General features: G+C 40.5%; 4 protein-coding genes and 1 non-coding gene across 9 annotated transcripts in view; 2 read left to right on the top strand and 3 right to left on the bottom strand.

Annotated features, from left to right (window-relative positions):
- Positions 1–11,480: 11,480 nt before the first annotated feature.
- FUT10 (fucosyltransferase 10) lies at positions 11,481–94,629 on the bottom strand. 4 transcript variants are annotated; one of them, XR_009216037.1, is made up of 6 exons: positions 94,568–94,629; positions 86,796–87,147; positions 83,405–83,699; positions 34,452–35,287; positions 27,186–27,275; positions 12,148–12,208 (listed from the first exon to the last, which is right to left on the bottom strand). XR_009216037.1 is itself a non-coding variant. In XM_058525181.1 (5 exons), the coding sequence occupies exons 2-5, from the start codon at positions 86,874–86,876 to the stop codon at positions 11,984–11,986; spliced, it is 1,437 nt and encodes a 478-aa protein (XP_058381164.1). In that variant the 5' UTR covers positions 86,877–87,147; positions 94,568–94,629; the 3' UTR covers positions 11,481–11,983. The 4 variants fall into 4 exon arrangements, 3 of the variants coding, with proteins under 3 accessions (XP_058381164.1, XP_058381165.1, XP_058381166.1); XM_058525181.1 differs by lacking the exon at positions 27,186–27,275 and having other exon boundaries at positions 11,481–12,208; XM_058525182.1 differs by lacking the exons at positions 27,186–27,275; positions 94,568–94,629 and adding an exon at positions 94,273–94,540 and having other exon boundaries at positions 11,481–12,208.
- A 9,560-nt stretch (positions 94,630–104,189) lies between these two features.
- On the top strand, positions 104,190–113,738 carry MAK16 (MAK16 homolog). The gene is made up of 10 exons (XM_058525184.1): positions 104,190–104,277; positions 106,643–106,692; positions 106,783–106,892; positions 106,999–107,063; positions 107,252–107,403; positions 108,338–108,392; positions 111,324–111,398; positions 112,385–112,498; positions 113,271–113,336; positions 113,520–113,738. The coding sequence occupies exons 1-10, from the start codon at positions 104,263–104,265 to the stop codon at positions 113,712–113,714; spliced, it is 897 nt and encodes a 298-aa protein (XP_058381167.1). The 5' UTR covers positions 104,190–104,262; the 3' UTR covers positions 113,715–113,738.
- A 515-nt stretch (positions 113,739–114,253) lies between these two features.
- On the bottom strand, positions 114,254–122,810 carry TTI2 (TELO2 interacting protein 2). Its single transcript, XM_058525188.1, has 7 exons — positions 121,775–122,810; positions 120,448–120,634; positions 119,811–119,903; positions 118,246–118,433; positions 118,024–118,167; positions 115,289–115,451; positions 114,254–114,353 (listed from the first exon to the last, which is right to left on the bottom strand). Exons 1-7 carry the CDS (start codon positions 122,419–122,421, stop codon positions 114,255–114,257), a joined length of 1,521 nt encoding a protein of 506 aa, XP_058381171.1. The 5' UTR covers positions 122,422–122,810; the 3' UTR covers position 114,254.
- Positions 122,811–123,184: 374 nt separating this feature from the next.
- Positions 123,185–123,288, top strand: LOC131394149 (small nucleolar RNA U13). Its single transcript, XR_009216082.1, has one exon. It is a non-coding gene; the product is annotated as a small nucleolar RNA U13 (small nucleolar RNA).
- Positions 123,289–142,086: 18,798 nt separating this feature from the next.
- Positions 142,087–144,179, bottom strand: part of RNF122 (ring finger protein 122) — a 14,987-nt gene continuing 12,894 nt past the window's right edge. For both annotated transcript variants that reach the window (XM_058525187.1, XM_058525186.1), the window contains exons 5-6: positions 144,121–144,179; positions 142,087–143,879 (exon numbers count right to left, since the gene is read on the bottom strand). The exon at positions 144,121–144,179 is cut by the window's right edge. In XM_058525187.1, coding sequence (XP_058381170.1) covers positions 143,765–143,879; positions 144,121–144,179 — 174 coding nt within the window. In that variant the 3' untranslated portion in view covers positions 142,087–143,764. The remainder of the gene's footprint in view (positions 143,880–144,120) is intronic.

Raw genomic sequence — 144,179 nt, forward strand, 5'->3', positions numbered from 1 at the left:
TCACACAAATATATACCTACAAAGCAGGGCTTTTTATTTTTGCTTTCTTTTCCCGGATGATACATCTCTGTACACGGCACAGACACTTTTTGACAAATCAAATAAATGAACATGTTCACATACCAGTGAAGATTAAGAAAGAGGAAGTGTGGCAAAGGTACTGAATAATTTATCAAGCCAAGCACCACATTTCAATTTTTATCTTATTTTTTTAAAATGAACTCACATTAAGGGTACTTCTACTTATTATGAGAAAAGAGATGAAAAGTTGACTTCATTGGTGAGTATTGAACAGATGGAACCAGAAGCATCTAAGGGAGAGGAAACAGAGACAAACATGGTTGTCATGGTTTCTCTGAGATGCAGTAAACAAAGGGACCCAAATGGACAGTGAAATCCCTCACTGGGAAAAGCCATATGACGCTACTTTCTTTCTTAGTTAGATAATTGCCAAGCTCACTTTGAATGTCTGGAGTCAGTGGGAGATGAGAGAACAGCGATGTTGTCACTCACCACTGGCTATTCTCACATTATCTTCACCCTGAGACCATTCTATTCTCCTATCTAACAGACTTCAAACAATTAACGTCTACCTCAGATTAATCAATTATCTCAGTGGGCAGTGCCCTGAAGAAATATATGACACATGGAAACATGAGGGAAGCTGCGCACAGCCTGAGACCAAATTCTCTCTTTAATTGGGAAGCAGTAAGCACGTGTGAGGAGGAGAACATTCTGAAAGATTTGTAAATTCTGGTGGACACATCCAGGTTCCCAGTCTCTAGAGTCACTTTCCGTTCATCTCTAAATTAATCTCCATTGTATTCTAGGTAATACGTGAATCGTACGATAGCTTGCTATATTTGCATTGTCCAATGTTTCTCCATAATTTATTTGTGGGGGTGTTGGAAAAGGGAGGGAATGGGGGTAGGAAGGGATCTCTGCACAACAGCTTTTTTGAGAGTTAGGTTGAAGCCCAGTGCAACGAAAATTGTCCCTATATGATGTCATACAGGAAAATGTCGGAAACACTCAAATGTTTGGCTGAACTTGCATGTTTTGTCTGGAGGTTCTGATCAAGTTGACACAAGGTCTTTTCCAAGGTCATCCCAGAGGCAGCCAGCACTGAGATCAGACTGTTTAAACCCTGAGTTCTACAGCAGTCCCCCTCGTGCTCCCGCCAAAACAGATTCTTTCTGTTCCACACAAGATTAGGGGTTGTTTTCTCTTTGTTTTCCATGCCCTTCATGAATGACTCTCTAGTTTGCTCAAGGATTATGCAACGTGAGCAGAGGTCCTGTGAAGAGGTGAGGAATGTGGCTGTGTTTATGAAACATTGGTTCTGGGGTGAGGGGTGGTAAGACCGTGGGCGCTTGAGCCAGCTGCAGACAGAGCAAGGCAGAGAGGCTTCACTTTGGCTTGGAAGCCATGTCCTCAGAAGCCAAGAAGTCACTGAAAGATTTTTAGGTCGTTGAAATTGATCCCTCTCATGAGTCTGTCCCCAAAGCTCGCAACATCTTATTTCCTGTTTGGGGATTTCCTGAAACTGAAGCTGCGACTTTGGCCTCTGTAAAGAAAGCCATAGGAAGACTGTAACTCGGGAACTATGACTGCGTGCACCAGCTTCAGCACACGATTTGGCCTCACCGACTTAACACTACATCTCCTTTACGTCCTTTACATCTCCTCAGAAAGTACATTTTTCACTCATTTTCTTCATTGCCCATACCCCTCTGTTCCTTGTCATTGTCATTCTCTCTACTTTTTGAAAATGTGAGAGTCTCTTACAATGAACTTTACTTGGGGGTGTTGCTGTCTCAAAAGATAGGACAGAATATGAATTTTGGAGAACCATAATATCCTCTACAATTGCGAAAATGGAGGAAATTTTGGGTGAGCATCAAATTACAAAGAATCACAGACTTGATGAATGGTATCTTTATTTCTTAGATCTGGGACTTGCATGGGGGGCGCATAATAAGAAGGGCATGGGAAATGACACCGTATGCTATTTTCTTTGAACTTTAAAGCTGGTTTTCCATAACCGTGATCATGGTTTACTATACTGTCACTTCCAAGACGCTAACATTATTTTTCTGAGTTTTCGTTGTTCTCACAAATATATCATTACTTCACGGTCCTTTGTGAACTTTGCTCTGCCAGCTCTCATAATGGGGAAGTGGAAGTACTTGTGTATAAAGAATTATATGAGCGCTCTGCAAACAAGTCAGGTCAGATACCACCAAATCAGGCCTTCCCAAAGACAGGAGTATCTTTGAAGGCTAACACAGCTGGCCTGGGCTTTCCCAAGCGTTTAATACATTCAAACCAAATTATTTATAATTCCAACATCACATGAAAGTTTCTGAAGAAGAAATAGATTGACCTATAAGCACTGACACAGGCTCCCTCCCACTAATAAAGAATTTTATATTAATTTTAAAGGCTGTAGGGGTAGAACTGGATTTTTCCATACCAGTGGGGAAAAGGGACATTTTATTTTTTCAGGGGTACCGCAAAGAATCGCAGCAACCTCCATCTCTCCCCATGGGAGAAAATGGAGTATGGCGGAAAAAACATGGACAACCAAACAATCTTGGGTTTGAAATTTGCATCTGTCATCTATTAGTTATATGACATGGGAGAAGCTATGTCTATAATTGATGTCTTGCTTCACTATCTTAGGTAATAAAATAAAATAAAATTTTTAAAAATATGAGCTTCTAATTTTCCTATCTCAAAAAGGTTTTAATCTCTCTTTCTAATTATTCTAAAAAATCTAAGAACTTTAGTTCTTAGCCTATTAGTCCAATTAGTCCTATTAGTCCTATTAGTCCAATTTAGCCTATTAGTCCAAGGAGTTGTTCTTAGTTATAACTGCCTTACGGAGAAAATGGGAAAAATTAATTTGTGCACCGGAAGGCCTCACTCTCTGCTACCATGTTGATTTTTCTCTTTATATATCTCTTTAGTTTTCTTTTTCTTCCCCCTCCTCTGCTTCCTTCTTCTCTTCATTCTCTCAATCTCAGACATTCATCATACACACAGTGACACACACACAGATACACACAAACCTTACTACATACACAAAACGACCCATCCTCTAGACCTGGGTGTCAAGCCTGAGTCACCACCCCAGACTCCCTTTTCTCATATACTGAGTCTCTTCTCAGGGGCCCCAGGTGTCTTCTCTGATAGGTGCCTCAATTAGGGTCTCTTCAGTGCATCAGAGATGTTCTAATAATGTTGAACCTCACAAGAGAAGGGGTCCATCAATCTAATCATAAGAAAGCAATCAGATAAATCCAGATTATGGAATATTCTATTAGACAAATGGTCTTGACTCTTCAAAAATGTCAGTGTTGCTGAGTATTTATCCAAAGAACTTCAAAACACCAATGCGTAAAGATACATGCACCCCTGTGTTCATTGCAGCGTTGTTCACAATAGCCAAGACTTGGAAGCAACCTAAGTGCCCATCAAGGGATGAATGGATAAGGAAGATGTGGTATATACACAATGGAATACTACTCAGCCATAAGAAACGATGAAATCCAGCCATTTGTGACAACATGGATGGACATTTCGGGTATTACGCAAAGTGAAATAAGTCAGAGGGAGAAGGTCAAATACCATATGATCTCACTCATTAAGTAGTAGATAATAACAACAGCAAACAAACACATAGAGACAGAGATTGGATTGGTGGTTACCAGAGGGGAAGGGGGGAGGGAGGAGGGCAAAAGGGATAATTCAGCACATGTGTGTGGTGATGGGTTGTAATTAGTATTCGGGTGGTGAACATGATGTAATCTATGCAGAAATAGAAGTATAATGATGTACACCTGAAATTTATACAATGTTATAAACCAATGTTACTGCAATAAACAAAAAATTTTTAAAAAAAGGAGAAAAATCATATGATCATTTTAATAGATAAAAAAAGCATCTGACAAAAAACAAACAAACAAAAAGTCAGTGTCACAAAAGACCAAAACCAAAGCAAAACAAAACAAAGTAAAATACGACAACTCTTCTAAATTAAAAGAGATTCAAGATACATAAGAAATAAATGCAATGTGTGATTCTCAATTGGATCTTAGATTGAAATGAAAAAAGAAACAGCTATAATTACTTATCATTGGTACAACTGGGAAACTGTGTATATGGACTGTGTATTAATATTATTGCATCAGTGTTTGATTTCTGGGGTATAATCATTGTGTTGTGGTTATTTAGAAGAATGCCCTTCACAGAAGATGAAGGGGTAAAGTCTGCAACTTACTTTCAAATGGCAAAAAAATTTAAAAAAAAAGAGGTAAAGTAAATGTGGCAAAATGTTATGAATTGGTGAATCTAACTGGAGAAAAGTCAAGTGTTAATTATGTTATTCTCACAACTTGTTTGCAGTTCTAAAACTTTTTCAAAATAAGATGTGTGGGAAAGGAGTTTCTACAGAGTGAGGAGGAAGGGTCCCTGGGTCTCAACGATTTTCAGGAGTGTCCATAGCACCTATTCTAGTCAAATTTTTACTTCTCCTATAATCGGTTTTTGACTTTTCCATGACTAAGGTGTTTGAAGATGCTACCCTTTCCAAGCACAAAAAAATTCCTCCCTTCCTCCAGGACAAGGGGAAGCCAACCTTCCATCACCATACGTAAAGGGATTGCACAGGAGGCCCTTGCTGGAGCACAGATCATCTCCACCCAGGACACTTGGAGAGCTCTACCACTAGAAAAACGAGCTACTGGCAAATCTTAAACAATGGCTTCTCTCAATTAAAAAAAAAAGTTTAAAATGTCAGCCCCAGCATGGTTAAATTGAATTTTATTTTGTTTTGTATTATAAAAGTAGGGGATAAAAACTATCTACCTCAAATGGTTATTGTGACAACTAAGTGCCATTACGCATAACAGCATCCAGCACATTTGACCACCCTTAATAAATATGAGTACCTTTTCCTTATCTGACCACCCCCTGTTCACAGACTGTTCCAGAACTCAGTGGTGCTGAAGTTCTCCCCTACATTCCCTATAACTAGGGCAACCACACATCCCAGTTTATGTCTGTTGTCCTGGCTTAATTAAGAGCTCCCCCTTTCACCCTCAAAAGTGTCCCAGTTTCAATGATAAATTGTAAGGTCATCCTACCTATTGTCACAGTGTTTCCAAAAGACATATCCTGCTAAAAGTCACTGAGAGTTGTAGCACCTTTCTGAATAAAGGTTACCAAAATGTGTTCTCAATGGCATTCCTAGAGCTGCTGCAAAAATAAACAAACAAAGAGGGATGGGGCGTCACAGCAGACACGTTTCATTTTCATTGTTTCTGCTCCATCACCTCCAGGCTAACTTCACAGTGAAGTCGGGATTTGAGGCCATGACAACAGGAAGTAGAAGACATCTGTGATCACACTTCGCTACTTAAAGATCTCATCTAAGTGACCTGCGTTCTCTCAGACTAGCAGATAATATTTTTTCCGTGGTGAAATGAGTCTTCTTATTAATGGTGTGTGAACTATATACACGATGACTGAGTGCAGCTTGTAAGATAAAACTTTTTCAGGCGCTATGACTAAGTAAACATTGACTAGCCCCGGCCCCTGTTCTTCAGGTGACAGATGTAGTTCAGCCAGAGCGGAACTGCCTGCCCAGCGGGCCCACTCACCATTGTTATTGCTATTCCCCAAGCCAGAGTTCTGATTCTTGCCGGAGATCACCCCATGTTGACAGAAGCAATGCTTCCTCTTCTGGGGAACAGCCATAAAACAATGGAGTGAAGAATGAAAAGGACAGAGAAAGGGTTTGCTTCAAGACTTGCCAACTCACTTCAAACGTGAACTCTCAGTACTTTTAACACATTTTGTCAATATAACACGTTTAATACACTCTATCAATATAACCCATTTATATCATATCTCATGTTTCAAATAGAGTGATAGGGATGCAGGAAGTAAATTCTATCTCACAGGACCCTCACAAAATAAAGAAATAAAGACTTCCTGGAAGTGTTTCATATTTTGCTAAAGCATTTCCGTTTTCATTTCCTTACAAGAATAAGAACGTAAGCTCTACGGGGGCAGGGGTTTTGTCAGTTCCATTCACTGCTGTATCCCCCGGCCCAGAATAATTCCTAGCACATAGTAAGTGCTCAATAAAAATTTACTGAATTCATTTATAAACTCCAGACAGCCTGACACTGAGTGACCCAAATAATGATAATTTCCTTGATACACATTTTTAAAATATTTTTCTTGTTCTTTAATACATTTTTTTCTTATTTCCCAATGAAAAAACCAAAAGCTTTTTTTCCTTCATTGAAAAGTTTGACTACCTTTTATCTTACTCCAATTTTCAAGTAATCAATACTTTTAAAAATCTCCCATTGGAAGTTTCATTTTCATTTATGGAGCTCTTCAACTAAAAAAAATTAATTAAAAGAAATTGCGATCTCTCTAGTATATAACACTTTTTCCTTCCTTAGAATTATAAAAACAGACTAATAAAAACACCCTTACACATCATCATCTTTGTTTTCATTCAATGTCAAAAGTAACATTTGTTAATATCATCACCAATCTCATCAGGAAAGTCTCTCAGTATCAGGAAGTTGTCAAGCTCAAAGTGGCAGAAATCAGTTTTCCAAAATTTTAATTTTCACTTGAAAGCTGAACTTTTACCAAGGGCAACAAGCTCTATTAGTCCTCTTACAGTGACAGGCACACTTTGTTTTCATGAAGATGGTTGACAAAAACCCAAGACTGAATGTCACAGTTTGCCATGTTCTTCTGAGTAACAATGGTATTCCATGGAAGAGCCGCTAGCTCAGCTCGCAACTCAGACAACCACACAAGTGCTTTTCCTTGAGATTCCCCTTGTGGTCTGGTGTGCAGCAGAAGTGTTTTAGGTATACTCCCCATTTTGTCACAAAGAATTAGAAAGACATGCACTCAAAGGTAGAAGTTTAATAAAATTACTCATTTTTATTGCTTCACCAAAGACATTCTTAAGTAAAACTCATTTTTGTTTCCTCTGAGTGTGACTCATCAGATGAGTCTCCACAGTCATGTTTAATCTGTGTGTATGAGAAACAACTTATGTTAGGCTCCTGGGATAATGCCCCTGCCTTAAAACCATTAATATCACCCCCTACCTACACTGATGGCCTCTAAATTTCTTTAATTACCTTCTCAATCAGTTTTTTAAAAACTAAGGAGTTCATGATAGTAAAATTCCAAATATTCATAATGGCCTATTTGGGCTGGTTGTATAACCTCCTCTAGTGAACTAGGTTGGATGATGTGGTCATGGTTTGCATGGCAAATAAAATAGGGAATAAAGTTTTGACCTAATGCTCAAAATACCCTTGGAGGCATTAATCAATGTCCAGTTCCGATTCATTTCAGAAGCTTCAGAGACAAAAGCTGAACTGCTCATGTCACTGGATCCAGGGGGATACAAAGGAGCAAGAGTAGATATCAGGGAAGAAGCCCAGGAAGGTGAGAAGAGGCATCTGTTGATCACGACTGGTCATACCTTTTTAGGGATACAGCCACACCTCTGACTGACCACAGGCTTGGCTGTTAAGCCCAATGAGCTGAGAGGCCCAAGATCATGGAGGGCCACTTCTGCCTCTGCCTCTTGCCTACCTCCTTAATAATTCCCACCATCAGTACCAATGCTGTCGCCAATTTAATGGGCTGGGCTCGGGAAATTGATGGGCCACATTTTATTAACCAGAGAGGTTACTATGACTTAAAAGCGAGCTCCCACACATTGCATCGCATATTCTTGCATCCATATGATGTGGCGAGCAAACAGGGCTTACAGCCCAATAGGAGGCCTGATCAGGTTCCCCCTCTTTTCTTCCTTTTTGGATTTTCAGTTAATGAGTAAGTAAGGTCAGGACCTACAGACCTGCTCATCTTTCTCTCCTCTCTCTTGGTATAAGCACACTGAACAGGTTGGTCCCAAGATTGAGAACTGGGAAATGAAAAGGCAGTAAAAGACGCTACTTAGGCTTCAAGTTTAAACCATATGTTCAAACCCAGCTTTGACCAGATATCATTGACTGGGTTTACTTGGGTTTCCACAGCTACTCTCAAGAGGTTGTTTGATTCCCATTATGCTGTTGAGAGCTTTGTGTAAAACTCCATCAGAAATCCCATGGAGGGGAGAGATAGTCAGAGTACAATTTGAGCATCCCTCAGTCCTTGGTTTTAATATCCTCGTAATATCACAAAGTCCTACCCAGACCCTTCACATCTCTCTCTCTCTCATGTCTTATTCACATCTGCTACAGTGCCTAGCACAATGCCTATCTCATAACAATAAATCTGTATCAACTAACTAAATGAAGAACACTAGGGTACCATCCCTAGTACTACCATTACTCATTCTCTTTTTCTGGACAAATCTCAGTCAAGGTCTTCACAAACAAAAAGGTGATGGCCACAGATAGCTGTAACAACTATAGCTAGCATTTACTGAGTTAATTATGAACATTAACTTATTTAATATCCAATCTCACACGGAGATTGGCTATTATAATAATGGATATTATAATACCCATTTGACAGATAAGCAAACGGAGGCTTAGAAAGGCCAAATAACTTGACCAAAGTAACAAAAATGGTACATTGGAGTGTGGGGACTAAAACCAGGTCTTTCTTACTCTAGAGTCATAGCTCATAATTCTATATTCCCTCTGAGTTTTTCAAGCATTTTTCATTTCTGTAATCAGAAGAAAATAAAGATATATCTTGATATGAGGATCATGCAGAAAAGATAGTATCACTAATGATAACAGCAACAAAAACGAAAACAAAGGAAAGAAATTTCCTAAAGAAAGGTAAGAAAGTTCTTTATAAAATATTCAAGATTGCAAAGTTACTTGAAACATAAACTAACCACCATTATTCTTGGCCTGTGAACTTCTATATTGTATACTTTGAAGATTCCAAGAAAGACATATGTCACTTGTACAGAGTTGTACCCATGTTGCTTTAGATAATCAACATCATTCACCGAAAATGAACTCCATACTGGATTCTCCTAATGAATTGTCATCTTTAGCAGGAATTATGTGCTAATAATGATTTTTTTAAATGCATAATATTACACTGGGCGTTTCAAGTTCAGGTCTGTACTGTGCTTGGATTCATACAGTGTTCTATAGACACTGAGCTTGTTCTCCTATGTGTAATATACAATGCGTGGCTCTGAAGGAATGATGCTCATTTTTGATTGTCTTTTATTTCTGAGAACACTGTATGCATTCAGTCTGTTACTGATAATGATAATGACCTCCACTGATATTCTAGTTACTAGAATCTAGTCCTTAATAGTGACAAATAAGCCAGTCAGCGTTCAGGTTCTGAAAAATTATATTTGCTACTTGATCAAAGGTCAAAGTTGCCTCCGGTTTCAGATGAAGAAGTGAAGACTAGTGACTAGCATTAGTCATCATTTTCTTCAACGTTTCGGAAAAAGTCTCTGTCCCCCTTGGCATATCACTTGAAAAATCAGTCTTTGAGAACAATCCAAGCGGAACATACTGAAGCACTAAACAGAATGTTGCATTGAATACAGTCCTTCACAGCCATGAGTCATTCCTCACAACAGCCCTGTGAGGCAGGACATTTTCTTAATCCTATTTCAACAATGAGACAGTGAGGTAAAGAGAAAGGTGTGGTATGATGGGATCAACACAGATAAAATGTGCTGAGATCCTGACATGCAACTCCAAAAGCACAGCTCCCATTTTCCAGGTCAGAATCCTGCTATAGTGGGGACACGCCTCTCACTCACTCACGGCAGCAGTTATCATACACAAGACGGCATCATCTTATTAATGAAAATCCTATTACAGAAGATGCATACTTTAAGCAAAAAAAAAATTAAAGTCTCAAATCTATGGGTTCTCGAAGAGTCCCAAAGAATCTCTAATTTATTTTGTTTGAAATGCACCTAATTTTCAATCCCTTGAATTCCCTCTCCTCCATCCTCTTCCCCCACAAAATTTTTATACCACATTAAATGAGCAATGATTTTATTTCACTACATTTGTTCAGAGCTACATACTTTAGAAAAGTTTAGGGAGAACTTCATCTACGGACTCATGATGAAGAATCGTGATGGAATAAAACTACATGAACTGTTGAGGTTTAAGACACACATGTAGCATGTGAGCACTGGGTATGTGTTTAAGGCATTTATGGAAGAGAACTGAAGCTATCTGATAATATCTCACCACAGGCACAAATCATATCTTGGGCTTTCTTTTAAGAGTACAACAACCACAAAAAAACACACGAAAAACCTCATTTAATATACAATTTAAAATCTGGTCTTTAACAAGGAATCTCCCTTTCCAATCCTTTCCCTTTTGATACTATCAGATAAAATGGCAGAGAGATAAATTCCTTTCTATCTTCACACTACCAAATAAGTATGCTTCTTCCTGCAAAGAAGAGTGTGCTTCCTTTGAAAAACAGTGGCCCCGAAATGGTTTGTGACTGTCTTAGTAAAAACACCTACAAAATTAAACTTCTTAAATTTTGATAAACAATTAGAGAATGCTACACAGCAAAGAACTTCAAAGACGATTCCAGTCACTTCTTTTTCGATACAAAAACTAAGACCCAGGGAGATTAAGAGATTTTCACAAAATCATATTTAGTCAATGGCAGAGCTGGGATTGAGAGAACCCAGTCGTAAACACCTTCACCCACCCAGCAATGTGACTCTTCTTACCTAAAAGAAGGTACTGGTTTATGTCCTCATTTCTCTGACACAGCCAGAGAGACAGCTGCTTAAGGAAGAGATTGCTCATGGCAGACACAGAAAGGCATGGCCTGTGATAAAGGGGAGCTGGTGCCATGAGAGCTCCCCCCAGTTTCCCCTTTGTGCCACATCAGGGACTCTTCCTGTCATCTGGAGCTTACGTCTTTCCACAATAAGGAAAACCAAAGCCATGATATCGGGTGGCAACAGGCTTTAGTATCATCTAGAAACCTCCTCACTCTCCATGGAAAGAAAATGTGAGCCAGTGTTGTTTCTCCTTGTCTTTTGTGGCGCTCCAGTAGATGCTCCAGACAAGACAGCTGAACCTTCTCTGTGACAGGATCAGAAATGAAGGGAATGCTCACAAACCAGTGGGGCTTCCTATCACTTTCAACACAACTGGAGTTCCTGGGGGCATTCACTTCCACTCCCACAGTGATCAAAATGTACAGGCTGTCCAGGCTGAATCATACGATTATCATTCTGCTCAGCAATCTAAGGGACAATTGGGAACATCTCGCTGATCAAAACACACAAGGAAGAGGCACGTCTTCACAAGACATTCCACTCTGGGGAGAATGAGGGGGAGGATTTCAGGGCAAGATGAAAATAAGAAAGGTTAGGGAGGTAGTTGAGAGTGTGGAGAAGAAGGTAGACACAGGCATATGCTCTTTTGACTTGAAGAGTAAATAGCAGATCAACTTCATACAGCTTTTATTACTCACTTACATCCTTGGAAACCAACAGATGGACTCTCTCATTGCCAAGTTCTAACGCATTTCATGTTCATGCTCAGCATCAGGACACTGGGCTTGCCAAATACGAATACACTGCAGTCAGTGAGGTGAGTATCAAGAATGCACAGCTACACCCTCTGACTCCCTTCAGCGAGGAAGGTACTCACTCTACATCAGGTGAATTTCCACGAAAGGCAGCAGGTACATGGGTCCAGACAAGTAAACTGAAGGTAACCAGTGTCCATATGAAATATTCACTTTCTTAGTATAAAAAAATATAGAGGTGACCCCTAAGGGCAATTCATATCTATTATTTGATAGGGCTCATTATGAGTACTGCAGCAATTAAATTCTTATCCTAAAGGATAGTCAACCAAGTAGCTATTGTATTCATATGTTAAGGCAACCTAAAAAATAAAACTCAAGACGGCTGTAGTCTGTACCATCCTGATACTTTTTGAAATTAGTCCTTGAATACTAGGGCCCAAAACTCTTGAGCTGAAAAGTTTTGATTCCTATCGACCAGCCACCTCAGTGCCTGGGCTTCTTTCTTGGATTGTTCAAAGCTTGGTATCCACATCCGTCGCAAAGAGCTCGAACGTGGAGCCGGAGGGGAGAAAGCAAATACTGTAGGCTCTGGGCAACTCAGGTGAGTAACTTCTGCCTTCCATCTTTTGGGTGGTAAGCCCTGCATTGAGAGAAGGGAAAAAAAGAATTAAAAACATATGCAAAGGAAGCACACGTCCTGCGTTCCTGCCTCACAATAACAGAACCCAACACACACTTTCACTGAAGAAAATATCTTCACTCCATAGAGTGTCAATAGTTACACTGTTGTATAGTTGGAGGAGAAAGACAATATCTAACATTTATTGAGATTATTCTGTGCCCTAGACACTTTGCTAGCAGTTTACACAGATTGTCTCATTTAATTCTTAAGGCAAACATACTAAATAGATAGTACTACTCCATTTTACAGAGGTGGGAACTGAGGCTTCAAATAGTTACGTAAATTGTCCCCAACAGCATACCTAAGATCGAACATAGTTCTCTCCAGATTCTAAAGCTATGCCCTCCCTCTTGTTATTTGTTTGGTAGTTCATTTCTTTCTTTCTTTCCTCTTCCCTTACATCCTACTGCCATTACCCTCCTGCCTATAGGCAAACATTTTAATGTGTTTAATACAGTTCTTTGTGTTTAAATGTCTTTTTAGAAAATATGTTAGCATTTTCTGGACATTTATTTTCAATTTACTTATATGTTGTTATATTATATATCTCATTCTGCTTGTTACTTTCTCACCAAGCATTGTTTTTGCATGTATTCATGTTGCCACAAGTACATCTCATCCTTTCTTTTTAATGTATTCCCACTGCACTCAAGGGTGTGCCTACCAAACAACAATAACACCTGACATATGCACAGGACCTCCCAGCTTTCACAACACTTTCACATGGACCTATCCTGCTATGAGCTTGGTCCACGCTCTATCTTGGTTTATTTCCACGGTCTTCTAACGAGTCTCCCTGATTCCACCCTTGATCCACTGCAGGGTACACTCGGCAGCTATCTGCATTGCAAGTTAAAGTCAGAGTCCTTACAATGGCTTATAAGACCCTTTCAGGATTTGGCCCTCCAATAATTTTCTAAAAGAGGGAGGAAGGGAGATGGAAAGGAAAGAAATAAGAGAGAGCACAAGAGGGAGGAAGACAGACAGACAGACAAACTCCAGAATGACAGACTGAACACACACATCTAATTTCCTTCCCTCCTGAAACACCATTAAAATGAGACTAAAAGAGGGCCGGCCCGGTGGCTTAGCGGTTAAGTGCATGCGCTCCGCTACTGGCGGCCGGGGTTCGGATCCCGGGCGCGCACCGACGCACTGCTTCTCCGGCCATGCTGAGGCCGCATCCCACATACAGCAACTAGAAGATGTGCAGCTATGACGTACAACTATCTACTGGGGCTTTGGGGGAAGAAAAAGGAGGAGGATTGGCAATAGATGTTAGCTCAGAGCCCATCTTCCTCAGCAAAAAGAGGAGGATTAGCATGGATGTTAGCTCAGGCCTGATCTCCCTCACAAAAAAAAAAAAAAAAAAATGAGACTAAAAGAACTGTTCTAAAAAGATATTAACCTATAAGAACCAGGAGAATGGAAGAAGGAAGAAGAGTAACAAAATTAGAGACTGGGAAGCAGAAGGAAAAGTAGTGCATCACTAAACAGACTTTTTAAAAACCGAATCATAAGGCAGCAGTCGGATGAGCTGGGAAGCAGTCTATTTCACACTGCAGAGCTCCTAAAGGCTCAGGAGGCCCCACATACTCCTGGAAGTGGGAGAGAGGGCAATGAATTAAGAAGAATGAAGAGAAAGTCTGTCTACGAAGCAGTCAGATACTCAGATTCCTTCCTCTACTCCTCATGACCAAGTGTCTTCCTCTCCCTTACCTGACAAAAGACTAGAGGTTTACTATCCACAGAAGCAAAATGCAAGATCTTTGACCTGGAGAACAAGAGGCAAAGTTTAGGGCAGTGGTGTGGTATTGTAAACAGAAGGGTTCAGTGAGCATATGAACATCAGATATTGAGACCTTCTTGCTCTCTTCCTATAATCCACTCCCACGATGCTGGTAGCCAGGCCTCACAATCCAGGCAAGAAAACAAAGGGTCCTTCTCTGGGGAATGTGATATGTCCAGGAGGACATAAGTCAGAACTCCCTAAGGAAACCACCTAGCCAGATCATCCTACACTGAATACGAACAGCCAATATGCCCCACTTATACTCAGAGCTGCCAATCAAACCACTCTAATATGAGTAGGTTACCAAGTTTACAAAACATCTGAGAAAAGACACCAACATGAAAAACAGAGACAAGGGACAAAGAAAATTATAGAAAACTTCAAAAAAAAGAAAAGAGAGCTAAAAGAATATCAATGAAAAAAAGAATCAGATACCAGAAAAGGAAACATTAAGAGAACCAAAAAAATAAGATCTTAGAAATTAGATATACAACAGCTGAAATGAAACAATTAATAGGATTGAGAGACAAAGTTGAGACACATTCCTTAAACTAGGAGAAAAAAATAAAGAAACGGGAAAAGCATTTGAATACTGGCTCTCCAGGATTGGTTCTTTAACGTTAAAGAACCAGTCTCAGAGGACGAATGTGCAAATATTGAGTTCCAGAAAAGAGAGAGGGAAAGAAAGAAATATCCAAGGAAATAATTTAAAAATTTTTTCCCCAAATTGAAGGACCTAAGTTTCAGATAGACGGCGCCCACTGAGAGCTCAGCACAATATAAACAGTTTCTTGCCAAAGTACATTTTTATAAATTTCAGAACACAGGGAAGAAGGAAAAGGTTCCACAACCTCCCTGAGAGAAAAAGTGCAATTCTGAGGATCAGAAGTTAGGACGTATTGGATTTCTTGACAGTAACACTGGAAGTTAAAGAGCAATGGTGAGATTCACTGCTGAATGTTAACATTAGCGGGTAAAACTTTTAAGGAGAAAAGGGTACTTGCATAGCCTCAAAGTATCTCCCCCCAAATATTTATTAATTATTGTGATGGTTTTAACATATGTCCACAAATTATTTGATATTCCTCCCTCAAAGATGAAGCTTAATTCCCCTTCCTTTGAATGTGGGCTGGATGTAGTGACTCATGCAGAGGAAACTGAAAATTAGTAACCTCACAGTGGAAAAACCGACTGGATACCACCTTAACCAAGTGATCAAAGTTAACTTCAGAGTAACATGTCATGTAGATATGCATCCCCTGATATGATGAGATGAGAAGGGCCCTTTCACCTCTGTGGTATTACTCTCCAAAATCCACAACCCAAGTCTTGACATGCGAAAACATCAGACAAGCCCTATGGAAGGACATTCTATAAAAATACTGACCACACTCTTCAAAAGTATCCAAGTTATTAAAAATGAGGAAAGACTAAACAACTGTCACAGATGGAAGGATTCTGAGGAGGCATGATGACTAACTACAACCTGGTGTCCTGGATTTGATCCTGGAACAGACAAAAGATATTTGTGGGAAAGCTAGTGAAATAGGACTGAGGTCTGTAGTTCAGTTAATAGTAGTGTACCAATATTAACTCTTAGTGCTGACAAATGTGCCATGGTGTTAGGTAAAATGTTAACATTAGGAGAAGCCAGGCGAACAGTATATGGGAACTCTGGACTATCTTTGTAGCTCTTCTGCCCATCTAAAATCACTTCAAAACTAAAAGTTTTTTTAAAGGCAATGGAAAAATACCTTCAAAATGCTGAGAAAGACCATTTTATTAGTTTATACTCAGCTAAACTGTTGCACAAATGTTGGAATAAAATGAAGACACCTCAGACTTTCCCCTATACACCCCTTCTCAGGAAGCTACTTGAGGTCATGATCAATCAAAATAAGAGAGCGAACTAAGCAAAAGGGAGAAAAGCATACAGGAAACAGACGTGTCAACACAAGAGAAAAAGACAAGAAAGGAAATTTCCAAAATGCTGCGAAAGGGAGCCCTCAGGCTGACGGTCTGCACTAAGCGTGGAGGCAGTCAGTCGTGGAGGAGGTCAGGAGGCTCTGCGAAGATAAAATGAACTGGGTGCCTGGTATGTCGCAGGAAATTCAAACAACAAGGACTGAATTAGTGATAAGTACATAGAAAAATTTTCAAATAAGAAGACAGTTATTAATTAGAGGGAAACAAAAAGCTGTACAGGCAAGGGAAACAAATCGTAGCGCACTACACGGTTCATCTCTGAATAAGCTACACAGTCATAATCACATAAACACTGACTATCAAAAAAATTAGTGTATCAGCATGTCATTTAGAAATATTGAGTAAATATCAAAATAGTTAGCTAAATATGGTAGTAAATGGTTGCTTATTGGGAGAGGAAAAAGAAGTGGAATAGTGTTGGGTTTTTTTAACTAACTTTGCAGAACTATTTGATTTTATATCCTATGTGCATGGACAGTAGTCCCCCCCTTATCCTCAGGGGATATGTTCCAAGACCCCCAGCGGACGCCTGAAACTGCAGATAGTATGGAACCCTATAAATACTACATTTTCTCCTATACAGTACAGCGTGGATATGCTGGACAAAGGGATGATTCATGCCCCAGGCAGTATGGAGCAAAAGGGCACCAGATTTCATCACGCTACTCAGAATACTGTGCAATTTAAAACTTACAAATTGTCTATTTCTGGAATTTTCCATTTAATATTTTCAGACCACGGTTGACCGTGGGTAACTAAAACTGTGGAAAGCAAAACTGTGGATAAGGAGGGATTACTGTATATCTTTTGCCAAAAAAAAATTTTATTTATTTATTTATTTTTTGTGAGGAAGATCAGCCTTGAGCTAACATCCATGCTAATCCTCCTCTTTTTGCTGGGGAAGATAGGCTCTGAGCTAACATCTATTGCCAATCTTCCTCCTTTCCCCCCCCCCCAAAGCCCCAGTAGATAGTTGTATGTCATAGTTGCACATCCTTCTAGTTGCTGTATGTGGGACGCGGCCTCAGCATGGCCGGAGAAGCGGTGTGTCGGTGCGTGCCCGGGATCCGAACCCAGGCCACCAGTAGCAGAGCGTGCACACTTCACCGCTAAGCCACGGGGCCTGCCCCCCCAAAAATTTTTAATTTGAACATAGTAGCCTAATGTGTCTGGTTTGTAATGATTAGAATCTTCAACCATCCCAAATTTACAAAGCAGAGCAAAAAAACAATTTGGAAATACAACAATTTGGGTGTCTACCTATGGTTGGATCAACATACTCTCTTTTCCTTAAAACTCCCAGAGGGAAAATATGAGAAGATACTAGGCGTGTAGCCTGAAGAGACAACTTGGAGTGAACACTAAGCTTCTCTTGAAGCACCTGAAAGGACTATAAGTGGCAGAGTGAATTAATTTGTTTGGTAGAGCGTGAAGGATAGAGTTGCCCAAATCCTCCCTTCTCTTGGGAACCACTGATAGATGATCACACAGTTTGCCTTCCAAGAGCCTGGAACTACAGCAGGGATTCTTTATCAAGAGAACATTGAGCACAGAAAACCAGAACACAAATCCAAATAGCAAACCGTTAGGAAAAGTTACGACCTAAAATCTGGGAAGTCTACATACCAATACAAAGTTCAAAGGACAGAGCTAGGCTCAAAATCAGGGTTACTTTAGCCAGAGTTCATGGTTGGGTGGAGACTATATTTGGAGCAACAGCAGAACAGAATCAAGTAAGGAGGGCCCAAAGTGATTACCACAAAACAACTCTGGAGAGGCCACTGCTCACCTTTATTGACTGATAGGTACAGACGCAAGGCTATATCCCACTGAAGTAAAGATTCAGAATCAGGCAGCTCAGAATGGACTATAGAAGGGAAGTTTGGGTTCAATATAATGAACAATAAAACTGTCAAAACTAACAAAAGATAAAAATGGGCTACCTTAAAAAGTAATGAAATCGCCAGCACTGGAAATGTTCCAACATAAATTAGTAGATGACTTGTTCATGATACTTGAATCACCAGTCAGCTGGTAGCTGTACCAACCACATAACCTTCAATGGCCTTCCCAACTCTGACCTTGCATAACTGTTTATATGAGAAAGACAGTAATAATGCTCTATTTTCCTGCCTGCCCACTCAGGAGTCTCTTCAACAGTGTAGGATTAAGTTCCATCTGAGGTGACATCACAGAGAAAAGAATCTTATGAAATGGACTCTTTTAACTCTAGTGTTCTTCCAGAAATGTTTCACAGTATGACCTGAAGGAAGTGCGTTTGATGAAACAGTTATGACATTTTTAGAAGGAACTAACTTTCAGCATCCCAAATTGCATTTCCAGCTGAGGTCCTGGGCAGAAAAACGAGCTGTTTCTGAGGTACAATTAACAAATATTTTGTTTCCAAAGAGAATGTGGCTCCTATTCTAAGAATAAGGAGAAAATCAGACAATCTACAAATTCATAACTTTTCTTGAGCCCATCAGGGAACTGAGATCACACAGCAACCAAGTAAACTGAATTCCAAAGAGTGACAAGGCCCTCCAAGGAGAGATGGATACATGATCAGTTTCACCTTTGGCAGAACACAGGAGAAAGAAGTAGTCACCATACAAGTAGGTAACAAGAAATCAGTTAATATTTTAACAAATCCTTAAAGGTGAAGTATGGGCTACCATGTCAGTTTGGAACAACTGGGAGCCCCAGACACAAAAGAGTTCAAACTCACTGAAAGCTCTTTTCCGTGGACCTCCATCAGATGCCCAGAAGGAAGACTGGGGGCAGGACAGGAGATTGAAAAGAGTCCCCTTCCCTGGCCCAGTGCAAGGAGGGTGATCAATTGCTGCTGGGGGACATTCAGAAAGCCCCCCTCACCTCCCCAGATCCTTCCCTCATAAACAGAAAAAACCTTAAGCCACTGAGGAAGCAGTAGCAAACCTTCTGTCCCTGGATCCAAGGGAAAAATCTATTACTCCTGGGGGACGGGTAGAAGCAAAACTCATCTGTCTCATGGTTGGGGGACGCTGGAAACTAGCACCCTACAATGTAGCCTAGGATCCCACAATGGTACCAGAGGTTGCTTACCACTGGGGAGAGACACAAAACTCTTTCCCATCCAAACCAATCACAGATACAAGGCAGAGTTTGGCTGCCATGGAAAGGAGAGGCAGGTACAGAGAAAGCTTCACCCCCGAGGCCCAGGAATGCAAAGCTTGCCTAAGCCTGAGTCTGCCAAGACAACAAAGACAACGAAGACTCCACCTTGCCCTCACCAAGTAACACGCAACAGTAGTTTATTGCTGGAGGAGGAACAAGATTGTGGAGGGAGACCTACTCTCTGGCACAGCACTACAGGAACTGCCGAAAGCTGAGGGTGGAGGAGAAATATGGAGAAAAACTTTTTAGCCCCCAGGTCCCACTCTAAACACAGGTCATAGCAGTGCTTAGTTACTGGATAATTATTATTACTGGAATAATTTGAAGCTCTGGAGCACTGAAGATAACAGCAGCAACACAAACCTGAATTTAGCTCAACTCCTGACTAGACCAACTCAACCCCACACACTAACAGCCTGATAGAAAAAGAGGCATGCCCATTTCTGAGCCTAAACGTTACTTACCTCAGTTTCTGTACTTCTGTACATGATGTCTAGTAATCAATTAAAAATCATGAGAAACATTAAAAAAAAACAAAACCCACTGTCAAGAGACAAAGCAATCAATAGAACCAAACCCAGAGATGACTCAGATGTTGGAACCATCAGGCAGGGACTTTAAAATAACTACCATTAATATGTTAAGAATACAGTGGAAAAGGTAGACAACATGCACGAACATAATGGAAATTTCAGCAGAGAAACGTAATATAAAACAGGAGTCAAATGGAAATGCTAGGATTCAGCAGCTGAAGGGATGTTGAATTAGGTGATCCCTGAGCTATTTACAACTCTGGCATTCTATGATTATCAGACCACCACTTCAAGAAGGTAAGAGAAGAAAAATCAAAATAAGGAAATGGATGGTTTACATGGAGAAAACATAAGGCAACTGATAATGTCCCACTGGAATTGTTCCCTCACACCTTCAATTTAAAATATAAAAAGGGATGAGAAATTACTACACGCACCTCTGGTCAGAAAGTAAATTCTATTAATCTAAAGAAAGATTGTCTGCTTTGTTCATTTTAAATACAAATAGGAAATCTCTAAATTGTCTTCTCTTTTAGAGTCATGGAATACTGAATCTTTCCTTCTTCCTAGAAATCCTCCTCATTTTCATACCTTATTTATAATTCTAACTTCAAAAGATCATCCAAACTACTTACAACATCATGTTTAATCATCAAGAAGAAAAATTTTGACCCAAGATATGTCTACTGGATAACTTTTAACAAGTAACATCTATGATAAAAGAAGTCTAGGTTTACTACTAGATATTAGATAAAAGCATGTTCAAAGAAAGAAAATGTAAAGCAGCTCTTTCTCTCCTGGCAAGTGTCCATTTGATGACTTAGGGTTATTACTCCTAGAGGTGATTTAGTACGATCACTAAAATGACAGTAAGGAGTTTTTTTTATTAAGGCATAGATTCAAAGGACAAACAAAATAATGGTGACAACAGCAACAAAATTTTGGGAGTTGCAAAGTTAATAGTGGGTGGCAAATTACTTAGTTGACCTGAGAAAGCTGAGTTCTAAAGAGCAGTGGGAAAGCAGTAAATCAACTCAATCTATACTAAAGAGTCGCCAAGATATTCAGAAATCTGGTGGCATAAAGAATCTCTGGAAATGGGTGTAAAGATGGGGCTAAAAACAGAAGAGTTGCTTGTCATTTTGGTAAGAAGCAATTAAAACCCCAGAGCATTACTCTGCACAAATAGGAAACTAATGTTCCCCTACCCCAGGAAAAGCTGAGGCATATTCTCTAAAGAAAGTTCAACAGTGGGTCTCTAGACTAGGGGACAGTAGGCACAGCTGAGGGTACGGGCACTGTACTCTAGCTGACACCTCTTATGTACCTGAACCTCTCAACCTCACCTGTCTCTTGTTGCAGCTGTGCAGGGCTTTAACCGACTGTGCACTTCACCTCCGCCCACGTGACTAGCACATCGTTTCCTGGGATTTAACTGTTGGAGTCATGGTGGAACTCTTCTTAGCACCCACATCACAAACATGCAACCTGAAAGTGAGGGAGAGATAAGCCCAGTGGGGCAAACTTTTGATCAAAGGGAGGCTGGAGCCAGTGGATAAATTCTCTCCCATTCCTTACCCTAAAGGAATGGTCCTGAGATGCAGTACATGCTTCTCAGGGGTGGGGTCCTGAGGACTCACCAATCAGTAGCATCCTCATATTGGCTCTCACTCCTTCCCTGCTTCACTCGTCTGTTCCTCACTCCTCCTCTCTGGGATTGTACTCTTTAATAAGATCACAGCACAAATGCCTCTGCTTCCATTTCTGTTTTCGTGGATCCCAGTTGGTGCCACAAGTGGCCCTAGAAAGCATTACTCACTTGATGGCAATCTTTATCGTCCCACTGTTGGTAGTAAGTCGCCATTAAAATTAATAAGACTATCACCTGTTTATCACCAGCACTCAGCACATAAGCAAGAAAGGAGAGTTCCTGCTCAAAGAGGAAACAGCTTGGGGGCCAGCCCCGTGGCTTAGCAGTTAAATGCGCGCGCTTCGCTACTGGCGGCCTGGGTTCGGATCCCGGGCGCGCACCGACGCACCACTTGCCCAGCCACACTGAGGCAGCGTCCCACATACAGCAACTAGAAGGATGTGCAACTATGACATACAGCTATCTACTGGAGTTTTGGGGAGAAAAAGGGGAAAAAAAGGAGGAGGACTGGCAATAGATATTAGCTCAGGGCCAGTCTTCCTCAGCAAAAAGAGGAGGATTGGCATGGATGTTAGCTCAGGGCTGATCTTCCTCACAAAAAAAATAATTAAAAAAAAAAAAAAAAAAGGAGGAAACAGCTTATATGCCAAAAGGAAGACCTGGAGGACTTGGCTACGATGTAATGGCAAGAATTGGAGAAGCATGTGTAGGAGCGCATCTTGAGGGGTTGGACTACGGTGGGAGGAATATAAGGCTAAACAAGGACTTCATGGACCTGGAGGGACTCATGATATGCAACTCAATGTTCTGGCAAGAATATCTGAATCTGGTCCTAACAGTCTGGTGGATGGCTCCTTGAAACTTAGACGTGACAGTCTACTGTAAATGAGACAGAGCTGTCAGAGATTCTCTGGCATAATATTGAGGAAGGTCAGAAGGTTCAAGGGTTGGGAAAGTTAGAACAGGTTTACTATGTAAGACTGAGAACCGGCCACCTGAACATGTTCCCTGACAGGGCCAAGAGGACACTTCCTTCAGGACGTCAATACAGAAAACACTGGTGAGAGAAGAACTATCCATCGGGACTATCTTCCGTAGGCTGGGGCTGAGAGTAAGAGATGCTCCTGTGGAACTAGGGTCCTTAGAATAACAAGGATTCCCAAATGGGTAAAAACCACTTATAAATACTTAACCATAAAAGGCAAGGGGGAAGGAACTACCATAAAGGATAAAAATGCCAGACTGCTATTGCCTCACCCCATGCGGATCATGGCATTTCTAAAGATGAAATAGATGGTCAGAGAAACTAGATAGTTGCTCAAATTGTATAATTGAGATGGAGAGGGAGAGGGAGAGTACACAAAGAGAAAACTGATGGCAGCTGCCACATGGAAATTCAAGTGCCTCACTCTGTTTCAAAAACTAAATCAGTTCATAAACCAAAGCCCATTGATTGAAAGTGCCACTGCCATGTAATTTTTCACTGGAGAAAGAAAACAGAATATTCAGATGTTCAAAGACTGTTGGATATAAGGTCTAGTTGACATTGTTACCAGAAGCTTAAAATTCTGTTATGGTTCTCCAGTTAGGGTGATAGCACATGACGGCCAGGTGATAAATGGAGTTTTTGCCTATGCGCAGTAGCTTCAACGGGTCTACAAATCCAACTTGTGTTTATTTCCTTGGTTCTCAAGTGAATATGTGGGATAGTTATACTTAGCAGCTTGGAGAAACCTCACATGGGTTTCCCTGATCTGTGGAATAAAAGACATTATGGTGGGGCTGGCCCGGTGGCATAGTGGTTAAGTTCACGTGCTCCATTCAGCAACCCGGGATTTGCAGGTTCGGATCCCAGACGCGCACCTATGCACTGCTTATCAAGCCATGCTGTAGTGGCGTCCCATATAAAGTAGAGGAAGATGGGCACAGATGTTAGCCCAGGGCCAATCTTCCTCAGCAAAAAGAGGAGGATTGGCAACGGATGTTAGCTTAGGGCTAATCATCCTCACAAAATAAAAAGACATAATGGTAAGAAAAATAAAGTTAAATCTCTTAAAACTGCCCCCTCAGCCAAGATAGTAAACCTTTTTTCTTGCTGAGGAAGAGTCACCCTGAGCTAATCTGTTGCCAGTCTTCCTCTATTTTGTACGTGAGCAGCCACAGCATGGCCACTGACGAGTGGTGTAGGTCCACACCCAGGAACTGAACCTGGGCCACGGAAGCAGAGCATGCTGAACTTAACCACTAGGCCACTGGGGCTGGCCCAGTAAATCTTTTTTTATATACTGATAATATGTTTGTTGAAAAATTAGGACAGAAAAATATGTGAAGAAAAGAGAAAGGAAAAAATATTAATAATCATTACCTCTAGAGTCTGGGAACCTAGGATATTTTATAGTTTATTCTTTATACATTTCAATACTTATCAAATTTACTAGAATAAATGTGTATTATTTCTATAAATGAGGGGAAAGCATAATATATGTGTATATTATATGTATACATATACATTCCCAATTCCATTAACTATTCACACACAATCATTTAATTCTTTGGTGAAATTAAATCTATTAAACAAAGATAGCAGCTTGCTAATAGTAAACTCTACAATTTTATGCTTTCTTACATTAAAGATTTGTACTACTACACCTAAAATTTCCCTTTAAGATTCTTGTTTTATAATTGAGGTATAACTGGCATACATTATATTAGTTTTAGGTGTACAACATAATGACTTGATATTTGTATATATTGTAAAATGATCACCACAATAAGTCTAGTTAATATCTGTCACCATACAGTTACAGAATTTTTTCTCTTGTGATGAGAACTTTTAAGATTTACTCTCATAGCAACTTTCAAATATTTAATACAGTATTATTAACCATAGTCACTATGCTGTACACTACATACCCATGACTCATTTATTTTATAACTGGAAGGTTGTGTCTGTAAACTCCCTTCACCCATTTCACCCACTCTCTACCCCCCCACCTCTGCAAACTACTGATCCATTCTCTGTATCTATGAGCTCAGTTTTTTGGTTGTTGTTGTTGTTTTTAGATTCCACATGTAAGTAAGATCATATGGTATTTGTCTTTCTCTGTCTTACTTATTTCACTTAGCATAATGTCCTCAAAGTCCATCCATGTTGTCCCAAATGGCAAGATTTCATTCATTTTTATGGCTGAATAATATTCCATTGTGTATATATATATATATATATATATATATATATATACACCACATTTTCTTTATCCATTCGTCTGTTGATGGACACTGGTTGTTTCCATATCTTAGCTATCATAAATAATGCTGCAATGAACATGGGGGTGGATCATATGGTAGTTCTATTCTTAATTTTTTGAGGAAGCTCCATACTGTTTTCCACAGCGGCTGCATCAATTTACATTCCCACCAGCAGTGCACAAGGGTTCCCTTTTCTCCACATCCTCACCAATACTTGTTATTTCTTGTATTTCTGACAATAGCCATTCTAACAGGTTTGAGGTGACATCTCATTGTGGTTTTGATTTGCATTTCCCTGATAATTAGAGATGCTGAGCATCTTTTCATGTACCTGTTGGCTATCTATATGTCTTCTTTGGAAAAATGTCTATTCAGCTCCTCTGCCCACTTTTTAATCAAATTGTTTGCTTTTCTGCTATTGAGTTGTATGAGTTCTTTAAATATTTTGGATATTAATCCCTTATTATATGATTTGCAAATATTTTCTCTCATTCAGTAGGCTGCCTTTTCAATTGGTTGACGGTTTCCTTTGCTGTGCAGAAGCTTTTTAGTTTGATGTAGTCCAATTTGCTTATTTTTGCTTTTGTTCCTTTGTTTTTGGTGTCAGATTCAAAAAATCATCACCAAGACTAATGTCAAGGAGCTGACTGCCTATGTTTTCTTCTAAGAGTTTTATGGTTTCAGGTCTTAGATTCAAGTCTTCAATCCATTTTGAGTTAATTTTTGTGTACAGTATAAAATAGTAGTCCAGTTTCATTCTTTTGCATGTGGCTTTCCAGTTTTCCCAACGCCATTTATTAAAAAGACTGTTGGTTCTCCATTGTATATTCTTGGCTCCTTTGTCATAAATTAATTGACCCTGTATATGTGTATTTTTTTCTGGGCTCTTTATTCTGTTCCAATGATTTATGTGTCTGTTTTTTTGCCAATTCCAACACTACACTGTTTTGACTACTATAGCTTTGTAATATAGTTTGAAATCAGGAAGGGTCATGCCTCCAGCTTTGTTCTTCTTTCTCAAGATTGCTTTGGCTATTCTGGGTGTTAAGGTAGTAAATCTGGAAGCAATACCGTATCTTTGGAAAAACTGCAGAGATTCGTGCGCCCACCAGACTGAGCAATTGTCACCCCCATCATATCTCCCCCTCCCCATTTAATTCACCTTTTTTTGTGTGTGTGTGAGGAAGATCAGCCCTGAGCTAACATCCATGCCAATCCTCCTCTTTTTGCTGAGAAGACCGGCTCTGAGCTAACATCTATTGCCAATCCTCCTCCTTTTTTTCCCTTTTTCTCCCCAAAGCCCCAGCAGATAGTTGTATGTCACAGTTGCACATCCTTCTAGTTGCTGTATGTGGGACGCCACCTCAGCATGGCCGGAGAAGCACCAGGACAAGCATGGCCTCAGTGCGCACCCGGGATCTGAACCCGGGCCGCCAGTAGCGGAGCACGCGCACTTAACTGCTAAGCCACGGGGCCGGCCCCCTAATTCACCTTTGACCCTAGACAAAAACAAGATAAATCATGGCAGATGGTGGAGATTACCATGAACTTAACCTAACAGTAGACCTAACTGCAGCTGCCTTGCTAAATTTCTTATCTACAGAGGAGCAGATCAACACTGCTCCTATCAACATTTTATGTTAATGCCCACAACAAGCATCCACTGAGAAGAGGAGCACACAAGCACGTGGATAGCAATGATTTATTGTTGGATGTCAGCCAGCCTCTCTCCTTTCTCGCTGCAATACTGGCTCCATGGGCCCATGAACAGAGAAGACATCATGGCAATGATAGAGGCTATGCATGGACCGAAAAGCTTTGGCTCCCACTCATAAAGGCAGAATTCACTACTGCCACTGTTGAATACCTAACCTACCAGCAGCAATGATCAATACTGAGCCTTTTGATACGGCACCATTCCTTGAGGAGCCCATCTAGCCACTTAGTGACAGGCTGAATACCCTGAAACCCTTTAACCCTGGAAGGAGTAGCAATTTATCCTCACTAAAATTGACATTTACTCTAGATACCTGTTTGACTTCCTTATCCCCCATCTCTCTGCCAGCACTATCATCCAGTGGTTATAGAATGCCTTCTTTAGCAACATGATATCTTCTACAACACTGACTCAGACCTAGGGACCCAACGTATTAAGGGAAAGAGGTATCGAAATGGAAAAATGACACTATGACAATGGGCAATGTTACAGGAGACACAGGATTTACTGGTTTTACAAGCACCCATCACTCAGAAGAAGTTGGCCTAAAAGAACTGTGGAATAGCCTGTTAAAGGCTCAGCTCCAGTAGCAGTTCAGGGACAATACTCTACGGGTTTGTTAAATCAGTGGTCCAAATACGAGACTGTACTCCAAATATCTGGACTATATGGTTATGGAAACCAAGGAGTAGAAGTAGGATTGACTAATCTCACCATCATTCCCAGCGACCTATTTGCTTATTTTGTGCTTCTCATCCTTGCAACTTAGGCTTTCTTAGGTTCCTGGCTCCTAGTTAGCCGGGAGAGAGGGAATCTTTTCCACAAGGGCCATAGGAAGGTTCTCATCAAACCTGATTATATGCAACTTTCAATACTGCATGCTGGCAAACAGCTTTCTTCTTCCCCTTCAGCAACCAGAATGCTTACAACCAAGCCAGCACCTTACAGGAAGGAGATTAGAAGAACAAAATGATAAATAGGCCATTCATCAAAAGGATACAATATAATATATGTAACGGATCTTGAAAATACTTGAAGCAAACATTGATAAAACCGAAAGAAAAAATAGACAAATCCACAATCATAGTTAGAGATTTCAATACTCCTCTCAGTGAATAACAGAAGTAAATAGAAAATCACAAAGGATATAGAAGACTTGAACAACACTATCAACCAATTTGTCCACACTGACATTTACAGAACACTCCGTCCAACAACTGCAGAATACACATTCCTACCAAGTGCACATAAAACTTTACCAAAATAGACCACATTCTGGGCCATAAAACGAGTCACAATGAACTTAAAATGATTCAAGTCATATAATGTATTTCTAATAACACAATGGAAAAAATTAGTATCAGAAAGGTATCTGGAAAATCTTCCAAGACGTGAAATCTGAAAAACTCATGGGTCAAACAAAAAATAACAATGGAAATTTTTAAATATTTTAAACTGAATTAATATTAACACAATAATCTAAATTTGTAGGATGTAGCTAAGGCGATGACTAGAGAAAAATTTATAGCATTAAACATGTATATTAGAAAAGTATAGAAGTTTAAAATCATTGACCCAAGTTTTCACCTTAAAAAATTTGAAAATGAACAAATTAAGCCCAAATTAAGAAGAATGAAAATAATAAAAAGCAGAAATCATTAAAATGTAGAACAGCAAAGTAAGAAAAAAAACAATGAAACCAAAAGCTTATTATTTGAATAGATCAATGACATGGATAAAACTCTATTCAGATTGATCTTGAAAAAAAAGAAAGAAGACAAAAATTAATATCAGATATGAGAGAGGTGACATACAGATACTACAGACATTAAAAGGATAAAGGAATATTAATAACAACGGTATGCCAATCAATTTGACAGCTTAGATAAAATGAAAAAACATTCCTTAGAAGACGTGATCTACCAAAGCTCACTCAAAAAGAAATGAATGACATGAATAGCTCTGTATCTATTAAAACAATTTAACTTATAGTAAAAAACCTTCCCACAGAGAAAAGTCTAGGTACTGATGGCTTACTGGTAAATTCAACACAATATTTAAGGAAGAAATAATACCAATTCTACACAAACTCTTCCAGAAAACATGAGGGGAGGGAGCATGAGGCCAGCATTACCACATATAAAAACTAGAAAAAGACATCAGAAGAAAAATATAGAACAGAATACCTCATGAACATATACGCAAAAATTATTAAAAGTTTTAGCAATTCAAATCCAACAATAAATAAGAAGGATAATACATTATCACTAACTGAGGTTTAGCTGAGGAAAGTAGGGTCAGTTTAACCTTCAAAAAAACATCGCTATAACTCACCATTAAACAAACTTAAAAGGAAAAACCATATGATCATCTCAATAGATGAAGAAAATCATTTGGCAAACTTTCACATCCACTTTGCATAAAAATTCTTCTCAAACTAAGAATAGAAGGAAACTTCCTCAACCTGATAAAAGGCATCAACTAAAAACCTACAGCTAACATCATAAACAATGATGAAAGACTGACTTTGTTCTCCCTATGACTAGAACAAGGTGAAGACATATGGTCCCAACAATACTACACAAAATTGCAATGGAGGTCCTAGTCAGTGCAGTGAGGGGAAAAAGGGAACAAATAAAAAAAAATAGATTGGGGTAGAGGGAGTAAAATTGTCTTTATTTGTAAATGACATGATCATTTATATAGAAAAATCCTAAGAAATCTACAAAACAGACACCAGAACTAATCAGTGAGTTTAACAAGGTTGCAGTATATGAGGTCGACATACAAAATCAATCTTATTTTTTTAAATCTATTATTTTTTTAAATCTATTATTTTTAAAAATTTTAATTTTAGTTTACTAGCAGCTAACAATCAGAAAATAAAGTAAAAAAAATACTATTTACTATAGTATCAAAAAATATTAACTACTTAGGGATAAATTTAACCAAAAAGTTATAAAACCTGTACACAAGAAACTACAAAGCATTGTCTACAGAAGTTAAAGAAGGCCTAAATAAATGGACAGATATATCATTCTTATATGTTAAATGTCTCAATATTATTACCAATTCTCCAAATTGATACATAGATTCAACACAATCCCAATGAAAATCTCATCAAGAATTTTCATATAAATTGACAAACTGAATCTAAAATGTATATGGAAAAGCAAAAGACCTAAAATAGTGAAAATAATTTTGAAAAAGAACAAAGTTGGAAGATTGACACTACCTCATTTCAAGACTTATTATGAAGCTACAGTACTCAAAAACAGACAAATTGATCAGTCCAGAAACTGACCCATACATATATAGCCAATTGATTTTTGAAAAAGAAGCCAAGGTAATTCAATCAGAAAAGAATAATCTTTCCAACAAATGGTGCTGATACAATTGGATATCCAAATAAACAAACCTCAACTCTTACATCATTCTACATTACAAAAGTGAACTCCAAGTGGATTATAGACCTAAATGTAAAAGTTAAAACTACAAAACTTCTAGAATAAAATAGAAGCAAATCTTAGTGGCTTGGGTTAGACAAAGATTTTTAAACAGAACACAAAAAGCAGAAACTATAAAAGAAAGAAATTGATGAGCTTCATCAATTTAAGCAGAAACTATAAAAGAAAGAAATTGATGAGCTTCATCAATTTAAATCAAACATTGATCTGACCATCAAAATTAAAAACTTTATACTTCAAACGATACTGTTAATAAAATGAAAAGACAAAGCTAGCCCTGGTGGCCTAGTGGTTAAGTTCAGCACGCTCTGCTTTGGTGGCCTGGGTTCAGTTCCCAGGTGTGGACCTACACCACTGGTCGGTGGCCATGCTGTGGTGGCAGCTCACATACAAAAAAAAAAAAAAAGAGGAAGATTGACCACAGATGTAAGCTCAGGGCGAATCTTTCTCAGCAAAAAGAAGAAGATTGGCAACAGATGTTAGCTCAGGGCAAATCTTTCTGAGAAAAAAAAAAAAAATGAAAAGACAACCCAGACTACAAGAAAACATTTGTTCATTTTATAATTAACAAATGACTTGTATCCAAAATATATAAAGAATTCTTACAACTCAAGATTAACAAGACAACCCAAGTTTTTAAAAATGAGTGAAAGATAAGAATAAACATTTCACCAAAGAAAATGTTGATGACAAATAAGCCATTAAAAGATACTCAAAATCATTAGATACTAGAGAAATGTAAATTAAACCATAGTGAGATACCACTATACATCCACCAGAATGATAAAAATTAGCAGACTAACCACATCAAACTGCTCATGAATGGAACTCTCATACAATGCTGGTGGGAATGTAAGATAGAACAACTTTGGAAAACAGTTTGGTAGTTTCTCAAAATGTTAAACATACATCTACCATATGACCTAGCGATTCCATTCCTAGGTATTTACAAAAGAGAAATGAAAGCCTATGTCCATACCAAAACTTGTACATGAACGTTTATAGGAGCTTTATTTGTAATAGCCATAAACTGGAAACAACTCAGACGTCCATCAACAGGTGGACAGATACGGAAATTTTGGTACGTCCAAACTTCAGCAATAAAGAGAAACGAACTATTGATACACACAACATTGTGGATAAATGTCAACATTATCACGCAGAGTGAAAGAAGACAGGCACAAAAGAGTACATACCACATGATTCCATTTACATAAAATTCTAGAAAACTGCCTTAGTCTTTGTCAAAAGTGACAAAAAGCAGACATGTGGTTGCCTGAGGAAGCTAGTGGAGAAGGGACAGACTACAAAGGTTCATAAGGAAACCTTTGGAGGATGATACAAATGTTTGTCATCTTGATTGTGGCCATGGTTTCACAGGTATATGTCATAACGAATCAAACTGTACACTTTAAACATGTGCAATTTATTGTATGTCAATTATACCTCAATAAAGCTAATTTTTTAGAAGCTTATCCCAGTTTTGCATAGTTATACTTCTGATGATTACATGTTGTCTCCCCGCTTTAAGGAGAGGATTATTTATCAATAAATGATCTTTGACTGACTAAAATTCACTCATGAGATGCCCTCTTCAATACTGAAAGACTTTCCCCTACATAAATAAAGCATACAACACCGAGAATAAGCCTACTCAGATTCACTTGGTGTGGTGGTCAGACTTAAGATGTCCCCCATGATCCATGCCTCCTGGTATTCATGCCCTTGTGCCATCCCCTCCCCTTGAGTGTGGGTGTGGTCACTTGCTTCTAACCAATAGAACACAGCAAAGGTGAGAGGATGTATGTGATTACGTGTACTTGATTACATATGTAAGAGTGTAGTACTGGTCTTGTTGGACTCTCTCACTCCCTTGCTGGCTTTGAGGAAGTAAGCAGCCATATTAGGAAGGCTACACGACAAGGAACTGTGGGTGGCGTTTAAAAGCTGAGGATACCCTCCAGCCAGCAGGAAACTGAAGCCCTGAGTCCTACAACCTCAAGAAACTGAATCTGCCAACAAGCGTGTGAGTTTAGAAGCAGACCTGCCCCCAGCTGAGTCTCCGGATAAGAACCCAGCCCTGACTGACACCTTGATTGCAGCCTTCCAGGGAACCCAGCTAAGCCATGACCTAATGCAAAGTAACTGTGAGATAACAAACTGTATGTTGTTTTAAGCCACCAAGTTTGTGATAATATTGTTTACACAGCAACAGATAATTCACTAGCTCTGTGTGTTTATGAGAGGGAAGGGTAGGAGAGGCAGAGTAGAGACAGCGGAAATGCATTTGATATTCTAATAGTATTTTCCATACCTAAATACAATGATTTAAAATATTATCAACTGGAAGATAAAAAAATAACCAGAGTTACAGGAAATCAAATTATTTCTTTCAGCTTTTCTTTGGCTGAAAGAGAAAAAGTTAAGAAACTTATATTTAAATAGCTTACGTTAAGGCATGCCATATATAAGCTGTAATAAATCTTGTAAAATGAATGCAAATGAAAACAACTGGTCTAAAACCCTTTAATTTATTTCATGGTATGTTTTGTCCTGCTTTTCAATAATGAGCGCATTAGCATTTGAGAAATGTGACAAGTTCATTGAAATGCAAGCAATTTCAATGATTCTGATGGACTTCCCTGACCACCTCTCTGGGAGGAATAAGAGCACACGGGAGGAGAGCCTACTCTGTCCATCTTTCTTCACACTCCAAAGAGAAGGACATTCAATCCTACCGCCTTCAGGCGCTCTGAAATACCACAGCTAGCTGTTTCTGTTGGAAATGCAGGAATACAAGTATTCTGTATCTTTTAAAAAGCTATTTACCAACGTCATGATACCCTCTTCTCCAGGCCCCGCTAATCATTCCAGTAGGGCTCTGTGAGGTGCAGGAGCAGGTGGGGTTTGTATAGTTCTTTCAGTTTTCTGGAAATATAATCTCCAAGCCTGGAAAGGATCGTGAAAGGCAGGCCAGGCAAATCATCGCCCTCAGAAGTTCTGCTTTCTGCTTTGATATATTTTCAGAATAAATAATCGGTAAAGCATGGGCAATTAATGTGGTCTCTACTTTCTCATGTCTCTTTGCAGTAGTGTGTGTATTTTGGTTTTTTGCTGTAATGTGGCCCTTTAAATTAGGTCATAAAGGAAGTCATTGGAAAACAGGATGCATTCTCTGAGAATGAGGTAATATTTAGTGTTCCTGTTGTTGACCAAGACATTCAACTTAAAATAAATGATTTTATGAGTAAAAATTTGTTACATAAAACCAGATAAAAGAATTTAAATTTTAATAATAATTAAAATGAGGAAAATGTTTCAAATATTTTAAATTTGTCTCAACATATACATATTTAGCATACAAAAGTCTTATATAGTATACATACAACACATAAAAATAATTCCACAGACTGTTTAGGTTTATATTTGACCTGAAATTAATATGCTAGCCAAAATAAATATTTAAATATTTAACAAAAATTGTTTTCCTTTGGAGAATTTAGATAAAACTTTATGTGTATATGGGAGTCAAGCCAGGGAATGATAGCTGACAGCCAAGTAGTATGTGTGGGCCACCTCATTTTTTAAAAATTTCCAAGGTAGTTGAAACTAATCTTTCTTTTCCTTTCAATAAATTACCTTTTAACAAATTCAGTTATATATAAAATAGGACCATTCCTGGTATAAATAAATAAAGTAAGCAATTAAACAAACATTAAGAGCATCTAGAAATTTGAAGACATTACTAAGAACTTTATAATAATTTAAGGAAAAGAAGTCTTTTAAATATTATCCCCATCATTATTTGAATTTCCTCTCTATATTAATAAGCACGTGTGTATGCCAGAAAGAGAAAGAGCAAGAATCAGAGAGAGAGAGAGGGGTTAATTGATGGTGTATGTAAAATGAAAGTAAGTTTCAAAATAGCAGCCTGGGGCGGGACCCCGTGGTTTAGCGGTTAAGTGCGCGCGCTCCGCTGCTGACGGCCCGGGTTCGGATCCCGGGCGCGCACCGACGCACCGCTTCTCTGGCCATGCTGAGGCCGTGTCCCACATACAGCAGCTAGAAGGATGTGCAACTATGACATACAACTATGTACTGGGGCTTTGGGGGGTGGGAAAAAAGGAGGAGGATTGGCAACAGATGTTAGCTCAGGGTCAGTCTTCCTCAGCAAAAAGAGGATTGGCATGGATGTTAGCTCAGGGCTGATCTGCCTCGAAAAAAAAAACAAAAAAAAAATAGCAGCCTGTGGGGCTGAGTGTAAGGGGTCTGGCAGAAAGCACAGCATTGATGGAGAGGTTAAGGGATTGACTATGTGGATGAGATTCAGAACTTTCCATTTTTTTTCTTTTTTGGCCTTCTTCCCTCCTCTGCAGCCTCCTTGTATTACTGCCCAGCATCTGCAGCATGGTGTCCTCCAGAAGAAACAATAAAGGAGAATTTAAGGCCATCAGGAAGAAGGACATGACTAGTAAACTTCATGACAGTCATCAAATGATAGCAAGGAAATATTCAACTTTCCTGCAGAGCCTGCCTTTCCGATAGGAAACAGGAGTAGTGATGAGGCAGCAGCAACAGAAGGATGCAGAATGGCAGAGACCATCAGGATAGCCATCCCAGCACCTCTTTGCCAAACCTTGATTCGCTTACCTTTTCCTGAAGCCTAATATTATCCCACACCTTGTTGCACACCATACACTCAAATGCATCAATGTAGTTGTCCTGGTTGATGTCTTGCACACCCCATTTCCGTTCCCTGAGAGCTGCGAGAAGTCGCTGATTAGAGATCTCACCCTTCAGCTTCCATTCTGTGTAGGCCTCGTACAGTCTGTCATCATAATCCAGTTGTCTGATATAACTTGCCAGTTCTCTAGGGTGAGAAAACTCTGACACGAGAATAGCACTTCTATTACTTGGAAGCCAGTCCGTGATGCTGGGGGATCCGTAATATACAGGGACCACCCCCAGTTTCAGAGGTCTCCAGAACTTCTCAGTGATGTAGTCATCACAAACTGCATTCTCAAAGGCAAGGATAAACTTATACTGAGCAATGATCCTATAAAAGCCATCAGCATCCATAGAGGCTGGGTTTTTCAGCTGCCGAGGGAGATCTTTGTTTTGTAAACACTCACCATAGGAATCGACCTCAATGTAAGTCATCAGCTCTCGGATATAGCTGTCTCTATCTGACGGTGGGTCACAGTCTGACTGTACATACACCAGCGGAGCAAGTCTTTTTCGAAGGTTGTTTTTGGACTGCAAAGGGACCAGGTATCGGAGTGACTTCAGGACTTCTATGCCCTCCAAGTATTGGGTAGTTAGTGGTAAGTGGGAATGCCGGCTGAACGTGGCAGTGTAGTTGAACAAGGTGATCACTGGCTTGTGAAACAGCTTATAATTGTTTTTCGGAGACTCTTCGTGAAAAAGTGCCCAGTCGTGATGGGCCTTCCGAGGCAGAGGTAAACTATCTATGTTAAAGTCAGTACCTAGGAGAAGAAAAGAAAATACTAGTATGTCCAAAAGAATTTTGGTGTTTAAGTTTGAATCCACCTGGCAAGACTAGAATACAGAGGAGTTTGAGGCTATAAATAAGAAGCACATTACCGTGTCTGCAAAGTGCATGGCAGTCAGTCATGAAGCTCTCACCCTAGAAACTGCTCAGGGAGAGGATCCCAAAAGAGAGGGACCCTCTTTCTCATTTTATGAAAAGGGAAATGGGAGTAGTATCTAGCCTGGTTCTAAAAGGAGAATTTATTCCACTGCCTCCTGCAACTGGCTTTCCTTCCCAAAGATGTTGTCTAAGAAGGGGCAGAAAGAGACTGACAGATCTTAAAAAAGAAAAGAGCAAGAGAAAGGAAGCCAGAAAGGGAAAAGCAACCAGCTTGTCATATTGATTAACTGAAAAAAAGTGAGATCATATAAAAGTAGTCAGAACAAATATACAGGATAGATTGTTTTTAATCCAAAATGATCGATTTCAACAAAGTGCAGTGAATCAATCTTAGTCAAAATGGGAGACAAGAGGCTTTTAGGGACGAAAGAGATGATAACAGCACTATGTTACAGACCACTGCAGGATGGACATGAATTAACAAGCACATCAAGAAATAAAGAAGGCATAACAGGATTATAATTATGAGTGATTCTAGCTTCCACACGATTAATTGGGAAACTTCTGAAACACGATAATGTGTAGACAGAAGTGATGGATGTGGTAGGCAACTGTTTCCTGACTGTGTGTGTGGAGACCCAATCAGGAAGAAGTTACTTCTATAACTGAGAAAGAAGAATTAAGACAATATCACAATACATAATACAGAATTTCTAGAGTGTTCCTGACACTGATGATTTTTTGGCCCCTGACTTGAGTTTTTAAATGTAAGGAAGTAGCAAAAAGACAAAATCCATCTTCCAGCATCCACTTGGAAGAAAAGCATAAAATAAATGCTTCCAGCAGAATAAAACATATTCTCTAGTAGAATTCATAAAAATTATTTAATGCCAGTGCACACTCCCTCAAATAAATATATACTCTTTGGTGCCAACAGTACATCAATGAGAAATCAATTAATCAAGAGAGGCTTTTAAACAATTAAGGATCAAATAAGATTATATTGGAGGATATACATTGACCCCAGAGAAATTGCTGAAGAAAGTACTACTGTCTTGATAACAGGCTTTATTCTCGATGATCAGGAATGGAAGACTAACATCTAAAAATGGTTATATATTTGTTTACCTGGCATTTGCTGTATTTTGACCTTCAGCATCAAAAACAGTACTCATCCATACACCTGAAATTTAATGGCATATAGAGTTGGATGGTCAGCAAAGGTTAATAGACAAACTGAGGACATGAAAGAGAAGAGAATTTGAGAAGAAAGGCAATTTATCACATTGAAGTGGTTGCTGCTCAAAAAGGTTCTGGCTGGTCAAGTGGCCAATGATGGGAGTTGGAATCCATAAACTTGAGTTAGAACATAAAGTTTCCATTCAAGGCATAACAGAGAATCAAGGCCATTTGCCTGGGAGAGGAAGAACTCCAATTCACAGGAGTCAGAGGCAGGGACCAAGATGTAAGATTAGAGACTGAAGAGGATGTGATTAAAACAAAAGTGGGTCTAGAAGTAACTGAGGGATCAGGCACAGGTGTCTTGAGTGAGTGACTCAAGTCGGCTGCTGTTATGTGGCACATGGGTGATTCTTAACCTGCCTCACCCTGGGTGTGCCACAGCAAAGATCCAAAATGCAGAGCAGGGAAGCATAAAGACACAAAGTCTGGGCCCAATGCTTCAGAAAATGGAGGGCCTAAGTTTCACCTCTGCTGCCTACATTAGTAAAGTGTAAGAGGAACTAAAAATGGCTATGTCTAGACCTTTGCTTGGCCAATATCTAGGTCCGCTTAGGTTGTGTTGGTAAAAGGAGTGGCATTGGAAACTGGTATCAGTTATACTGAGCCTTTCATTCATTATAACTAAGAGATGAGGCTTGCAGGATCATTATACCTTTAGCCAAGTTCCTACTGGAACCCTGATGTTGGAAGGAAGAGGAGAAGAGCAGAGGGTCCCTCGAATATGCAATCTGTAGTAGCAAAAAAAGCCTGCAGAATCTATGCAAGAAACATTTATTTATATTCATGCTGTAAAAAGCAACACAGCTTTTTAAAAATGAAAGCATGGGGTTCTAATACATCCATCTGAATTCTGTTTAGTTTGTAGGAGTGGGGCTATCTTTAATAGTGGGGGAATGCCTCTTTAATAGAGAGGGAAGTTAAAGGGACCTAACTTTCCAGAAACATTTCTCATTATTTCCTACCTTAAAAAGTATTTCCTAGTTATTTCCCTAAGATACACACACACAACACACAGACACACACACACACACACACACACACACAAGATCACATTAAAATAGGTTTTTAAATCAGATTCTTCCAAACTGAAATTCTCTGGGGAAAATTAAAAAATATATGTTATTTCATCCAGTGAGCTCCCCTCCTAAACCTAGAGCTTCTGACAGTAAACACTCAAGAATACTGAAATTAGAACCATACACACCCAAAATACTTTGAGGATAGCATGGCCTAGAATATGAGTGGCGATATTGAGCAATTTCCAAAATGTATTGGAGATGGCTCAGGAAACAACTGAGTTATTTAGCTCTCTCTGACTCTAGGGCAATGCTCACTATAACAAGAGTTAGAACTGGGCTCTTTAAAGAAATGAAAATCAACTGAACTACGGTAAATCCATAAAAATGTGACTAACTTGCCTGTGATTGGGTCACTAGTTTTATATGGTCATCTTCACTGGCTGTTCCATTTAACAACTTCAGATTCAAACTTTCATTTCTCTGGGTTATTTTCTGTTTACTGAATACTGACAAATTTATTCGTTCCTTTAAATAACAGCTGACAAATAGATGTTGAGCACTAAAGAGCACTAAAGGCAACTGCAACATGGAATAAAATTAATGCTGGCAAATGATGCCAGATTTCCAACTATAGGGACTGAATTTGAAACAGCAGACAAGCAGAAGAGCGACAACACTTTATGATATGTGTTATGTGCTCCTTTTCTTCTGCAGAGGCATATGCTTCTTTTATTATTCCCAGACAAATCGGTGAAAACAGAACGCAACACGTGTTATTAACTCCACCCTACTAACAAAGTGTGAGTCATTATCTGGAGCTGAAAACTCCTAGTGGGGACCAGAGTTTTCAGACTAGCTAATGGTAAAGGACCAGAAAGATCACTGGCCCCACCACAACCCTGATTCTTTTGAATAACTTATTCCTGGCACTTCCAAGTACACCCACAAAAACATTACCCAGCTTAAACCCAGTCCGCTGGCGGAAGACAGGCACACCTTAATTCAGAAAAGATAAATGCTCCCACAAAACTGTCCTCCAAAGGTAACCTCTGTTTTTAAAAAGAACCTCTACCATAAAACTGTGCGTCTCATAAAATGTGGTCCCACAAATAATACCCCAATAGAGAGAACTAAAACTTTTGAGGAAAATAATTTAGGCCAAGAGGCTGTCTTACATATATTATCATCTAGCACGGGCTTAGTTCATGGCTATTTTTAACGCCATTCCACATGACTGTCTTCGACTTACCCACACAACCGCATCAGATCACTTATTTTTCTCTAAGGTTCTGGTGGTTAACTAAAAATGGGAAAGGATGGTGCTAGTAGCTGGGAAAGGTCCCCACTACCTCAGGCTAAATTCTAACCAAGGCACCACACATGCACCTCTGCAGATAGCCCAGCTCTAGCCAATTCAGAGGGACCGTGGCAGGCCACTTGACTCAAAATGCTCTCATACTAACTTCTAGACCCATATTCTTCCATCTTCTCCCGTCATCTCTCTTCATGAGTCCTTTTACCTGCTGCTTAATCAATTCTATATCATGAAGCCCTCTCTCGATTACACATGCTGTAGCCCTCTCTCAATCATCCATGTTCAATTAGGCATCTGTACGTTCTAACCCCAGGCATGGAAAGTTCCCAAGCCCCCTCATTGAGCCTGTGTTGTAGGCCAGTCAATAACTTTGCATCACCCTCCTAAGAATGCAAAGCCTGAGGCAAGAGTATCCCGCATACCATATGTCCAAACATTTAAGGCTATAAATCAATCTAACAAGCTGTTAAATGTTTTATCCTTCTACCTTAACATATATACATTCATGATTTTTTTCTTTTTTTTTGGTGAGGAAGATTGGCCCTGAGCTAACATCTGTGCCCATCTTCCTCTACTTTGTATATGGGACGCCGCCGCAGCATGGCTTGATGAGCAGTGCATCGGTCCGCACCCAGGATCTGAACTCGCGAACCCAGGCCAGCAGAGTGGAGCTCGCGAACTTAACCACTACACCACTGGGCCGGCCTCTTTATGATTTATTTTTTATTTATTTATTTTTTATAATTTTATTTATTTATTTATTTTTCCCCCAAAGCCCCAGTAGATAGTTGTATGTCACAGCTGCACATCCTTCTAGCTGCTGTATGTGGGACGGGCCTCAGCATGGCGGGAGAAGCGGCGGGCCGGTGTGTGCCTGTGATCCGAACCCTGGCCGCCAGCAGCAGAGCCCGCGCACCCAACCGCCAAGCCACGGGGCCGGCCCTCTTTATGATTTTTTAAAAAACGTGCAAAGCCACAGTTGACACCAAATGTGGATAACATGTAGTCAAAACTAACACCATGTCCTGCCACAAAGCACGATTCTCTTTGGGGCCTGGCGTGGGGTGAAAAGAGGAGAAAGGAGAGGCTTCTCCCTAGCTTGCTGACTCACCCTCACCTAATCCTTCCAACCTTCCCTTCCATTCACTCAGGGCCACCACAAGGGAAACACCCACTTTCTCTTCCTCTCGGGGGTCTCGGCCCTTCCAGCCCCCCCATCCAGGTGCCTCCTGAAGCACCTTGAGTGTGTTGTCTCTACGGTTTCTCTTCGGCTGAGAGAGTTCCCACCAGACAATCTCTGCCCCCACCTCTGCTGGCATCAGCCTCTCAAGCCTCTCAAAGGAACCTGCGGCTGGAAGGCCACATGCCCATTCAGAACTCTCAGATCCCCCAGAGTTCCAAGCTTGAATGCAGTGGGGCCTCGCCCCCTTTTCCTTCCACCCCTGGCTCTGTCCTACACTGCGAGGGACTCTGTGGACATGGACAGGGACATCTCAACCTGCAAGGGCAAGTTCTGTCCTGACAAAGACTCCCTCCCTGACCAAACTTGAAGCTGGCTCCTCTGGGCCCTCTTCTCACCATGCCTCAACCTTGGCCTGACGCCCGCCCTTGGTCTGCAGAGCCCAGTGCCAGCACAGAATCCCCCCAGCCCTGATAGCTGATCAAGTTCCTCATCCTCACACTTGATGTCTAAGTCCCTGGCCTGCCTTTAGCAAGAATCCTGTTTAGCCAGTTGAGCAAGAATCCTCCTACCCTTATATCCTCTCAGTAATTTTCCACCCACCGACCCCCTTACTCTGCTTGTTGGCTATAAATGCCCAGCTGTCTTTGCTGCATTCAGAGTTGAGTTCAGTTCTATATTGAAGTCTCTCTCCTCTACTATAGTAGTTTGAGTAAAATCTATCTTGCTATTTTTAACAAGTGCTTGTGCAAAATTTTTCTTTTACATTCCACGCCTTTGTAGTCACCCCCTGGCCAAGCTTCAAGCCCAGGGGTGCATACTAGCAGGCCAGTTTGCCCTTGAGAGGACACACTAGGGAAGTGGTTAGTGCAGGGTCTGGAAGTGGGCTCCACTGTGGCCTATGGGGCAGGGAATTCTGGGGTCCTGGTACTTGGAATGTGATGTCTAAGGGGGAGGCATGGGCCACAGGTGGCCACAGGTGGACCTGTGACCATGGCATGTGGACTCCTCACACTGTATGAAGGGGCACAGCTGGAGGAAGGCCACAGCAGACCCCTGTTGGCCAAGTCTAAGGTTCCACTGTCCAAATTTAAGTTGCCACTCATCCTCCCCAAGCACAGTTACCTGGAGGTTGGAATTCATGATCTGAACTAAACAGAGGCCTGATGTACCTTCTGTGATTCCTTAAACCAAGGGCACAAATTCAGATTTAAAACCTCTGAACAACAACATCCAATATGGTTGGGCAGGAGGGATGATTACTTCTTTTTAGCACATTCCCCCAAAGTGACTCTTTTCCAATGATTCATTCTAAAAGATGCCAACATGACTGTTCTTCCATCCCCACTCAGGATTTAACTAAACCTAGTTACTGATAGATCCTAAATTTATACTCCATCTAGACTATTCCCCTGAGCTTCAACCAGATATCTAATAACATGCTCGAAATGTCCACTTGGGTAGCCCATAGACAAGCACAAATTACCATGCCCGGACTAAGCTTGTCACCTTCCCCCTAAACCCAATCCCTTTCATTTCTTCTTTTTCTCATTGATATCAACATCAAAGTTGGTTTGAACCTCTTAGAGTAAGCTAGGTGCTCCACCTTTGGGCATAACTCTTCCTTTGTTTTTTCTTTTTTTTAAACAGATCTCAGGTGCACAGAATTGGGGTAATCATAATCCTTGGTACATGACATACTCACTTCAATGAGCCAAGTATAAACCTATAGAAATTCTTGTCACACACCTCTTAACTCCAACACACAACTCCAGAACATTTATAGGAGCTGCCACTCAAAGCACACTGCCCAGAGATCTGAGCAATCCTTAAAGCATATAGGCTGGACCAACACTATATGCAATGAGATGAAGTTGCTTTTCACATTCATTTTTTCTCTGCAATGACCTGAAATATACTGATTACAAATTCCTACGAAGAACAAAACATCATGGACATGGAAGATTTTGCCTTGTTTAATGTTTTAAACAATTTCCACCAAAATGGGTCCATGGGTCAATGCTTTATGTTGCCAATCCATCCATGAAAGCCGAGAATTTAAAGCAGTCTCTCTGGTGGAGATTAATTTCTTCCAGATACACCAAGGTCCCCCCACAGACCACACGTTCTATTGGGATTTCAAACATCAGCCTTTGTTATTACAATGGTCTTTTGAGCAAGATTATAGTACTCTCAGCTAAACCTGGGTTCATAAAGAGCACAGAGAGAACCGAGCTACTTTTTCTAAAAGGAGGTTGCATTAGTCATTGGCTTGTTAGCTTCTCAGCTCCATTCCCACCTCTGTATGTTATGCTCTGTGTTGCACAGGGCTGAGACCCTGCAAACTTCATTTCTCAGGTTCCCTGGCCAGCTGGCTTGCAATTAGGTCCTGCCAGTGGGAGCACTGTAGGGAGACCGGAAGGTGGGAGGGAGAGAACGAACCACTTCTCCTATAGTGGGGAGAGTAGCAGCACGGGGACTGTGACCACATGGGCTGCAGCGGAGACACCGGCAGTGCAGATTGTGGTGACAGCCACAGGGGCATGCTCGCTCATGGGTTCCTGCTCACCTCCAACAGCGTAGCTCAGAGACCAGCCGTCCTGCACTTTGGGTAAGGCTTCTCCCCCTGCATTTCTCCAGCCCAGGGGGTAGCAGTGGTTTCCAGTTACTCATTTTGCATAAACTTCCCCCTCCTTTTGCTCCACTAGCCCTTCAACCCCTTTGTAACCAATTCTCATAATAACTTCCCACTTATTGAAATACCTAGAACAATTTCTGTTTTCCTACCAGACTATGATTCATACAGAAGCCCATTTCAAAAGCCTGGGACTTCCACCTGACTGCAACTTATTATTCCAAGTTCTGTTGCAAGTTTTCTCTTGTTCTCTTGCTCCTTGATTTTTCTAAAAATACTACATTTCTTCACAATGCTATCCTCTTTTTACCACCACCCCAGGCTTCTATTTTCCCCTCAGAGAATCACCTTTCTGTTTATTTCTTTCTTAGTCCACCTGGTGAGAACGCAGAAGCAGAAAAAATGCAAGCCTCCTATTTAAGAAGGGAAAATACAAAATCAGAAAATGAGACTCCCCTTAAGAAAGGAACCATCAAACTACTTGAAACCAAAAGCACATTCCTCATCCAGGTACTGTGTTGCAAATTCCTTCTCTGAGCTGCTAATTAAAATATCCAGAATACTGATGACCCAGGTAGCCACAAAGAATGATGAGATAAAAGGTCTCCAGTAAAACTGTATTTTGACCACATTCTAAGTTGTATCACAAATTACAAATCCTCTCCGTTGTGTTTCTTGACATTTCACGTAAAAAGAGATACAGACTTTCTTGTTGCTAAAAGATTTTACTACACAGCCTTTTACCCATCAGAAATGAAAACCTCCAAAGCCAAAAGACTTTAAAGCTTATGAAAGGATGGGCAAAACAATTGCAGGAGAGAGCGATAGTTCATCAATCACACCTATTGTTAATCACCTCAGCTGTAGCTAAACTCACAGTGACCTCACTGAGTGTGTTCTCATTTCCTGCCTTGGATTAAATCATGTTTCATAAAGCTCAAACAACTTCTAGTCTTCAAGATAACTGTTACAATGGCTACGTCCCTGCTACAGCTGTCTGCAATAAGCCTAATAGCAAATTAAAGTACTTGAGAGTTTCTAAATCTAAACACAAAAGGAAATTCAGTTTCTTCCACAGTAATAACTAGAAAAGTGAGAAGTAGGTGCTGTGAAGACCAGGAAGAAAGCAGAGCAGGAGAAACAGTTTACACTGCAGCCTAAGGCACTGCCCTCCCCCAGGGGACAGGAGCTGATGTCACCAAGGGCTTGCTGGCAAAGCCACTTTAGAGAATGTTCTGCTGAACTCCAACATGAATCTTTCATGGCAAGGCTACATAACCCTGGATTAGAGTTTGTGATATCTCGCAAGGCATGCGAAGAATTTATTCCTCGTTATGAAAAGCCACTTTAGGGTGTGTCTACGTCTCACATTCTGATTCCTTCTATTGCAGCCAACATACCTGGAGACAGGAGGCACCACCACTAACTCAGAGAAGCATAGCCCTACTATTGGGAAAGCATTAAGCTGGGAACTCTGGGGCTTCAAAGATGAACAAAATGAGCCCCGAGGGATCTTATGATTATGAAAGTAAATGTTAAACCATTAGCTGAAATTCAAAGTAGAATCACACAAATGCAAACAGCCCAGGCAGGAGAAAGAAAGGAATAATCATTTCTGACTGGGCAAACAGTTTGAGGCTGATTTTCTGATAAGTCCATAAAAAAACAAGCAATTAAAAAAAAAAAAGACCCAATTATTAACTCAGGATAAACAAGAAAAGTAATCAGTGTACTATCTGGTTCATCTATGAATATCATTTACATAGTCATAATAATGTAAAGAGTGAATATTGATCTATGATACATGACAATATAAGTGGAGGATGGGGTATGGGAAGGTGAGTGTGTGTGTTGAGCAGGAAAGGGTAAAAGAGTAAATCTTCCAAGATAGGCAGTAAATAGATAATGCTGAATACTGAAAAATCATGAAATAGTAATATCATCATGTTGTTTAGAGATCTATTGATACAACCCAAAGAGTCAGATAAAAGTCTTGCAAGTGGTAACCTCAGGAGACAAATATTTGCTGGTTAAACTTGGAGTATGTATAGCTTTGAGAAAAATAAAGTGAACAAAAGATTAAGTAGGAAAAGTAAGTCTCCTTCCCCCATGCCCCAGACATCCAGGTCCCTCCCCTCTGTTAATAGTTTCTTGTATGTTCTGCATTTTTTAAAAAATGGATGGATAGATGGAAGGAACAAAGGAAAGATGGAAGGAAGGGTGAGAGGGAGGGAGGAAGGAAGGAAAGAAGGATAGATAGATATCACATTTCACTGAATCTAGGAAAAGTAAATCATAAGATGTACCATTATTTTTTGTGTCACAAAGAAAAGTATTTCCAATTAAACTATGATAGAATGCTTTCTTATACTTATAATTTTTATTTATACTTACTGAAAGAGCTCTTTCAGATTTGCTTACAGAGTTTTATCATTTATCACTCTTGTGAATACTTAGAAAAAATATAAGTTAAATTGGTTAAAGTATCTAAAATGTCTTCACATTCAGAGTCCAACTCTTCTGAATCCCTTTTGAATCTCTAATGTCTGTGTTTTTCTATACAATATTTTGCTCTGTGCCATTAAGACTGTTAGCAATACAGCATTGTTTAACAGTGCTCCACTATCATCTCTGAGATTTTCTTCCAAACTGCTGACACCCACACCCCAGTTTTGATGCCGATGCTTTCTTGGATTACCAGAAGGTGTCAAAGAAAGTTTTCAGACACTAGCTTGGCTCATATTCTTTCCTAAAATGGTCCTTAAATGGTCTGTTGATGGAAATATCATAGGACCGCAGTTGTCCCATCATACCAGATGGAAGCACAACCCAGTTCATGCCCACACAGGCAATCACAAGCACAACACTGCTGTTCCTGGCTGACAAGATTGAAGGGAGCCTATCAAGTGCAAAATACATGCTGATTTCAGAGATGTTAAAATTTGAAAAAGAAAAGTGCTTTTTAGAGCTAAGGAAATTTTTTAACATAAACGAAAACATACAATACACACTTTTGTGAACCTGGCATTATCCATGAAACTACCATGGAGATAGTTCCACATCAGCGCAGACAGAGCTGCCCTATTCTTTTCAATGATCACATAGTATTATTCCATTGAATATGTGCAATCACTCCAATATTCTCCCAATTTTTATACTTTGTGGGACAAAATCTAAACTTTGAAAAGTGGATCAAGAAACAGCTGTCTTCATAAGTTGACTGCATTGTATCCTAAGGCATTTGATATCGCTGACATTTTCAATAGCAACTAAAATTCAGCACACACTGTGCATGCATCTTCTACTCTTGGCTAGAGGAATATTTATAGCAGTCAATCCTGAATACAGCAATCAATATCCAAGTTAATCATATCCTCTAAACCTATGATCAAGACACCAACCGAGTGCTTTTTCCAAAGCAAGTCTATCCACCAGGTAGATATGGAACTGCCAAATCATTATATTCCACTTAGCCTTTGGGCCACATTTGACCTCCGTCGGAAGCTATAACCTGGAGAAATAAACTCTCCTACTCTCAAAGCCTCCAGTGTTTCACTCCATTTAATCATCTTAAAGTCTCTCTAACCAAGAGAGAAACTGTGCAGAAGAAAGCACTTCCTCCAAAGTTGATCATGTCTAGGATACCCCAGCTTGATTTTCCAATGTACATGCTGCATCACAGAAACAATAAAACAACAACAACAAACTTGGACAGGGATTTTAGACCCACATTAACAATCTTTAGTAATATAATGCATAAATTGTATTTATAGGCCCAAGTTTAACACCATAAACAAGATCCATCTCTCCTATGGGAGTCGAAAAGAGTGAGACAGTAATCACGTAAAGAACATAAACACTTTCCTATAATTTTTATTTTATTTACAATTTTTCATTAAATTTCTAGTATAATACATGCTCAATACAAGAAATTTTATTACTCTAAAAAACATAAAAAAGGAGGAGAGGGTAGAGGGGAGGAGGAAGAAGTGGAGAAGAAACATCACCCATAGTCCCAAAGAAAAGCAATGTTTAACATCGAGGGTGTGTGAGTGTGTCAGTGTGTGAGTGTGTGTGTAAGATTCAAATAAGAACACACTTATTACAACTCTTTAGTAAAGTCACTATTGATGTCTTGAAAAGAAGAATTTATAGTAATATTAGTTGATGCTATATTGTTCATACTGAGAGTAAGATGAAATCTGTCCCCAAACAACCCATCCTCTAGAGACTATGGCTCAAAGAAAGAACAGAATGGGCCCCAAAATTGGAAATGAAAATCCCCTCAGATACTCTAATCTCAACAAGGGAAGCCTCCTAGGCAAGGCGCCCTTCCTCATGGCTCAATTTACTCCCGCCCTCCAAAGCTGCAGCACCTGTGAGCATATGGCCAGCAACTGAGCAGGTGCACAGGGGCAAATGCAGAAGACATGGAGTGAGCAAGTAAGGATGCTCGGAGAGGGGTATCATCATATCAAGTCTGGGGCTTGTTGGACATGCTCAGGTAAGTGAGGTTACAGAGCTTTCAGCTGCCACAGCCATCAGATGACCGTGTGGAGAAACGGCAGAGTACAAAGACATTTTCAGTGACATGAAGAACTGTTGAACAAAACAGGTCTGCCTACGCCAGACTTCTGGCTGATTTAATAAATAAATACCTTGACTGCTAAGCCACTTTTGGTCAGGTTTTTGATACTTACAGCTTAATGTATTTGAATGATGATGGCATTAGTCTGTGGCCTAGTGTTGGGGAAGTCTGCAGGTTGCTGCACGGAGAAGCGGTGTGGTAGATGAGACCTTTCCTGCTCTTTTTCTACAACAGGCTAAGCTGCTACTGCCAATGGGACTCTAGAGGTGAATATTTTTGCAGGAAGAGCTTTCCAAGATGCCCAACTCCTCAAGTTGGTTGTTCCCTATTCAGTTAGCCTGTGGCTTTTTGTATGGACCTGAACTATAGCATTTATCGTAGTTAACTGCAATTACGTGTGCACCTGTCTAGCTGCCCACCAGATACGGAGACCTTCGAGGATCCATGTCTTGTTAATTTTTGCCTGCAGAACCTAACATAGTGCCGGGGATGTAGTAGATACTCAAAGATATTTGGAGAATAAATAAAGGCATTTTTAGCTCTTATTTTGCAGAAGTCAGGCCTTAGCTTATTTTGGCAATAAGAGGTAGAGAGAGAGGAAGAAGTAAGAGCAGAAACTGGATGCTCACACCAAGTATCCGTCAGGGGGACAGGGCTCAAAATGTGGAACCACTGGGAATTCTAAAGTTTTAAAATTAAGTCAAAGCACTGAAAGCCCTTTGTACAAGTGTCATCTGCAAATTATATCATTCCCATCACAAACAAACAGGACTTTCAGTTCACACTTCTAGCTGTTTGATTTCATCCTTCCATCTCCACCCAATGAGGTCAATAGGTTTCTGTGAACATAAAAGGATATATTAAGTTAGGGAGAAAAAGGTGAAATTAAGGGAGGAGAAAATCACTACATCATCTTAGGAAATTTTTCCTGCCTAATTTACTCTGACAAGTACAGCAGTTTTATTTTAATTACTTATGATAATTCTTCATGGTAGACTAGTAAGTAATACTACCACCTCATAGAAAATAATGAAGTCTTAGTAACACTTGGCACCAGTTATTAGTTCTTTGCAAAAAGAAAAAAAAAAAAGTTGACAGTCAGTGATTTAAGAAAGAATTAGTGAGTTATAAGAATAGAAAATGGGATATTAAGGAAATGCTAAAGAATTAGACCCTTAACCTGAGCTTTGGTATGGAAGATCTTTAGGTGGAGGTAATTTCTTGACTATTCCATGCTGATCACATTTTCATTAGTCTTATTATACAGAAACATCTTAGCAGTCAGTCATGGAAAACATTAAAATTCACTCTAATTCTGAGCTCATGTGAAGTCCATAAAATTATAACTGGCAAATAAATCAATAAGCCAAGTATCTTAAGTTTTTCTGAGACGTTTTATACAAACCAAATATATAAGTAACCAATAAATTAGATTTCATTAAAAGCAGAGCAAATTCCCAACTTGCTGTTTGAGCCTGCAAAATTTAATTATCCATTTTTATTTCTGTTTCAAATTTTTTCAAAAGAATTCAAAGTTTGAGGGAAAATTGGTACAGCTTTTTCAAGGCCAATTTGGCAGTACGTACCAAAATTTTAATTTAATTTATCCATTGACACAACATCTCCACTCTCAGATATCTAAAGAAATAATAGCATGAGCAGAGACATACAAATATGTACATGGTAACATAACAAAAAAACAGTAACCTAAATAACCATTGATGGGAATGGTTAAATAAATTTAGGTACCTCCCTACTACTGAATCAACGTGGCTTTAAAAATAATGCAGTAAAGTGATATATTCTAACATGAAAAAAATCTTTAAAACATATATTTAAATGGAAAAAACAATATTTATCTATGGTATGATTCAGTGTAAGGCAAAAACAGACGAAAGTACAGGCTGTATTCAATTATACATAAAAATTCTGGAAGGACAGCCATTAATCTGACTAGGACAAGGATTGAGAAAGTTAAAACGAAATTTCATTTTTTGCTTGGTAGACTTCTTTATTGTTTAAACTGCCTTAGTGATACAGTCATGCGTTACCTGTGTAATTTTTAAAAATCAAAAAATTAAAGAAAAAAATGAGATACCTCTCTGAAAAGAAGTGTAAAAAAGTCTCACAGACTTTGAACAATATGTAAAGGCTCAAAGATACACTCTAAACCGCCCTATCGTCCCCAGTGCTACTTAGGAAATACTGCTCTAGGAATCCTGCGTACTTATAAGAGTATCATATTTCAGAATTTATGTGGAAAATTATGTGGCACAGTTAACTGCCAGGAATTTCATCTGCCCCAAAAGGAAAGCTGGCAGATTATAGCTTACTTGAACATCAACAGGTGAATGTGTTCTGCTAACATCCAGCTAATGAATTATTTCCAACATAAATGCGAGATTAGCACACATCCTCAGAAAAGCCATGTTAGAACAATGCCTTGTAATTCAGTTGAAAAATTGGTTGGAATTTTAAAATTAAACACATCAAAATAATCAAGCTGGAGTCCATCAAACCAAGCACCTTGAAATATAATTATTAATTTCATTTGTTAACCTTAGTGCTTTCACATATGTACTTCATAATCTTCATTACATTTAAAAGTATTAAATGTTGGCAATGTTAGAGCTCTTAAAATAGTATTCTGGAAAGCAGAAAAGCAATAAAACATAATATGTCCTTAATAAAATAAGAAACCAAACTATAAAAAATGTTAAAAAAAAAAAAAAACTCCTCAGTTGAAACCAGGTAAGCGGTAAGCGACACAAGCCCAGCCAACTCTCCAGCTGGAGATGGCTTTAGAAGGATTCTCCCCGAGGTAGGTCCCTTATAGCTGAGAGCTCAGAGCTTCCTCTTCTCAGAAGAAACATAAAATGACCATTTTCCTTGCCCTTCCTCTATTGTTTAGAAGCTCATACACCTGGTGTCCTAATGCTCTTTACAGTACCTACTAGAGGGGGCTAAGGTGACCTACTCAGCTCCATTTGCCTGGGACTCATCCAGTTTCACCACTGAAAACCCCATATCCAAGGACCTCCCTGAGTCCTGGACAAGTTAAGACAGTCAGTCACCCCCCAGGCCACATTCCTATCAAAGGAAAAAATGTCCCGGCCCTCAATAGCCTCAGCACGGGCAGAAGATGCATGAATTATGTTCAGCCAAGTCTTTTTTCTTGTATGTAAGTCTACAATGTGGGCTAAAAATCAAAATTTCATCTCTTCTTGATTGGAAAATAGAGGAGGCTCCAAAATATGCTGTGCGACAGAAGCCAGACAAAACAGGGTACAGAGTGTACAGTTCAATTTATTGACGTCTCTAAGCTAGCAAAACTAAACTATGGTGACAGAAATCAGATCAGTGGTTTCCTGGGGGCGCAGAGAGCAGGGAGTAAAGGGAGACTGACTTACAAGGGGCACAAGGGAACTTTCTGGAGTGGGTAAACACTCTATATCTTTATTAGTAAATTGGCACCAACTGCTGACTTAAAATAGTTACATGCTATTATATGTAAACGTCACCTTTCAAGAGTTGATTTTAAAAAGAAGATCTTCTATCACCCAAAAGATTCAGGACAGATTGGAGCAATATCTTTTGGGGATGCCATTGGAGGGATTTCTGAGTTAGAGGCTTGGGGCAGATCAAAGAGCTATGGTCACTTTCAACTCTACACTTACAGAATTCTAAGGGAGCAGCACATCACCCCACTCCCTATGTAAAATAAATTCAAAATTCACTCAGAATTTGTGCAGTCCTTCATCACAGGAAATTGTACAGATTCCTTCTCTGGAAATATCTAAAGAAAAGCATAGCTAATGTTGTCCCATCTTACGTTGTTTTGTTGTTGTTGTAACTATGAACTCATCATAGAAGGCTAGAAGGCCAGAGGCTCGACAGACAGGGAGGTGGTGTAGATTTCAGTGCCTCTGAATAATGCAATAGAGCAGCCCAACATAAACAGCTTCTAGTACAGAGATAATCCCAGCTGTGGGAACCTAATCTAATAAAAACGTGTCAAGTGACTTTTGTTCAGAAAGCAGTCTCCGATCTGACCTTGATGCCTTATTTACTTACTTCAAGGAAATATCTGCGAGTTGGCTAGATAGTAGGGAATAGAATCATAGACTTCCAGGATGAAAGGATGCAGGGGACCAGAGGACCCAAACAAATGGCCTTCAGTGCATCACTAAGTGACCTTCCCCAGGGAAATAGTCCTTGACTATTGGGTTTTTAGAGTGTTATCTTGCCTTGATCCAAGGAAGCCACCACATTCAGTTCTCTGCCTCTTCTGCGATTCTAATGCTGCCCAGAGGATTGGTATGCACTGCAAATAGTTGGCATATGAAGCTGGAATGGATGAATCTGCTTTGTTGCTAAGCAGCCCTGAGATAGCTGTGATCCTGTAGCATCTACAGGAGGAGAGAGTCTGGCTACTGGTGATGACTGTGGGAGAAGAAAGCAGTCCGACCTTTAAAAGGCCTGTAGGGAAGCTTCCATGAACTTGCACTGGAAATTTCTCAAGTGAAAAGCCAGAAGTCTCCCACTTGATACATATTTGGCAAGGGATAAGACTCACGAGCCTTTGGGTGTGTGTATGAGTGTACATTTCCATGTGCCAAATGTCTGCTGGTTCCTGTTAGCCAGTAAAGCGGCTCTTTGCACTGTACCAATTGAGCCAAACATCTTCCCAGAATTATTTTCCGATTGGGAAATGGAAAGCTATTGGGTTGACTCTCCTATCAGATGGTATGGACTGAAGTCTAGTACATAGCTGAGATCCTGGCCCAGGGAAACATCAGAGCCAATTCTATCCCCTGCAGCCTGAGAGGTGAGCTGGCACACAGGGGCCCCATGCAGCGCTGTCTGCCCAAGCCAGAGCCTTCAGGCAAGCCACCCGTTCCTGATGACCACCTAACAGCCATTTCACTCAGGTGTCCTACCATGGCGTCAAGTCCCCTCTGTGTAATAATGAGCAGTGGAGAGCCACTGGGTGTTATGGTCCCATCCATTCAGATGCCAAGCCTTGAAAACAAATCCTCCCCCAGTAACTTGGAGCTAGTGCTCAGGAAAACTAATGGCACCAGAGAGATATCTTTGAGCTTGCAAGAAAGGAATTAGAGGATTAGAATTGGTGAATGACGTTATGAGAAAAATAGCACATTCACTGATCCAAGGTACATATGAAAATTAAGACAGAATAACACAAAATCAGGATGAAGGAGTGAGACAGGGAAATGCTGAAGTAGGTTTAATCTAAAGCACAGCTGGAACTAGGCCAAAATGAACCATGGAGTAATATTTTTATTTTCTATTAATCTGTTCCCTAGCAGATACGCTGAAGAGGATGTGCTGGGTCCAACTTTACTGAATGGCTCTACCTCAAAATGAAAAATCACATAGTACCGTTAGTTAATAAGAAAGGGAATCTTAAAAATTTTTCATTTTGGATTTAAAAACACAATATGCCACACCAAGAGGGAGTAATCTGGAACACAATTTTAGGACCAGCTCTAAATAGAGCACACGTGAATTTCATTGGGCAGCATCAGAGAGCTCGGAAACTCAAAAACTCTTAATGCACTTGCCAAGGCATTCACCCTTCTCAGCTCAGAACAGGCATTTGACAATTCCCGAGTTCTCATGCACTGGTTGGGCATCAAGAGTTACATCCCCTCATGCACATCATACAGACCACACAACCCATTTTGACAGAATTAACATATGAGATTGACTGATTAAATAACAATGCATTCTATTTAAAACCTATCTTTATTGAACATACATTTGCATCTTCTTTAGTCTAAAAAACTGGGACAGTGGGGCCGGCCCTGTGGCATAGTGGTTAAGTGTGTGCACTCTGCTGCTGGCGGCCGGGGTTCGGATCTTGGGAGCACACCGATGCACCACTTGTCAGGCCATGCTGTGGCGGCATCCCATATAAAGTAGAGGAAGATGGGCACGGATGTTAGCCCAGGGCCAATCTTCCTCAGCCAAAAAAAAAAAAAAAGAGGAGGATTGGCATTGGATGTTAGCTCAGAGCTGATCTTCCTCACACACACACACAAAAAACTGGGGGGGGCCGCTCCCGTGGCATAGCAGTTAAGTGCGCGTGCTCCACTGCTGGCGGCCTGGGTTCGGATCCCGGGAGCACGCCGATGCACCACTTGTCAGGCCATGCTGTGGCGGCGTCCCATATAAAGTAGAGGAAGATGGGCATGGATGTTAGCTCAGGGCCAGTCTTCCTCAGCAAAAAAGAGGAGGATTGGCATGGATGTTAGCTCAGGGCTGATTTTCCTCACAAAAAAAAAAAACTGGGACAGTAAAATTCTCAATGGTAGTAAAACTCATTACCTTTGAAATCAACATTACCAAGTTAATTTTTTTGAATAAGGCCTCAAAATGTCTTCAAAGACACTAAATACAGGGCCAAGGAAAACGAAAGTGAAGCACTGGGAATAAATAGCAAGCCAGTGTGGAAAAACCTAAAAAGGCCTCAAAAACTGACACTCAGCAAGGACCATACAACTGGAACTGCATTTGATCCAGTCAATTCACTCTTCAACTAAAGAGCCATGCGAGGCAAGACTGAAAATACTGGGCCTGTCATTCACAGGCAGCAGCCAAGCTGCAGAGCACAGCATGGTGAGCTGCTGAGGCCTGGGCCGTTATTTTTGCTCCAATCTGACTAGATCCACTGGCCTGAAGCTCGTCAAGCTAACCACTAGGAAGTATGAATGAAAACTTCTCACATGTCACTTGTCGTACCTCTGCTTTGCTGTCTTAGGAGACCCCGGGCACCGGGTATTGGTTAAGGAGTACATTAACAAGGGAATAGAAAAGCACAAAACAAAAAACTTCCTAGGTACATAAGACCATGATAGTTTTATTTTATTTATTAATTTGTTCAACCACTTATATTTATTTTTGGAAAAAAATGTGCTGGCACTCACATCTTGGAAAACTATCAAATATCTCTCTTCCCCACCATCTCTGTCCTTCTCTAGTCACTCTGGCAAACGTATTAACTGCATCACATAAGTCTGGGAGAATTTAAGTGAACAATGTCACAATAATGCTGTATAAAGGCATTAGTACAGTCTGCCAGAATAGCCCATCAAAATAAAGCACGAACTAATACACATCACCAATATATATACCCTAAGTAGATCGCACCCTCTAAAATGAGCTAAATAGAATCACTTGATGTATTTAGTAAGTATCCTTCCTTCAAAGGGCATAAGCTCTGTAGTTATTAACCAAAATCTAACAAACTAATCTTCCTTAATTTAGCTATATTCTTCCTTCTTTTATTCCCAAACAATACATTACCTTATTTCCTTCTCGATTTAAAAAAAAATAAAACCCCAAAAGTTGACTTGGACACTGACAAAGATTCTCTCTTTGACTGAACTCTAATCAGGCTCCTCCAAGCTCTTTTTAAACTAGACCATGACTTTTGAGCTTCTGTGTTCGTCTCTGCCTTGTCCAATTTGGGCAAGAATCCTAAGTCAGTTTAGCGAGAATCCTCACCCTCCACATCTACCAGCCTTGCTATCCAACTGTGTCCCTCAGCCTCCACTCCACCCCCCAGGTGATGTCTGATCCCCCTGGTCTGCCTTCAGCAAGAATCCTGTTAGGTCGGTTTAACCAGAACGCCCCTCACCCCTGACGTTTCCTCCTGGTAATTTCTATCCACTGATACCCGCCCTGCTCCTTGGCTATAAATTCCCACTTGCCCATGCTGTATGTGGAGTTGAGCCCAATCTCTGCCCCTTACTGCAAGACCTCAGTGCCATGGTCCCTACCCCTATCTCGAAACTCCTCCCTTGAATAAAGTCTTCCTCACCGTCCTCAGCAAGTGCCATGAATAATCTTCTCTTTAGCAACACCTAAACTCACAGACAGGGTGAGTACAGCACGAGCTCAGAGCCTGGCCCATTATGTTAAGCCTCCTTGACCTCCTAGCTCAACTTAGGTCATCTCTTTCCCATTCTCAAACCCCACTAAAATGACCATACAGAAAAAAAAAGGTACAAATCTACAAGGACAAAGAACTGGAGAAAAGGTTGACTCAGATGAGGGATTTAAAGGCATTTTTCAAAGATGTGGAGCTGGAGGACCCAGCGGAGGAAGGCGCTCTGGAGGAGGAGGAGGGAGCTGACTGAGCCCAGGACACTTGAAACGCAGGATGCAGGACCGGGAAGAGACAAGGATTGTGGGACACAGGGACGAGGGATGAAAAGGTTCGGATCAATGAAAAAATCTAACTATGGAGCAGCAGTATCCCAGGTCCCCTCCCTCTTACACGGAGCCTGTGACCAATGCACTCCCAGCCAGGAGACTGGAGGTCTATTCTCTTGATATTTTTGAAATGCGAGTGTCCACACTCGGTCACGTTGGGCACAATAGAGGGCAGGGTGGCATCCAGAGTGATAAATGGGAGGATTAGAGGAAAATAGGGGAAGTAAAGCCCCAGGACCCAGCCCACCAGCTCCCAGAGTGCTGACAGCCAGGTCTATGTTACTCAAACACTTCCCTTCAGACACTGAGCAGCTCCAGAGAAAAGACTCGCATTTACTGTACTAACATTTAGTAGTCCCCCAAGGGGAAAGCAGGTTCCATCAGCCTCCTGCAAAATCCTCAGGTCTCATAAGCATCTCCCCCTCAAAGTTTCCAATCAGTGTTTTAATGCTGGACTCTAAAATAACAAAGATCATCAGGCAATGTAAGATAAACCTCCAACACAAACTAGAGAGAATTAAACAAAAATGAAACCTAAAAAAAAAAATGTAAAATGCAGGAAATAACTTTTTAAAGTATTATAATTTATTTAATCAAAAAGATGTTACATTGTTGCATCTACAAAACAAAAATTGTAAAAGAAAAAAATAAAATTAAAACAAAATTTTTAAGTGTAATAGAAGAGTTGGGAAATAAAGCAGAAATCTGGAAAGCAGAATAAAATGAGAAGTGATAGAAAAGAGAAAAAAATTTAAATGTAGAAAATTAATCTAGGAGGTCTGATATCTACTTACTAGTAGTTTCAAAAATAGTGATCAGAGAAGACGACATGATTAATAGCACAAGATACGTTTTCAGAGCTGAATGACACAAGTCTTCAAATTAAAAGGTTATTAAGTGCCCGTCCCAATGAAAGAAACAGACCCATACCAAGCCACGGCATGAATCAAGAATTTTCAGAAAACTGGTTATCTGCAAAGGAATGGGAAGCAAAATACTATCAGATACAAAGAGTAATAACCTGCTCTAAAGATGAACCCAATTCCAGATACCAGTATTCTCCAGTTAGTACAGACAGTACCTTTCCTTCAAAGAGACAAAGCTGGATAGTCACTAACCAAAATCAGCAATCCACTGTCCCTAAATTAAACTGGCCTGTGCGACTGAGTGGTCACAAAGTTCACTTACAGAGGAAAAGGAATCAGAATGACATCAGACTTCTAGAAGACAATGGAGCAAACCCTTCAAAATCCCGAGGGAAGAAGAGGTTCAGCCTTGAATCCCAAACTTCTCTATACTCTTCTGAGGAAACAATTAGAAACTAGGCTGCAACCACTCAAGGGAGTAAATCAAGAAAGCAGAAAATAGACCTAGGAAGTAGGGAACGTATCATAAAGCAGCAAAAAAAAAAAAATATCCCTCAGGATATTTGAAGCTCCAGGATGAGCATATTCAGCAGGATTAGCGAGCAACAAGTCTGGTTTAAAGCAGGAGGCAGACTGTAGAACAAATGCTCTGAGGGGAGAAATAAAATTGATAACTATGGAGCAGTCACATCCCAGGTCCCCTCTCTCTTACATGCAACCTGTGAGCTACACTCCCAGCCAGGAGCCTGGAGGTCTCATATGTCAGACACTTATTTACATCTTATGTATGTACCTAAAATTTCTTTATTTTATACACATAAAAATTCTATATGAATATATAGGTATTTGATATATCTGATGGAATAGTGTTAAAATGAAATTAATGATAAGTAATAAAAACTAAGCAATGTTTAAAAGACAATTATTAGCTCTAGATAAACAAAATATCAAAAAAGGAAATGGAATCACTGGCTCTATGTTGAGCACTGTTTCATAGTAATAAATATGTAAACAATGCTGGTGAGATGATATGACGTTTAGAAATTGTTTAAAATAATTAGGAGGGGGCAGAGGAATGTGGGATAATCAAACACAGATTGACAGCTGTTGATGGGTGAAGAGTGCCATGATGAAAACTTAAAATTATAACAATTATATAGTAAACAATGATTTCTAATGTAATAAAACTTGACTTTATTAGATAGATTCTGGGAGAGCACAAATATGTGTGTCTGGGGAAATTCATTAAAAATAAACCAATAACCACTTGCCTCAAGAAATACAAGTATGCATATATTATTTGGAAATATGAACATAAAACTTCAGAATAAACTACAGGAAAGAGGGGGGATGAGAACTGCTTTTTTTTAAATCAAAACAAAATTTTTTAATACTATTGGATTTTTTAAATTAAGTTTAAGTACTAATTTGATAAAAATTAACAAAATTCTTCATCCTCTTAAGATATTTTTTATGATGAGTATAATTCCAATGTCTTTTTCTATTTATTTATGTAGTGAAATGAAAAGAATTAAGGGTGATATTTAAACATTTAAAAAAAGCCTAAGCCTAAATTGGAAATGGTAAGAATTCAGCAGACTGTTTCATGAGGTTTTACTGTACATACTGCCCTCTAGTGTCATCTCTCGGGAACGCATCTTATATTTTGTAAATTAGAATTAATCTTCAAACGTCACATTCTCTCTTCGTCCTGGATCTTCTATCCTCTTCACATAGTCAGTCTCCTATTTCTAGGACCCAGAATTCAGGCTTGGACTATTATTTCTATAGTACGGCTTCATTATGGATTCAAAAGGTTTTGATGGAAGGGCCTTGGAACTTGGCCATGATTATGGGGAAATGTGTTCTGAGTTCTAAACTGTTTATTCAGTCGAGGCAAAGAACACATTCGTTTGCCATTTTATCAATTCCTTGAGGGTACAGGCCTACGGGATCAAACATAGTGCTGGACCGAAGTTTGACACGTAGATGCTCAAAAAACATGAGGTGAGTCTGGCAAGTGTCTGATTTCAGAACTCATTTTGCTGTTTGTGGGCAATCTGAAGCGCTCTTTTAAGTGATGATGTGTCATAGAGGAAAGTGGCCATTGTTGTCATTGATAACTGCTTAAACCAGATTATTTAACAAATATGGACAAGGCAACACAGAGGATATAATCTAAATCATTCCTAGAGGAGAAAATGGAGAGATTAAATGGCGAAAGGTCCACCTTCCATCCCCTCCCAAAAGGAAAAAACAAAAACAAACACCCGCTTTTCACCACACTCCTTTCTTTACAACGAGAAGAATGTATTTTCTTCCTAAGCACTATTTACTGTTTGATAAAATCACACATTTCTCTCTGCCAAAACTTGGACACACGTCCAGTTCCAAGATTGTCTCCTCTGCTATTAGATAACAGGGAGAGAGCCCCTGGCTTCCCCTGACTGCAGCGGTTTTCCGGTTCCAGAGTACCTTCTTCTCCACCCCAAGCCCGGAGGCCTCTGGTCCCACCCTTGCTTTGAGAATCAAGAAGAGATGCGCTTGCACTGGGGTGTTCAAATTACGCTAGAGTCAACACCTACAGGAGCATGGACTGTGTTCTGTTGAGAAGTGCTCTCTTAAAGGGTTTCACAAGAATTTTCCTTCTCTGGTAGTTATATTCAAGGCCAGAAATCCTTTAAGTAGCTCTAAGGTCATTCTAATTTTGGCTCATGATGTGTGAGCGGCGACCCTATTTCCTGCATTAGTAGTCACCTGATTAACACCGGGACCAAGAAAATCTCACAATTTGTTTGCATCCTTCAATATAAAATCAGGATGATAACTCTTGCAATTTTTGGCCCTGACAAACATGCCATATAGAACTTGGACATTTCAAATTCTGAGTCTTCGTTGGCAATCAGAGATTATAAACTGTCAGTTAAATTTCAATGTTTTATATTTATGGTACACTTAATTTCCCAAGAGCCAACAAGTCCATAAACACGGATAATGGTTTCTAGCATAAATTTTGAATCTACCAGTATGGCACATAATTAAAAACGGTATATTTCTCTTTAGGCACAGCAAGTAAAAAACAGCCACTACCAAGATCTTTAAGAAGTTACCAGAGCATCAGAGAAAGAACAAGCGTTTTTCAGTCAAGAGAGTTAGGTCTAAAAACTCAGTTTAGCCATGCGACTATGATTTGGAGCAAATTATTGTAATTCTCTGAGCCACAGCACCCTCATCTTTTTTTTTTTTTTTTTAGCACCCTCATCTTTTAAATGAGGAAAATATTGACCTTAGAGGACTATTTTGTGCCTGTAACACAGAGGGTACTTAGGGAATGTTAGTTTCCTTCCCTCCCCTTCTTCTTCCCAGGCTCCCACGGCCCCACTGTCAGTTCCAAACCCCATGCAAGGGACAGGACTACCAACACCTTCCACGCCTTAAGCTTGTAAAACAAAGCTGCAGCCAGCAAGAAGAAACTGGCTTCTCCCCCTCTTTTACTGCCCCTGTCTGCATCATCACAGCCTTCCGGGACACGGGGGCAGGATCCTCCCCAACCCGAGAGAGCCTCGCGAGAAACAACGTGCCAGGCCTCATGCTGCTGCCCAGGCCCTGTCTGAGATGCCTTTCCGGCCTTCTCTATCTAACTCCAGCTACAAGCCTCTCACTGGCTCCATTTTTCTTCTGGACAATCCGTTCTTTTGCTTCTCAGTTTCCACTTTGACATTTCTCCCTCCCTCTCCCCGCTTCTGATTAAACAGCCTGACAAACTGGATTTTCTAACCTAAAAGACAAACCAGGGGCCTCTCCTCTGGCAGCTCTCTGCTGCCCCCTCTTGTCACAAAACATAACAGGTGGCTCTCTGGCCACAAAAAATCTCATTTCAGGTTTCAGGAATGCTTTATCGAGGGCCTAGTGTGGCCAGGCACTGTGCCAGGTATTGGAGATATAATAGCAAAACCAGAAAATGCCCCTGCTCTCATGGAGCGTACAGTACAGTGGAAAAGGCAGGCATTAATCAACTAATATAAGTAAATGTTGTGCCAGAACTCAAACGTGTTATGAAATGCATTGAGAGCCCATAGTAGGGGATTTGACCTTGTCAGCAAGGTCAAGGAAGGCTTCCTGGAGGTAGTGACACAGGCTGAGATTGAAGGATGAGTGGAATAAACAGAATGAAGAGAGAGGAAGAACATTCCAGAGGCGAGATGGCATGTGTTACAAGGTCTGTGGTAGAAGGGAGCATGGTAACTATGAGGGACCACAGGAAAATCAGTGTAGCCAGAGGAAGGGGGAGAGTGGAAGGAGGGCCAGAGAAGAGGCTGAGTGGGTGCAGCTGGGTAAGCTAGAGGCCACCGTGGTGGTCCAGGTGAGAGGTATGGTAGTTTAGAGTAAAGACGTTAAGGTAGAGCCTGGGAGAGTAAAGAGATTTGAAAAAACATTTAGAAAGTATTGTCCGTACTCAGGAAATATAATCAACAGAATTTTCTGATGGATTGGATGCCCAAGGAGGGTAAGGGGGAAGAAGACTCCAAGTATGACACCTAGTTTCCTGACCTGCATGAATGTATGGACACTGCAGCCATTATCAGAGTTTGGAGGTGAATTTATGATCCATAAATTGGATACCAAGCAGACAATAGGTTATTTGGATATGGAGCTCAGAAGAGAGGTCTGGAGTGGAGATATAAGTGTGTATATTATCTGGAAACGGGCTGTAGCCCAGGTCAAGGAGGAGACCGTCCAGGGAAGTAGGTCTCAACTACTGAGTAGGACTCCCAAGGAGATTTCTGGAATTTTCCAGGGGTGGGGAGACAGGGACAGGTGTCTTACAGTGATTTGGGATTGCCACTGCCATTCAATGGGAGAGGACCAGGGATGCTAGACACCTTGCAAGGCACAGCACAGTTCACAGAGAAGAACTGTCCCAAGTCCCACATGTCATGAAAGTTAAAAACCTGTTTTTAATTATCTGAGCCTGGAACCTAACTTCATCTTCCATACAAACACTAAGGCTTGTATTTCTTGCCTAGTTTCAATTTACATTGAATTTTCAGGAATGTAAGAACCATGTCAATTAAGGGAAAAGTGGACAGTTGTTTAGCATTTACCCAGAGCTACCAACTATTTTGGAAAATTGCCTCATTGTTCATGGTAATTGAGTGCCAGTACCACATTCCTCTACCAGTCTACAATGTAGACTCTGCATAAAGAATACCCACACTCACAATCAATGATTCTGCACAAAAGCACAACATTTGACTACTTCATTATGCCTTCCACATGGCCAAGCACTCATATATTGAAACAACCACTGAATATAAATTATTTTCCTTTAGATTACAGATAGGGCAGCATATGCTTTTTTGTTACATACTGTTATAAGAAGCAGGCATTTAGGCTGATGGGATTGTGAACCACCGGCCCAGGGAGAGAATCCAGAGTGAGAAACACCGGGCCTTGGATCAAGTCTTGACGGATTCCAATCTTAACTGACCAACTAGAGAAGGGTGGCCTTGCAACAGCAGACAAAGAAGGAGAAAAGCCAGAATGCTGGGCCGGCTGGAGAGGCAAAGAATAGAGGATGTTTCAGTAAGGAAGACTTTAATGACATCAAATGTTGCTGAGAAGTCAAACACGACGAGGACTAGAAAATGCCTTCATCTGATCAACGTGGAGGATTTGGCAACAGGGACGTCATCGATAATTTAGCAAGAGCTGTTTCAGTGGAGTGATGGGGCCAGAGCGGAGAGTCAAGACGTGAGTTAAGTGGAGGGGGGCAGTGAGAAGATGGAGATGGCAATGATATGCTTCTTGGAGAATAAGGCTGTAAAGGGAGAAGAGAAAAGGTGATAAGAGAGTGAGTGGGGGGTTGTTTTTTTGTCTAAGGGAAAGACTTATATACATACATTTCCTAATATGACCTTTGTCCCTCCAGTGGAAACTGATGACGGGCTCCCTCCACTCGGGGGAGCTTAGGTTGGTTGCAGTTGGCAAGAGAGGAAGGGGAAGAAGGTGGGATCATGGGCTGCAGCTAGAGGTGGAGCCCGAGTTCACAATGGTCCCCCTCTCACCATATACAACGTTTTAGAGAGCCCATAAAATTCACTTTACTGGATTTTATGAAATTAAGTTCAATCTGTAAATTCTGAGTTAATCCCTCACATTCTAGCTTCCCAGAAGCAGGTGAACAGGTGAGGGAGTAGCAGAGACCCCTGTCGCATCGGTTGTCTGAGACAGACACCATAGAGAAACTCACTGATTCATACGGCTGATCAATAATCTCAAGCCTATGGCTTAGTTAATGTTAGTGAAATTTATGACTGTTATGCCTCAATTAAAAAGTTGTTTTTAAAAACACACCATCTATAAGTATTCCCCAGTTTTAGACACAATGTGTCCCTGAAGGTCACTTCCTAAAGGGATTGCAGGTATAAGGTGAACTCCGACCACACGTGAAGCATTGCCTGTGTCTGCGGACAGCACGGAATGAGCAGGAAAATGTGAAGTAGGAAAAAATGAGAAACTGTGTCTATTTCACTTTGGTGTTAAATATTTTTTTAAAGTTTTGACCACTAGCTATGAGCTTACAGCGATCTTGTCTAAACAGCTTGCGAGACCTTAGGAAAGAAAGCAAAGCAAAGACACGAAGAAACTATAGGAAAAGGCAGTTAGTTGTTCAGTGACCAGGTTGCAAAATTTGCTCACATAGTGCAATTCAGATGTTGCAGAGGAGATGAAATGTATCTTCTTTTGTAACCAATCCAGTTTTTCTCATAAATCCCCATCCACTGGGTATAAAGGAAAAACAACAGATTTGATCCAATCTAATACAAAACCTTAAAACAGTCCTCCTAGGTACCATTCATTCTCTCTGGGTAAAAATGTGTGTCTATCAGATTTCTCAGATTCTGCCTCCACCTGTACATCTTCTCCATGACCACGTCTGCCAGTGCAAAAGCTGTCCTGGAATCTGCGTGGTGGCCTCTGACTTCTCTGACCTCGGAGTGGACATCTGCGTTTGTAGCCAGTCGGCACCTGGTGTAACCGTGATCTGGTCCTGAGGGGCCCTGTCAGGGCCCAGAGATGCCCTCCTGATGACTCAGCCCCCCTCACTGCTCACTGGGGATATACCCTTCTGAGGATAACCACATCATTTATGGTACAATTGGGACACTTTTAAGAGTGACAGAGGACACTACCTGGAGAGGATGCCAGGCCTGCAGGTGAAAACAGGGTTGTCCTGGGTAAACTGGAGCGTACAATCACCCTGTACCTAAGTCTCTGCCACATACTCTACCTGACCTTGGCCAGGCGTTCACCTCCAGCCTTTGCTGTAGACTCTTTGCACCTTCTCATTAAGCAGCCGTCCAACATGAGAAGACAGATGCTTGGAGAGCAGACCAGAAGCCCCCTGCCTGACCATGCCAGACTGACCAATTAACTAACTGTCTTTGGCTTCCTCCACTTATCAAGATATTTCTAAAGTCTCCTCTTCAAAATTTGACCCCAAGGCAGGATTGGGGTTGGCAAGGGCCTCTACATTCCTCCTCCTCTCTTTTGGTTCCTTCCCCACCAACACCTAGGACTAGAGGGTAGAGAGCAAGAAGCTTTCTCCCCTTCCTTCTATGATGGAGCAGTAAGGCTTGTGACCAAGCTGTCACAACTGGAAGGAGTATCTTCTTAACAGGAGAAATCAATGAGCTGAGTTCTCTAGTCTTAGCTCCTGTTATGTGAAAGCGGAAGCTAAAGAAATTTAGAAAATCCCCTAAAGAGTCTAACTTTAGAAGGCTGTTATTATCTTACAGGAAATATCTTATTATGAATGTCAAAGTTGAAAATGAATGTCAAACTTTTCTTCTGTAACAGTCCTATACTCCTCCCAAACAGATGGATGACTTGGATCAGCAAGGGAGACAGCAACCTACCCAAAAAGAAAGAAATCTTCTTTACCCAAAAACCATCTCTATTAGTTTAGTTTTTAAATCTATTATAATCCTATTATCATTGCTCTTGAACCTTATATTAGCTCATCTGAATATAAACACAAAAACAATCCTAAATGTGTATATAGCTATCATCAGATTAAACTACATGAGGCAAAAACTGATAGAAATGCAAGGAGAAATAGAACAATCCACTATTACAGCTGGAGACTTCAACATCCCTCTATTGGAAATGGACAGATCCAGAAGGCAGAAAATCAGTACGGACACAGTCGAACTCAACAACACCATCAATCAACCGGATGTAATTGACATCTATACACTACTTCACCCAGCAACAGCAGAATACCCATTCTTCTCAAGCTCACATGGAACATTCATCAAGATAGACCACATTCTGGCCATAAAACATACCTTAACAAGTTTAAAAGAATAGAAATTATACAATATCTTTTCTCAGACCACAATGGAATTAAACTAGAAATCAAGAACAGAAAGATAACTGGAAAATCCCAAAATATGCGGATATTAAACATCATACGTCTAAATAACCCATAAGTCAAAGAAGAAATCTTAAGAGAAATATAAAAATCTTTGAACTCCATGAAAATGAAAACACTACTTACCAAAATGTGTTGGATACAGAGAAAGCAGTGCTTAAAGGTAAATTTATAGCATTGAATACATATATTAGAAAAGAAGGAAGATCTAAAATCAGTAACATAAGTCTCCACCTTAGGAAACTACAAAAGGAAGAGCAAATTAAATCAAAGTAAGCAGAAGCAAAGAAATAATGAGAATTAGAGCAGAAATCAATGAACTTAAAACAGGAAATCAAGAGAAAAAAAGGATCAATGAAACTCAAAGCCAGTGCTTTGAAAAGATTAATAAAATCGATAAGCCTCTAGCCAGGCTAAGGAAAAAAGAGAGAGGACACAAATTACTAATGTCAGAAATGAAAAAGGAGACACCACCACAGATCCCATGGACGTTAAAAGGATAATAAAGGAGGGGCCGGCTCCGTGGCTTAGCGGTTAAGTGCGTGCGCTCCGCTGCTGGCGGCCCGGGTTCGCATCCCGGGCGTGCACCGACGCACCGCTTTTCTGGCCATGCTGAGGCCGCGTCCCACATACAGCAACTAGAAAGATGTGTAGCTGTGCCATACAACTATCTACTGGGGCTTGGGGGGAAAAATAAATAAATAAATAAATAAATTAATTAAAAAGGATAATAAAGGAATACTATGGACATAAACATTATGTTAACTCTCAAGTTATATTAATAACTCTCTGTCATTATTTAGTCAGCATCTACCATGCCCCAGGCAATATGTTGTGCACTTTACATATCTTAAAACTTTACAAAAATCCTAAAGAAATTGAAACTATCTTCATATTACAAATGAGAAAAGAAGCTTTAAGAGATTCAGTAACGGTGCTAATGTTCAGATCTAACAAGTGGCAGAGACTAATTCAGCCCAGCTCTTACCGACTCTCGAACCCTGGGTCTTTCTATTACACCACAGAGTTTCTCAAGCAATTTGGGGTACACAGTTTGGTTATGATGTGACTCACCCTACCCTCTTCCTGCCAAAAAATGCCACCATTATCTCTGCAAAGTATGGACATGTATAAAATTAGACCTGCCTTTGTTCATGAAGAAAGAAGTTCTTTCTATCAGTCTGAGTATTTAATAATAGTTTCACTAATATAAAACAACTTTCAGCTTCTTTCTTCCAAACAATAAAGTGATATAAAATAGAACATGATGGGGTGTTACAAAGAAGATATATATAGATATATGTATGTATATAGATCTCTACAAAGAAGATATATACTTTCTATAATTCATGACAAAAATATAGGAAGCAATGGAGGAGGAGGAGACAACGACAAAAATGCTGACCAGTAAATAACTCAGAGGAAGTATGAGTACAGGCAACAAGGAAAAACACTTGATCCTAACTAAAATGAAAAGAAATAATCAAGTTCATATTTAAGCCTAGCAAACCTTTCCCACATGCCAAAACTCACCACCTCCTACACCACCAACACCATTACCAGCCACCATTTCATATACTGACTGTGACTGGGAAAATCAACTACTTATATGAACATAGTGGTGTTCTGGTACAAAACGTCAATATCAAGACGGAGCATTGACTAATGAGGTCTGAGTTATAGGATAAGCAAAAGAGAAGTAACTTGGTTGCCCCTGAAAACAAAAATGCTCATTTCATCTTTATGCTTTCAACTCCTCTCCATACATTGATGACACGACCAGGGAGTGTTTGGAAAACTGAATTTAGAGGCTGAAAGTGGGCAACTTAGGAAATTAGAGCGTGAGCATTCGCCTTCCCTTCAAACCATGGGACAACTTAACTAAGAAGCTTGCAAACTGCTTGATGTCATGTACAAAAATAAAAACTAGAGTTTCATTGCCTTGGGAATAAAGAGACTATGGGCCACTGTAGCCAATCGTCTATCAAAGACTTGAGTTTCTGTAACTAGGAGCTTCAAAGTCATCGATCATACAGGAACTTAAAGGGATTGTTTTAAAGGAATCTGGGAATGCATGCACTGCAGCATATAGTTAAGTCAAAAGACCATGAAGCCCCCTTCATCCTCAATTGTTTTACAGTTTTATGGCAACATGTGCAATTCCCCGAGGAGAATGTGCACTGTGGGTCTGTGCACTACTGGGTGGAGACAGCACAGAAGGATTTCTATCTCATCCCTGCTGGATCCATGCTTTTGTTCAGCATCAGCAAAGTAATAAGAATCTTATTCTAAGTGGAGGCCCCTGGTTCTGACACTTTCAGACATCACCAGATGCTGTATTAGTCCCATAACTAACGGCTCCTGAAAGACTAAATTGGTGCCTATGTGGCTAAAAGAACATCCTAATAGCATAATTCCTTTGAAAGAATCATCAAAATTCACATTTTCAATTACAAACAGCTTTCCAATTTCAAGATAAACATTCCTGGAAACTTTTGTCACAAGGCAGATGTCTTAAAGAGGATTTTTATTTTCCCAAAGGCATAATGTTATAATTGGATATTCTGTTACCAAAGACTATGCGTCCAATAAATCATAGGCAATACATAAGCAACGACAGGATATAAAACCAAAGATACACGTACAAATTTCCATGATGGAACTTAGAGATTTTATATTGTCATAAAACATTAGTGGTGGAAGCCACCTGAGATCATCTAAGAGCTGTCCCCAATAGCCCCCACTTCCCTGACAGACTGGCCACATCATTATTTCCTGGGAGGCTTGATAAAGAGCACAGATTCCCAGACCTCATTTCCAGAGATGTTGATTTAGCATGGGGTGGGAAACAAAATGCTGTATTTTTCTTTTCATTTTTCAAAGTGATTCAAAAAACTCTTAGGAGGGTGGGGGAAACGACCCACATAAATGCCACTGGATGTTTGTTCTCCTACATTTACTGATTAAATGCCAATGGGTTCATCAGTAAATGAATGAGTCTGAGGAATCTGTATTTACACTTTTAGACATGAAAGTTTTTGGCAGTGAATTACATGACTATCAGTTGCACACTTAGATTATAATCCCTGCTCCTCGCATGCAACTGAAAAATATAGTAACCAGTGATTTGGATATCAAATTCAGATGTCTACATTCAGGAAAGTAAAATATTCAAATGTCAATAACCTTAAGGATTAAATATTTATGTGCCTGTCGAAGCAAAATATTTAGTGATAAATAATTTACTGACTTTTTTTTCACCTGTCAGGAAGGAAATGAATAGCTGCATTTACATTTTTTATGCATCACAGTTGTGGTAAATTGATAACATGAGGTTGAACAAAGTGTCTGAGAGGCCAAGGAGTTATATGAATATGCACGATTAATTTTTCCTTTGGACACCTGCATATATGAAAGTAGATACCACTAGGAAATCAAGACATCAATTCTATCTTCAAATCACATCTCCAATCTACCCATTTTCTTTCTCTACTGCCTCCCACCCTAATCTAGGGCACCATCACTTCCACTTATTTAATAGAAACTGGGTCTTGCTTCCACTTTCACATTCCAATCCATTCTCCATGGAGAAGCCACACAGGTATTTTCAAAACATAAATCAGAGAAGAAAAAAACAAAAATCAGATCATATCACCCCTGCTTAAACCCTTCTGATATTTTCCCATTGTGCTTAGGATATATCCGAACTTCTGAAGAAGCCCTTTAACACCTGGTCCCTGCCTCCCATTCAAATCTCATCTCATACTATCTTCCTTAGCATCCATGGTGTTCTTGCCACAGTGACCTTCTTTCTGAACCTCCAACACACCAAGCTCCTTCCCACTCTTATTTGCATCAGCTGTTCCCTATACCTAAAATTAATTCCCTCTATCTTCACAGGGCTGTCTCCTCCTCTCTTTCAAGTCTCAGCCTCAAATGTTACGTCCTCAGAGAGGCCTCCCTGATCACTCTATCTAAAGCCAAAATGCTTATCCCTACCTGGTAGCATCCTGTTTACAGATTTCATAAGCACCATGAGGGCAGAGACTGCTGTGTTTACCATGATAACCCCAGCACCCAGCAGAGGCTACACACAAAATAAATGTTTCTTAGATGCCAGTCGTATAAATGATGAAGAACAGACCCTGACATCAGCAAGATATTCTCAAATTCTCCCAAATCACAAATATTGTAGCATATGAGTTCCTGAGAAAATGGAGTTACATGGGCTATTTCACACAGATCCAAACCATACATTAGTCCAATGTTCTACTCTTTAATCTATTTAAATAGCTATCTTCTGCCTAATAACCATGGCTTCTTAAAACACTTCGCTTTGTCTTCATTTCCATTATTAGCACTATAGTTTACTTCCTTCAGAGAGGTTATTTTGTCACTAATAAAGTTTTTAACATTTCAAGAGATTTCCAGCAGACGCAACAAGTATATAACACAAAGCCAGCTGAGAGACGGATGCTGGCTGTTCTTGTCCAGCAGGCACATGACTCTCCCTACCACCCCCGTCTCTCAAAGGCCAGGAGACCCGAATCTTGGCCCTAGAACAATCTAGATGAGGGGGATCAAACTGTGAATTTAAATCCGTGAAAACAAAGGGTCTGCTGTACTTACTCTTCAATTTAAGCTGTTTTTGTTTTGTCTTGTTTTTTAAATTTTAAGAGCAAACAGAACGCATCCTTTACAGTTGCATGGCTTTCCTTTGGGTGCCTGTGAGAGACGTGGTTGTCTGCTCTGATGAATGGAGCTGCCAGCTTGTCTCGGAGGATTTCTGGGTGTCAGAGAATCTGCCAAGCGCGGGACCGGTGCCAGCCGTCCCCTGGCCCAGACTGCTGAGACTGCAGCAATGGAATCTGCCTACGGCCTCCCGACCCCGCCAGAAGGAAAGGGCCTGACTCGGCACCAGTCACTTCTGGGCTTCCTTTCAGATTTTTAAGGTTAACCTGAGAAATGCTTTCACATCTTTAGCCTCTTTTGCTCCTCCTTCCCTCTTCACACTATCACATGCTATTGAAAACCAGAGAGGGTTGAAAAGGAGGGGAGACGCTGAGTCAGAAACAAGGCTAAGAGAATTCCTAGTCCTGACCAAATAACTCAAAAATAAACGTTATGAGGCTCACTAAAGCCTTTGTCCTTGCACCAAACTAAATCTGGCAAAACTCAGTTCATTTATTTTCCTAGCTGGAAAGACTGAAAATCAAGTAATATTAATACATTAATTCTCTCATGGAAGGAAATGAGTATCTTAGGTAGAAAAAGTATTAATGTCTGCATAATTAACACTCTTCCCAAAAGGTATCTTGATAAAGCAAAAAAAAAGCTAGGAATTGGACAATTTATTAATAACTCTTCTTACTGTCTTTGTATTTTAAGAAATTTAAGTGGCAGAGAATTTTGGTTTGGTTCTCTATTACTAGCATTACCTGCAGAAACTTTCTAGAGATGGAAATGAATTTGACACAAGTTGAAAGAACGACCCACACTTTATTTTAAATGGATGATCAACAAAACTATCACAACTCCCATTAAAAGGACCAAAATTTTGGCCAAGGTTTTGGTTTTTTCACTTTCCAACCAAGGACCTTGACCCTTGAATGCTGGGCATTTACAGTCAGACTGAATGCCTCTGTTCTCATGACAGCCATTTCCTTGTGTTATTAACCTTGGATGCCAGATCTTATCCAGTTAAAGTGATAAGCAATCATGTCCGACTGATAAGATAAACGTTACAACACAACTGTCCCTCAGTGGCCACGCTGACGTTCTGCAGCCCAGTGCCCGGTGTGTGCCTGGAGGTAGGTGGCCAGAGTGAATTTTCTTCATCCTTTTATAAGATTTAAGAGTCAATTCATACTTTCTCGCCTCTTTTCTTTGTCAGACAAGTCAATGAATACACCTAGGCTGGGAGTTAAAGATGGTGGATTAACTGGTCACTAAAATAATAGTCAAGAGATTTTTTTTTAGGGCATAAACCCAAAGAGACAGAGATAAATAGCAATCATGGTGGAAGGCAGAGTGATGAGAGTCGCTGACCTAGACTCAAGACGGATAAACCTAAAGCCCGCAGTGGGGAAGGCCAATGAGCAAACTAATTTACCCACAAGCCCCAAAAATGCTCAAGAATTTGACAGCATCAGGTGCATCCAAAAGTAGAGGTGAAGATGGGACTAAATGGAGAGGATTGTTTACAACTCAGCGTAAGGGACAGTTAAAAGCCCAGATCCCTTTATTCTGTGCAACTGAGCAACTGTCCCTTCCCCACCCTGACAGAGTCCTGGAGGTTTTTACTCTTAGGAAGTCAAAAGAAAGGGTCTCTAGGCTGGCAGTACTGGGTCTAGTTGAGGGCAGGGGTATCATACTGAAAAAAGAATTAAGCGATAGTTTACAGACTGAGTATTAAGAAGCTCAGTCTTCTTCCCCACTCATCTCCCAGAAGGTTAGCGTCCCCGTTATACCCTGCAGGTAGAGAACTGAAAGAATCTTCTCTGGGAAATCTGACCAGCCCAAAAGAAAACCTCTGAAAATACTGCCATGGAGGGTAACCATATTACACAGCTGAGCTGTGAATTGTAATTATGTGAGTTACAACAATGTAAATGCTGAATAACCACCTAGCTGAAATCCTCATGTTCTTTCCTGGGAAGTCAGCAGATAATGCCTAAAATTACAAGTTACAAAATTACAAAATTAGGAAGTAACAATATAAGCATCTCATTAAGAAAACAGCTAAAACAGCTGAAAGTGATTGCTTCTAGGATCTGGAAAATGAGGGCAGATTCTGCTGTTTCTTTGAAATAAGCCTTGTACCGGAGTGTTTAATTCAACTATGTACACGAATAAATTTGATAAAATGTAATTTAAATAAAACAGAGTTTTAATCATAGGGTCTCCTGAACTCATTCAAGAAGAATTCTAGGCACAACCTGGATAAGCTGTATAACATCTCAAGACCCATTGAAAATCATAATACCAGCGTTCTAAGTTCCTCCCTGACTCTATGTGAGGATCAGGCCAGTTTCACTTATTTACTCATTCATTCAACAATGTTTACTGAAGCCTGCTGTGTGCCAGGCACTGTTCTAAGTAGTGGGACCACAGAAGAGAACAAAACAAAGTCCCTGCTCTTTCATACTTAGATTCCAACATGGGGAGACAATTGATAACTGGCCCAAAGATGAGTAAGAGAACTTCAGGGGGGTAATAAGACTATGAAAAGAAAATAAAGCCAGGCAAGGGTTTACAGCATCAGAGAGTGGTGTGGGAGGGGAGCACCACTTTAGAAAGAAGATGAGGAAAGAGGGCCTCTCTCAGAAAACATCACATAGGCAGAGATCTGACTGGTGTGAAGGAATAAGCTAGGGAAGCATATCCCAGGTGTAAGAGAAAGTGAAAGGTTCTGAGCCTGGAAAGGCTTTCCCTGTTTCAAGGACACAAGCAGCCCAGTGTAGAGACGAGTGAGCAAGGGTGAATGAGTCTCCTAGGCCACAGAAAGGACTTGGAATTTTAATGAGATGAGAAGTCACTGGGGGAGCCTGAGCAGAGCTTTGCAACTGGGCTTACCTTCTGTAAAGTATTATACAAACAATTGTTTGTTTAAATAAAAATGAAACATCTATTTAAATTAATTGATTACAGCAAAGCTATATATATATATGTAGACAGATAGATATATACACATATACATATATATACCTATATTATATATAATATATAATCTATCACCCAGTTATGAGCTTCTTTTTCATGTTCAACTTTTTTACTGCTCAAACAGTCCAATTAAGTCCCTTTGTTTGCCATCTCCCAAGTAAGTCTTAATCTGGCATGTTATTAACAATTACCTACCATCTGCCTTCAGTGCTCAGGGCCTGAGATAAAGTCAACCTCTCGAGAGAAAAACTAGTGAGAATCAACAAGTAATAGATGAGATGAACAGAGATCTCTACCTCTGAGGATGGTTCACAGATATGTCACTCATGAAGTTCCAGGAGACACTCAACACAATCAAGATGACCAGGGATGGCCGTATAAGGAAATCCATCAAGGTTGTTAACGCATCAACTGTGACAGAATCACGTTACACTGTGCTTGTTTGTTTCCTGTGCTTCTCCAGCACATGGCAAGGGGCCTGGCAAATGATGACTCTCTACAGAGACACCATATAACTGAATGTTGGGATGTGATTGATGGGACAGATATCAAGATTCAAAGTAATTGTGAGACAGAAATCCACACTTGCCCCCACTCACAGAATTTACAGAGGGAGGGAAGGAGAACCTATTCTACGACTCTTGGTTCCTCAAGAAGGTCAAGAATATAGAAAGGGGCAAGAGAAGAGTCTGTGAGGAGACTATTGAAGAGTTTCTATGGAGAGGGCTGTTGCCCTGCTCTGAATTCCGCACTTTAAAGGGGCTATCTAGAGAACTCTGAACTCTGTTCTTGCAATTTAGAGACATAGAGGACCACTGCCTACCTCACTGCTGAGGAAGCTCAAGAGGACCGTGGGCCTCTTGAGGGTCTGCCTCTCCCGACCCATCTCACCAGGAAAATCTAGAGGGTGAGGGGACAGTGACCTGCCTGTAGGACAGGAGGGCTGCTGTGTTGTGATCTGCCTGCCATCCCAAAGCTGGTGGAGGCAAGAGGTGGGTGAGTGCTTCCCATAGACAGATGTGAGCACGAGGTGGGTCTTGGGTCCTCCTAATAGAGCCCTAGGAGGGACAAAGAGACCTCAGCAGAACGAAGCTGGACACGTTCTGCAGTGTGCCAGGAGCTGGGAGCTGACCCACGTGACTACCCAGAGCAGAGATGCAGCTTCCTGGGAAGGGGAGCTGTAAAAGCCAGAAGTCCAGCAGGGAAGCTCCAAATGCCAGGAAAATGCCCCAGAATGGAAAAAGTATACGTTAGTCATCTGCCAGGCCCACTCAAGGACAACAGCTCCATCCATCTGCCAGTTTCAGAAGACGTGAAGCCACACAGTCAAGGAAGAAACGCCCTGTCTCCTTAATTCTCCTCCCTCTCCTCACTGCAACTCTTGACAGGCTCCAAAAAGCAGCTGGTGAAGGAGGGAGAAGGGGACCAAGGAGAGCATGGAGAGCAGAAAGACCACAGGCCCCTTTCCCACTGCAGGCTTGTAGCACGAGAGAGGTCCAAGCCGGGGAATGCCAACAACGGTAGCACTAGGCACAGAGTTCGGCTTCTACATGGGACCGAACATTCCATTTACTAACTGAAAGTGTGTCTGCAACTTAAAGTGACCATAAAATTGTCCATTCTCTAAGACTAAGCACAAAAGCTGGAGACCTGTCAGAGATGTCAGTTAGGGGATGGTGAAAATTAACCCCTTGAATAAGGATTTAAAGGGACAATAAGAAACATAAATAAAGAATATGTGCTTATCTCTTATCTCATTCCGTATATCGTGCCTTTCATCATACAGGCTGTGAACGAATGAATGAATGAACAAAGGAAATGTCTAAAAGGGAATGAGTAAACAAGAGAGTAAATGCTTGCATGAAATCTGGAAGATGGCGAGATGGTATCTTGACATGAGTACAGCCATGTTTGGCTGTTCCATGGACCTACAGCCACCAGCACACAAAGAAATATAAAGCTGCTTTCTGTGTGGTGGGAACTGGCCCTTCTCCCACAGAGATAGTTGCAAACTGTAACATTACAAGGCTCTTTGGGCGTTGTAGCTCGGGACGGACTGGCCATCTGTGCCAGGCTGGGACAATAGCCAGGGGACACAATGCACGTACACAACTGCCGGTCTGGGACGATAGTCAGGGGGCTCAGTGCACGTACGCCACTGATAACCATTTGTGCATGGAAACACCAAATACTTTGCAAACTCTGCAGATGCTTACTCTGGAAATTACTGATGCTATATAAACTGCTGGAAACTGAGGCCTGGTGAGAGTCTCACCTGTAGAGGGGATGCCTTGCCCAGGACCTCTGACAATCGGACTCCCGCCTAGCCATGTCAATTGAAGGGACTCTCCCAAGCACAATGGCGCGGATGTTGTGAGCAACCGATCTGATGTTTCTCTCTCGGTCAACATAGTGTTTCTCTTTCCGGTTGATTTATGTCATTTCCCTTCGGTCGATCTGGTGTTTCCCTTTCCAACCGATCTGATGTTTTTCCCTCTTATTATTTGATCTATTCGAATCTGCTTCTATCTCCATCAATCTGATGTTTTCCTTTCCGATCGATTTGTGTCATTTCCCTCTTGTTATTTGACCTATTCGGATCAGTTAGCAGACTATCGCCTTTACTCTCCTCTATATAATAAAATATACATTCATTCCATTCGTTTGAGTTGGAAAGTTTCTTTTTACGTCTTCGATCGAATCCACCGAACCTCTCAAAACAGATGGTCACAGGATTCACTGTTTATCTAACATTTCTAAAGGAGAAAGACGCCGGATCTGGCGTGCGTGCTTATGGCCTCTGGTGTAGACGGTGTGGTAAAATATTAATAAACAGAGCACGAATTGTAGAATCAGGTATCCAGGCTTGGGTACATGCTCAGACGCTTACCACCTATGTGACCCTGGGCAAGTCACTTACATCCATCCTCTGAGCCTGTTTCCTCATCTCTAAAATGGTAGTAACACCTAGGGTAATACAGTGGGAGGTGATTTTAAAGAAGAAAACACATGGAGAGTGCCTCTCCGGTGCCTGGCACAGAGCAGGTACCAATAATGATAGTGATCACTACTAACAGACTACTAGTCTATTAGGGACAGAGGAAGTTAATCAGGCTATCTCCTCTACCCTTCAAGACCATCAAAATGTTTACTGTAATTCTAAGCTCACTAAGCCACCTTATGTTTCTCACTCCATTTTCTGGCTAACTTGATCTTTGGGAAGAGGTACCCTGAATAATGAACAGCAGTACTCCTGTTACAGCGAAGATAGTTCACTTGGTGTAAGCATGAATCTCCTATTTAGATCAACACCATTCAGTCATTAAAGTCTAACTAATGCTTGGCGAACAGAAAAAAAGTGACTAGATGTGGAGAAATGAGGATTCCATCAAGGTACTGACCCCAAGAGGCCCTGTCCAAACGGCTGGGCTCCCACCCCTACATACCTCTCTCTTCAATTATACGTGACCACACTGAGACTAAGAAATCCCAAAGTGTCCCCTGAAACAAAGGAAGTGTCTACTGTGTTTGCTGTCAATTGTTCTAAATGTATTTCATTACAACTGAGAACTGGTAATCCACAGATGGTGTATAAAGAAACACTTTATCACTCAGGAGACCTTTTTAAAACCAGAACACCTTGTTCATTAACACGTCAGGCCACAGAGTTTACTATAAAGCTGATTTCTGTTGCTTTGCTCATGATAGTCCTGTGTCTGAGTCTCTCCAAACTCTCCTCTTGTATGCACAACTTCTTTTCTAAAAACATTCCTTCTATCCTTTGAGAAATTTTCCTGAATGATACTACCCATTTCTGATTATTCCTTTACTCCACGTCTTCTCCAAGGTTGGAAATATAATTTGGACTGTATTATCACACACTTTTCCACTAGGAGAAAGTCCTGGTTCCTACCACCCATATATGTGACCTAGGACAAGCCCTTTAATTCTGTGCTTTAGTTTCCTCCCTCTTCATTAAAACAGATATAACTCCTACCTTCGAGGCTATTTTGTTTTATTTGAGGTCACAGTGGTTTATAACATTATATGAATTTCAGGTGTACATCATTATATTTCGACTTTCGTATAGACTGCATTGTGTGAGGCTGTTTTGAAAAGCAAATGAGATCACATTCAAGAAAGTGCTTTGAAAACCGTGGGTGGGGGAACAAGGAGCCTGCAGCTAAGGGTGGGGGTACTAGGACTCCCACCATTCTCTCAGGACCGAGTCCTAGAGAGCTGGATGGCAGTTCTCCTTTGAGGATGACCAAACCCATGTTCCTCCTCTTCATAACCTCCAGACTTCATCAAGGTGTGCTCATATCCATAGTCTTGAGGAAGGAAAATATTTCAGTAGCCTCAGAAAAGGCTACTTTTTGAGCCTCAAAAAAGGCTATTTCAGAAGCCTTTTTTTCTTTCTCTCCATGCACCTATATTTATTAACATTTCTATTTAGAAACTCACCTAAAACATAAGCCGTTCCCTACTCTAGCCTCATTCTCATCAAGGACACTCCAACCCTCCTCCATGAGAGACACCTTTCAAGAGAACTGTTTAAATATGCATTGTTGGGTTTTGAAATCACTAATCTACTAAGTAGACTGTGAAATCACAGTCTACTAAGTTCTGTAACTCTATGGACTTTTGGTTAAAAAAAATAATTTATTCACTTATGACTGCTTAGTCTTTGTTTCAGAGAACTGTTGATGTAGCTAAATCCTTGCATTTCTCAAATGGCTCAAACCAGACACAGTATTCACTGTATTTCACTGGTGAAAGTCTTTAACTATTACCTCCAGAGATGTATTTATACTAAGTAAATGAATCATCTTTAGAAAGAAGAAAAGGAAAGTAGGCTACAAAGGTAACAAACAAAATAAAAAACATTCTGCTTTTCAAAAGCTTTGAGGTCACATAATCCTTTGAGTTTCCATTTCCCTTAATTAGGTCAGCTTTTGAAACCTGAATCATTTTTCCTGCCGTTTCTTTTTCAATCCTGCTGCACCAGAGTCCCATCTGCAGTTGTAAATGACCTACTTAATTAGGATTTGGAACGCTCAGACAGAAAAGTGTGTTGTCTTCATTCTATTCTGCTCAACAGACCTTACTAATGAACTGAATTTCCAATTCAGTTTGTTAAAAACCATACACCTTAAGCAATCTCCAAATCCAAATATCCAGGTTTAACTACACTCATGAGTGTACATTCAAATATGGTATAGATGAGAGAGCACTGGGTCAGGCGTGAGGGCACCTTGGTTCTCTGCCCAACTCTGCTAACCCCAGTGTAATCTTGGCACATCCCTAATCTTTCTGAGCCTCAGTCTTCTCACCTTTACAAAGAGGAGGTTAGACTCTCAGGTCCTTCATGGCTCTAAGTCTCTATGGATATTTCCTGAGCTCCTAATATGTACAAGGCACTGTGCTAGATAAAGGGAGTGGGGGAGCTGCAAAGATGAATTGAGAACTTTATATTCTACTAGGGAAGAGAAGATCATACAGGGCAAAACTAAATGCCATAGTTACCTTATTTATCTTTATTGCTCATGATTGGCATTGTGCCTGGCATATAGTAGATGCTCAATTAAATGACATAAAAGAGATATAAAATGCCTATGGACATTTAGAGAAGAGAGGCTACATCTGATGGAGGGGAATCAGGAATGGTTCATGGGTGTTATATTTGAGTTGGTTTTTAAAAAGCCATTCAACTTGCAGTGGCTTCCTGACACCATCCTCTAATTTGATGCAAAATCTTAAACTAATGTTTAAGGTTCTCCACTAATGTTCAAGGCCCTGGTTCCAATATATCCTGCAATCTTTGTCTGTCTCTTATATAAAACTGTGCTATAGCCAACCAATGTCCTTGCTGTACCTCAGGTATTACCCATAATTTTCTACCTCCATGCCCCCATTCATGCTGTTCTTCATACTGAAATGTCCCCCAATCCCAACATAATCCAATTCCATTATCCTTCAAGGCCCACTTCAAATTTCTCCTATTTTATGAAGGAGGTCTTATGAAGCCTCTCTTGATCCCTCCAATCATATATGTGCTCTCTCCCTTCTTTGAAATCCCTCAAGATTTGTTGACATTTCTATTCTCTTTTGATGGTATATATGCCCTTTAGCCCTGCATTACAGTTGGGTAATATCTGTGTCTCAAGATAACAATCTTTGACATCAGAAACTATATTGTTCATCCACATTGCCAAACAAATGGTAGGAGTTCAGTAGATTATTTTGACAGAACAAATATAAAAAGGACACTCTGGGACATAGAAACTGAATGAACAATGGTGCTAAAAGTTAGAAACATCAGCAGGGTTAAGTTTAGAAGGCAGGTGGGAGTCAGACTGCCAGAGCATTGAATGCCAGGATAATAACAATGGCATATATTTGGTTCTCAGTGACAGTCACTGATGGTTTTAGTAGCTGGAAAGTGATAAGATCTGAGATATGAAAATCAAACCAGAAGCATTCTGGTTGACACATCAGTCTCCTGGGAATCAGGTTCTGGAGGCAAGTCCATCCCTGAGAGAAGAATTGAGTCTTACTGTGCCCATAAAATTAAGTGTCTGATCTGTAGCTCTGTGAGTCCTGGAAAAGTCACTAAGCTGAACATTGCTTTGTAGGCTTGCCAGCAACCAGATATTTGAGGGCCCACCTAATAGAAGGAAACAGACCCACACCAAACCAATCGTTACTGAATTTCCAAACTGGTGAGAAAGAGAAGGTTCTATATTTTTCCAGAGAAAGAAGAGGGGAACAAAAATCACATTACACAGAAAGGATGGGGAATCAAAATAGTTTTGAATTCCTCAGCAGTAACACTGGAAGCCAGAAGACAGTGGGAAAATGTCTCAAAAATTCAGAAAGAAGAGAATTTCCAACCTAGATAATTAGATATACAATTCTATGCTGAGCCAAACCATCAATGAAGGTAAGGGTAAAATGAACACACTTTCATACATACAAAGGCTTTAAAAAACTTACCTTCTGTGAACCTTTCTGAGAACACACTGAAATAAAGACATAAACCAAGAAAGAGGAAAACAATGCATAACAGAAACAGGAAATTCAACACGAGAGTGAGGCACAGGCAATGCCCAGAGGGATGGGGGGCCAGGACAGTGCCTGGGCAACAGGGAAAAAGAATAATTGCTCTAGTCTAGAGCAGGTCAGAAAACTCTGGGAGACATTTCTTTAAAAATACGCAATGTCCACACATCTATGTACAGCTAATTTTTGACAAAGGAGCCAAGAACATACAATGGAGAAAGGAAAGACTCTTCAATAAATGGTGCTGGGAAAACTGGACAGCCACATGCAAAAGAATGGAAGTAGCCCATTATTTTACACCATATACAAAAACTAACTCAAAATGGATTAAAGACTTGAATATAAGACCTGAAACCATAAAACTTCTAGAAGAAAACATAGGCATCCACTCTTTGACGTTGGTCTTAGCAATATCTTTTTGAATACGTCTCTTTAGGCAAAGGAAATAAAAGAAAAAATAAACAAATGGGACTACATCAAACCGAAAAGCTTCTGCATGGCAAAAGTAACCATCAACAAAATGAAAAAACAACCTACCAATTGGGAGAGATATCTGCAAATCATATATCCGATAAGGGGTTAATCCAAAATATATAAAGAACTCGTACGACTCAACAACAAAAAAATCAAACAACCCGATTAAAAAATGGGCAGAGGATCTGAACATTTTCCAAAGAAAATATACTGATGGCCAAAAGGCACAAGAAAAGACGTTCAACATCACTAATTATTACAGAAATGCAAATCAAAACCACAATGATATCACCTCAAGCCCTCAAGTCAGAATGGTTATTATTAAAAAGAAAAGAAAAAACAAGTGTTGGAGAGGATGTGAAGAAAAGAGAATCACCGTACAATGTTGATGGGAATGTAAACTGGTGCAGCCACCATGGAAAAGAGAATGGAAATTCCTCAAAAAATTAAAAATAGAATTACCATATGATCCAGCTATTCCACTTCTGGGTATTTATCCAAAGAATACGAAAACACTAATTCAAAAAGACATATGCACCCCTATGTTCATTGCAGCATTATTCACAGTAGCCAAGAGTTGGAAACAACCTAAGTGCCCATCAACAGATGAATGGATAAAGAACATGCGGTATGTATACAGCATGGAATACCACTCAGCCACAAAAAAGATGAAATCTTGCCATTTGTGACAACATGGTTGAACCTTGAGGGTATTACGTTAAGCAAAATAAGTCACACAGAGAAAGCCAAATACCATATAATTTCACTCATACGTGGAAGATAAAAAATAACAACAACAACAAACAAACACATAGATACAGAGAATAGATTGGTAGTTATCAGAGGGGAAGGGGGTGGCATGAGCAAAAGGGGTAGAATGTGTACAGTAATGATGGCAACTAGACTTTTGGTGGTAAGCATGATGTAGTCTATACAGAAGTCAAAATATAATGATGTACACCTGAAATTTATATCATGTTTTAAACCAATGTTACCTCAATAAAAAAATAAATAAAAAAGAATATCTGATGCTACTCCAGGGAAAACAAGTTGTGAAGAAAAAGAAAAGTAATCTCAGTGTACCACATGGCTCACTGTGACTACATATGTAAACGCTGGATATTGATCTATCTAAAACTACGATATAACCTTTGGGGAAGGCTATGGGGATGAGAAATTAAGCATGTGTGTGGGGCCATAGGTAAGCAAGGAGAGTTAAATACTCATCTTCCATAGTAAGAATCAATACATAATGTCTAAAACTGAAAAATCAACAAGTAACAATCTCAGCATGTTATCTGGAAATACAGGAACTATACGTGCATGTATAACATGTTAAAAAGTTTTAAATGTTTAAAAGACTGTGACTGTGGTAGAATAACTTTGGGTATTGGTTTGGCAATGTCTAGTAAATGTAAATTCATACCAAATAATTCCACTACTAGATATGAAACGAAATCTCACACATGTACACGGATTGTTTATTGTAACATTGTTTGTCATAAGTAGGGTTTTTAAAATAACCTAAATGTCCAACGACAAGAAAATGGTTAAATGAAGTGTGATATAAAAATACAATGGAATACTATACAACAATGAAATGGATGACCTGAAGCTATAAGCACTGATAAACCTCAAAAACCATGTAAGATAAAAAGCAAGTTACAGATAGAAGGTTAACATATACTATTTACATAATTTTTAGAACATACAACATTATATATATTGTTTATGTTAATATGTATGTACACACACACACACCCCAACTTCAGGATCACGATTCCCTCTGGGATAGGAGGGAGGGCAATGGGATGGGGTCAAGAAGGGACTCATAGAGGGTTTCAATTTTACTTGTAATATTTTATTTCTTAAGCTATGTAGTAGGTACATAAGTACCCATTATATTATCTACACTTTTGTGTGTACAAATAAAATATTTCTAGGGGCTTCTGTTAAAATTTGAGAAATTAAACTCATACATTTAATTTTGCTTCATCTCAAAACATACCAAGAGGACCACAATCCTTTATGCAAACTCTCAGAGCTTTATGTGTTTCAGAATTCTTTAGATTGTAGAAAGTTATCACGATACAATTCCATATATTACATCACACCTTCAGTGGGACCTATAATCAAGTTATGTTCAAAATAAGCATTTGACACTACTCAGGTGGTTGTTCTTCCCTCAGGACCAATTAGCCGCCAGCCTGGCCCTGTACAAACAGCCCTTACTCCTCAAACCTGTGCTGATTCCCTTTTAAGAGAAGAGGTGGAAAGCAAGTGGATGGGGACATCAGCAGGCCCTCAGGGAGGATTTGGACTCCGTTATATCTGGATTTTTAAGTACCTGGCATTTCCCTGTCTCCTTACCTATACTAGGGCACTATTGCCCATTGCTCTGTAGCCCTGACCAACTGTGGAGCATATATACCATCTGATTCCTGCTGAACACATTTTCTGCTTTATTTAAGTTTTTGTCAGGAAGAACACTGTGCTCTATATCCCAGGTCAGTCCTGACTCTCCAAAGCCAGCCCCAGACTCACACACACACACACACACACACACACACACATATACACACACACACACATTCACACCACTCTAGAGCAGATTTCCTTCCACTGACTTCCTAACTTAACTGATGAACCTTGCGTATATTCTGTCGAGTTTGCTTCTCTGTATTTCTAACTGCCGTTGGCATCTTGCTAACACCACCTCGCTGTGTTTGGTTGCCCTTCAAATCCAGCATGACGTGTAAACAGCCTCAGGAAGTAATGAATACCAACTTGCTCTTGAAAGTCAATGCTGAACAATCTTTCGATTTTTATTTCTGATTTATCTAACTCATGAAATAAAGAACATTGTGCTTAGCTTACGTCCAATTAAACATCCGTTATGGTAATCAAAATCTCCTGGCAATTATCACAGGTGACATTCTGAACTTACATCAGCACTATAATCAACACCCAATTCCCCGAATACCAAATTCACAAGCACAGAACCCAACTGTGAAAAGGTCAGAGGAGAGATCCCTTCTCCTCCATAAATACCAAGCGGCCCAGCCAACCACCTCTATGTTGGTCAAGCTTGTCTATTTATTGTATTTGCTAAATGTTCAGGCCTCCACAGAGCAACTGCAAAGGAAATCAGGCATGCCACAGTGTTTTCAAGGTGAGCTCCACCACCTCTTCCTTGGGGGGTGAGCAGTAACTCAGCTTTGGAGCGTGATGTCAGCGAACAAAGGGAGAAAGGAAAAGCCATACTCACCGTAGAAGAGGAGTGCTTTGGTCATGCGATGATGGAGGAAGGACCGGTTGATGGTGAAGAAACAGGCATCTGCCCCGCACTGGCCAAGCCGTGCCTTTTCCCCAGTCAGTGGGGACCACCAGAGCATAATGGGGTAGCTGTCAGTTTCCAATTTTTTTTTCCTATTCAGGGTCAGTGCTTCTTTCTGAAGGAATGGATAGAGATGTGTACGCTCTTCTTCCATTTCTGCATGTCCAGCTCGTAAATAGGAATTTTTAAATTTCTTCCTTTCAAATTTTCCCAGCTCAACCACTACCTGGAACGGAAGACAATTATTACCAGAGTCAGACTGCTTCATTTCCTTTCGCACATCTCTCATGCATCTTGATGATTTAGCCTCTTATTAGTTTTCTATTGCTGCTATAACAAATTACCACAAACTTTACAACTTGAAACAACACATATTTATTATCATACAGTTCCAGAGGTCAGAAGTCTGAAATGGGTCTCACTGGGCTAAAATCAAGGTGTTGGCAGGGCTATGTTCCTTTCTGGAACCTTTGGGAGGGAATCCATCTTCTTGCTTTTCTATCTTTTAGAGCCACCCACAATTCTTGGCTCCTGGTCCCCTTCCTCCATCTTTAAAGCTGGCAATGCTGCATCCCTCTGACCCTTCTTCTGTTGTCACATTGCTCTCTGACCACAGCCAGGAAAGAGTCTTCACTTTTAAGGATTCATGTGATTACACTGAGCCCACACGGATAATTCAGAATAATCTCCCCATCTCAAAGTGTGTCACCTTAATACCATCTGCAAAGATCCTTTTGCCACATAAATTAACATACTCACAAGTTCCAGGAATTAGGACATGGACGTAGCCTCCAACATATCTACCAACAAGGATGCTTAATACTACTCAACACATAACAGATATATTTCTCCTCCATTCCACAGGTATATAACCAGAAGTGGTTTTGTCTCTTAATGACGTCTGTGCAAGTCAGGGTTATAATCTGGCTATTACTAGAGATTACACTCCAGGGAAAATGAGTTATAAATTACCAATTTGTTTATTTTTATTACAATTAAAGAAGTCGTAACATGGGTCTTATATTTCTAATAATACCCACTATGGCATGGAGATGGTGAAGTAGACCATGAATACTGGGCTCCCTCCCTCATAAAACCACATCTTTTATTTATTTCAGGAGAGTCTGGGTCACTGGACAGCTAGGCCATCAGTGACAATAATCTGGAGGGAGGGTGGGCAGGGTGGAAACAGAGGGGCAGTTGTTCTCTGCAAGTGCTGCCTTTTCATCAAACTTTAAGGTTTGGTATTGACATGGCATTATAAAAATATGTTAGAGAAAGCACAATAAAAGTAGGGGCTGGTCTGTTTCATATATAACTGAAACTTGAGTAGTCAGACTATGCAACAAATAAAGCAGTTAAAAGAAGGCACGTTTTTCTGTATAACTCCTCCACCGTCCACAGAGGACATTACCTGTGTGGCCCTCAGGCCCCACTCTTGGCAGCCAAATATGGTGCCTTCTTTACGTGCTTGCTACCCCTGGTGTCAGAAAAGGGCCACTGCCCACCAACACAGTACAAAGTCTGTAACTCCCCTGGGAGAGTCCGTAATTTTCACTGGATTCTCTGAGGGATCCAAGGCCAAAAAAATATAAAGAACCACCGAGTGGAAGCCAAGTAGTATTCCAAAAAGAGTAAAGATTTATATTAGTTTTAAAAAATCATGGATCACCTGTGACACCAAAGCCAGCATTAGAACAGTAAAATAGTCACTGAAAACTGAAGAAAAGTCTAACCCTTGCCAATAGCTTTCTCGGCATTTTTATGGTAACATAATAATGTGGCTATTCCCCAGTAGGTTGATGGAATGGAGTTGACTTGTAGCCACAAACCCTCTATCTTTTCACTCAACCTTTCCCTGCAAATGTACAGCCAACAACTTTAAAGAAAGGCTTTTAGAAAGCCATGGATATAACTTCACAGACAAATTTTTTTTTAAACAAAATTTTTTGTAAATTTCAAAACAAATTTCTGATCAATGTCTACTATGTGAGGTATAAGTTCATTTCCAAATAACAGAGATTGCTGTAAAGAGAGATTTTTTTCTCCCAAATAGCTTTTAAAAAAATATTGAGCCTCAGATAACACTAGATGGTGGGAAATATGGGGGATAGAGCAACAAATATTAAACAAAACCTCGAGGATAAAATCAGTCAAATCCAAAATCTGGGAAATCCGAAAGGACAAATGATCCAGTTTCTTCAATAAATCCATGACATGGAATAAAAGGTGGGGCAGAAGAAACTCACAGTAAAAAAACCTAAAAAATCCGCAAAAGTTGAGACACACCAACTAAATACAATTCCTCTGATCAGATGGCCCCAGAAGGGGGCAGAAGTACAGCGCCAGACTGTCTGCCAAAGTGCCTGTACAAGCTTTATCTCATTCAATCCTAATCAAGGAGAAGGAAGATCCTCTAGAATGAAAAAGCCCAGAGACCACCTTCCTTTCCATCAGCCCCACACCTGAACTACTCACACCCACAAATAATCTTTAGAAGTCCTTTGGATTTTGAAATGGACAGCTGATACGTGAATGGGTGCTAATTATATCATATCTATACTTTTACTATTACTGTGAAAGTTTTATTTCAATATGAAATCAGCAAATGAAGTTCAGAGTAACCAACTAGAGTCATGCATCGCTTAATGATGGGGATATGAGAAATGCTTTGTTAGGCAATTTTGTCATTGTGCGAACATCGGAGTACACTTACACAAACCTAGATGGTATAGCCTACTATACACCTAGGCTATATGCTACTAATCTTATGGGACCACCATCATGTATGCAGTCCATCATTGACCGAAATGTCGTTCGATGCATGACTGTAACAAAATAAACAGGAGGGCTAAAGAAACGTTTCAGTTCATTCACCCTAATACAGTCCTTGGTCTGGTAGCATATAGCAAGAATGGCAAACTTATTAACGCAGATGTTTGTGTTCTGCAGAACAGACTATCTTGCTCTCAGAATATTCATTGCTTCTTCAAGAATGCCATCGTTCAGAAGTGATCATGAGGACTTTGAGGAACCATTCAATTTTGACCCAGTAAGACAGGGTCTTATTTTGACCCTCTAAAACCAGGACCCTACAAGAGTCACAAACCAATCCTGATTTGTTTCTACCTGACACATCCACTCAATAAACCTCAGTTTCTCTGTTAAAAAAAAAAAAAAAAGTATTTTCCCTGCCTTAGACAGAAAACGCCTAATCCTGAGAGATTAAGCAAAAAGTAAAGTACTTGGAGAGAACGGGGTGGGGGCGGGGATGGTGGCAAAGCCTCAAGAATCAACACTACACAACCCAAATTCTTGGTACCTGAAGTGTGACAAGCAGAAAGCCGGTAGCTGTGATGCACAGACAAGATGCCAAAAGCTTCCTCCTCTGAAACCGCACCATGCTGCCCCGCCCTGGGTGACTGACAGAGGGCTAGCCTGGTTACCAGGTGTTCTCGAGTCGGCCCACAGCCCAAGACAACTTCACGTGGAGGAACCATCTGGGTGCCAATTTCCTCTACTGCCGTTCCTGCTGAGACCTGGTCTCCATGAAGGACTGAGATCCGAGGCTCTGAGTGGGTCTGGCTTGGCATCAAGAAGGAACAGCATGCAGCCTTCTTAAGCCATCATCGGAGCAGCTGGAGATTCTTCAAACCAGAAGGCATCAAAAAATTCTGTAACAAATGAATAATCTTTTAGCCATAGTGCAGAAGATTTAATAAATGTAGTCTCATTTGTACAGTGATGGATGGAAACTAGACTTTTGGTTGTGAAAATGATGTAGTGTATACAGAAGTCGAAATATAATGATATACACCTGAAATTTATATAATGTTATAAACCAGTTACCTCAATAAAAATAAAGAAAGAAATGTAGTCTTGCAGGGTTATCATGCAGAAAACCAAAACTTTAAAACTAAAAGGAACCTCTGAGATCATTTAGTCCTAATACCTCACTCATAGATGAGGAAACCAAAACCAGAGAGGTGAAGTGACTTACTCAAGGTCACACAGCCCAAGAGAGTGACAGATCTACAATCAGTATAAAACTCTGTTTCCACTTAATTTTCTCTGCCATCAGAGATTAAATTCCAGAAGTCATTTACATGTAGTCACACCCTTCTATCCAGGTTTGAAAGGAGTAGAGAAGTGGAGTAGAAATTACCCGGACCAACCACCCACTCCTATAAAAAATAGGGAAAAAATAAATAAAAGGTTCAGGCTTTGATCAAAAATGGATAATAATCAACTGGCCCCAATTCCTCCCGAGGAAAACAACTTCAGCCACAGCATCAAGAATTCTGATTATTCATTGATTTGTTTAGTCTTTTATGGCAAGTGTAATAAAGCACGGGTTGTGTGGGCAACAGGATTCTCTGGAAGTTTTGAAATTAGATCTTCGCCTATGTGAAATGAATGATCTTTTCAAAAAGTTTTAAAAATGAACTAAACAGTCCCACAGAATGCCTTTTATTCCCAGCGTTCTATGAAGTCAAATGTCTTGGGCAAATGACCCTGCAGAGTTCAGAACAGAGCAAGGGTCAACATTCCAGAGGAAGGGTAGTGTTGCCTCACAGTACTCCGAGGATCTGATTCTAAGTCAGAGCTACATCTCTCTAGGATACAGAATTAAAGATACAATTAGAAATATAAAAAAATGACGCAGAATTCTGGCTAAAAACCTAGGTCTTAAAGGTATGCTCTCCTCTCATGCATCTACCTTGATTTACTTTTAAGTCCAGGATATTTTTTTTCCCTCACAACAAAATGACTCTTGGTCTCAGAAATCACCAAAAGTGCATTTTTCTCGTCTCGTTCATGGAATTCCGACAACCCACAGTGCCTAAGAAAAGGGCCTCTAGAGTCAGCCAGCCAGGATTCGAATCTCCCCTCCCCAGCTAGTTTAACCTAGCCTCTCCATAAATGAATTTCCAAAATGTGGATGATAACGGTCCCTAATCAGAGAGTTATGTGAGAATTATATAAGATTGGTAAAAACACTTATTTCCAAGTCCAGCACATAAATGTCCAATAACTATTTGCTATCTTATTTTTAAATATTATTATAATTTTTATTATAACTTGAAGTGGAAAACGAAGTTGAATTCACACAAAGTACATTGCCTGCCCGATCAACTGTAACTTCCAAAGGAGAAATCTTTTGCCAAGAAAAGGAGATCACTAATATTTGTTGAGTGACCTATTATGAGCAAGGCCCTTCCTCAGCACTCAGCACGCACAAGCTCATTCATCCAACAACTCCATGAAGGAGTAATTACTGTCCTCATCTTGTAGGGAGAGAAAACTGAATTTGAACAAAGCAAAGTAACTTGCCCAAGACTATAACTTTGATAAGAACTATAACCAAAAACTAGTTAGATGCTGAAGTTCATGCATTCTTTTATATTTTTAACACTAAGATCAAAAAATTCCCACCAGATAATACTAATGCTCACAGATTATCTGTGTGAATCAGAAAAAAATTTTTTTTTTTTTTCGGTGAGGAAGATAGGCCCTGAGCTAACATCTGTGCCAATCTTCCTCTATTTTGTATGTGGGTCACCATACATGGTTTTATGAGCAGTAGGTAGGTCTGTGCCTGGATCCACACCTGTGAACCCGGGGCCGCCAAAGCAGAGCACGCGGATTTAACCACTACGCCACCGGGCCGGCCCCCTGAATCAGAAAAAAACATGTGCAGAATAGCTCTCTGTCAGCTGTTATACCAGAGAAAAAAGTAACAAAAATCTACAAGAACCTGAAAAGCACCTTTCCTTCTACTCAGTAGATGCTAGTAACTCTATTAGCCACATAAAATGTGGAGCTAGCACTTCGCGTTCCAAACTCGACTCTGTCATGTATACATAACATAAATTTGGACAAGTTGCTAAATCTTTCTAAGCCTCAGTTTCTTCAAAGTAAACAATAAATGTTAACTATCGTTATTTCTTTCCCTTGCATAACAGAAAGACCATCAAATTTTCATTTTAGATGCAAAAGCAATTTATTATAGCTATAATTAATGGAACCCAGATTAGGTAATGAAATCATATTACCATTTTAAATGGGTATAAAGCTAAATCTTTTTCACAAGATTTTTAGATACATCACTCCACTCAATCTTATGGATAACCACCTTGTAAAGTAGGCAAGGTAGGTATTATTATTCTCAGTTCCCACAAATAAGGAAACTGAGCCTGAGTGAGTTTAAGTGATTTGCTCAAGATCACATTTCTTTAAAGGTTGAAGTGCATCTAAAAATCAGGTCACCTGCCTCCGATCAGTGGAAAGGAAAGAGATGGGGAAAACAGTGATAGCTAAGAATACAAGAGTCAGGAATAAAGGAAAACAAAAGATGGAGAGAGGTGAGGTCACAGTTTGGGTTATTTTTACAGCTACCACATGGCTCAGGCTGTCCTAGGGCCTTTTAAGAGCCTTTAAGTCTTTACGTGGCTGTACGAACTGTGACAGAGAATTTGTTACAAATTCCCTTCCATCCAAAGAATCTCAATTTTGGTTCTATTCCCAAAGCCAGAAGTAAAGTGGGATTTCAGGGGCTAAGCTGTGGTCAAATACCCACCACTAAAGAATAGAGCCAGCTAGCATAGAAGGTGTTATGATTTATAGCATGCAGCAATCAATCAGGCCTCGGGGCACATCAATCTAATATACGGTATTAATTACCCAGGAGCTTGTCATCAAGTCAGCAGTCTCCTGACTGGTGGGACAGATGGGCTTGCAGAGAGCACCGTGAAGGCCAACAAGCTCCAAGGCGATGGGCCTCCAAGAGGAAAGCTCCCTTCTGTTCCATCACTGCCCTCAGAGTGAATCCCCGAGTCCTCCATGAGGGTGCCCAGAACACTCCTTTCTGGGACGAGCAATGTGTGTGTGTTCAGACAACCATGGTAGATAACATCTGAAATGGACTTGCACTAAGCCCCGCCTCTTGACCCTAGAGCTGACTTCTGCACTGCCTGGGGCCGGCCACCTGCTGCCCAGAGAGAGGTCTGGAGGTGGGCAGGACTGCCTCATTCTCCTGCAAGTCTATTCCATCAAAAGCAGCAACACTCTCACCCTAAAATAATTTCAAATTTCTCTATTTTGAATTAAAACGGACAGAAGGGCGATAGAATATCTTAAAGAGAATTAGCAGCCTGAGGATGTCAGCTTCAAATGTCAGCCATGCAGGGCCAATCCAAGGCATAAGTTAAGGGTCTCAGAAAGGGGACTGAGATGATTTCTGCCCTGCACCTCTGAGTGTAAAATGAGAAACCAACCCTAGGTGACACAAGGAGTTTTCCAGACCTGACAGCCTATAAGTCTCTACCCGTTCCTCCCTCTCCCCACTGGCAGGGGAAAGAGGTGAGACAGAGGGCAGGGAGCTCTGGGAAGGCTCCTTTGGTCCGTCAGTCTCTCCTCTGGTAATTGGTGAGTCAACTGGGTTAATAAGCGACTATCTTAACTGAGCTTAAGGTTATACCAGGGAGAGTCTTTACAAGGAATGGGTCTAATTACCAAACTTAAATTATTCACATTAAAGTGTAGTTTCTCAAAAAGGTTTGACTCTCCCAAGATATATTTTCATTTCATAACGTATAAATCCTCAGAACATCCCTTAAATGGTGGCTGTCCTGGGAAAGACAGATGACATGGTCAGCTGATGGGAAGGTGTAATGGCCTTCTGGACAACTCTCTAGGCACTTTTCAACTCAACACCCTTCAACTCTACTTGTCTTCATCAACACTCCTCATCCATTCCTACTTGGTTCCTCCAAAAGCCTGACAACTGTTCTTCCTACCAGCCTGACCTCTTGCACTCTCCACTCAGCTGTAGAGCTGCTTCTGGAATGTGGATTGGATATCCTTCCTCTGATTAAAATCCATCAAGGGCTTCCCAAAGATTTCAAGATAAAGATCAAACTCCTTAGCTTAGAAAACAAGAGTCCCTGGACCCCACCCTACTTCTCCAGCTTCCGCCACACATTCCCTCTGTTCTTGCTCTTCCTGGAATGTAGCTTCCTGGTCTGTGCTTTGGTCCATACCTACAACCTCCATGCCTCTTTCACTAACCCAGCCATTTTCCTCGACTTTCAAGGCTACCTGCTTTGAGAAGCCTTACTCCTCCCCAATGCCAAGTTGGGAGATCTAGATCCACATCATCGTGCTTGTTTCTATCACAGGAGTGGAAAGAATGCAGGAAGCTGGGCAATTTTAGGAAACTTTCTCAAGCTGCTTTATTGGGTGCATATAAAACATCTGTTGAACATTAAAAAGTTGACCTATTTTGTTAATTCGCAGAAGACTTCCTTAGTACCTGCAACTGTCCCTCAGGCACCTGACGAACAATGGCATGATGGTTCCACAGTTTCCACTTTCACCCAATTTTCTTTATTAATATTTATTTGTGTTAATGTGTTCCTCATTCTTTTTTAATGGACTTTATATTTTGCTGAGTGTTTATTTTTATGTAAAGAGTGCTCTGGGTTGCAGATTTCTATCTGGGAAAGTCATCCTCTTGGACCAAGCACACATTTCAGGTGAGACAAATAGAGAATAACGAGAGAGAAAGGGATACTGGCAACCAAGGGAATCAAGATGGGTGATTAATGGGGGGATAGAAGTTGTAGCCCGAGCACCCTCACATTTCTGTTGCAGAACTGAAAGTGATGCCATTCTTAAATTCTAGACACATACTGAAGCACTCAAATTATGCAGTATTAATACAATCTCACTTAGTGGGTCTACTTAATGTAGAAACTAAATAAAAACATACCCAGATTGAAAAAAAACCACTGATATAAAGCCCCAAATACAAACATTCCAAAGGAACAGGTATTTTAAATGGAAGTGAGGACACAAGACTGAAGATTCTGTATCACACTAAGAACTGAGCCAGCTCCTCGGGAGCAGGACTCCCTCTCATCTTTTTCCTTGTAAGGTCTTCTTAGTAACTGTTCTTTCCCCAGGAAAGGCTTATTGGTTACTCTGTAATTAATTTTCCTACCTGGCAGAAGATCTGAATTAAAGATCCTCATCTGCTTTGATAATTTATGTAATCATGAATGAGGAACTGGTTAAATAACACTGATAAAATGTGGCCAATACTTCACATGCCTAAAGACAAAGAGCTGGACCAGACCATCTTCTGAGGTTTCATCCCAAAATTAAGCTCTCTAATCCCATGAATAGCGTCCAGGAGCAAAAACTCTCCAAAGAAGAAAGTTTAATCAAGTAAAGAGACAGGAATAGAGACAATCTGAGTCATCAAGAACTAAGATTTCTGGAAACATAAAACAAGAAATATTTCTATATAACAAGTTTAGGATTACTTTATCTTCATTCTCCTTTTTAGTAATTCAGCATTAACTTTTGAAAACTCAAATTTTATTCTCAAAGAAATAAATATCTGAAAAACATTGTAAATAAAATTAACTTAAATTTTTTAATTTTTAAAAACCCATGTTTGGGAACACTATAACAAATGTTACTATCTACTTGAGTTAGATATTGCATTTATGCTGAAATCAACTCTTTACAGTCCAAACTTAGAAAGCACTTAAATTTGGATTGGAAATGTCGCATACTGAGCAATACTTACACATGTATGAATAACACTATTGTTCTTTTTCTTTATTTCCTAAATTTAACCCTAGTTTGAATTTTCTTTCAGAAATGTACTGTTTGTAAGATTAAACTACTAATTTTAAAATTGAAGAATAAAAGATGAGCCATAATAACAGTAAAAGTTGAGATTGTATATTTCACTGTTACACACTGCCACCTAGCAGGAAACCAGCAAACAAAGAGTTACTACAGCAATTTCAAAAATGGAGCAGACTTTGATGATCCTCTGACGTTAGGACATTGCCTCTGGCTTGCAGGCAGGAGAAGAAAGTTCTAAAATTGAGGCTAGGGTGCTGTCCAGATTGGTCGCTCTGCAGCTTTACTGCGCAAACACCCGGGCTGCTTACTCAATGTAGCTAGCCAGGACCCACCTGAAAGACCTCTGTTTGAGAGACCATGGTGGACCAGGGAGAAACAATGCCCTCACTGTAGTGTGACATCACTAACAAGCGCAAGATTGGTCACGAGCTCCTGGGGTGTCTCATCTTAAGAAAAGGAGAATATGAAAGAGGAATGAGGTTCTGAACACCGACTTGCCATATTCAAAATTGCACCCGGCCAGAGTGCATGCATTCCACAAATGAAATTAACAATCCAAGTCACGACATGCATACTACTACCCAACTATTCAGGGAAATGTGGCAGTGAGTAGGGGGCACGTGTTGGAGCTGTGGTATTATGAAAAACAGTCATTTTGCGTGGCATTTGCTACATGTTAAAGAATCATTAAAACATGCCCAGAAAATGTCTTAAAATCACACCCAAGTTATTTCTATATCTTACACAAATGAGTTCCATTCTGAGGGCGCTAATCGGGCACAAAAATACCTAAGAAATGGCTTGCATATTGATGACCAAAGCCTGCAGTTCTGGGGGCTCTCCCAGCGTATTTTCTCCGTTAAATACACAATGTTCTCTACAGCTGAAAAGTCAGAATCGCTACTACTTCAGCACACAATTCCAGCAACAAGTGATTTTCGGTGAAGGCATAGAGAAGGAGGAAGACATTCAGAATTCACACACGAAGAGTTAGGTTCTCGGATTGGTGGGGCGGGGAAGACCGTGGCAGACGGGGGGGCACGTGAAAACCTCGGTTCCCAGGCGGCGGCGGCGGCGGGCACCCGCGCGCCTCCCCGGGCTCCCGCGGAGCCGCCTGCGCCGCTCCCGCGTCCCACCTGCGCTTTTTCAGCAGCCAGACAGGCTGAAGTCTCAGGCAGCGTCTCTGGCAAGTGCTGCCCACGGTTCCCCTAGACGGGCTTGGACTGTTGTTGAGCACACAACTCCGTCTTTCTCTTAAACACGCTCCCTTCTGGGCACAAAGAGGGGGTTTCCTTCGGCTCTGAGTCCGGCGGGCAGCGTCCCGGCTTCCACGGGCATCAGAAAAATGTTTCTTTTTGTTTCTCCGCATCAAGATCTTGCCCCCACCAAGCTATCACTCAAGCCAGGAAAGACCCAGCTCTTCCCACTCACCTCATCCCGGTGGAGGAGGCCGCCCCGCTGATCGCGGCCCGGCGGTTTTTCACTTTCAGTTTGCGCCCCGCCTGGGCTCAGGCGAAGACTCGGAAAGGAGACCTGGGACCGGCGGGATCACTCTCGGCGCGTCCAGGCCCAGCGATCCTGGATCCAGGTTTTCACTGATGCCCCGTTTAAAAGCGAGTGGGACCGTGGTTCGATGGAACACGGGCCAGCCTCTCACTTGCGAGCCTGAGGCGCGCAAACCCTGCAAGTTCCTGGGAGCTCCTGAGACCTGCTGCTGAAGCAAGTCACAGGACACCTTCTGCTTATGTAAGTCCACAGTCTTGCCTCACTTAAGGGGGTTATGTACTGAGAAATGCATCATTAGGCGAGTTCCTGATTGTGCAAACATCATAGAGTGTACTCACACAAACCTAAATGGTATAGCCCACTACACACCTAGGCTATATGGTACTAATCCTATGGGACCACCGTGGTATGTGCGGTCCATCTGACGTGGTCGCCACTCACTTTCGCATGCCCCTACTTAATCGCCTCTGGCTGGGAGTGAAGGAATTTATCTCAGGAGGTGATCAATGACTTGAATCTCCTGCCTATGTGTTCCTTGAGGGAAACTTTACCTTGGAATGCAAGGACACATCTCATTCATCCGCCCTCATGCCCTAATCTTTGAGGCTAACCAGACCACCTAATAAGTTCTCTTTTGACATTTCTATAGAATAGTAAAATAGCTAGAAATCATATATAATGGCCCCGGATGGACACTTCCATGCAGCAGCTCTTTACTGCCCATGCATCCTGTCCCCATGCTGAACACAAAATAAAGGTGCACGAACGAGGGGCTCACGTCTGAAAATTATTTTTCGACTCACGACTCAGTGGCCCCACGTCACATCGTTGACCGGAATGTCTCTATGCCACGCTTGTACTAAGACGGGAGCACATTCAAAATCCTTTGGGAAAACTGAGAACTTTTTAAGCAAAGCAGAGGCTGGGTGCCTTTAATCAGGTACCAGTGTTTGGTAGACTGAGCAGGAGATCATTTAGTTTTATTTTACTAGCAAAGAAAAACTGACTGACTTCCAGCTGAGTTCCAAATTCAGATAACCCAACTAAAATTATTTTGCCCTACTCTAGATAGGAGGTGATAAACCTGGGGAGGTAATTCAAGACCTTGGGAGGGCCAGGACTCCAGTGAGGCAGGAGTCTGAGAGCGATTGCTGCCCTGGGCCTGCCTCACTCAGGGCCTGGCCTTGACAGCTCCAGTGCCCAGCACCTTGAGTAACTTTTCGCTAAAAACCGGTTGATAATAATGGTATCAACTTCTAGAAAACACCAAACACAAAGGGAAAGATTGATAAATTGGATATCAATAAAAGTAAGAAATTCTGTTCTTCACAAGACTCTATTAAGAGAATGAAAACCATCTGCAGAGTAGAAGATATTTGCAATAGATCTATCTAACAAAGAATTCATATCCAGAATATAGCAAGAACTCCTACAAGGCAATAAGAAAGAAAAAATCCAATAAAAAGGGAGAGGAAAGGGACCAAACACTTATACAGCACTTCACCAAAGAGGAATCCGAATTGCCAAGAAGTATGTGAAAAGATATGCAGCTTCTTTTCTCATCAGGGAAATGCAAATTAACAAGATCGTGATATGATATACTACCACTCACCCACCAAAATGGCCACAGATTTTTAAACTGACAATAGAAAGCAAAGACAAAGCTGTGAGCACATGGAACTCTTATGCATTGTTGGTGGGGATGTAATTATTACAGCCACGTTGGAAAACTGTCTATCAGTATCTACTAGAGCTAAATATGTGCATGTTTTATGACCCACAAATTCCACTCGTACAAAAGAAGACAGCTCTAAAATCGGTAATCTAAGCTTCCACTGTAGGAAACTAGAGAAAGATGAGAAAATTAAATCCAAAGTAAGCAGAAGAGAAGAAATAATAAAAATTAGAGTAGAAATCAATGAAATTGAAAGCAGAGAATTAACAGAAAAATCAATGAAACCAAAAGCTGGTTCTTTGAAAAGATCAATAAAATTGATAAACCCGTAGCTAGGCTAACCAATAAAAAGCAAGAAGACACAAATTACTAACATAAGAAATAAAAGAGGGGCCATCACTACTGATCCGATAGACATTAAAAGGATAATAAAGGTCAAAAGAAGGAGATAACAAGCCACAGATTGGGAGAAAATATTGGCAAAAGATATATCTGATAAATATGTGTTATGGCAAACATAGAAAAAACTCTTAAAACTCAACAATAAGAAAGTAAACGGCCCAAATATAAAATGAGCAAAAGACCTGAACAGACAGAACCAAAGATATACAGATGGCAAATAAGCATGTGAAAAGATGCAAATTAAATCAACAATGAGACACCACTACACATCTATTAGAAAGGCCAAAATACAGAACAAGACAACACCAAACGCCCATGAGGATGTGGAGCGACAGAAGCTCTCATTCATTGCTGGTGGGAATGCAAAATGTACAAGACTTTGGAAGACGTTTTGACAATTTCTGGATTTCCCTCAGAGGGAATTGCTCGACGTGTAGCTATATATTCAGTGTGTCCATGGGAGGAGGGAAATTCAGGAGCCTCCTGTGTTGCCATCCTTGTGATATCCTGCATTAGCTTTTTTTTAAGCATTATGCCCATTCACTGGTGGTCTTGTGTCATCACCAGATGTTACCAATCCTAGATCTGTGATATTTAAATCAACATATTCTGGATAAAGACAAAAGTTAAGCAGGATTAAATAATTTGCATCATCTTTGTTGTTTGACAGTGATCTGAATTACATGTGTGAAGACAGAAGACAAAAGTAATGGTTTCCCTGACACTAGCATTTTATCAGAAGCTGGATGGCTACTTATCATGGACATTATAAAATGCATTAATATACAAGTATAGACAGGACCTGACAACTTCTAAAGTGTCTCCTAACTCTAAAGAGTCTCCTATGACTCAATAAAGGGACTTAGTTAAAAATAAAGACCCAAGCTATATAACAAGTGGTTGCTCTAATTACAGATTGATTACAGAAATGGTCCTAATTCTTCATCCCTCTCTGTATCCACTCCTTTTGCAATGTGACTTTGAAGCTCCCCATCAAAAAGTGGAGTTTCTTTCCCCATCCCTGGATCCAGGTTGGCTTTGTGACTTGCTTTGGCCACAGAATGTGGTAGAAGTGACAGGTTGCCAGTTCCAAGCCCAGGCCTCAAGATCCCTTGCATGCTTCAATTCCTTTTGTTGGAACCCTGCCCAGCTGCCAACAGAACAATCCCACGATGACCTTCTGGACAATGAGGGACAATGACTCACTCACTCCTGTTACCCCGTCAATAGCCAGCCAACTGTAAGACATGTGAGTGAGGCCATCCTACACCAGTCAGCCACAAGCCAATCCACCAGCTGACTGCAGGCACATGAGCAAGCCCAGGTCAGATCAGCAGAGTCTGGCCCACATCAGCAGAACTACTGATCTGACTTGTAGAAACAGGAACAATAATAAATGCTCGCTATTTTAAGCCACTGAGTTTGAGAGAGGTGTGTTACACAGCAATAGCTAACTGATACAGAAATTGATATCTAAGAGTGGGCTGCTGCTGTAAAAAAAAAAAAAAGGCATTGGTCTTGGGACCAGGTGGTAGGCAAAGATTGAAAAAGCAATAAGAAAACTATTATAGAAAACTGGAAAAATGATGACACATGTTATGTAGTAGCAAAATATTTGGTAAAAGTATCATCTATAGTAACTTGGAAGATACAAAACATACCTAATGAACTTGTATACCTGGATAAAATGACTTCCAGGCAGAATGCTAAAAGTGTCAGTTTGCATTTGTTAGCTGCATATTATAAGGTAATGCCAGAAAGAAAGAAGCTAAGTGGGGGAGGGGGGAAGGCCACTTTACAGGCAGAATTTAGGGGGAGAATAAAGGAATCAAAATTTAGCAGATTGGAAAATAAAACTGGTTCTCAACTCCAGTCTCCGCAACCAGTAAAAGATCCTCAAGATGAGATCGGAAGATCTGTAGTTAAGACTCTAAAAGAGTTAAGATGGTACCTAGTAGATCTTTTCAGCCAAACAAAAGATCAGTGAAAATCACAAAGATGTCCTTCCACAGCAGCATGACACACCCAAACTAGCCCCCAATTAAGGTTGGAGAGAGAAGTTTGTCTGAAAAAATTATGTGTATGGCTTTTGTCCAATGAAGATTCCACATAGAGAGCTCACAAAGTTTTAAAAATTGTCCGTGGTGAAAGTGCTCCTAACTTGGACTAAAAGGGACTGAAATTGTTCTAATCGCAAAAAACACTACTGGGCCCCCATGCTTCTGGGCAGGACACAGATTAAGAAAGGTACTCAACCACCGACATGAGCCATTTCTTCAGATGTAGTCAAGGAGGAGGATGGAAAACAAAGGTGCCTTAGAGAGTCATGCCAAGAGCTTTGGAGAGCAAGAAACCGTTCTAGAAACATGGTTTCCTAGAAAGCAGAACTGGTCCCTGACAGGGAACATTCCCTGACCCTGGAGTAGAGAGACTGGGCAACATCTGCCAGATGGGATTTCAGAACCACTGTGGGGCAGGGACTGCTGTGTGCATACTGCTAGGTACGAACATCTATAATTGAATGTCTAGTGAGCATACAAAAGTTAATATGACCAAAATTCAACTCGTGCCTCCTTTAAAATCTGCTCCTCATTCAGCTTTCTCTATCTTCATAAAGATACCACTCTTTACCCAGTAGTTCAAGCCAAAATCCTTGGCGTCATCCTTGATTACTCTCTTTCTCTCACTTCTCTCATCTAATAGATGAGGGAATGCTGGCTCTATCTTCAAAGTACATCCTGAATTCCACCACCTCTCATGACTTCCAGTGTCACCACCACAGCCCGACCCATGTCACCTTGACTACTGTAATACCCTCCCAGCAGCTCTCCCTGCCTCCACGCTTGCCTCCACATGACAGCCAGTGACCCTTTTAAATCATAAATCAGATCATGCCAATATTCCTTTCAAAAATATCCACTTAAAATCATGAGCTATAAGTTCTTGTATGCTCTAGCTTTTGGCTACCTCTTCAGCTTCATTTCTCACTTTTAAACATAAACTAGCCTGTCATCATGCATGATTTGTAATTAAAAAATATGTATTTCTCACTTTAAGGATGTTTCTACATTCTGCATTTCCATTTGAAGTTCTCACACGTTAGGGGAAAAATTTGCTAAGAGCCATTTCTAAAATGTGGTAGCAAGTCAAGATTATTCACCGAAAAACTGTTAGAATAAACAATTTCAGTAAAGTTGCAGGATACAAGAATCAGTATACAAAAATCTGTTGCATTTCTATACACTTACAACGAACTATCAGAAAGAGAAATTAAGAAAACAATCACATTTATAATTGTATCAAAAAGAATAAAATACCTAGGAATAAATTTAACCAAGGAGGTGAAAGACCTGTACACTGAAAACTATAAGACACTGATGAAAGAAACTGAAGAATATACAAACAAATGGAAAGATATTCCATGCTCATGGACTGGAGGACTTAATATTGCTAAAATGTCCATACTAGCCAAAGCAATCTATAGAGTCAATGCAATCCCTACCAAAACTCCAATGGCATTTTTCACAGAAATAGAACAAATAATCCTAAAATTTGTATAGAACCACAAAAGACCCTGAATAGCCAAAAGCAATCTCGAGAAAGAAGAACAAAGCTGGAGGCATCGCACTTCCTGATTTCAACTATATTACAAAGTTATAGTACTCAAAACAGTATGGTATTGACATAAAAAACAGAAATACAGAAGAATGGAACTGAATAGAGAGCCCAGAAATAAACCCACATATATATGATCAATTAATTTATGACAAAAGAGCCAAGAATATACAATGGGGAAAAGACAGTCACTTCAATAAATGGTGTTGGGAAAACTGGACAGTCACATGCAAAAGAATGGGTCCTTAAGGTCTGCACTGAGTTCTTAATTTTCTTTTCCTTTGGGAGGAATATCAGCCCTGAGCTAACATCCAATGCCAATCCTCCTCTTTTTTTCTTTTCTTTCTTTCTTTTTTTTTTTTTTTAATGAAGAAGATGGGCCCTGGGCTAATATCCATGCCCATCTTCCTCTACTCTAGATGGGATGCCACCACTGCATGGCTTGACGGCGGTGCGACAGTGTGTGCCTGGGATCCGAACCTGAGAAGCGTGGGCCGCTGAAGCGGAGCACATGCACTTAACCGCTGCACCACCGGGCCAGCCCCACGTGCCAAAGAATGAAACTAGATCCCTATCTTACACCTTACACAAAAATTAACTCAAAATGGATTAAAGACTTGACTGTAAGACCCGAAACCATAAAACTGCTAGAAGAAAATATAGGCAGTAAGCTCCTTGACATCGGTCTTGGCAATGACTTTTTTGGATCTGGCATCAAAAGCAAAGGCAGCAAAAGCAAAAATAAACAAGTGGGACTACATCAAACTAAAAAGCTTCTGCACAGCAAAGGAAACCATCAGCAAAATGAAAAGGCAGCATACTGAATGGGAGAAAATATTTGCAAATCATATATCTGATAAGAGGTTAATATACAAAATATGAACATATATAAATATATATAGTGAATTATATATTTTATATTAAATATTATGTTATAATAATATAATTATATTATATATTCTATATATAATTATATATAGAATATATAATTATATTATATTATATATATAAAATATAAATAAAGAACTCATACAAGTCACAGAAAAAAACAAACAATCCGATTAAAAAATGGGCAGATCTCAGACAGGGAAAGACAAACATCGCATGATTTCACTCATATGTGGAAGATAAACTTACACATGGACAGAGAGAACAGTTTGGTGGTAGCCAGGGGGAAGGGGTTTGGGAGGTGGGCACAAGGGGTAAAGGGATGCATTTATATGGTGACTGACAATAACGTACAACTAAATGTTCAAATGTTATAAATAGTAAGACATCATCAACAACAACAAAAAAAGGCATATCTGAAGACGTTTTTCCAAAGAAGACGTACAAGATGGCCAATACGTACATGAAGAGATGCTCAACATCACTAATCATCAGAGAAATGCAAATCAAAACCACACGAGAGGCTGGCCCGGTGGCCTAGCAGTTAAGTTCGCGCGTTCCACTTCGGCAGCCCAGGGTTAGCTGGTGTGGATCTACTCACTGCTCATCAAGCCATGCTGAGGTGGCGTCCCATATAGAAGAGCTACAACCCCGCAACTATGATACACAACTAGGTACTGGGGCATTGGAGAGAAAAAAGAAAAATAAAAAGAGGAAGACGGGCAACAGATCTTAGCACAGGGCCCATCTTGCTCAAAAAAAAATTTAGTATTATAATAATAAATGCTTGCTTTGTTGTAAAAAAAAAACCCACATGAGATATCACTTCACATCTACTAGAATGATTATTATTAAAAAGACAAGAAATAATAAGTCTTGGTGAGAATGTGGAGAAAAGGGAACCCTCGTGCACACTATTGGTAAGAATGTAAATAGGTGCAACCACTGTGGAAAACAATATGGAGGTTCCTCAAAAAATTAAAAATAGAACTATCATATGATCCAGTAATTCCACTTCTGGGTATTTATCTGAAGAAAACAAAAACACAAACTCGAAAAAATATATGCACCCTCATGTTCATTGTAGCATTATTTGCAATAGCCAAGATACAAAAACAACCTAAGTGTCCCTCAGTGGGTAAGGAAAATGTGGTATATCTATATCTATATCTATATATATACACAATAGAATATTATTCAGCCATAAAAAAAGAATGAAATCTTGCCATTTGTGACAACATGAATGGACCTTGAGGGCATTATGCTAAGTGAAATAAGTCAGACAGAAAAAGACACATATTGTATGATCTCACTTATATGTTGAACTTAAAAAAAAAAAAAAACTAGCTCATAGATACACAGAACAGATTGGTGGTTGCCAGGGTTGGGAAGGATTGGGGGCGTGAAATGGGTGGATGGGGGATAAAATCAATGAAGGGGAGGGTCAAAAGGTACAAACTTCCAGTTATAAAATAAATAAAGTCAGGGGGATGTAATGTACAGCATGGTGACTCAGTTAATAATACTGTGTCGCATATTTAACAGTTAGTAAGAGAATAGATAAAAGTTCTCATCAAAAGAAAAAAATTGTAACTATGTATGGTGACAGATGTGAACTAGATTTATTGTGGTGATCCTTTTACAATATATACAAATATTGAATCGCTATGTTGTACTCCTAAAACTAATATGTCAATTATATCTCAATTAAAAAAAAAGATTATTCACAGGACTCAACTGTTGGTGGTGAGCAGGGAAACAGTGTTATACTAAATCAAACAAAAAATACACCACTTTGCCTCCTTAAAACAATTCAGGGAGTGTGGTGAGTATTGTCTAGCTTTTGATTTCTTCCCCATTGTTTTAAACTTGATTTTACTAACATAAAAGGGCATGTGTATGTATAATATGACTTTCGTCTAGGTCTCTAAACCAGTCTTGCATAGGGCAGTAGGCTAGTGAGAATAATCACTATTTTTTATGAAGCAATGTAAACTATGTGTTTGACATACCTCTGGCCCTCACATACCTGCATTTTTCAAATGGGAAGCAGTTTGATAAAGGTTAAGCGACTTGCCCCCCAAAAAAGGGCACTTAAAGTCACTTAAAAAAGGTCACTTAAAAAAAAAAGATATTTAGCAAACAGCAGTTGTTTTTTATAACCTGTTTGGCTCCAAAAACCAGTGCTAAATCAGTGCTTTCCAACAGGGTGGTTCTAATTCATAGTTTTCACCTGCATGCAGCGAAATTACATTATTTATGACACACTGAATTATTTTATAATGTGATATACAAATTAAGGGCCCATCCTTATTCTGAGATCGTGCCTTTCCTACTCTTTTAGTATTAAAAGACCTTTCTTTTGAAAAACGGTATGAGCTAGTATAGGTTTTTCTTTTTTTCCCCTGTCTAAATGAAAAGCAGGAAAAAGTTGTTATTCTTTCAAAAAATTTTTTGAAATCTTGTCTGATTTATAAATTTCAAAAGTCAGGACCCAATGCTGCGCCAAACAAGAGTGGCGGGGGGCGGGGAGCGAGTGAGGGAGCGGCAGGCGCGGCAGCGGGGTCTCAGGTCAGCGAGGGCCGCGTCTGAGCGCCACAGGCCGGGCGAGGGAGGACGAGCGGCGCCCGCGCCGAGCGCCCCGGGGGCAGAGACGGGGCCGGCGGGCGGGACACGCCGCCAACACTCAGCCGCCGTCACGAGCCGCGCGGTGGACACGGTTGCGCCCGGCGTCCTCGGCCTCCGCGCTCCAGGATCCGGCCGACTCCTGCGCGGGGCTGCACCGGGCCATTAGCCGGGTTTACAGTCCAGGGTGAGCCCGGCGACAAGTCGAAGGCGGCGTGAGCGCTCGGTGACAGTCGGGACATGCCAAAAATCCGGAGGCGCGCGCGGAAGTTAGACCGCCAGAGGGCGCTGTGCAGGTCCGAGAAATCAGAACTCTCGCGATAGGTGAGGCTAGGCTTTCCGGAAGTGATTCGCCGGAAGAAGCGTGGCTGCTCTCCGGATCTGTCAAGGGTGTGCACGCTGAACCGCCGGCAACATGCAGTCAGATGATGTGAGTCTCCTCTTGCTCTGCCACCCGGGGTCTACGCAGGGTGCCTCGCCCGCTTTAGGCGACTCAGAAGCCGCATACGCAGCTGGCCATTTCCTCGTGTCGCTCCGGAAGCGAGGCTTCCAGAACCCCGGCTGCGGGGCTCTCACGTGTCTACCCGGGACCTCCAGCCCGCTGCCCCGGCGGGGCTGAGGAGCCAGACCACCCCCACCTCAGTCCGTAGGGTCGGCGTGTCCAGTCCTCGGTGCCTAGCTGTGAGGGACCTTCGTATGGGTCCTTGGGGACTCGGGCGGTGGAGGGGCGGGGGGCGGTACGGCGAAGTTTAGACGTCCAGTTAAGGATCCTTTTCCTCCATCTGCACGTTACTTTTCAGTCTGCTTTTTCTGTTAGGTTTTTCTTTACATTTGCTCTACTCTCTGCCCAGGTCATACTTTCGGAAGCATCTTAGATTCATTCATTTAGTTATTTGCTGGAGAAATACTGAAATGCTTACAGTGCGCACGGTGGTAATGACTGGAGATTTGGTGGTTAATAAGCCAGACAAACGACCTCTGCTTTCCTGGAGCACACGGGTGGGGGCGACAGATAGTAAACAAAGGAACAAATAAATGAAAACAATTGCACTTTGTAGTAATACTATGAAAGAAAGACCAGGGGTAATGACAGAGTAATGGGGAGACCATTTTAGATAGGGCTGATCAGGGAAGGTTTCTCAGAATAGAAGATATTCGAGCTGACACCTAAAAGATGAGAATGAACCAGGCACTGAGGGGCTGAGGGAAAAGCAGTCAATCCAGGCAGCAGGAACAGTCCAGTACGAAGATCTGGAGGTAAGAGAGAAGGAATGTAATAGAGGACACCAATGTGACGTGTTAGAGGAATCAAGGGAAGACAGAAAGGTAATGAAGTTGGCTATGCTTGCCAGGGCAAGGTCATGTAGAGTCTTGTAGGAAGTGTTTTTAGGGCTTTTAATGGGAAATGACATCTGATTTATGTTTGTGACAAGTTCTGTAGTTGTGTGAAAGGCTTTTGAAGGAGAGAAAGACTGAAAGCAAGGAAACTGGCGTAGGATGAAAGTAGCTTCAGCTAAGGTAGTAATGATGGAGATGGAAAGAAGTGGATGATTTGAGATCTGTTTTATCAGCATAACCGACAAGACCTGGTGATGGATTAAGTGAGGATGAAAAAGGAGAAATCAAAGGATTTTGGATGTGAACAGATAGTCCAATGGTGGTTTCATTTATTGAGATGTGAAGACTAGGGAAAGAACAGGGTATTCTTTTGAGAGGTGTGGAATAGAGAGCTCCGTGTGGACACGTGTCTGAAGCCTTTTACACATCTGAGCTGGAGGTGTCAAGTAGGCAGCTGGATATATATACAAGTCTAGTGCTCAGGAGATGACAATTTGGGAGTCATCAACTTAGAGATGATATTTAAAGCCTCAAGCCAGAATGAGCAGGAGCTCTCCAGTTTCATTTCCTCTTACCTGCTTCCTACCACCCCGCCCTACCACCCCAACAAACACATATCTTATAAAATTCCCCAAACACTGCTCCATTCTTTAACACTTCTGTGTGTTTTTCCCTTGAACTGCTTTAAAGCCTCTCCCAGTTCCTCAAAGCAGCTCAGCAAAGGCTCTCATACTCTTAGGCACCTCTGTTGTGGCCCTTAGAATGCTGCTTTGTGATGCCTTGCTTACATATTTTTCTCCTTAACTAGAGAGAGAAAACTCTTTAAGGACTACACCGTCCTTCAGTCAACAAATGCTTGAGTGCCTCCTGTGTGTCAGGACTCAGGGAAGTCAATGCCTTACATAAATTGAGTTACAATAAATGCTAAATGAATAGAGCATATTGGTGAGTGGAGGATAGCAGTAGGTGATTTTCCTTGTCTTCAGTGAGATAAAATTATGGTATGTATATCCAAAAATCTAGTAACTGTGTAGCCTTTAATGATGGATAATGAACATATTAAATAAAAAAGGAAAGTTAAAAAATATATATAATATGATCTCATTTTTGCTAAAAATTTACACAGCCATACTGGTGGAGTGTACACAGAAAAAATTTGAAAAATATTTACAAAATGCTAAATAAATTTTATCTCTGGGTAATGAGGTTATGTTTATTGCTAATTTGTATTTACTTTTTCTACAAGAATCTGTTATTTGTAAAAACAAGAAAAACATTTGTAAAAAAAAAGAAAACATGTCAAAAACTATTTTACAAAGAATGTCTTCCTCATCTCATTCCTCAAAGACTCCTTTCTTCAGTAAAGCAGAGCACTGCCCTAGAGCATTATTTTGTTGGATTAATATGCCATCTGTTGTGTCAGAACAATTGAAATGTGTTTTTCCTTTGTCTTGCAGGTTATCTGGGATACACTAGGAAACAAGCAATTTTGTTCCTTCAAAATAAGGTGAGTCTAGATTTGCATCTTGGACAAATTCCTTCAGTTGCCCTCTTGGTAATCCATCTTCTAAGTTTTGCTTTTTTCCTCCCATTCTAGAACCAAGACTCAGGGCTTTTGCAGAAATGAATACAGCCTGACTGGACTGTGTAATCGGTCATCCTGTCCCCTGGCAAACAGTCAGTATGCCACTATCAAAGAAGAGAAAGGTAACTCCCTGGGTTTAACTTCCATGAGAACTAGTCAACAGCTTTTAAAAGGATATTCTTCAGTCTCTCTGTAAATAATATTAAAGGTATTTACTTCATCCTGCAGGACAGTGCTACTTGTATATGAAGGTTATAGAACGAGCAGCTTTTCCTAGGCGTCTCTGGGAACGGGTAAGACCTGGGACATACAACTATATGTCCATACATTGGTTGTATTGATCAGGAGCACAGATGCCACATGCTCTTCTCTCCTAGATTAAACTTTTGAAGCCATCCTCATTAGGCCCCATAGGTGTCGTTAACGGTGAAGACCTAATCATTTACCCTTGCCCTTCAAGCTTCCTTTTTCTGTTTGATAGGTCCGGCTTCATAAAAACTATGAGAAAGCACTGGAGCAAATAGATGAAAATCTAATTTATTGGCCCCGTTTCATTCGACACAAATGTAAGCAGAGATTCACCAAGATCACCCAGTACCTAATTCGAATTCGAAAACTTACACTAAAGCGACAGTAAGTATTTAGACCATTCATTTATTTATTTTTAAATTTATCTTTCCATGGATCATATTATAAAGCTGAGACATTGTGAAACCTCTGTTAATGCTTTCTATTAAATTCAACTTTGCGTAATCTCTTATGATATGCTAAGAAGAAACTACTTCAGATTAAAGTTGTGCCCTTTGATTTCCCAGGATTTTTATTTATTTTTTTGCTGAGGAAGATTTGCCCTGAGCTAACAACTGTGCCAGTCTTCCTCTATTTTGTATGTGGGTTGCCACCATAGCATGGGTGACAAGTGGTGTAGGTCCGCGACCAGGATCTGAACCAGTGAGCCCAGGCCACCGACGCGGAGCGCGTGGAACTTGAACCACTCGGCCACGGGGCCAGCCATCTCCAGGATTTTTAAAACAGTTTAGTACAACTTGATTTTCCCCTGTCTGAAAATCAGCTTCAGAAAATTTTGTTTATAACCCCTTGAAGGAATCTTAAAATTAGGGATTTGAAAATGACCTAAAAAATGTGAATAAACAAGAATGTAAGAACTTTACTCTAGATTCATTGAAAGCTAATTTTAAAAAGTGATAAGAAATCCACAGAATTAGCTGAATACCTTCGTAAGGAGTGTTAGGCTCTAATGTTTTTCCATTGTGACCTACAAAAAATTCCTTTTTCTTAGTTCACTGAAGCATTAATCTTAGCATAGTAAATGCCCTCCAAAGTCTCAGAATGCCTAAAGAAAACAAAAACAGCCACATTAAAATATATGTAAGAATGTCTGACTTCTTATAGCATTAAATTTCTAGAAAATTTTAAATATATTATCTTGCTGTATTGAGCTGAGCCCTACAAAATCAATTCCAATCCATTTTTTTGTCTCACTTTTTTAAAGGAATACATAGCACATGTACTTGGATTTTCTGATAATATGTTTTATTTCCCGTAGGAGGAAGCTTGTTCCTTTGAGTAAGAAGGTGGAGCGGAGGGAAAAAAGAAGAGAGGTAACTTATTCTGATATTTATAGCTTCTCTATTTTCATTGAGGCTAGGGCCATGTAGGCAGGGCTCACAAGAAAGATTCAGTCACCATTGTCTTTGCACTGTTCTGGCCCTGGATAATGGTTCACTAATGGATAAGAGTTGCCTAAGATATCTGATTTTCCATATCTTAAGGTTGTGACTTTCAGGGCAGGTTAAAATATGGGTGCTTTGGGGATATATGTAATGGAGAACAGAAAGAATACCTTAAATAGAGATCCACAACGCCTTGTCTGAAATTCTTGAGGTCAAATGTTTCAGAATTGAGAATTTTAATATGTGGCCTATGTCATATATTATATATTACCCTCAGCAGGGTCTGAGCATTCTGATCACACACACACCAGTAGTTCTGCAGTGAAATGCAAGAATGTTCACACTAGATGGAATTTTTAAAAGCTGTTAAGTAGCCTCATGTTAGTTCAGGTCATATTTGGCCACTCAGTTGGGTTTTTTGGATTTTGAAGTTGCTGGTAAGGAATTGATCAGGATCACTTGTTTCTTTGAAGTAAACTGGGCAGCGTTATTACTAAAGTAATGAACGGGGATGGTAATACCGTGCTGTCCATGGAAAATCTAGTCAGGAGACTCTAGCCTTTGTTGTAGAAAGCAGTCTGCCTCTCCACCTCAACTGGGGCCTCACTCAAGCTGAATTTTCTTATGCTTTTCAAGACCCAGGAATTAGCTTTTCCTGACGAGTTAAGATTTTCAGTCATTCTAGGGATTTGCTTTGTTTACCTCCCTTCCACTAACGGACATTGGCCTGATCATTTGTCATGTCCTATCAAGAAACAGTCTTAATAATCTTGATGCTTTTGTTCCCGTTAGTCACATAGATTTCTGTATCGTAAATCTATTATATCATTGGTCTCCAAACTTTTTTGATCACTCAAACATCAAAAAAGTTTTGGACATACACTCCCCAATATATTATTTATAAATGTTATTATACATGTATATATTATAAATAGTAGTTTGTGATGTCATGAAATGAAGATTTAGTTCTTAACTGAGTATAAATTTGTCTTTAAGGGCCCTCATAAGTGACAGACGTCTCAGAGATAAATAGAGAAGTGCACCGTTGAGTGTCTGCATTAAGTACTTGCTTTTCATTTTTCATTCACCACCACTAGTTATGTACAAGTTTTTATTCGAATATGGCTAGTGAGTTTTCATCTTCCTTGACTGTCAAACAGGTGTTCTTGCAAACCTTTCAGAAGAAAGTAAATTTTTCTATTTTTACCAAATAAGTTTGAAGTCCTCTGAAAAATGTAGATTTGAAAGATTTTTAAATAGGTTGGAAAATTCTGTTTCCAAATTTTTAAAGTGTGTGATTGCAGTTTTTATGAGACATGTTTTCAGCAATGTCACATATAGATGTAATCACTTCTTTTTAAAATGTTCTATCCATAGAACAAGTTCTTTTTTTCAAAAAACAATTTCTTTCAACCTCACTATTAAAATATTGCCTTTCTCTTAAAGGAACAGAGTAAGAGTATTTTTTAAAACTTCTGCTATATTACATACCACTGATATCCATTTGTCATCTTAGAAGAGGTTGGCAAATTTGAAACATTTCTCTTTTTGTGAAAAATGCATGGTTCTTTAAGTTCTACAACCCCTTTTAAGTACTAAACCATTAAATAACCAGCACACCTGAATAACTACTCCCTATCTTATTGCAAACTATTCAGTATCATCTCTTAACTCCATATAATCAAGCAAACAAATAGCTATATGTTGTAATAATCTGAATAAAGGAGTGAGACCACCACTTTTGAACTCTGTGCAGTATTGCTCCCTCGGGATATCTTGTTCATTGTATCTGGCACATAAGTATTTGCTTTATGGACAGAGTCAAGGCACCAATGTCAGTATGCATAAAAAATATTAGTAGCAGTTAATTTTTTTAAAAAATGAGTTTTTAATCTTTTCTTCCTACATCTCAGTGGCTCACCTTTGAGGTGTAAGCACCCACATTAGAGAGTAGTGTAGAACATCACAGGAGCCTTTTAACTGATCCACATGCCCCATCTCCCTGCATTGTGATTTATCCCACACACTGTTCATCATTGTCACATAGCTTCAGTGTGTAACACTTTAAAATCCTCTACGATTTTCACTGTCAAATTACTGCACAATCTTAGGCTAGAAACATAGATTGAAGTTAGATTTTTTTTTTTTCCCGGATGAGGAAGATTGGCCCTCAGCTGGCATCTGCTGATGCCAGAGGAAGATGCCCATCTTCCTCTATTTTGTATGTGGGATGCTGCCACAGCGTGGCTTGATGAGTGGTGCGTAGGTCCGCACCCAGGATCCGAAACTGCAAACCCGGGGCCGCCAAAGCAGAGTGGTCAAACTTACCCACTACGCCACTGGGCCGGCCCCTGAAGTTATATTTTTCTGTTTTGGTTGTAGATGGTACAGGTTGATGCCATGTATCATTTCCTATGAGAGATCATTGAAGGAAGAGATCTCTTATCTTTTTATCTATCATGTGGAATCTAATGGGTTTAAGAAAATGTAAATAAGTAAAGGTCTTTATTCCCTTTTTTCAGCTTTTACTAAGTCTGCTTCAGGATTGCTACTTTTCTGAGACACTTAAATGTACGTAGACCTACCTGCTTTGTATATCGATCAAAGGCTTTGTTAGAATTTAATTTAGAATGCTATTTATAAAACCATAGGCATTTTTAAAATTTAACGGTTCACAAAGTTTGAGAGGGGGAAAAAGAAGAAATATATCTGGTTGGAGAGGCAGAAGCCCCAGTAATAGCAAGAGGAAAAAAGTGATTACATCTTCTCTCTTATAAAAACTTGTTGGCTTCTTCCACTTCTGCAGGCTGAAAAATGAGTCCTAATGAAGTAAATGGGTTTGCTGTTTTTTTCTGGTAGGAAAAGGCATTAATAGCTGCTCAGTTGGACAACGCCATTGAGAAGGAATTGCTGGAGAGACTGAAAAAAGATACGGTGAGAAAGCTAGGAGCTTTAGGGTACAAATGTTACTTTTTAGGTGGTAATATCATACTAGGAAATGTGGAATAGTGGGAAATGTGTTTTATTTTTAAAGATGCTAGAAAGATCTTCACCTGGATTTTATTTCTGGAATAAGATAAATATCATAGCCCCTGGCTGCTTCATGTTAGTTCACTGGCACAAGCACCTGCCTTGCTTTTGCTGCCCTGATACTCCACTCAGGAGGAGAGACCTTGTCCTTTCTGCCCTCACTCACAAATCCTGTCCCCAAAAGCAACAATTCCAGATGTCTTTATAAAAGCCATACAGTTTTGATCCTATTATCTTAGTCTTTTAAGTTTTTTTCTTTGTGAGGAGATCAGCCCTGTGCTAAGAACTGCCAAGCCTCCTTTTTTTTTTGCTGAGGAAGACTGGCCCTGGGCTAACATCTGTGCCCATCTTCCTCCACTTTCTATGGGATGCCACCACAGCATGGCTTGCTAGGCAGTGCGTTGGTGCACGCCCAGGATCCGAACTGGTGAATCCTGGGCCACCGCAGTGGAGCGCGCGCACTTAACCACTTGCGCCACTGGGCCGGCCCCTTAAGTTTCTTTAAAATAAATTTTATTCTCTTCTTAAGAATGTGTCACTTACAGAGAAAACATAAATAAAATTTACATTTTCCTTATTATTTCCTCTTTGTCCGCAAAACTACATTTGTTCCAATGCATGGGTTTTATACACTGCTAAATTTTAAGCAGATATGGTTCCATCCTTTATAGGAGTTATCTGTTTGGTATTAACCAGTGATTATTTAAATGTCAAAAATGGGCTTTTTTAAGACACTGCCAGCTCTAGGCTTGAAAACAATATAGAAATATTACTTATCAAATTAAGTATTCTCATTTAATCACTGAGGAAAAAGTAATAAACTCGTCAGACAGTGGGCTTTATGTAAGATCCAAAGGTAGTTAAAGCCAGTCTCTGTTCGTGTTCTTCAGTATGGCGACATCTACAACTTCCCCATTCATGCCTTCGACAAGGCCCTGGAACAGCAAGAGGCAGAGAGTGACTCTTCAGATGCTGAGGAAAAAGATGAAGAAGATGATGAAGAAGTAAGCCTTGTTTGTGTTTTTGTTTGTCAAGCAGTAATCGCTAAGACTAGATCTATTTTTATGTAATTGAGACACAGAATATCATTTTCTGTCCCCTAACCAAAAATAATTATTTTGGTCATTTTTTTCTATCATGAGATTAATTTTGGTTCAGTAGTGGCTGCTCTGTTCTCCACGTTCAGCCAACAAACTATGCATTGACAATTTTAATCTTATTTACTGGCATTCTAAAATTTTTCCGGCAAGTTGACAAATGAAGACTCCTCATTCGCTGATGGAATATATCCTTAAGGAACCTACTGAAATTTACAAAGGGTTTAATCTTACTGTTAATATAGGAGAAGTACTTGAGTGATAGTATTTTTAGGGAAAGGGCAGATTTAGCAAGCAGGTGCTTAATCAACATGGTACACTCACATAGGTACATAGGTATAGTTTTCCTATTAGTAAACTATTTTTTGATATTTAAAATTATAGTTTTAGTTGAATGTACAAAGACTTGTGTGTAAATCCCTTCCTATATACTGATTTTAACCAATTAGAATGAAGATGTTTTACGTCTAATGATTTAAATCAGGTATGAGAATTGATATCCCTAAAATGTTTTTAATTCAAAAGTATTAAACTTGGAAATAAGTAGATTTTGATTGCCTCGATAAGTAGGCTCTGATTCTCTTTATGTTATTTATGTACTTATTTATCAAAGAAGAAAACCCGACGTCTAAGCTGAATTCATTAGGTGTTTTGAACCTAACAATATGTTTTGTTTTAGGAGGTGGGAAAAAGAGAGTTTGTGGAAGATGATGAGGTGGATGAGAGTGACATAAGTGATTTTGAGGTGAGATCTGGGTAAAAATTATCCTTTGGCCTTCAGCAAAAACCCCCCAAAATAATGAGAGTTTCTGAGCACACACAGAGGCACATAAATTCTCTAATTTGTTCTAAATTGAGAGGATAATGGAGTTTGGGGAGTGAATCTAGTGTCTTCTCTCCTGCTTTATTTTTTCCCTCCCCATATTAGGATATGGATAAACTGGATGCCAGCAGTGATGAAGATGAGGACGATAAATCCTCCAGTGAGGAAGAAGACAAGGCCCTTGATGCCCAACACAAAGGCAAAACACCTTTGAAAGGACCTTTGCGGAGAAAACGAGCATACGTAGAGATAGAGTATGAACAGGAGACAGAGCCTGTGGACAAAGCCAAAACTACGTGATTTCCCTTCAGATATTTATGAACAGGACTGAACATTCTGAACTTCTTCCTTTCTTTATCTTAAACACATACACACCTCTAGATTTTGCTCTTTATGTTGTATTTAACACAGTATTTGTGTTTTTAATATTTATGCCACTTCTGTGGGCAAGAAATCTGGAAGGGTGTGGAGGAAAGCCTTAAATTGTGAACAGAGTATTTTTATAGCATTGGCATATGTATTGAAGTAACAGCTTGAGCCCAAGAAGCTTAACAGATGAGTTTGTGGGTGTAAATATTTTAAAATTTTAAATGCTACCTGCCCCTCTTTCCCTGATGTCCTTCCCACGTCCCCCCACCAAACTTTAGAAATATCTAGACTTCAATTTTTTCTTGTTTTCCTTTCCCTACTTCTATGGGAGTAAAAGGAAAAAAAGACAAAGAAGATCTAAGTTATAATGTTCAGTGTAAAAATACCTTTTTTCCTTAAATAATTCCATTTATACAGTTGGACTAGAAAGAAAATCATTTCTTCTTTAGGAAAACAGCACAAATCTTAAGTTCAATCACAGGGAGCGCCTTCAGAAACCTGCTGCACTTTTCTGATACAGTTCACCAACTTACTGTCTTCACAGCTTTGGAGGATTCTGGCCAGGAGACGCTGAAACATGAAACCAAACAGGCTTTGATTTTTTTTTTGCTATTTTTTTTTCCTTTTACCTTGGTTCTTCTTTCTTGTACCATACTCAAAGAAGGAAAGAATGGATGACACTAGGGGACAGCTCACAAAATAGGTGTAACTTTAAAAACTGTTGCCATGCCTGGAAATGTCCTGCTGGCTCATGAAGCAGCAGCTTAATAGGAGCCAAGGTGAATTAGATTAGATCCAGGGCTTGAAAACTGCGTGAGATTAAAGAGCCAAGATGAAATAATTTGAATAAATAAAACAACAAATTATACTATCTCTAAATATTTTTAGGATATAAATTTCTTTTCATGCTGCTTTATAACGTTCAATTGAATATTTCTCAGTGGGGTAAGAAATGAGGCAATAGTTTATTAAATATATATAAATACACACATAGCTCTTATATGCCATGGTTTTGAGCAGTTAACTTTTATGGAATATGAGACCACAGGAAGAGTTCCCATGTGGACAAATGAAAATATGGAAAAACATAGTTGCCCCTGAAAAACTGGAACCATTTCTGGTATCTGAATTAATCTACCTATATTATTACTACTTGGTGGCTTATAGCCCATTATTTCATCTTTTTTTTTGATTCAGATGACTAGTACAGAATTTAAATTTTACGAACTCTTCATCATGATCCTTTTGCCCATTCTCTATCTCATCCCCAGAAACATCTGCTGAACTTCTTGTCTTTTGGTCTAAACAGTTCTGACTAGCTTTAAAGGAATAATAAGGTATTGATCAAACTCTTGAAGGCTAGAGGGCTCAGGGGTGGAGACCTGAACCTTCCATGTTCATTTACAGACTTGGTCAGGCACGTAAATACTAAATTATAATCAATCATAAGAATTACCTAAAGATAACGAGACCTAACTGGAACCAAGCTGCAGACTGTCCCTTACCTTCACCTGTCCTTGAGAGCAGTGGTCCAGGAGAATCAGGCAGTCTGTGGCCTCCTCTAACAAGGCACTCTTAACAGGCTCAGGTGTGAGGCTTCGATCCCTTGCTACATCACATATCAGTTTCAAGAGAGCCTTCAGTAAGACCACAAGTCTACAGGAAACTCTGGAATCAAAAAGGAAAACTATGTTTAAACTCGAAATCAGGATATTAAGACTGAAAGAGACTTCAAAGGCCATCTAGTATAAAAGTCTTCATTTCATAAATGAAGGAACTGAAGACCACAGAGCTGAAAGCAGAACTAGAGACCAGACTCCAGATTTCTTAACTTCAAGCCCTCTACTTTTTTCTAGAACAGACTGCCCATACACACAAACACTGGCCTCCCCAAGAATACCTTGCTTCCCTCCAGAAGCTTGGTCCTATTGTAAGGAAATAGTCTCCCCTGAAAAAGGAGAACTGGGACCTTCCCTTACCAGGGGCCTATATTTTCGGCCAGAGAACAGGAGATGGCCCATACTCCTTTAACTTCTATGCAGTCTTAGGCCTGGAAGTTAAAAATAGAGTGAGGGAAATAAGCTCGGCTTCTGGGACTTAAATGTAAATTTGAACTTTCTGTCATTTGAATTCCAGATCCTAGATTACCATCAGTTAAGCCCAGCCTATGCTACTTAGTCTTTCTAAAAGTTTTTGTCTGGATGAAAAAGTTCTGGAAATGGATAGTGGTGATGGTTGCACAAAATTGTAAATGTACTTAATGCGACAGAACTGTACACTTTAAAACGGTAAATTTTATGTATTTTTTTAACCACAATAAAAAATAAATAAAAATCCTGAATGGACGCTGAAAAATAATTTAACTTGTAATGTGAAAATATGCACAATAAACCACATTTCTGGACAGAAATGTGACTGGGAAAAGCTTTCATCCTTTATCTTGATCTAAAAGATATTAAGCAGTTTCCTATAACATGTGTGCCACTAAGCCCTCCACCTGTCCTCATTCAGCATCTAATCGGCTGCTTCCCACTCCCCAGCCCCCACTTCCTCCATACATGATATTCATTTTCTAACCTCCCTACATTCGTTCACTGATCTCTTCTACTTGGAATCTTTGTCTCTGCTCTTTAAAGGCCTGACAGTATTAATTTGAATCAATTTCTTTCACCCATCTATTCATTCTATTGCAGTCCATTCATTTTTCTAATATTTGTGTACTTAATACCAGGTACTGAGTAAGCTTTGGTATTCTCAGTATACTCAAGTGGTCTTCATCCTCCTGGAGCATATGGTTCAGTAGGGGAGAAAGACAGTAAGTCAATAAATGCAACCTAGTTACAAATGTGACTAAAGGAAAGAGTATCAGGTACATTATAAGGAAATGAGAGAATACGGTTCAGAACAGATAGACAAATCTTCCTCAACTCAGAATGGAGTTACGTCTTGATAAACCCATTGAATTGAAAATATCATTAAGTCGAAACTGCATTTAATACACCTATCCTACCAAACATAGCTTAGCCTAGCCTACCTTAAATGAGCTCAGGACACTTACATTAGCCTACAGTCGGACAAAATCATCTAACACAAAGCCTAGTTATAATAAAGTGTTGAATACCTCATGTAATTTATTGACTTCTGTATTGATAGTGAAAAACAATGGTTGGGTACAGAACGGTTGTAAGCGTATAGGTTGTTCACCCTCATGATCATGGGACTGACTAGGAGCTGCACTCGCTGCCGCTGCCCAGCATCACGAGAGAGGGTTGTACTGCATATCGCTAGCCCAGGAAAAGATCAAAATTCAAAATTTGAAGTACAGTTTCTACTGAATGTGCATAGCTTTTGCACCATTGTAAAGTCAAAAAATCGTTAAGTCGAAACATAGTCAGGAACCATCTGTATATAATGTTGAGGTACTGGACTCTAGCTGAATTCAACTTCGTTATTTCATGCAAGAAAGCCTCGTGCTGACTCAATAAGTTTGGGTTCCAGGTTATTGTTCCTGACACCTACTTCAAGCCAGAGTTGGAATGCTTTCCAAGCAATCATATCCTAAATCAGTACTCTGATCACTGCTCTGCAGATGTTCCATAATGTGCTATGAAGTACTCCATTCTCAGATTTAAGAAGCAGTGGGGTGAACAAAGTGAAGCATGTCTATGGTAGCACTTTTAAATGGCCTTTAAAATGCTAATATGCATTATAAATGTAGAGGGATGTACACCCGAAGTAACTACGGGTATATCTCATCTTTTTAATGCCACTTTCTCAGTTCAAAATCCAATAGCTGGGCTGGCCCCGTGGCTTAGCGGTTAAGTGCATGCGCTCCGCTGCTGGCGGCCTGGGTTCGGATCCCGGGCGCGCACTGAGGCACCGCTTCTCTGGCCATGCTGAGGCCATGTCCCACATACAGCAACTAGAAGGATGTGCAACTGTGACATACAACTATCTACTGTGGCTTTGGGGAAAAAAAAGGAGGAGGATTGGCAATAGATGTTAGCTCAGAGGCAGTCTTTCTCAGCAAAAAGAGGAGGATTAGCATGGATGTTAGCTCAGGGCTGATCTTCCTCACAAAAAGAAAAAAAAAAAATTCAATAGCTGTGTAAAAATGGAAGTTTTTCAAATATATGGCATGTCCTTAATTTGTACTGAAGGTACATCTGGGCAAGTTCTGAAGAGAAAATTGGCTTGAGTTTTGCCCGTCTTAGCACATCTGTCTGCTTGGGTGGTATACCTGGGCCATGTATACTGCATGAGAAGTTTTAGGGTTTCCAATATCTTCAATCTAGCCTCCTCCTCTGGTCCGTCATAAACCTCCAGATAACCAATGATGACTCGCTCCAGCCTCTTCAAGTGCCGGACAGTTAAGATCCCCAACCTAAAAACGAAAGAGCAAATGTAATGCCAAAGAGATGAAGTTGAGGACTACGGCCAGACCAGCAGCCCAGGGACTCGCCTCTTCACGAAGGCTGGCAGGTTCCTCGCATAGGTCCTGCGTAAGAGAAGGCGGTGCTCTGGCTCCATGTGGGTCAGGATCAGCTGCAGGACCTCATCGCAGTGTGTGGTGGGTCGGGCTGCATCTCCCTTCCAGTGCAGGGCTTTCTCCAGGACGGGGAATAAATCCAACAGACACAGCAGCACAGCCTAGGAGGGAGTAATGGAAAGGAACTGTAGTTCATCCATTTGTATTCACAACACACACTGATTTTCTAGCAACTTCGTTAACCTATCCTTGGGGTCCATGTCACAGAATTCTAAAAGATACTCATGATAATACATATTAAGTGTATATTACTTTATACTTTCAAACTTTTGTTACATTCTTTATCTCCATCTGACAATCTCAAATAAGTTAATACTTTCTCCTCAGAACTGTTTTTTGCTAATCTATAAAATGGGAAGAATAGGAAAGCTAAACCTTTAACTCAAATTTTAGGAGTCTTAAATCTGTTGTCACTAAATTACTAAGTCTAAATGATATTCACATGTACTTACACTAAAAGCACTCCCAAATAGAATCTAAGATGGTCCTAATTTGTATCCAATTTGACCACCCTATCTGAAGTTTCAGTGTCTAGCCAATCTGTTTTAGCTCTCCTGGGATCTTTGGTTTTTCTCTTAGTTTTTTGGTTTTTTTTAAATCACCATCTCAAGAACCCTAACCTTTTTGGCTGTTAGTAACTGGATTTTCAAAACTTAATCTTTAAAAAAGAAAGGTGGCAGGGTGAAGTAGGGGGAGGAAAGGTAGGCATAAAATAAGAAACAAAGTTATTTCTATCTCTGATTTTATATAACTTGTTTCTCTGTCTTCAGAATGTTCTTTCCCCTCCCAAGAAACTCCTATTCATCCTTCATAAGCAAATATCACCTCCTTCCCAAATCCTCCTAAAACCACCCCAACACCACCAAACCTGGTTAGTTGCCTATTGCTGGACACCCACTGCACTTCACACAAACCTCTTTTAATAGATGTTATCACTCTATACTATATTTACATATATAGTATACATATTTACATAAATGTCTCTCTTAAGGGTTTCTTAAAGCCAGAAACTCTGTCTGATTCATTCACTCTTGGAACCTACAACAGCTACTGGCACACAGTAGGTACTCAGCGTCTACTGGATGAAAGAATAAATGACACTAAGGTATCCAACACATAAGGAGTTTCAAGTGTGTATGTTGACATAAATGCAGCACAGAAAGAAGGACACTTAAATTAATAAAAGTACAACTTTTTCAGACATAAAGCTGCCTCTAAGTGATATATAACTGACCCAGATGAGGACATAACACTGGCTTTTCTGTGGAGACTCAGGAATGTGGATGTCTGCTTAGTACTGAGATGTCTTCACTAGACACTTGCCACCTCCATAGTTTTAACTAGGCAAGGGCTTTTAGTTGTCATCCTCACTTTCCAAGAGAGGAAAATGTCTCTCAACTATTCTGATTCACATAATGCCGCCTTCCACTCAAAGTTGAGAACTCAGACTCACAGTTATGAAGAAATGTGACCATTACCTGGACGAGGTGGTGCTCCGGTGTGTACAGGTGGTTGGAAAGGGCATGGTACAGGACCTGGGCCCTGTTGTACTGGAGCAAATCAGCAGCCGGCTGCAACAGACAAAATACCCAAGTAAAAGAGAAGTTTCCCGAAGTTGGCAAAATGTTGATTAATTTTTGAAACTGAATTATGGGTACATAGGATTCATTACACCACTCTCTCGACTTCCTTGTATATTTTAAAAGCTCCATAATACACAGTGTAAAAAAAAAGTTTCCTTGAGTAATAGCTTGCACATTTGGGTATAATCCCTTTCAGTTTCTGATTTTTTTGTTCCTTGAAAGTCAAGTGTTAATTACTCAAGGTCTAGTTATTCAACTTGACAATGGTGCATGCCTTATGTGCGTGATCATGGCCCATGTTTCTCATATATATCACCTGTGAGATACAACCTCTACCAGGTCGGCAGAGGGAAAATATAAAGAAAAAAAACATAAATAAGTGAATTTAGTTACACAACAGCATTAACAGAAAGCCAGTTAATGAAAGATATAAACATAGGCAACAATAAAATAGTGAAATCATGAATGACAATGGCCATGAAGACTCAGTTTGTCCCATCAATACAGATGACAGAGAGCAGAGGCTGCTCACCATGTTAAGCACAATGTGATGGAGGCAGCGTACACCCAGGACTTTGTTCTCAGTTTGGTAGTCATCGGACATGAGCAATGATGGGGGAAGTATCCTCTCCAGATGCTGGTTCAGCCAGGGTCGAGTGACCTGCTGCAGAGTCCACGAGAAAACATGTTTGGTGGCAGGGTTATTTTTCCAGGATTCCCTAAGTGGAAATGTGAAACCACACTAAGTAAAGTGCCGTGGTGTTAACTCGCAAAGAGAATTAACCAGTTCAAGCTAAACAGAGAATTTTCTCGTCCTTGAAAAAAATACATCCCACATAAGATAACTCGACGTTATAACATATATTTTAGGATTTAAATCAAAATAATTAACAGAACTTACACTAAACGCATTTAACAATCACCCAGGGCTCTAGGTCTAAAGCTCATCCAATGAGAAGTAGCCATTTCTAAGCATAGCTATGTAAAGGATCTGTGGTGATGGTGGTGGTTACTGTGAAGATGTGTTGAGGAAGGAGAGATGAGTAAAGAAACGTCTTCAATATTATTATTATTATTATTATAAGAGAGCAAATGAATCAATATTTGAAGAGCAATTTATAGCTTAAAACGTGAGTTTACATACATTACTCAACTAATCTTCAAAATTAGTTGTGTAATAGGTAATATCTTTATATTACAAATAATGAAACTGAGGTTCAGAGAGGCTGTCCGACCTGGTCCTGCTCAGAAGCAATAACAAGAAGCACCAGACTGCCTCAAAACTAAGCCTTTAAACTCCAAGTTCCTGGTAAAATGACAGCTACACACGCATTTTCTCATCACTCCAGTGTTACAAATACTAACATACAAAGTAGCAAGTGGAAACTCACAGAAAATACTTTAGCTGATAGCAATCTAAAGGGCTGTTATTTTTCCATTCCAAACATTGCTTCCATATCTAATAACTATCCCTGTCTAATAACTAGCGCTGAGTTTCAAGATCCCTAAATTTAAATTCAAACCATAAGTTTAAATCCTCTCCAAATCCCCATCCCCACCTTATTTAAGAAAGTTAAGTCTAAATAAACGGGACAGAACTTCCAATTTCCAGGGCAATTGTCATGAAGACTGGAAATAGCACTAGAAAACGGAGTCTGAAGACTCGGATTCTAATGTCGAGTTTGCCACTATCTAGTTATGTCATTTATAGCAAATCACAACCTTTCTGGGCCTTAAGAAATCAGCTATTACAACACCTTTACCTTACTGACAAAGAAACTAAGGTTCCTTTGAGCTCTCACATTCTAAAACATTAGACTGAAGCTCAAGACGGTGGCCCTTTCCGCAGGAGTACTCACTTATTCAAATCGGGCTTGAGAAGCCCCAATATCACAGAGAATCTCCCCTTCTCATCTTCATTTTCTCCGCAGAGGAATCCCGCCACAGAACCACACTCAGTAACGTGAAGCAGTAAGGCGAGCACCTCTCCAGCAACGTCCTGAGATCTTGGGCTGGTCCACGCTTGCTCCAAACTGTGCGTGACGGCAAAAATATAGATGGGTCCTGACAAGTGACGTAGGCTTGTCTTCCACGCAGGGCAAACCAAGGAATTCTTGGCAGCTTCAACTTTCCTCAATAGCTTAAGAAACAGTAACCCAACTGCTGCCGCCTTCTCGGCCACTTCAGAGTGACCATCACTTCTATCTCCCTGCTCCTTGGGCGGGGCTGCATACTTCTCCAGGGCTTTTGCCACCTGCCCCAGCATCTCGGGCATTCCGCGGAGTGATGTCCCAGTCCCCTCAAATAGTTTATCACCCTCTGTGGCATCTATCAGAGCACTGAGGTCCTGAAGAGCTGCATTTCTCGCCTTGCCCCGTCGGGACTCTTGGCCGGAAAGACGGTGCAAAATCTGAGACAAGGCCTGTTCGAGGTCGGAGGAAGGCCACTCTCCAGGCAAGGAAGAGCCCTCCTTTGATGGGGACTCTCGCGGGTTGTCATGCTCCATTTCTCGGTCCGCGGCGGTGATGGGCTGGTCTCTCCCAGAGGACGGGGATGGAGACGGGCGGGGATAAGCTAAGGAGGGAAGGAAAGATCAGCCGGAGGGTGGAATTCTCCCCAAGAGCAGAACTAAAACCAAATAAGACGGCGGGACGTCTTAGAGGAAGGAGGGCAAGCCTCACCAGCGTAAGAGTGAAGTATGTGTAAAGCAAAACATGCGGGAGAGGGGCCTCTCTGGGAGTAACAGAATCTCAGACTCCAAGCAGCGAAGTGGAGAAATTACTCTTGCCGTTCTGAAGCCTCAAAAAAAAAAAAAAAAAAAAAAAAAACCAAAGAGTTTAAGAAATAAACCCCTAAGGCAAGAGACGAGCACAGACGCCAGCACCTGCAGCCCTTCCCGCACAGTCTCCGCCTAACAGCTTCCGGACCTCGCTGACGTCGTTGCCGCAAAGCACACCGCTAGCTTCCGCCAATACTGCAACAACGCTTCGTCATTTCACGACCTACTGTCGTAAAGCAACAGAGATCCGGGGTCAAAAAAGGTGGAGCTAAGGAGATAAATTTGCATAGATTATCATCTCCCCGCTAATTTTACTTCTGTTTTCACTTATTAAGGTAGCAAAAAAGAGAAATCACGGAATATTGGTGATATTTTTAAAAAGGTACAGGATCTTATATGTCAAGACGGGATATATGTGGACTACATCTGTCACCCTTTCTGCAAAGTCAGTGGACCATACTCAGGGCTCCTTCTCAGGCGTAGGAGTTTGATCCTTTTGTAGTTCATAAGCATGATGATTGGGTGTTCACGCGTCTGTGTGAGATGTGCCTCCCACGAACCTTGTTACGACGTCGGCACATCACCCGTCTGACGTGAACTTGGAGGATCCTTGTTCGTTTTCTGTTTTAGAAAGTTGGTTGTTCGGGGTTTTACTTTCTCTCGGGTAGTTTCTTATATTTGGGTTTTTGACGTTTTGTTTTGCGCGTCTTTTAACTATTTTTTGGGGCTAGCCTGTGGAAGTGTGGTGCCATAGGCTTTTAAATATCTAATTTCAGTGTTAAGAGAAGGGTTAGAAACTGCTGTGTGATCCGCACACCCGGCTGGGGCCTCCCGGGAGGAGGGCGGTGTCTTTGCACTGGGGAGACCGGCTGGGTGCCGGGTGCTGGCTGGCAGCCGCGCGGGGCTGCGTCTCGGCGGCAGGCGGCGCCTGGAGACAGCCCTCGAGGGAGCGGGAGGACCGCTGCGACCTGCAGGATCCAGCGGGGATCCGACGGCCAGATGTCCTCAGTTAGGCGTTGATCGAGGAGGGGAGCCACGGTCTGGTGCTGCCTTTTTGCCCTCCCCTGTCTCATGCTGCGCCGGCATTGCTTGTCTCCTTCGCTGCAAGTTCCCTGAGGATGGAGGTGTGTCTAGTTGACCTTGGGTTCCCCGGGGGCCGGTCACCGTGCCTGGTCACCCTTGGGAGTTTGTCCGTGACTTTTAGATAGCTTCGGGTGTGTCACAGGAGCCCGGGGGAGCACACTTCATTTGTACCAAAGGGTGGGCAGGAGCGCAGAGAAATGGACGTCGGACGGGGGGAGGGGTCGGAGAGCCGGCTTCTCGGAGAGGGTGTGTGTGTGTGTCTGTGTGTGTGTCTGCGCGTGCGTGTGTGTAGGTTCTCCTCCCAGTAGTGGTTTATGGTGCAGGGAGACTTACAGTACTTTCGTCCCACCTTGCAGAGGACACTGCTGGCAAATTTCCTATCTTCGTATCCTATCAGCGATTCCTTCGTTGCCCCTTGCCTCCCTCGCTTGCTGTGTGACCTTGGGCAAAAATTCGGTAACCTCTCTGTGCCTTAATTTCTTTAACAGTAAAATATAGGTAATAGTAGTTCCTGCTTCTTAGGATTGTTATGAGAAATAAAAGAGTTAAACATATGTAAACTACTTAGAGCAATCTGTTGGTCAGTGGGAGGTTCTATACAGGTGTTAGCTCTTATTGTTAAATCATAGTTCCTGTATTAACTTGCAGTTCCTCTTTTCAGAGGAATTTTGTGGTTAGTACCCCTCCTGTCTGCCTCTTTCATTTGGCCTTTCTTGCTTGACCAATTGGTGGCACTCATGATATTCTAAGCAATTTCAAACATTGATAAAAAACATTTTCTCCCAAGGAGATTCTCCCATGTTAAGGGTCATGTGGGAGCAAGATGCCAACCCACAGATGGTTATTGTATCCCTCCTGTGTGTGAGCCTGTCTTCCCTGTTCCATGTGCCCCTTGTGCTAAGTGGATCCCTTAGGAGGAAAGTACTTGCATTGTCTCCCCTTCTACCCTTGGAGTTTCCTGAGGCCAGAGGCCATGTCTTTATCCCCAGTGCCTGGCACAATTAAGTCATGCAATAAATGTTTGTTGAACCCACATGTCCGTCCACAGAGGACTGGCTGAATAAACCAGGGTACACCACACAATACAGTTCTGTGCAGCTGGACAAAGGAATGAAGACCATCTCTGTGGAGGCGGTAGAACTCCAGGATGTATTGTTAAGTGAAAAAAGCAAGGCCAAGACCATGTATATATGTGTTGCCTTTCTTCTAAGAAAGATGTATGTGTTTGCTTACATTTTAAAGCAGCAGCAATGGAAGTATAAATTACCAACTAATAAAAATTGTTACACATAGAAAAGAACAGGATGAGCTTCAGTCTAATGTTTTAGAATGTGAGAGATCAAAGGAACCTTAATTTCTTTGTCAGTAAGACAAAGGTGTTGTAATAGCTGATTTCTTAAGGCCCAGGAAGGTTGTGATTTGCCATAAATGACATAACTAGATAGTGGCAATGTCAATGAGCAATAAATAAAAATTACATCCCACATAAGATAACTCGATGTTATACCATATATTTTAGGATTTAAATCAAAATAATTAACAGAACTTACACTAAATGCATTTAACAATCACCCAGGGCTCTAGGTCTAAAGCTCATCCAATGAGAAGTAGCCATTTCTAAGCATAGCTATGTAAAGGATCTGTGGTGATGGTGGTGGTTACTGTGAAGATGTGTTGAGGAAGGAGAGATGAGTAAAGAAATGTCTTCAATATTATTATTATTATTATTATAAGAGAGCAAATGAATCAATATTTGAAGAGCAATTTATAGCTTAAAACGTGAGTTTACATACATTAGTCAACTAATCTTCAAAATTAGTTGTGTAATAGGTAATATCTTTATATTACAAATAATGAAACTGAGGTTCAGAGAGGCTGTCCAACCTGGTCCTGCTCAGAAGCAATAACAAATAAATAAATAAAAATAAAGGATGAAGGAAATGGGGATGGAAGCTAGACTTCTCCTCATATACTGTTCTGTAGTTTTGATTTTGGAATCATGGAACTGTTTTACATAATTTTTTTTTTAAAGAAAAGAACAAAGCATTTCCTCAAAGGAAAAAAAGCCATTGATCAAAGTGTATATTGAGTTACTGGCCTAACTGCAAGGAACAATAAGAAAACTCATTATTATGACTATTTATTTATTTATTTTTTTAAAAGCCGATTTCTTTTTTTTTTAATTTTTATTTATTTTATTTTTTTCCCCCAAAGCCCCAGTAGATAGTTGTATGTCATAGTTGCACAGCCTTCTAGTTGCTGTATGTGGGACGTGGCCTCATCGTGGCTGGAGAAGCGGTGCGTCGGTGCCCGTCCGGGATCCGGACCCCGGCCGCCAGCAGCGGAGCACGCGCACTTAACCGCTAAGCCACGGGGCCAGCCCTATTATGACTTTAAAACTCATTATTTTGACTGTATATCCTTAGTGTGACATATCCTAAGGACAAAAGGGAATGGCAAAGAAATCAAACTGCATTTAGTAGTAATATTCATTAGTAATAATACTGCTATTGTTATTTAGATGCTATTGTATGTATTATGTATATTTTACATACATATGTGTCTATAAAATAGCAAATAAGTAATCTTAGTATTGTTAGAAACCAAGGTCTTCAATGAAAGATAAAAGAGATACAAGTATCCAGTCAATAAAGTTAGGTATAAATTCTTTTTTTTTTTTTAAAGGTAGATCCTTTATTTTTATTTATTTATTTATTTATTTATGAGGAAGATCAGCCCTGATCTTCCTCATAATCTGAGCTAACATCCGATGCTGATCCTCCTCTTTTTGCTGAGGAAGACTGGCCCTGGGCTAACATCTGTGCCCATCCTCCTCCACTTTATATGGGATGCTGCCTCAGCATGGCCTGACAAGCAGTGCGTCGGTGCGCGCCTGGGATCCGAACCCCGGGCCGCCAGCAGTGGAGCGCACGCACTTAACCGCTATGCCACCAGGCCAGCCCCATAGGTATAAATTCTACAACTGAAAATTTGAATTGGCAGTGGTAATATGTATTCATGATTAGTTTTTATCTTTCCCCAAAATACATATATCCTAGCTGTGTTGACTGAAAAGGCCAAGATGCAGTGACAATCCAATGTCAATGAGCAACCCTAGTGTCCAAATTCATAATCTAAATGCCACTGCTGGGCCGGGCCCGTGGCTTAGCGGTTAAGTGCGCTCAGATCCCGGGTGCGCACCGACACACCGCTTCTCTGGCCCTGCTGAGGCCGCGTCCCACATACAACAACTAGAAGGATGTGCAACTATGACATACAGCTATCTACTGGGGCTTTGGGGAGAAAAAGGGAAAAAAAAAAAAAAGGAGGAGGAGGATTGGCAATAGATGTTAGCTCAGAGCCAGTCTTCCTCAGCAAAAAGAGGAGGATTAGCAAGGATGTTAGCTCAGGGCTGATCTTCCTCAGCAAAAAAATAAAAAAATTTAAAAAATCTAAAAAAAAAAAAATAAATGCCACTGCCGACTAAGAGGAACCAAAACTCTTTTAGGAAATGACTGATTTCAGAACTGTGGCAGGGATTGTGCAAGATGAGCCTGTGGCATTTTATTATGCCAGAAAGCAAGATGGCTATCAAACACTACTGAGGTTATGTCAAAAGAACCCAAGAGCAAAGATGAAGGGGCACCCTTTGGTGCCAAAGATGAAACAATGTGGACTTGAAAAAGAATAATGACTAGTGGATTGACACATGTCAAATATATACAAATTCATGAATTCATTGTAATACTAAAAAAAAAAAAAAAAAAATCCCTCATCATTCACTCTTGGATCACGTAAGGAACCAACTCTTTATTTTGAAAATTGGTAAATAAGAGGAAAAATCAAGCATTTATTCTGCTATATATTTCAGGAGACCCAAAGAGTTTGTACAGGTGACAAATACAACAGAACAGGTAGAATTAGAAAGTCGCTATACACAACTTCTAATGAAGCACTGGGACTAGGCAACAATCATCCAGGGCTATTCAAATTATGGGGTGGAACGTTGATGGGAAATTTTATAATGGCTGGATCGAGCTAACAAAACCTGAACCCGCTGATTTGTCTTAACATCACTAAAAGTGAGACATGCAGATACTCTGTGTCCTCTGATGCAATGCAATAGGAAGTACACACCATCTATGAAATATTCTTGCACAAAAATCGACCCAAATCTAATCAAACTTCTAGATCTAACTACCAAATGGCAAGAAATATGGAGGACAAAGAAACAGATTAAAAGACGCCTAGACAGTATGATCAGCCAAGCTAAGGATGTGGGAAATTCCGCACATTACCCGGTTTCTTCAATAAATAACTTGCATGAAAGAAATGGTGTGGAGGGAGAACTGATATGAAGTTTTTAATGACATCCCAATCAAATGCAATGTTGAATCTTGTTTTCAATAAACAACTTGTAAAAAGATATATTTAAGGCAATTGGGGAACTTTGAACATTGATCTATTATTAGGGTGTTCATATAATTTGTCATCTAGACAGGGCATGTTGAGATTTAAAGGGGACACTATTAATAGTGATGCTGGTACAAAGGTGTAAATTGCATCTGTTCCAGGCAAACTTGATTACCCTGGTATTACACAACTTTGTAGAATTATTGTTAATTCGATAATCTTATTATGTTTATTTTTTTATGTTACTTTAGTTTTAGGTGTGCAACATAATGATTCAATATATCTACATATTGGGAAATGATCACTACAATAATTCTAGTTAACATCCATCACCACAGACAGTTACAAATTTTTTTTCTTGTAATGAGAACTTTTAGGATCTATTCTCTTAGCAACTTTCAAATATACAATACAGTGTTATTAATTATAGTTGCCACACTGTACATTACATCCCCAGGATGTATTTATTTTATAACCAGAAGTTTGTATTTTTTGACCACCCATTTTTTCACCCATTTCACCTACCCTCTGCCCCCAGCCTCTGGCAACCACCAATCTATCCTCTGTATCTATGAGCTCTTTTTTTTTTAATGTTTATGTTTTTAAGCTATTTGTTAGAAAAACAACTCTCAAACTTTTTAGCCTCAAAACTCTTTACACTCTTAAAAATTATTGAGTCATACAAGGATAGCTAGAGTCAAGAACACTGAAAGTAACGAATTTTGGCAAGGATATGGAGAAATTTGAACACTCATACATTGCTGGTTGAAATGTGAAATGATGCAGCTGCTGTGGAAAGCAGTTTGACAGTTTCTCAGAAAGTTAAACATAGAGTAACACAGAGTTAAACATATGAAGCAGCAATTCTATTCCTAGGTATATAGCCAAGAGAACTAAAAACACAATCATACAAAAACTTGGACCCAAATGTTCATACGAGCATTTTTCATAGTGGCAAAAAGTGAAAGCAACCTAAAAGCCCATCAACTAATGAATCGATAAACAAAATGCGCTCTATAGGTACAATGGAAAATTACTCAGCCATAAAAAGGAATGAGGTTCTGATATATGCTACAGTACGAGTGAAACTTAAAGACATTATGCTAAATGAAATAAGCCAGACACAGAAGACTCCATTTATATGAAACATCCAGAATAGACAAATCAGTGGAGAGAAGAGAATTGAGAGTGACTGCTAACAGATATGGGGTTTCTTTTTTGGGTGGTAAGCTTGTTTCGGAATTAGCTAGTGGTGATGGTTGCCCAACTTGTAAATATACTAAAACCTACTCAATTATATACTTTAAAATGGTGACTCCTATGGTATGTGAATTAAATCTCAATTAAAAAACTAATTTAAAAAAGGATTGAGGACCCCAAAGAACTTTTCCTTACATGGGATAGATGGATATTTAGATAGATAGATTTTTTCTATATTAGAAATTAAAACTGACAAATTTTTAAATATCCACTTAATGCTTTTAAATATAGCAGCAATAAACCCATTACATGTTAACCAAGAACTTATTTTTATGAAAAATAAATATATTTTCCAAGACAAAAAAAATTAAAGAAGAGTGGCATTGTTTTACATTTTTGTAAACAGATCTGTAAAACTTTGCAACTCTCTTTCATATCTGGTTTAGTAGGAGACAGCTGGATTATCAGATCTGCTGGTGCATTCAGTCTGTGTTAGACAACTCCAGTGTACATTCATGAAAGAATGAGAATGAAAAGAATGATATATTAATATTGTTATAAAAATAGTTTTGACCTGGCAGACCTCCTGATAGGGTCTCGGAAACCCTCAGTGGTCTCCAGATCACACTTTGAGAACTGCTACAAGAAATTCACACAAATATTAACAATTGACATGATATCGAGGATTCACTTTAAAATACTCCATGGGAGGGGTGGGGGGAAGGAGTGCTCCAGGATGGATGAAAAAAGATTATGAACATGTTGACAGTGTTAAATCTGGGTAGTGGATCATGGGCGTTCTTTATATTAGTCTCTCTATTTTAGTATAAGTCTAAAATTTTCCATAATAAAATTTTTTTTGCTCTTATTTTTAATCAATGCCAGTTTAACTGAGCAAAAGGCCTTGCAGTAGCTGGTAGGAGGGAAAACCAAGTTACGGACTGGATATATAAAGATGCCAAGATGAATTAGATACAGTTCCTCCCTTCAAGGTTTTCATCTGTTGGGGGACAGAGTGATAGGGAGTTGTGGGGAAGGAGGCTGGTGTTATTATCTCCAATCTGCAGATGAGGAAACCCAAGCTCCGAGAAGTTGAGTAACTTGCCCAAGATCTCACAGCAGAAAGTGGTAAAGCTGTGGCTTAAAGCTAGGTGTATTTGACTCCCCAAGCCTGTGCTCTTCACAGCGCTGCCCTTCCTTTCCACATCTTCCAGGTATGCAATCCCAGAACGTCATTCTCACTGTATACCTCGTGAATGGCCCCCCTCAACAGAGGCCCCAGCGGTGACTTAGGGGAGCCCACAGTTTTTAGGAGAAGAACTAATAATTATGTCAACTACAGTGGTCTTCACCCTGCTTCTGTCCCCTCCTTCAATCCACACAATTTATATCCATGGAGTAGCCATCTTATCTGTGTTTGCCTTCTCCTGACCTTTCTCTTCCTCCAGTTTTTGAAAAGCAATCTGGCAACAACTCTTTCTTAAAAGAATAAATGAATTCAGTGACAACTGTACTGCTGAGACTCTATCAAATACAAATAACCATGTGTAAAGATATGGGTTCAAGACCACAAGGATAAACAAGTAGGTTCATTGCATGACTATACGTAGGGCAAACCTGAAAACAAGGTGAAGGCTCGTCAGTGGCCCATCCGCACTGGGGAATTCTCCAGCCGTTTATGAAAAGAATGAAGAGGAGCTAAACCATAGGATTAGGAGGGCTTTCCACAAGATATTGTTCAATGGTGAATCTAAGATGCAAGAGAGGCTATGATCTCCTGTTTATAAGACAGTGCTTTAAAAAATGAATGTGTATGCAAATACATACATATGTGTAGGTCTAAGAATACTTGAATAAGGGGAAAATATGGGAGCATACATTCCAGGTTCTCAGATGACCTCGGGTGCTGATGTGGGGAAAAGGAAGAAGAGAGGAACATGGAGGAGCTTAGCAAAACAAAAAAATGGAAAGAAAAAAAAAATGACCACACCTTTTTACAGAGCAAACGTCATTATATTTATGTACTTATGTATGAATATGGTTATGTATAAAGGGATTAAATTTTAAAATATTTCCTTTAATGAGAAATCGAAGAATGCAATAAATTCTAGAGATTTTGAGGCTAAACTTTTAGCAATACCTCTCAGCTTTCCAAAGACCATATTATTAACGATTTGGGGTGGAAACCTCTCCATAAGGAAAAACAAAAATGAGAGAAAATAAAAGAAAAAGTGTCTGCTCCCCTTCATTCTCCTAAGAGTAAAAACTACTGTGATTATAGCATGACAGTATTCCAGCTATGTCTTTCCGTTCATATGGTCTAAACGTGGTTAATAATAAGATTTTGAAACACACTGTAAGATAATTACTGCTTGCAGCAGAGCTATTTTTCTGATTACAGGCCAAATGGAAAAATGGTAGTACAATATTTACAACCCTTGAATGCCTGTGGAAAATGAGGCAACCACTATATCCTTTTCCATATGAGGCTACAAATTTTTTAACACTGATTATGAAGGCTGGTTTGGGCTAAAGAGTATGCTAATTATTTTGAAGGTTCACATGTTCATAAAATTGGTAGAACAAGCACCAAATGGCTCTTAATGAAATTCTTTGAAAGAATGTAAAGAGAGCTATAAACAAAAGAATCTCGTTAACATGGAATATCCATCAAAATAACAAGAGTCATAGCAATGTTGAAAATTTGACTAAACAAGTCAGCTTTCACTGTGATATAAGTCCACTTCTTCTCTAATATACCTTTCTCCCTCCTAAAATTCTAGGTTTGCTTAGCTTCCTTTTCATGTCTGTGCTGTCAGTGTAATGTTTCTGCCAGTATTTTTTATTAAGGTAGTGTACTATCTCAGAACATCTTACCAGGGGCCGGCCTGGTGGCACAGGTAGTTAAGTGCGTGTGCTCCGCTGTGGCGGCCCAGGGTCCTCCGGTTCGGATCCAGGCGTGCACCGACGCACCGCTTGTCAAGCCATGCTGTGGCGGCGTCCCATATAAAGTGGAGCAAGATGGGTATGGATGTTAGCCCAGGGCCAGTCTTTCTCAGCAAAAAGAGGAGGATTGGCAAATGTTAGCTCAGGGCCGATCCTCCTCACAAAAAAAAAAGAAAAAAGAAAAAAGAACATCTTACTCAAGAGCTGTGGATTCTGCTCACTTGTTTTTCCTTGAGGACCTCATTCAATGGCATGCCCTTTCTGTACTCTGTACGCCATCATTCCCATTAGTGCTCTGAAAGGCTCCCTTTATTCCACCGTTAAAATGGTCTTCCTGATGCTATGTTCCTCTGCAGCAACCACCCTATTTCTCTGCTTAGCAAAATGTCTTAAAACAAAAACCAAAACAACAAAGCCATAATTTTTCATAAAAATGTGTTATTTATGCCAATATGTAATAAGTTTATTATTGTTAGTTTTCATGAATTAATAAATATTTAAAAGTTGAAAAGAAAAAAAAAAACAACAAAGCCATACACATTGTCTCCAACTCCCCATCTATCATTCACTTAGATTATTTTTTTTTATGGAAAGTTTACACCTAGTTGTATTTCTTAAGTTGTTAAAATTTTATAATAGCTCTCCTTTCTTTTTAAAAATGCCATTGAAGAAACAAGGCCATTTGTCCAGTAAAAGGACTGAAACTCTGGATTTGGCAGATTGCTTCTTCTTGATGTCATTTAATTTGTTCCTCTATCTCCCCCATTTCCTGTAAAGAGCTAGTTTGATCTAGAGGCAGGATTAAATTTAGGATCTGTCTTGAGGGTCAAGGCCATGTACTTCTGACTGTAATCCCAGGAGGCACGTGAAGTCCCACTGTTACTGACGATGACAGACATCTATCTGATATAAAGTTCCCCACCAATCTGTCTCCTGGTGGCTTCAGCAGCCATAGATGATCATTGCTTAATTCCTTTAGTTCATTAAGGGTTACAAAATGGCAATTTTCTAATTCTGTTGTTTCCTGTCACATTTTTTACCTGGGACTCTGCTTTAAAAAGAACTTTCAGGGGCCAGCCCCGTGGCATTGTGGTTAAGTTGGAGTGCTCTGATTCGGAGGCCTGGGTTCCCAGATTTGGATCCTGGGCACAGACCTACACACCATTTATCAGGCCGTGCTGTGGCAGGCGTCCCATAGAAGGTAGAGGAAGATGGGCACAGATGTTAGCCCAGGGTCAATCTTCCTCAGCAAAAAGAGCAGGATTGGCAACAGATGTTAGCTCAGGGTTAATCTTCCTCACCAAAAAAAAAAAAGAACCTTTCCTCAATGACTAGTCATTTGACCCTATACAAATACAGTCTGTACAGGAAAAGCAGGATAAATGCTTGATTCTTCCCCTTTATTTACTAATTTTTAGAAAAATGAGTTTAGTGCCCTAGGAGCCTTTGATGAATACCTGATATTTTGTCGTAGTTGTTCTTATTAGTTTCATATGATCTCAAGGAATTTTATAGATCTGATGAGCTTTATTCCACTGTCATTACTCTTTTCATACTCAAATTATCCTATCTTTTGCCAATGGGAATCTTAAGAAAAAAATTTTTTAAGTACAGTTTATTTTTTAGAGCAGTTGTAGGTTCGCAGCAAAATTGAGCAGACAGTACGGAGATTTCCCGTATATCCCCTGCCCCCACACATGTGTAGCTCAGTGGGAGTCTTTTCATTTTGGATCCTGTTTCTTTTTGACATGAACTGTAGTCTTGGATTGCTTTCTTGCTTTCTAGAATGGCAAGATTGAATCAACCATTTCTCCAAAGAGCCCTGGTTCCTTCTTGGGGAAATGTTATTTAAAGGCTACAATCCAAACAGCGGGATGCCATTGCTCCTGAGTTTTTATTGATTTTAGGCTTCCAGGCTCAGCAGACACATCTAAGAAATATGTGTTCCTTAGAAAGAAAAAATAAATCATGAATTCATATGGATATTTCCACTTCAAATGTAAGATTTCAGGCTTACACTTTTCAAATATGAGACGTAGCTCTCTTCTCTTTCACTGAAAATGTTGTTTCCTAACATTAACATAATTACTTATTTGCTTTATCCTAAATATACACATAAAGGTATTAAAATACCAGTAGTGTTATTACTAAATACCATAAGATTATTGAATACAATTTAAGATTTCTTTGTTGTTCTTTTTTGTCTTTAGGATATACCTGGTAAATAATTATAATCAAATACTATGTTTCAAGTCACTTGAAATGAATTTATTTATTTATTTATTTTTGGTGAGGAAGATCCACCCTGAGCTAATATCTGTGCCCATCTTCCTCTGTTCTGTATATGGGATGCCACCGCAGCATGGTTTGATGAGTGGTGCATAGGTCTGCACCCGGGATTTGACCCTGTGAACCCTGGGTCACTGAAGTGGAGCACGTGAACTTAACCACTACACCACCGGGCCAGCCCCTAAATTTCTTCTTCTTTATGGCTATATGACCCACTTGATATACATTTAGGTTCACTTATTTCTGTTTCTTTTCAGTTTTTTAGGAATGGCTTCTTTCTTTCTTCTCATTCGCTTTTCAACACACCCAACTCTGCCTCCACTCCACCAATACAGCAAAACTGCTCTTGTTCAGGCTGCCAGTAGCCTCCTCATTGCCAAATTCAGTGGACACTTGCATGTCCCTCTTAGTTGCTCCCTCTGATTTGATCTCTAAAGAACATCTGACTCTTGATCTTTCTCTCCTTGAAAGCTTCTCATCTCTTGCTTGTGGTGAGCCCACCCCTCCTGGGTCTCCTTCCTCCTCTCTGTCCCTCCTCCTCTTTTCCCAGGTCCTCTGCTTTCTCCTGGTCTTGAAAGATTCTAGCTCCTCAGGAGAGGTCATGGGTCCTGTTCTTATTGCCGTCCTTCTCTCCAGAGGTGATCTCACCCTTCCCATGACCCTCAACACCACTGACATGCTCAACCCTGCTGTGGGTGTCCAGCTCATACCTGGGGCTGAGTTTCAGAATCACACATTCCAATTTATACCTACTATCTCCTTTTGTATGTCTCATAGGTAAATTTCATATTTCTGAGCTGAAATTCGAATCTTCCCCTCCAAAGCTTTTCTTTCTGTAATCTCATTCTTATTAAATCACCCTTCCAACCACCAAGTCATTTAGCCAGAAACCTAACTGTCATCCTTGCTATTACCTCCCTCTCCACATACAATCTATTAGCAAGTCCTTTTGATGTATCTGCAAAAATATATCTTTAATTCATCCATTTTTCTTTGCTGCCACTATCACCATCTCTGTCCAAGTCCACCTCACCTGAACCACTCCAATATCCTTCTAATTGTTCTCTTGCTTCCATTCCTGCTCACCATCCCATCTCCACTAAACATTAACTCAACTAATGTCCTCTCTTCTCAATCCCATTATCATAAATTAAAACTCCTCACTATGGCTACTAGGCCCTATATGATCTGACCCCTGTGACCCTTCAACCTCATCATGTACCTCCCTTCCCCCTCTCACTAAGCTCAACCACACGAGATTTGTTCTCCCACAAACCAAGCTCTATTTTGCTTCAAAATTCTCACATATATTCTTCTGTCTGGTCTTTCCCCAACTCTGGTCATTTTTCTGGTCTCAGCGTAAATGCCTCTTGCTCAGAGAGGCCTTTCTTGCCTGCCCTTAAGTTTAATTTAGCTAGGCACTGCATATTGTCATGGTTGGTACATGTGTATGTTATGTTTGTTTAGTATCTCTCTCTCCCATTGGACCATAAATGTCTTGGAGGTAGGGACCATTTTGGGTTTTGTTCATCGGCACAGTGGCCGGCACGTAGTAGGCACTTAATCTTGCATTGGCTGATGAATAAATTCAAAAGTTTGAGATACATATTCCTCAATATTTGACTCTAAGTACAGTTATCCATATCAGACTTCTCTACAAATGGCATATTCAGTGGATATCAGCTATGCCCAATGAAGTAAAGCAAATCCTGCATGCAGCACCTGTGACATAGCGTATGCTCAGTAAAGGATGCTGTATCAATTAGGGGGATTGGGGGAAATACACATACTTTCTTACTAATTACAGACTTCTCATGTAGTTCCGCTATTGGGGGGACTAAATCCCTGTGACTTTAGAAACAAAAATAGCTTACATTTGAACATGGCTTTGAGTCCTTATTATACATTCTTTTATGTCCTCTTCTTAACCACACTCTGGTCGAGGCAGTTACCATTATCTCATTTTACAGAGAAGAGTGAGGCCAAGGCAGGGGTGTCGCAGCTAATTAGAGGCAAACTGGGCTTAAAACCCATTCTTTGGATTCCAGTGGTAGTTTTGTTTATTCCCATATAAAAATTAATCTCATAATGAGCAGCAGAAGGGAAAGTACCCATGATTTCCTAAAACACAGCCACAGTACATCACTGACTCTTGCCAACGACCCTTTTGTTTCTCAAATACTGAGCCCTTCCTCCTTTTAAAACTAATAACTATGAACAGAAGTCATTCCTTCAAACTGCTGTTTCTTCATCTGTGCTAGCTTCATGCATTTCTCTTTGTCAACCAGACTTTAAAGAAATTACTTCTAATTGTTTTATTCTACAGGCATGGCTCACTTTAAGAAAAACTGGTTTTATATGACGATTTTAGTGTGTCAAAGTTTATAAATTAAAAAGTGAAAAGTCGTTAGATCTCATCTTAAAGACTTTTTTAGTTATAAAAAGACTCAGCATAGAATTTCTTTAAATAATGAAACCCACCTGGCACATTTCAGGCAATTATTCAATTCATTGTGCACAATTGCCAGAACACAGAAAGCAGGGATGCCTGCAATGTACTGCCTGTTTCTCAATCTGAACGTATAAGTTTTTAATTTTACAGATCTGTAATGAATTTGTTGGATTACTGTCTTTGCTATACACTCAATATATAATAAAGGAGGAATCTGCTTCTTTGCAGAATAATTAAATTGAGGACATTGTATTCTAACCACAAAGAAAGAAATGCAGATTTCACCCTCATAGGCATTCTCCCTTTCAAAAAGTTTGCTTAAAGTGGTGCTTAAAAGATAATTCTAGCTTGCTAAATTTAGGGTGTGGAAAAAGTCCAAAATGAGAATATTCCATGGGTAATTGTGCAAGAAATGTTAATACGTGCAGTGAGGGGAGGATGACCTACACTCCTGATGCATCTCTCTCTCTTTTTGCCTTGCCATACAACATATAGTTTAGCAAGGTTAAAAGTTACCTGAAACAGTCAAGAACCCCTTTTACCACCATCACCACATTTTAAATATAAAATGATTTCATATCTGAGTTATTTCTAAAACCACCCTGAAGTCAGAGCTACTCTTCAAAATTTATCAGCAAGTTATCAGAAAATGCTTATCTTCATATTCAAGGAAGATTCTTTGTCATCCTCAGTTCACTTGCAAAAAGAGAGGTTAGCTGTAAAATTTAATATAAAAAGTGTACTAGTATCTGAAGCTTGCTTTGAAATGCATTGAAAAGTACATTGATTATGGACAGATGGATAGATATGGGGTAAAACAAATACAATCACGAGTCGCTTAACAATGGGATATGTCCTGAGAAATGTGTCATTAGGCAATTTTATTGTTATGTGAACATCACAGAGTGTACTTACACAAACCTAGAAGGTATAGCCTACTACACACCTAGGCTATATGCTACCAATCTTATGAGACCACTATCGTATATGTGGTCCAGTCATTGACCAAAATGTTGTTATGCGGTGCATGACTGTATAGCAAAATGTTTATTCTACTTCAAAGTAGAAGGCAAGAACTTTACGTTACAACTCTTCAACATGAAAAGGATAAAAGGTCCCAAGGTTAGAGGGGACCTGCCCCTTAGCTCCCAGGAAGCACCCAGGAGATGGTGCCAGTGGAGGCAGCTGTGTGGGACGTAGACAAGCTGAGCCCTTGACACCTCAGCAAGCTTCCCCTACTCCAAACTGGGCACCAAGGATGATAGATGTGAGAGAACAGACGGCTCATTGGTTAAGTAGTGTGTACAGGATGGGAGAGAGGGTTGATCTGTGTAAGACAGACTTGTGAATAATTCCAGGAGGAAGGCAAACACTACAGATGGGGAGAAAGTTGGTGGCTCAGGGTCAAAGGCAATTTAAAGGGGAGAAAACAATACATTTTTGGTTTCTGGAATGTCAGTTTGTGATGGAGATTCATGTTACAACATAACATTGAAGACCACCACTAAGTTCTTGCCCCTTGGTCTTTATCTATCCAGATTTAAAATACTCTAGTTTCTTCCTCATGGGACTTTTATAGCTTCTCTGTTTTTTGGCAGACATAAAATCTGAGCAAAATAATCTAATAGAGATTTGATCAATACTGAAGAAGGCAGAGAAGATGACTTTCTGGCTGGGTATAGTTGCGCTATTGTGTTTGGATTGTTTGAATTTTTCCTGACTTAACGCCCAACTTGACATCTACTGTGCTTGCAAATCAGTTTCTCCCACACTGAAGCAAATCTGGGTTTTCCTTCTTTTGGATTTGGATTTATTGGCCTCTCTTACATTGCATGATGTCTTTAATGTATCAAAGTCACCATGGATTCTATTCCTGTCTTTGAGGATATCAGCCACCTTCTTGAGATTTAATAAACATATATAATATTAAACATTTAGAAACTCAGAGCTGGTCCCTGGCTTTGCTTACACAATCATTTGGATGTAAACCCTTGGTAATTGGTGTATCTTTCTGAACCATTCATGAAAATCCTGGCCCATCAGGAGGGTTCTGCAATGGCTTCAGTGCTCTAGGTAATATTAGAGAAGAGGCTGGGATGAAGAAAAGAAGAGTAAAGAAAGGAAGAGGGGAAGAAAAGGGAATGAGAGAGGGTGGAAGATGAATATGAAAAGTGTGCCAAGGTATAGCACTGGCAGAGAGGTGATAAAGGCCACGAAGAGCCCTCAGGAGCCCTCACAAACATCTTCTTGTGCCTCCTGGTACTGTTGTTTCCCCTTCATCTACAGAGCACAGGCCCTAGTTTGTTGCTGAGACTGTCACACAGAGACAGAGTCAAGCGCCATGCCAAAGTACAAAGGTGACATGGGTCATGTCCTCCCTGCACAGTCTGCCAGTTTATCAGAGAAGGAACTAAAGGGGCAGGATGTTTTTAAAAATAGGATTGGTAAGAATCCAATGCTGTTGATGGTCTGGGGCATAGTAAACAGCTTGATTTTTTCCCCATGAATGGCTTTGTTGTACAAGCCTGCATGACTGGTCATCAGTTTGTCCTTCTTGTCTCCAATTTGATCATATCTGTTGCTCTGAATCCATGCATATGGCTTTAACAGAAGATTCATCTGTGAGTGATATGGTCAAGGGCACACAAGATGTTATTCTGATGCCCAGAGAGACCGACAAGGGTGGTAGAATGAAAGGCAGAGGTTGGGTTAGCCTTAGCAGGGAAAATATGACAAAACTAGGGAGGCATAAGAGGCCCTAGTGAAAAATGGGAAAAGCCCTGGTGGGGCATTGGGTGACTGAATTGGAATGGAAGGACTGATGGAAGAGAAGGGGGAATGGGAAGCCACAGTTCTTCAAGGAACCCAATCTATTGAAGTCAGTGATTTTCAAATTCTGCTCTGAGTTTCTCTTCTTCTTCTTTTTTCTTTTTTTTTTGCTGAGGAAGATTAGCCCTGAGCTAACACCTCTTGCCAATCTTCCTCATTTTTGGTTGAGGAAGATCAGTCCTGAGCTAACATCTGTGCCAATCTTCCTCTACTTTATATGTGGGTCACCTCCAGAGTGTGGCTGACGAGTGGTGTATATCTGCACCCAGGATCCAAACATGCAAGCCCAGGGTGCCGAAGCAGAACACACTGAACTTCACTACGCCACGGCGCTGGCCCCTGCTCTGAGTTTCTCACCTCCACTTATGGTAGGTCTCCATAAGATTTCCTTAAGAGAAGTAATCCACTTGTGGAGTTTAAAAAATCCATGGTCCTAGATAATGGCAAGCACACAACTCATTTGACAGTTATCTGGGTTTTTTTTGTCTTCCTGGACTGCCTCAGCCCAGGAGCTAATAAATAGCACCTGCTATTTTGAGTGTCTTTATGGGGAGCAATCTATCTTCAAAGTTATGTGGGGCAAAGAAGCAAATGATGAACTTAGATCTGCATGATCTGAGTTTGTGCCTTGGCCCTGATGTTTATTATTTGTGTATTGACAGGTAAGCCATTTATTTGCTTCTCTCAGCACTATTTCCTAATCCCAGACTCAGAGGGACATACACAGAAAGGAAAGCAAAATTTATCTTGTGAAAGAACTTGATGGGTTCATTATCTTTCAATGGATCCAATGTGTTTGCTTGCCATAGATAAGATCCTCAAAGTTGGACTCCTGGTATGTATGATTATCACCCAGCTTCCTTCAGTTTTTTACTCTTTGAAACACGTTTAGGGCACAAATTCTTCAGTAATGGGAATAGTATGAAGAACGCTGTAGTTGCCCATGAATATTTCATGCACAGAGAAGAAAAGCATTGGCTTAGCTCCCAAATGATGCCCGATCTTTTAAAAGAACGATCTACAGAAACTTCAGGATTCTCATTCCATCAAGTGCCAGGCTCCTGGCACCACACAGGACTATCTCATCCCAGCCTTTCCCCACCTCAACTTCATACTGAATTGTTTGTACTCTCTGGCACCTAACAGGCTAGTGGATCCTTGAATGCTTTTGTCCACGTTATTCTCCCAAGACACAGCTCAGGCATCATCTCCCCGCAGGCAACGCTGCTGTCACTTCCACACCAGCTGAGCTAAGGGTCTCTCAGCCATACAAGCTTGCTCCCCCAAAATATGGTGTGTTTACACCCTTTCCCAAGGCAACGTTGCCCCGTCTCCCAGCACCTGGCACAGTGGCTGGCCCGGGAGGCAGGCTCTAGGAATGCTGACCTGAGTAACAAGACCACACTAATGACTACGAATTTGGGACTTGTGACTAACTTGTGATCAGCTGCTGCCAATTCACCTCTGATCAGCTAAAACACATGCATTTCCCTTCTCTGCATGCTGTAGTACATTCTACCCAGCTGTACAGAAGTACTGAAAGGAATACAAGGCATTTTTACCCTGTCATTCTGACCTCAGGACAATGCTATTCAAGCTTGCAAACACAGACATTTTAGAGCCAACATTTTAATCAGAATATGCCAACACTGATGAATTTTCCTTAAGAGGAAGGGGAGATGGTGAGGTAGGAGCACGTAGATGTCAAACCACCTGCAGACCACCTGTTTTCCCCACCTCATCCCAGTCATGCCTCCAGGAGCTAGACGGAGGGCTCTTTGTTTTGCTTAGGAAATGCATTTTATTCCCTACACTAAAGCAAGCTGGCAGTACTAGAGGAAGAAGTGCCCCTGATGAAGGAAAGACCAGGCCTTGTAGGGTGGGCAGGAGCAAGCAGGGCATAGAAGCTTTAAGGGGAAGCAGGAGTTACCCCTCAGAATGTGGAGGAGGAGGTGGTGGCAAGAACAGGTGCACCCTTGGGCAAAGGACCCCACCAAGACAGGTGCCAACTTCACTAGGACCATCAGGTGCCCCAGCTGCAGCTCAGGTCTGTCCAGCATGAGCATCAACTGTGCCGTCAGCCTCCATACCCGTTAGGCCTGGCTCCTCTGGGTACATGGGCATCTCTTGCACGTCTGTGACCTACCACTATACTACACTTTCCTCAACAAATGCTCCTCCTGTGCACAGCACCTAGCGCTTCCCCCTGGGATGACCGTTAGCACTGCCCTCTTCCACTGAGCAGGGGAGCAACCACAGCCCAGCTGCTCTGTGCTTATGATGGCCAAGAAAATTGTTCCCATTTTGCACACCCATCATTGATTCAGCACCCCCTTGGACACTGACAGAGTGAAGCTGGAGGACATGGGGGCAAGATCTGAGTGCACATACAGGCATAAGATGTTAACAGTGCCACACTTCCAGACATGGCATAGGAGGGCAGGATGTGTTAGTGATTGTCAGCTGGTAGGTAAGAAAAAAATATAATAAGGGAAAAGGGATCAAGCCTCTACGATAGCAACCTGGACCTTTAGTTGTGTTAAGAGCACAACTGCTTGAATTACAAGTAGAATTCTATTAATTTCAAGTCTTAGTTAATGGAATGCTCTGGTGGCGTACATCACCTTTCTTTAAAAATATTCTAGAAATCAGATGAATGAGCCTGACTTAGTCCAGTCTTACAGTACACTGATATTAGTCTTACCTTATGTTGTACAGGCAATAATCTAATACCAACTTTTCTTTTTAAAGGTTAGGAATCTTTGTGTGTGTATGTTTGATCTGAGTATGGGGAAGTGAGGAGAGGCAGTTAGAGAACTTTGTTCCCTCTGTTGGCAGAAAAGGGCCAACAGACACGGGCCACAACCACAGGCAAAGGTTAGAGAAACTTGTTATTAAATTTAATTTTCTTTAAATACATACCTTTCTCCCACCCTCACCCACTTCAGGGAGGAACGGAAAACCCCCACCCCTTCCAGCCGGGGGATCACATGTACAAAGCCTGAGATGGTGAGGATGCAGTATAAAAATACTATTTACAAAGGGGAAGAAGGTATCTGTTGCTACCTTAACCTTCAGACACCCCCATCCCCAGGCCCCTTTTGCTCCTGGGAATCCACTTGAGTGTAGAACAAGCCCTTCTTCTAGGGGGGCTCTTAAACCCCAACATGGAGTAGGAAGCTCTGAGATTAGCTGAGGAAGACAGGGAAAGAGTAAGCACCTCAGATCCTAGCAGGGGGAGGGGATCTGCCCTCCATTACCCTGTCATTAGCGGGCCGGCCGGCCAGCCTTTGTTTCAATAGGTCCCATGTAAACATTGACTTTCCTTTTATACATCCCTGTTCTTCCTGGTTTCCTACACAGCCTCCCTCACTTCCACTGGAGGCACTTGATTCCTCCATCTTTCCTTCCTTCCCTTCTAACCTTCCTATGGAAAGAGTAGGGAGGGGAGGGGAGTTCACAGGTGGGGCAGAGCCCATCTCATCCCCTCTTCTAGGTCAGGGCAGCTTGTCCTCGCAAGGGGAAACCTCAAGGGGTGTGCTCCAAGTTCTTGGCCAGATACGGGTGGATTTCTTTCCCCAGAGCAGTGACAAGGCAGGTAGATAGTCCAGTACCAGGATACAGTGGTCTTGAAGGGCGATGCCATCAGTACTGAGTAGCAGGGAACAAGGCTTCAGGAGGCAGAAAGGTGGGGCAAGGCAGTCTCACCCTGATGGTGGGAGACCAGCCCTGCACTACCTCCCCTTCAGGTGAGCATGACCATCACCACCCAACAGTCTTGTTCACTGCAGCTGTGCAGAGGGACCAGGCACCCACGAGGCAAGAGGTCTTCTCCAGGCCTTGGTGTAGAGGCAGCACTCACACCAGCTCATCCAATAGGATCCCGATGCTCTGGGCGGCCTCTGAGGGACCAGCAATCGGCTTGTTACACATAGGGCAGACACAGCGTACTTCTAGCCACTTCACCAGACACCTGCGGGCAAAAGAAGACCTGTTTTTCCTCTAAGAAGATTACCCAACCTACTCTAGCTCTCTCTCATTCACAGAGCCCAGCTGCTTTTCAGAACAAGAAGTGTGTATTCAGACAAGATGTAGGGCATCGCTGGCAAGGGGTAGACGGGAGTGGGTAGGGATTTGGAGGTTCTAGAAGATGATCCTTGCTTATTTCTTTCAAAAGGCACCCCTGGACACACATCCCTGCTATGGACACTTACTTCCGGTGAAAGGCATGTTGGCACGGGAGCACACCTAGCTCGTCCTTCCCCTTAAAGTC

The sequence above is a fragment of the Diceros bicornis genome, chromosome 29 (genome assembly GCF_020826845.1).
Source record: "Diceros bicornis minor isolate mBicDic1 chromosome 29, mDicBic1.mat.cur, whole genome shotgun sequence".
Classification (NCBI taxonomy): Eukaryota; Metazoa; Chordata; class Mammalia; order Perissodactyla; family Rhinocerotidae; genus Diceros; species Diceros bicornis.

What these genes read in the sequence shown, in the direction of transcription:
- FUT10 (XM_058525181.1), bottom strand. Translation starts at nt 86,876, where the DNA reads ATGGTGCGGTTTCAGAGGAGGAAGCTTTTGGCATCTTGTCTGTGCATC. An exon ending in CAAAGCACTCCTCTTCTACG is followed by an intron (nt 35,288 to 83,404) that starts GTGAGTATGGCT and finishes TTCTTCTCCTAG; the next exon opens with GTACTGACTTTAACATAGAT. An exon ending in ATATTAGGCTTCAGGAAAAG is followed by an intron (nt 12,209 to 34,451) that starts GTAAGCGAATCA and finishes CTCTCAATGCAG; the next exon opens with GGCTTACCACCCAAAAGATG.
- MAK16 (XM_058525184.1), top strand. An exon ending in CACTATCAAAGAAGAGAAAG is followed by an intron (nt 106,893 to 106,998) that starts GTAACTCCCTGG and finishes TTCATCCTGCAG; the next exon opens with GACAGTGCTACTTGTATATG. An exon ending in ATGAAGAAGATGATGAAGAA is followed by an intron (nt 112,499 to 113,270) that starts GTAAGCCTTGTT and finishes GTTTTGTTTTAG; the next exon opens with GAGGTGGGAAAAAGAGAGTT.
- TTI2 (XM_058525188.1), bottom strand. Translation starts at nt 122,421, where the DNA reads ATGGAGCATGACAACCCGCGAGAGTCCCCATCAAAGGAGGGCTCTTCC. An exon ending in CTGCCAGCCTTCGTGAAGAG is followed by an intron (nt 118,168 to 118,245) that starts GCGAGTCCCTGG and finishes TTTCGTTTTTAG; the next exon opens with GTTGGGGATCTTAACTGTCC. An exon ending in GCTCTCAAGGACAGGTGAAG is followed by an intron (nt 114,354 to 115,288) that starts GTAAGGGACAGT and finishes TTCATGTTTCAG; the next exon opens with CGTCTCCTGGCCAGAATCCT.